A 126,633-nucleotide genomic window follows, 5' to 3' on the forward strand; every position below is an offset into this window, starting at 1 on the left:
TACATTTCAAAACAGATATATGGGGGCAGCATTTTGGAATGGTGGGAATGGAACATACACTACCATTGCACAACGCCCATTGTTGGTCTGCATGAGTTTGTTGTTTTTGAAGTTTTCACAATCTCTCTCCTTTTCTCTAACTCCCTCCCTCTGTGCACACACACACACACACACACACAAACACACCATGTAATTATCGGGGATATACATTGTGAAGGGGTTACTGTGATTTTGACAGTAGTTTACAGGCAGCTTGGTGGCAAGTAAAATTCTGTATTTTATATTACTGTACACCTACTGTAATATGAATATGGTATCAAAGTAAGTACTGTGTAATGACACAACACAATATTGTACAATGTACTGTATTATACTGAAAAAGGTCAATGCTACCATAATTGGAATGAATCAATTAATGGATGACTGAATGAAATTAGTAGAAGGGGGGGTTTACATTTCACAGTATTTTACTTTAATTACAAGGGATTGGTGCAAGCAGGTTGGCTGCTAGGTAAAGTGTTTACAAACATTACAGCATATTACTTCATATTTTGTGTTTTATATCATTGCTTCTAGAGGCCATAGCTCTTTCCTGCAGTCAAATGACATAGTGGTCTCAGGGATTCCTATTTTTCATAATTTTACAACTAATAAACATAGTTTAAAAAACCCTCAGAAAATCCAGTGTTTCTATGTCAAACAGTTTGGTTATATTTCATTCTTCTGTGATGTATATTATTGGGATGCAAACTCAAAATTGTAACATTTCAACGCTATCTCTCCCTTTGCATTGCATGCACCTTGAAAAGCCCAAGGGGGTAAAGTGGCGCTTTAGGGATGTGTTTATCTTGCTCTCTAGGTAGGAGAATGTTGCTCCACCTACACAATTAGAGAACAATCCCCTTTGAAATGCTCTCACCTTTGTTGTACAGTGAGAAAACATGAATTATAGAATTGATCTAGAGAACAAAGAAGCTACTGTAGACCCAAACCAAAACGGCTCTCGGAAGGAACCACATTGTTTACCCGTGGGCAAAGATTGCGCTCTGCTGGTTGAAGGTTGACATAACAGAGTGGTGTTCAGCAGAGTAGACAGGGGGAGGTGCACCTGTCCGATACAAAAGGACAGAACTTATCCCATACTGTAACCCAAAGGGACAGAACTTATCCCATACTGTAACCCAAAGGGACAGAACTTATCCCATACTGTAGCCCAAAGGGACAGAACTTATCCCATACTGTAGCCCAAAGGGACAGAACTTATCCCATACTGTAACCCAAAGGGACAGAACTTATCCCATACTGTAACCCAAAGGGACAGAACTTATCCCATACTGTAACCCAAAGGGACAGAACTTATCCCATACTGTAACCCAAAGGGACAGAACTTATCCCATACTGTAGCCCAAAGGGACAGAACTTATCCCATACTGTAACCCAAAGGGACAGAACTTATCCCATACTGTAACCCAAAGGGACAGAACTTATCCCATACTGTAACCCAAAGGGACAGAACTTATCCCATACTGTAACCCAAAGGGACAGAACTTATCCCATACTGTAACCCAAAGGGACAGAACTTATCCCATACTGTAGCCCAAAGGGACAGAACTTATCCCATACTGTAACCCAAAGGGACAGAACTTATCCCATACTGTAACCCAAAGGGACAGAACTTATCCCATACTGTAACCCAAAGGGACAGAACTTATCCCATACTGTAACCCAAAGGGACAGAACTTATCCCATACTGTAACCCAAAGGGACAGAACTTATCCCATACTGTAACCCAAAGGGACAGAACTTATCCCATACTGTAACCCAAATAGGTGATTGATGCAACTGTAATGTGAACCTTTAATTTCCGAAGACTCACAATAACAGACCTAGTAAACGTGTAGACTAAATATACTACACTGAACAAAAAGATAAACGCAACATGCAACAATTTCAAATATTTTACTGAGTTGCAGTTCATAAAAGGAAATCAGTGAATTGAAATAAATTCATTGTGCCCTAATCTATATATTTCACATGACTGGGAATACAGATATGCATCTGCTGGTCACAGATACAGTGCATTTGGAAAGTATTCAGACCCCTTGACTTTTTCCACGATTTGTTACTTTACAGCCTCATTCTAAAATGTATTAAAACAACATTTTCCCTCATCAATATACACACAATACCCCATAATGAAAAAGCAAAAACACGTTTATAGAAATTTTTGCAAATGTATAAAAACACAACAGCTGAAATATCACATTTACATAAGCATTCGGACCCTTTACTCAGTACTTTGTTGAAGCACCTTTGGCAGCAATTACAGCCTTGAGTCTTCTTGGGTAGGACACTACAAGCTTGGCAAACCCTTTATTTGGGGAGTTTCTCCCATTCTTCTCTGCAGATCCTCTCAAGCTCATTCAGTTTGGATGGGGAGCGTCGCTGCCCAGCTATTTTCAAGTCTCTCCAGAGATGTTTGATCAGGTTCAAGTCCGGGCTCTGGCTGGGCCACTCAAGGATAATCAGAGACTTGTCCCGAAGCCACTCCTGAGTTATCTTGACTGTGTGCTTAGGGTCGTTGTCTGGTTGGAAGGGAACCTTCGCCCCAGTCTGAGGTCCTGAGCGCTCTGGAGCAGGTTTGCATCAAGGATCTCTCTATACTTTGCTCCGTTCATCTTTCCCTTGATCCTGACTAGTATCCCAGTCCCTGAAAACATCCCCACAGCATGATGCTGCCACCACCATGCTTCACCGTAGGGATGGAGCCAGGTTTCATCCAGATGTGAAGCTTGGCATTCAGGAAAATAGTTCAATCTTGGTTTCATCAGACCAGAGAATCTTGCTTCTCATGGTCTGAGAGTCTTTAGGTGTTTTTTAGCAAACTCCAAGCAGGCTGTCATGTGCCTTTTATGGAGCAGTGGCTTCAGTCTGGCCACTCTACCATAAAGGCCTGATTGGTGGAGTGCTGAATAGATGGTTGTCCTTCTGGAAGGTTCTCCCATCTCCACCGAGGAACTCTAAAGCTCTGTCAGTGACGATCGGGTTCCTGGTCACCTCCCCGACCAAGGCCCTTGTCCCCCGATTGCTCAGTTGGACTGTCAACTGTGGGACCTTATATAGACAGGTGTGTGCCTTTCCAAATCATGTCCAATCAATTGAATATACCACAGGTGGACTCCAATCAAGTTGTAGAAGAATCTCAGGGATAATCATTGGAAATAGGATGCACCTGAGCTCAATTTCGATTCTCATATCAAAGAGTATGAATACTTATGTAAATAAGGTATTTCTGTGTTAAATTTTTAATAAAATTGCAAACATTTCTAAAAACCTGTTTTCACTTTGTCATTATGGGGTATTGTGTGTAGATTGATGATTTAAACATGGAAAAAGTCCAGGGGTGTGAATACTTTCCAGAGGCACTGTGTAATAAAGAAAACATGAGACATAAGAGAGGAAGCTATATACAGGGTCAGTGCCAATACCACATGTACAATGTGCAGGGATACTGGAGTATTGAGGTAGAAATCTACATGTAGGTGGGAGATTAGGAGAAAGTCACTGGTAGCAGGATAAACAATAAGAATAATAATTGTAAACAGTATGGCAGCAGCATAAGTGGTGGTGAGTGTGTGTGCCAGAGTGTCCGTGTAGGCGTGATACGCAGATATATGTAAACAGGGCTGAAAAGTGACTGGTTGCAGGACTATACACCAAGTGTACAAAATATTAAGAACACCTGCTCTTTCCATGACATGGACTGACCAGGTGAAAGCTACATTCCCTTATTGATGTCACCTGTTAAATCCACTTCAATCAGTGTAGATGAATGGGAGGAGACAGGTTAAAGAAGGATTTGTAAGCCTTGAGACAATTGAGATGTGGATTTTGTGTGTGCCATTCAGAGGGTGAATGCCCAAGACAAAATATTTAAGTGCCTTTCAACAGGGTATGGTAGTAGGTAGGTGCCAGACGCAGCTGTGGAGATGTGCAGTGATTTGTATTTTTCACCCTAAACAGTTTCCCGTGTGTATCAAGAATGGTCCACCCTAAGGACATCCAGCCAACTTGACACAACTGTGGGAGTGGTTGGAGTAAACATGGGCCAGCATCCCTGTGGAATGCTTTCGACACCCTGTAGAGCCCATCGAATTGAGGCTGTTCTGAGTGAAAATGGGGTGTGCAAGTGCAACTCAATATTAGGAAGGTGTTCTAAACGTTTGGTATACTCAGTGTATAAATAGTTATGGTAATATACTAGTGGTAATATACTAGCTGTAATATACTAGTGGTAATATACTAGTGGTAATATACTAGCTGTAATATACTAGTGGTAATATACTAGTGGTAATATACTGTGGTAATATGCTAGCTTGTAATATACTAGTGGTAATATACCAGCTGGTAAATACTAGTGGACATATACTAGTGGTAATATACTATATATAATATACTAGTGGTAATATACTAGCTGTAATATACTAGATATAATATACTAGCTGTAATATACTAGTGGTAATATACTAATGGTAATATACTGTGGTAATATACTAGTTGTAATATACTAGTGGTAATATACTAGTGGTAATATACTAGTGGTAATATACTAGTGATAATATGCTAGCTTGTAATATACTAGTTGTAGTATACTAGTGGTAATATACTAGTGGTAATATACTAGTGTTGATATATTGTGGTAATATACTAGTGGTACTATACTAGTGACAATATACTAGTTGTAATATACTAGCTGTAATATACTAGTGGTAATTTCTAGTGGTAACATACTTGTGGTAATTTATAGTGTACATGTAAACTGAAGTAATAGTGACCAGTAGCAAGATGAAATAGAAAGATACTAAAAGTAATGGCAATCAATAATCAATGAACAGCAGCGTAGCGGTAATCATAAATCTAATCAATAATCAATGAACAGCAGCGTAGCGGTAATCATAAATCTAATCAATAATCAATGAACAGCAGCGTAGCGGTAATCATAAATCTAATCAATAATCAATGAACAGCAGCGTAGCGGTAATCATAAATCTAATCAATAATCAATGAACAGCAGCGTAGCGGTAATCATAAATCTAATCAATAATCAATGAACAGCAGCGTAGCGGTAATCATAAATCTAATCAATAATCAATGAACAGCAGCGTAGCGGTAATCATAAATCTAATCAATAATCAATGAACAGCAGCGTAGCGGTAATCATAAATCTAATCAATAATCAATGAACAGCAGCGTAGCGGTAATCATAAATCTAATCAATAATCAATGAACAGCAGCGTAGCGGTAATCATAAATCTAATCAATAATCAATGAACAGCAGCGTAGCGGTAATCATAAATCTAATCAATAATCAATGAACAGCAGCGTAGCGGTAATCATAAATCTAATCAATAATCAATGAACAGCAGCGTAGCGGTAATCATAAATCTAATCAATAATCAATGAACAGCAGCGTAGCGGTAATCATAAATCTAATCAATAATCAATGAACAGCAGCATAGCGGTAATCATAAATCTAATCAATAATCAATGAACAGCAGCGTAGCGGTAATCATAAATCTAATCAATAATCAATGAACAGCAGCGTAGCGGTAATCATAAATCTAATCAATAATCATTTTAGCAGAAGCGTAGTGGTAATAATAAATTAAATCAATAATAATTTTAGCAGAAGCGCAGGGGGGGGGGGGGGGGCAGTAGTTGTTAGTCTTTTAACAATCTTCTGGCAAAAGCATGGAGAACAGGCCTTTCTCAGACACCGTCTGGCATGAAGGTCCTGGATGGCTGGGAGCTCACTTCCAGTGACGCTCTGGGCCGTCCGAACCACCCTCTGTAGGGCCTTACAGGTCACCTTACAGGTGCAGGTGCCATACCAGACGGTGATACAACAACCATGCTCTCGATGGTGCAGCTGTAAAAGTTCCTAAGGATCTGAGGGGCCATGCCAAATCGTATCAGCCTTCTGAGGGAGAAGAGGCACTACCATGCTTTCTTCATGACTGTGCTGGTGTGAGAGGGCCATGTTAAGTCCTCAGTGATGTGGACACTGAGGAACTTGAAACTCTTGACCCTCTCCACTGCAGCCCCTGTTTCTTGAAGTCCCCAATCAGCTCCTTGGTCTTGCTGACATTGGGGGAGAGGTTGTTCTCCCAGCACCACACTACCAGGTTTCTGACATCCTCCCTGTTGGTCGTTACAGTTGGGTGATCATAATATGAAACCAATATCGAGGATTAAGATGGAATATGATTTGATAATCTCCTTAGTGTTATACATGTGAATCTTTAGTCAGCATGCTTCAATGTAGCCTATAGTCTTATGGGTGAGATATAGTTAAGTAGGCTCGGCAATTTTGCCAACAAATCATTGGTTGAGCTGGGCGGGAGGATACAATGTTGCTATTGTTGATTGTCAGAACATATGTTGCACTGACTTGTGCTGGACCATAGCCCATTGTGATTGAGACCAAGCTCATGAGCTCACCAAGCTCTTCAAGCACCGCCGATTCAGCCGCCACAATGGCTGGCCGCCGCAGCTGTGTGAATTCGCTCTGGTCGGGCACCGAGCGGGTTCGGATTGGCGAACGGCTGAAAGCGACCCTGGCCGGAATCCTAGAGCTGGACCTGCTCCGGGGACAACATTTAGACATGATCGATGCGGAACTAGACCTCAAAGACACCAGCAGCACCGATACCACGGTGACTGTCATCACTGATAAACAGGAGGAAAACCTCGAGAGCGCAGCCTCGGATGGCTCTGCGACATCCCGCAGGCAACAGGTCAGTCAGTGTGTGTGTAGACCCAGATCTCTTGACAAGATTGGTTGTTATTAAATATGAATGCATGCTGATCTGCAAGTAAGGCATTCCCATCCCGTTCCATCAAACAGACTGCTGCGCTGCGCTTCTCCACTGGTTGAGCGATGGAGTCATAAGCACGGAGCGACATTGATTACACAAAGGTGTAAATAATTCTAATAGAATTGACAGCAATCCATCCGCCTCTACTGCTTCTAATTCCGTCTTGTATCAGTCAAGGTTAAGAAGACAACGGGTGTTATGGTTCTGTCCCCTTCTGGATCTCATATGATGAGTGTCAATGCCCACATCTATTTCACATTCCAGTTTTCCCCAAGGACATCTCATAGAAATGTATCTGTGTAAAGAATGTGCACTGTCGTACACACCCTATAGACACAATTCTACTCATAGGTCAGGTCATTCTGTAGATTTCTACAGTTCTATATTCTGCATAGAACAAACGTCTTCTTTGTAAGTAGGCTACTGTAGTATGGGAATAGGTTGATATTTTTGTGGGAGATAAGATTATTTGATTGGGAAAGCCCCATAGTAAAACAACTTGGTGCAAGTGTAAGTTGTAGACCTATTGAATAAAGTGTATCACTTGCATAGTTGGTACAATACTAAGAATAGAATACAGAAGGTCACATAGCCCTACACATAGCCTGAGTTTGAAGTCTGAAGTTGAACCTGATAGTCTGTGAACCCCCTGACCTCATGTAGGTTAGGCTACCATGCTGCTTTGTTGTTACAGTGTTTGGTGAACAGTCACTTAGCTCCAGTAATAGGGACAACTCAAGTCATTCCCTTTTTATTAATCAAATAGAGCATGGTCATCATATCCCGAGGGAATGAATCAGCACAGCATTCTACTTACTGCCTTTTCCTTCTCAGAAACCCTGCATCGATTTATTCTCTAGGTTCCCTGTGGCTTTCAGCAGCATCCATCCTAAGCTATGTTAAATGGTATTAGTCATCACCCACACCATAGAGACTAGCGCTGTAGCTGCCTTTCCATCCGCCAACGCAGACCTGATTTGCATATTAAACAACAAATGAAGAGACAAGTTACTTCTGCTGTTGTTATTTTCAACATGACACGTTATCACTTCTCCAATTCTGCCCACAGGGGAGAGGAGAGAGGGAAGAGGAGAGAGGGAAGAGGAAAGGGGAGAGGAGAGAGGGAAGAGGAGAGGGGAGAGGAGAGAGGGAAGAGGAGAGGGGAGAGGGTAGAGGAGAGGAGGAGGGAAGAGGAGAGAGGGAAGAGAAGAGAGGGGAGAGGAGAGAGGGAAGAGGAGAGTGGGAAGAGGAGAGGAGAGGGGAGAGGAGAGAGGGAAGAGGAGAGGAGAGAGGGAAGAGGAGAGGAGAGAGGGGAGAAGAGAGAGAGAAGAGGAGAGGGGGAGCAGAGAGGGAAGAGGAGAGGGAAGAGGAGAGGGAAGAGGAGAGAGGAAGAGGAGCGAGGAGAGGGAAGAGGAGAGAGGGAAAAGGATAGAGGGGAAATGTGACTGGATATACAGACTGCAGTTAGTCACTCTCTTTCTCCAATATGTCTCTCTCTCTCGCTCTCTCTGTGGCTATTTGAACTATCACAGTGGGGTAACAGTAGTACAGTACGGTTGCACCCCATCAACACTTGATTTGCTGCCAAAGCCCACACTGTGATCACCCTCACCAGCATTCTTCTATGTACATTTGCACCATTACATGTATTGCTGGCCCTATATCAACCCCCAGCCCACACAGAGAAACATGACATCAGAGGGCATTATCTTGGGTTGATACGTCTCCTCTGCTTCTTCAGTTACAGTCAACAGAATTCATTAATAATGCATAGTATGCAGGTGTATAACCAATATCTGCCTGCAAGTGCTGTTAATAATGTAGCCTATCTTTCCCAACGTCTCAAAAAAGATGCTTCCCATTTTGAAAACAACTTATAAAGGCTTTATAGAGTATTCATAAAGTGTTCGTGAGCCCTACATAGATGCTTCATGAAAGTACGTCACAAAAGTATGTTATACGTTCACATTATGTGGTCCGTCGTTCTTAATGGAGTATTTTCTGTCATTTGTCTTTGCATTGTGTGGACATATTGTACCTTTAGGGAAAATGACTGAGTCTCTGTCTCACATAGAAGGACATCATCATCATATTACAGTAGTGTTAGAACTGAGGGGCCCCCACCTGCCTCTCTCTCTCTTCCTCATCTCATACTAGAAGTTTACACTGTGGTAACTTCATGTCCATGGAAGAGTGGGGGTGTACGTGTGTTTGTACATGGCCCTGACGGTTCCCAGAGTGTGTGTATGCGTGCACACTTGCGCAACTGTGTGTATGAGCTCGCTTTCTATGTGTGTGTTTGTGTGCATGTGCACGCTAGTGTGCGAGCGAATCTTAGGGCATTTGCTATTTGTGTTTTAGAGTGTGGCAGGCAGGCAGGCAGGCTCTGGATGAGTTGAATGTTCTTCTGCTAGGTCTGTTGTGTGGGTGGAGAGTGAGCAGGAACCGGAGCATTTGCACATCGTTACAACATTGTATATAGACATAATATGACATTTGAAATGTCTCATTTCCTATAGAACTTTTGTGAGTGTAATGTTAACTGTTTATTTTTTACTGTTTATTTCACTTTTGTAATATTATCTATTACACTTGCTTTGACAATGTAAACATGTGTTTCCCATGACAATAAAGCCCTTTCAATTGAATTGAGAGCAGCTGTAGCTATGGTGAGCTTGGTAGCTTTAAGATATTATGGGGGTTGAGCGGGATATTCATCACACTTGTTCTCTCCCTGACTCACTCACTCTTTCACTCTCCTCTTTTTGCTCACCCTTAGCTCTCCCACTCTCAAGCACCCACTCACTTCCCCTTAGCTCCCCCACTCTCAAGCACCCACTCACTTCCCCTTAGCTCCCCCACTTTCAAGAACCCACTCACTTCCCCTTAGAGAATGACTTTTCTAACTAAAAGTAGCAGAAGAGAGAGAAGGAGACAGAGAGAGAGAGGAGACAGAGAGAGATAAGAGACAGAGAGAGAGAGAAGGAGACAGAGAGAGAGAGAAGGAGACAGAGAGAGAGAAGGAGACAGAGAGAGAGAGAAGGAGACAGAGAGAGGAGACAGAGAGAGAGAGAGAAAACGAAGCAAAGCTTGTAAGCTGAAGAAGAAGAGATAAGCAGGATCAGTTTTTTTCCTGCCCCCACCCCCCGTCATCCTCCCTTATCCCCCTCTCCTCCTGTCCCCACCCCCTGTCATCCTCCCTTATCTCCCTCTCCTCCTGACCCCACCCCGTCATCCTCCCTTATCCCCCTCTCCTCCTGACCCCACCCCCATCATCCTCCCTTATCCCCCTCTCCTCCTGACCCCACCCCCCTGTCATCCTCCCTTATCCCCCTCTCCTCCTGACCCCACCCCTCTGTCATCCTCCCTTATCCCCCTCTCCTCCTGACCCCACCCCCCTGTCATCCTCCCTTATCCCCCTCTCCTCCTGCCCCCACCCCCCTGTCATCCTCCCTTATCCCCCTCTCCTCCTGACCCCACCCCCCTGTCATCCTCCCTTATCCCCCTCTCCTCCTGACCCCACCCCCCCAGTCATCCTCCCTTATCCCCCTCTCCTCCTGCCCCCACCCCCCTGTCATCCTCCCTTATCCCCCTCTCCTCCTGACCCCACCCCCCTGTCATCCTCCCTTATCCCCCTCTCCTCCTGACCCCACCCCCCTGTCATCCTCCCTTATCCCCCTCTCCTCCTGCCCCCACCCCCCTGTCATCCTCCCTTATCCCCCTCTCCTCCTGCCCCCACCCCCCTGTCATCCTCCCTTATCCCCCTCTCCTCCTGCCCCCACTACTCTTTGTTAAGTCATCTGTCTTCCCCTATTATTCCTTAAAGTCCCCTTCTCTCCCCCTCTGAGGGAGAGTGCACCCTAAATGGCACCCTATTCCCTATGTAGTGCACTACTTTTGACCATTGCCCTATGGGCCCCATAGGGAATAGGGTACCATTTGGGACACATCCCTGTCTTCTCCTCTCAGTTAGGCAGTATGAGTCACCTGTTTTGTCTCCTGTTTATCTCCGTAGTAACGGTGGATTGATCAGGCCTGACTGTGAACAATGCCCCCTGTTGTCCCCTCCACCCCATAACCCTATCCAGCTAATATAGGGCATCACCGCAGGGGTCAAGGGTCATCACATTCATCTAAGTAAGAAGAAAGTCATGTATTGGCTTTTGAGGAGAAAGAACACATCATGTTCACGAGTGTTCTAGAACTTCCAGTAAGGCTGATGACATCAGTGTTTAGTAAATAAGAACATTATAGATCCATTCTACACCACTCTCTAATTGTCATCTCTTTAAAGGCAAGTTGTGACTTGAATACCCCTGTTTTCTGTCTTTCAGGTTCCCTCTTCTCCTTCAGAAACAGTGTTACCATGCCACACCAGCACGTTGGACAAGGACAGTGGGGGGAACTCTGGAGGAGATGGGCAGGTTCGTTCCAGAGTTGATGGGGATGGTGGGGATAACTCACGCTGCTCCACCCTCTCTTGGGATGCTCCATCTGACCTGCTCTTACCCCCAGAACTTGATGGTGCAGTCCAGCTGGACTATTACTCCAGGCCCAGCTCAGGTAATGGGCTGTGTGGTTGTGTGATCGTACCATGGGGGCGTAATTTGGGGGTGGTCTGTGACACCCATAGGGCTTTGGCCAGGGCTGGACTACCAATTCTGGGGCCCCGGGGTACCTACAGTACCTCCAGGGGGCTTGTGATGTGTTCATATGTTATTTGGAGGGGCCCTGACCTCGAGCCCTGCATGCCCATTCTGTAACCTGGGCCTGGCTTTGGCCAATAACACAGTTTTGTTTACTTTGTGAGACACCATGTTGAAAAGCCATATTAAATATTAACCCTCTCCTCTCCCTGTTCCTTTATTTACCCCTCTCTTGTTATCTTCTTAACACCACTTAATCACTCTTTGTGGTGACCACCTTCTCACTCTCTCTCTGGGCCTACACTCTCTCTCCCTTTCTTGCTCCCAATCTCTCTTCCTCCCTCTTTATTTCTCCCACCCTCCATCCTTCTGTAGGTTTTTATTCAGTCAGTGGCAGCTCCCTATCAGACTCCTGCTACTCTGTGTCCAGTGAGGCATCCCTGGCCCAGGGGGGTCCAGTAAAAGGTGGGCTAGTCCGGGCTGGACCAGGACCACCCTCAGGGGGAGCCTTCAGGCTGTGGGAGCAGCGGGCTCTCTCTGCAGACCACAGAGACACCCAGTGGCCGGAGGCCACGCACCAGCCAAGGACTCAGAGCATTGAGGAGACCACAGAGATCACTGATAGGAGACCAGTGTCTACGGGTCAGATAAATATAAATGCACTCACTCTTCAGTACAGTTCATCTGTATTTAACCAGTAGAGGCCATTCAGACATAATTATCACTATTTTACAGGGAGTCCTGTGACCATGGTCCTAGATAAATGTTACTGTTTTACAGGGAGTCCTGGGACCATGGTCCTAGATAAATGTTACTGTTTTACAGGGAGTCCTGGGACCATGGTCCTAGATAAATGTTACTGTTTTACAGGGAGTCCTGGGACCATGGTCCTAGATAAATGTTACTGTTTTACAGGGAGTCCTGGGACCATGGTCCTAGATAAATGTTACTGTTTTACAGGGAGTCCTGGGACCATGGTCCTAGATAAATGTTACTGTTTTACAGGGAGTCCTGTGACCATGGTCCTAGATAAATGTTACTGTTTTACAGGGAGTCCTGGGACCATGGTCCTAGATAAATGTTACTGTTTTACAGGGAGTCCTGTGACCATGGTCCTAGATAAATGTTACTGTTTTCCAGAGTCCTGGGACCATGGTCCTAGATAAATGTTACTGTTTTACAGGGAGTCCTGTGACCATGGTCCTAGATAAATGTTACTGTTTTACAGAGTCCTGGGACCATAGTCCTAGATAAATGTCACTGTTTTCCAGAGTCCTGTGAACATAGTCCTAGATAAATGTCACTGTTTTCCAGGGAGTCCTGGGACCATAGTCCTAGATAAATGTCACTGCTTTCCAGAGAGTCCTGGAAACATAGTCCTAGATAAATGTCACTGCTTTCCAGAGAGTCCTGGGACCATAGTCCTAGATAAATGTCACTGTTTTCCAGAGTCCTGGGACCATAGTCCTAGATAAATGCTTTTGCTTCTTCACAAGCTGACTGACATTCATCAACTTTCTGTCTCTCGTCCTTTGATCCCAGTTGACCTGGAAATGAACAGCCTTTTCTTCCTGTCTGACCTGTGCGCCAGCCTGGGCGACCCCCATGCCGGCTCCCTCCTCCCGCTCCCTGACCTCCGACCCCAACTCGACCCCAGGTTCTGTTCTGACCTGGTGTCCCGGAGAACCAAGGAGGTGTACCCGTACCCCAGCCCCCTCCATGCCGTGGCCCTCCAGAGCCCCCTCTTCACCTACAGTCAGGACCCCTCTCCCTCCCCTCGCCTCTCGCCCAGTCCGGACTCCTTTACCCAGGCTGAAGAATCTCAGTCCACTCCCCTCTTCCGGCCCCCCCAGCCTCCTCAGCCCTCCACCTTCACCCAGCTGGAGCAGTACATCACCAGGCTGGCTCACCAGTACCGAAGCCGGATTGCCCCCCCTGACACCACCCTTACCGCCATCCCCAGGCAAGGCTCCCACAGGGGCCCCAGAACCCCTGGCCACGGCTCCACTCAGTCGCTGTCGGCCTTTGAGAGCCGCAGTACCCCCTCCAACCTGACAGGGGGCAGTGTGACGCCCTGCAAGTCTTTTCTGGGTAACTCTGCACGGGTCAGCCTCAGCAGTATCAGTAAGAAGGCCAGTAGGAACTCCATAAACCTGGGCCACCTGCCCTCAGTGACAGGAGAAGATCTCAAAATCAACCTCCATCTCAACCTCAGTCTCAACCTCAGCCCCAATCTGAACAAAAACCTGGGTTTAGACTCAAACTCCAAGGAAGGTATTAGCACTAGTGGTGTATTAAGGAGTGACCATGCTACCCCCACTGCCTCCCCCTCTCCTTCCACCTCCTCCCTCTCCAGTGCCGCCACTCCCACCCCTGCCCTGAGGGTGAGGCCACGCATCTCAACCTGTTCCTCCAACCTCAATCACCGGAGCTCTCTGGAGGTCACCGGGTCAGGGGCTGGGTCAGGTCTAGGAATCTCCCGATCACTGGACTGGAGTAGATTGGATTCTTCACCAGGGAAAGTGACAATGAGTCAACCCAGCGTCAATGCCCCGGACGCCAGCCCGAGTATGCTCAGCGAGGACTCAGCGATGGTGGGGGAGATCTCCCGTCTCTCTGGCCTGCCCCGGGCTGTGGTGGTGGGGCTGATGGAGCAGGGTGTGGAGCTGGATGTTGACTGCTTCCAGAGCGACACCGAGAGAAAAGGTCAGGGGTCAGAGTTTAAAGGCCAAAGCTCCTCCCCTTCCTCTCGCCAGACAGCCCGGAATGACCACCAGTCTCATCATCATGATTATTCCAGTGTCCGCCACCTCCACGCCAGTAACGAGACTGACCTCGACCCCCAGAGGCCGATCCATCTGTCCCTCAGTGTCACCAACTCCTCCAGTTCCCATTCCAGTAGCCCCAATCACCCTTACCAGTCCACCTCAAACCATCCATCTACCCATCATCATGTCACCCACCACCACACACATACCTTCCACTGCCAACAAACCCCTTCCCCATCCGACCCCTCCTCCTCTACTGCCTCCTCCCCCTCGTCTCGTGACCACCCCAGGGTACGCTCCCCACCCCGCCCTCTCCAGCCCTCCCCCCTCGCCACTACTCCATTCTCTGTGTTCCGGCGGGATGACCCATTCCAGTGCTCCCTGCCTCGCGTCAGGGACAGCAGCTCACCACAAGGGGGCGGCATCCGGCCCAGAGGGGGGTCGCTTCGGCAGTGTGCAGGGGGTGGAGTGGGTAGATGGAGGGTAGATGGGGAGGGAGAAGGATGGAAGAGGGTGGATGGGGAGGGGCTCTACCAGGGGAAGCATGTGTCCAGAGAGTTGGTGAGGGCATCGACGGTAAGCAGCTTCCACAGGAAAGGGAGGTGCTACAGCAGCAACTGGGGAGAGGAAGGCAGTCACGACACGGCCCAGACGCCAAAGAAGGGGGCAGACAAACTCTGGAGGGACTTCGAAGGGCATTCATGGGGGAAAGAAGCTGAGGAGGAGAACAAGGAGAGGTGGAAGAGAGAGGGGATCAGGAGAAAGAAGGACAATTACCAAAAGGAAAAGCAGCAGGGCAACAAAGAGACAGAGAGGCGACAGAAAGAGAGCAGTGCCTCAAAACGCAAAGGGAAGGGTGGTGGTGGTGGCTGGGACAAGCGTAGCTCCAGCCTGAGGCTGTCCAGACAGGCTCTGTTCCGCAGTGAGTCCCAGGGGGAAGTGCTGGATCCTCGAGCCCTAAAAGAGGAGCATCTGAGGGGGGCACAGTGGACCTCCTCCCTGGACATCGGCAGAGGCATGGAGCTCAGTGTGGAGGGGGTTCGTCCGTTGGTGTTTGGAGGAAGAGCAGAAGAAGAAAAGCGCTTGTCCTCTACTGCCAGCCTCTTCCACCTCTCTAGCTCTCAGAGCCTAGAGGATAGCTGTCCCTCCCTCTCTCCTCCTCTCTCCTCCCCATCGTTCTCTCCATCCCCTCCAAGTAGGGCACCCCTCACACGCTCACGCTCGCTGAGGGACCTGAGTAAAAGGGTGTTTAGCTCAGTGAGGTCTCTCAGTTTGAAACACAAGACGTCAAGGAAGTGAGAAAATCACAGAAAGTGTTTTTGCCACTAAGTTACAGTCAATATTCAGGCAGTTGTTATTTTGGCTGATAAGGGGGTGCCAATGTTTTCCCTTTCTAAACTTGATTCTGTTGAACTTGACTCTCAGTAGTACTATGTGTGACTGTGTGTGTCTGTGTGAGTGGTCCCCTTTGCATGCAGCTCTGTGACATCTCTGTGGACGGTCACAGCTATCGGTAGTCTGAGCTTGTTCTCCTCTCGGAGTGTATATCAAATAGAAGTTTACACACTGTATGTTGCCTTTGAAGTACAATCATATTGGCTATAAAGACCAAAATCAGCAAACAAAATGTTGTATAAATGAATATTGTGCTCAGGATTTTGAAATGGATATCAGTAAAGTAATCATTAAGAATAAAATGTTATTTGAAACAAATGTGTATCTTGGATTATTATTAATAAAAGGCAACTAATACAACTTATTTGACTCTGAATACTTCCATCCACCTCGCTGCAGTAACGCCAGTGTACCGCTGCAGTAACGCCAGTGTACCGCTGCAGTAACGCCAGTGTACCGCAGCAGTAACGCCAGTGTACCGCAGCAGTAGTAACGCCAGTGTACCGCAGCAGTAGTAACGCCAGTGTACCGCAGCAGTAACGCCAGTGTACCGCTGCAGTAACGCCAGTGTACCGCTGCAGTAACGCCAGTGTACCGCAGCAGTAACGCCAGTGTACCGCAGCAGTAGTAACGCCAGTGTACCGCAGCAGTAGTAACGCCAGTGTACCGCAGCAGTAACGCCAGTGTACCGCTGCAGTAACGCCAGTGTACCGCTGCAGTAACGCCAGTGTACCGCTGCAGTAACGCCAGTGTACCGCTGCAGTAACGCCAGTGTACCGCTGCAGTAACGCCAGTGCACCGCAGCAGTAACGCCAGTGCACCGCAGCAGTAACGCCAGTGTACCGCTGCAGTAACGCCAGTGTACCGCTGCAGTAACGCCAGTGTACCGCTGCAGTAACGCCAGTGTACCGCTGCAGTAACGCCAGTGTACCGCTGCAGTAACGCCAGTGCACCGCAGCAGTAACGCCAGTGTACCGCTGCAGTAACGCCAGTGTACCGCTGCAGTAACGCCAGTGTACCGCTGCAGTAACGCCAGTGTACCGCTGCAGTAACGCCAGTGCACCGCTGCAGTAACGCCAGTGTACCGCTGCAGTAACGCCAGTGTACCGCAGCAGTAACGCCAGTGTACCGCTGCAGTAACGCCAGTGTACCGCTGCAGTAACGCCAGTGCACCACAGTAGTTACGCCAATGTACCACAGTAGTTACGCCAATGTACCACAGTAGTTACGCCAGTGCACCGCAGCAGTAACGCCAGTGCACCGCAGCAGTAACGCCAGTGCACCGCTGCAGTAACGCCAGTGTACCGCAGCAGTAACGCCAGTGCACCGCAGCAGTAGTAACGCCAGTGCACCGCAGCAGTAACGCCAGTGCACCGCAGCAGTAGTAACGCCAGTGCACCGCAGCAGTAGTAACGCCAGTGCACCGCAGCAGTAGTAACGCCAGTGCACCGCAGCAGTAACGCCAGTGCACCGCAGCAGTAGTAACGCCAGTGCACCGCAGCAGTAACGCCAGTGCACCGCAGCAGTAACGCCAGTGTACCGCTGCAGTAACGCCAGTGTACCGCTGCAGTAACGCCAGTGTACCGCTGCAGTAACGCCAGTGCACCGCAGCAGTAACGCCAGTGCACCGCTGCAGTAACGCCAGTGTACCGCAGCAGTAACGCCAGTGCACCGCAGCAGTAGTAACGCCAGTGCACCGCAGCAGTAGTAACGCCAGTATACCGCTGCAGTAACGCCAGTGCACCACAGTAGTTACGCCAATGTACCACAGTAGTTACGCCAATGTACCACAGTAGTTACGCCAATGTACCACAGTAGTAACGCCAGTGCACCGCAGCAGTAGTAACGCCAGTGCACCGCCGCAGTAGTAACGCCAGTGCGCCGCCGCAGTAGTAGCGCCAGTGTACCACAGTAGTTACGCCAATGTACCACAGTAGTTACGCCAGTGTACCACAGTAGTTACGCCAGTGTACCACAGTAGTTACGCCAGTGTACCACAGTAGTTACGCCAGTGTACCGCACCAGTAACGCCAGTGTACCGCACCAGTAACGCCAGTGCACCGCAGTAGTAACGCCAGTGCACCGCACCAGTAACGCCAGTGTACCGCAGCAGTAGTAACGCCAGTGTACCGCAGCAGTAGTAACGCCAGTGTACCGCAGCAGTAGTAACGCCAGTGTACCGCAGCAGTAGTAACGCCAGTGTACCGCAGCAGTAGTAACGCCAGAGTACCGCAGCAGTAGTAACGCCAGTGTACCGCAGCAGTAACGCCAGTGTACCGCAGCAGTAGTAACGCCAGTGTACCGCTGTCATTTCAAAAAATATTTATTAAGTTGAATCAAAACATTTTGTACACAAAAAGTGTACAGTGTACAGTGTACCGCAGCAGTAGTAACGCCAGTGTACCGCAGCAGTAGTAACGCCAGTGTACCGCAGCAGTAGTAACGCCAGTGTACCGCAGCAGTAGTAACGCCAGAGTACTGCAGCAGTAGTAACGCCAGTGTACCGCAGCAGTAGTAACGCCAGTGTACCGCAGCAGTAGTAACGCCAGTGTACCGCAGCAGTAGTAACGCCAGTGTACCGCTGTCATTTCAAAAAATATTTATTAAGTTGAATCAAAACATTTTGTACACAAAAAGTAACACAACTGATCATTAGACCAGAAACAACCACATTCAGAAGGCATAATAGGACTTTGAGTTTGAACAGTGCACAAAACAGTCTCTTTTAGTACCCTCACTTTGACCTTCAACCCTTTTGAGCCTCCAACGACATAGCTTCCTGTTGGTCATCAGGCAAATATCTACTCATTATGTGATCAATATATTATGTGATCAATATTAGCCAACCGGCCTTACTTAGGCCGATTCCCTCTAACATGCTGTAGCTCTTCTTAGGTGTCCAGTCTAGGTTTGTTTCCTCTTTCTTCTCCAGTGCTCTTCTCAATCCTCAGGGTCAAAACAACAGAACATCCCTCCTGATGGGAACTTATTTCTGGGTGACTCCTCCGCTGGCCCCCTCCCCTGCTCTCTGACTGGAGGAGAACATGCCTCGGTACAGAGCCTTCTCCTTCTGGTACTCTGTGCTCAGCCTATCCTCCGCTTGCTGCAGGTGCCTCCTCACATTAGTGTCTGTTAAAGAGACACAGTGACAAATAAAGTTATTCAAATTTCAGTCAACATTAGGGGAATGGGAATAGCATAGACACAAAAATAAAACAATATATTGTGATCTACTTCATTCTGTTGGGGAATAGAATAGTATGCCTATAACACGCCCTCACAACTCATCAATAAACGTTTTTGTTTTACTCAAAGGCTGTGGTAGGGAGAGCGGTCAAAAAGCTGAGCTACCATTGGGTTGTCCTTTGCTGGCCTGAGTGAGGTATTGCTTGGCACTCTGTGCGTTTCCCAGCTGCAGAGAGGCCACTCCTGCTCTGTACAGGGCCTTGATGTCACCCGGACGCCACTGCAACACCCGCAAGCTGTACTCCTGGACACGCGTGTAGTCTACACATTCTCTCTGCAACAGACAGGCTAAGAAAGGGGGTGAGACAGAAAAGGGAGAAAAGTCAGTCAAGAAAGAGGGGGGATTGTTCATTGTGTTCAGGATTATACATGACTTTAAAAGGGTTATTCACTGCATGCCACGTATCGAGGCCTGTAATACCTGCTAAATTGTTGTAGCAGTCCACCTGTGTGTTCCTAAGTAGTTCTTCCTGTCCTGCGGTGAGTACAGGAGCCTCAGGACCAAACCCCTTCACTGCCGCAGTGACATCAGAGTCTAAACTACGCAGAACGAGCAACGAACGGTGGTAACGTCCAATGGCAGAACGAAGGTTTTTCTCTTTGTAGAATTTGTTCCCCTCCATTTTTAGGTGGATAGCATCTTGGAGCTGGGAGTCTACTTTGGCACCTGAGGGGCCAGGACTGGTAGAAGAAGAGCCTGAACAGCTTGCCACTGCAGCCCCGGCCCCCAGCTCCATAATCTCACCACCTGGTGGCTCTGGACTCGCCATGGTACTTGATGGCCAGTGGAGATGGGAACATAAGTACACGAGAAGACATGATATTAGATGACTAGACACATTGTTGTGTTACTTGGGTGGTACACACCAACACTAAATCTTAAGACAAAACTTAGCCAATGTCACTAGCCGGCTACCACCCAGTTACTCAACCCTGCACCTTAGAGGCTGCTGCCCTATGTACATAGACATGGAACATTGTTCACTTTAATAATGTTTACATAATGTTTTACTCACTTCATATGTATATACTGTATTCTACTCACTGCCACTCCGAAATTGCTCGTCCTAATATTTATATATTTCTTAATTCTATCGTTTACTTTGAGATTTGTGTACTTTTGTGAACTGTTAGATACTAACGTTCCTGCGCTGTTGGAGCTAGGGCCACAAGTATTTCGGTACACCCGCAATATCATCTGCTAAATATGTGTATGTGACCAATAAAACGTGTCATTTCTTATGAGTAAAGAACTGGAGGTGCTATTGCCCTGAAATCTGAAACCTTCCCTTGATGTTAAACACAATATATTGGAAAAGAAAAACTAGCTAGTCATTTCAACTTATTCACTAAGACGTTATATGGAGTGTCCTACCTAGGTCCTGTACAAGCTAACAAGAAAAAACGTGTTTTTTTATGCTAGCTTGCGCGATAGACACGCATGTGAGTGAACAAGATGCAAAGTAACTTCCAATTGACATGGTCATATGTTGACCGTTATAAAAAATTGTAATAGCGACTCACCTTACAGTCTATTGATCTTTACACAAAAGACAAATAAAATACTTGAACTTGTCCACCTAGCTAGAGCACATCCAAACAATCACAACATTGGTGTTCAGACAAGCACTTCCTGCTTTTTCTTCTTCTGTGGTGAGAGTACCCAACCTAGTTGACTGCAACGGAACTGATTTTATAGTTTTTTAGCGCCACCTGCTGTAGTAACATGGACATGACTATGTGATGCATCCATCAATGAAAGAGCGTTCATCAATACTGTAAAGTAAAATGGTGTAATGTTTATGTCTTTGGTGAATTAATGAAGAGTCCTAGAAGTTTGTAGAAGTTTGTTTGGAACAAATAAAATAATTCATAAATTGTAGATGACCTAGGCTGCATGCAGTATGTCTTATTTATATGACATAATCCTATAAATGATTTATAGGACAGACTTTTGCAATGGTCCATTGTTAGGAAGGTTGATCGGATTAATGTTGTCCTACTGACCGACTTTAAATGACAAGAGGTGGGGGTCGGCTTTGTACCCCCCTTTCGAACCTGGCGTACATTCTGTCCCATGCATCTTACATAACTAAAAAAAAAAAAAACATATTTGTCGCTATTATGGATAATGATTGATTAAAAAGTATCATGATTAAAAAGTACCACGATTAAAAAGTACCACTCAGTTGATTGAGTCAAATAATACATTTGCAAAATGATAACGTTTTGACAGCATTCACTGCATCTCTAGGAAATGTGTCCAACGCTCCAGTATGTGTCGTATGCAAGTGCGTCACTGGCACATTTGTAAGGGGAAGGGAGTGTTGTAATGCTAGTTTGCGTGCAGTCTGTTCTTTAAATATCCTGTTTTCTTTCAGAAATATGACACATGGTAGTTTAATAATTCAAGATAATACCGAATAAACGGGACGGTACTGCCTGAAGATATCCTGTATTTAGTTCGTTTTGATCGATCTTTTGGATTTAGGATATGGAGCTTGATCGGCGACTGTTGGTGGCTCACTGCGCAGCCCACACCCTGTCAGTACTGGCCGGGTTGATGGTGGTTGTCCCGCTGGCGCTAAACGGCTCAGCTTTCAAAGGGCGTTGTGCGCTTTTCACCACTGGTTCTTGGAGAACGGACAATCGAACCGACATTTCTGTGGAACAGGGTGAGATTTCACACTTGGTGGTACAGCAATGGGGTCCACCGTCTGCATGCCAGTTCGCAACTTTTGTCGGTGTTTTCACGGTGCTGTATGGTGCTGCGCAGGGCTGGCGAAGCATCTTCTATCTCCACGGACGGCTTGACGAGTGAGTAGGCTTTCCATAGGCTTTGAAATAGTTAATCAATAGTACAATAGTACATAAAGTAGGCCTATATATATATACAGTTTTTTTTGTGTGTTAAATATATATATATATAAATATTTAAAAAACAACGATACAAATGGAAACATAAATGACATAACTAGCCTCATAATAATAATAATGACCATTATGAAATATCAAATAGTGCAATGCATTGTTAGTCATATGTGTCATCGGTAACTGCTATTACATAGTTATAACAGTTTACGTCAAATTACAATGTTTTCAGTAGTTCACAGTCACCAATGTTATTACTATGTTTATTTTCCAGCACCTTGTTCTCTGCCTTCCTGACCCTGATCCTGAGCCTGTGTGTGTTGTTCCTATCTGGAGGGGCTAGTGTCACCCTCTCCCTGGGGCTGGCCTCCTGGTGCAACACTGTCACAGACGACAACACCAGACCCTACAGGTAATGTTCATATACTGAGACATATATATCAACAGGTCGTACTTTAGGGTCTTCCAGGCCAGGTCATTTGGTCAGGAAAATCTCTGTGCATCGACCGGTGTGTTGCATACATTGCAGTGAGTGTGAGGGTCAAGCTGCAGGGGTTTGACTGTTGCCTTGTTAAATATTGACAGTTTCTTGTCTCTGTCTGTTTGCGTGCAGCTGTGCAGAATCCCAGTCCGTCCCCATGTACCTGGATGTAGAGACGTCCTCCTTCTACACTGAGCTCACTCTGGCAGAGGTATGTAGTCCCCCATAGCCCATATCTCATGCCAGTGGGCTTTCCCTGCTCAAAATAGAAATTGTCTGCTTTGCATTAACATGAGTGAGTCAGTGTACTTGTGATTTAGTTTCAGTTTTTTTCTCCCTCTGTGCTCTCTATTTCCCCTTACACCCTCTTCTTCTTCTTCTTCTTCTTGTTATTATTATTGTTGCTGTTATTATTATTGTTATTATGATCATTGTTGTTATTATTATTAGTGTTCTTCTTCTTCTTATTATTATCTTTCTCTTTTTGTTTCTCTATTCAATAATACTTATAATATATATTTTAACTGATAATAATCTTTCTCTCTCTCTCTCCAGGTTGCTCTGTGGAGTGTGACAGCATTGTGGCTGACCCACTCCATCCTGTCTTTCATGCGTCTCTACCACTCCCACAGCGAGCACATCAGCGGGCCCTGCCTGCCCAGGGAGAAGGAGCATCTCCTCGGTCACTCTTCCTCCTCCTCAGGCTCATCAGGATCAGACCGGGGCTCACCCTCACCCGCACAACCCCTATCAACAGCACCCAGCATCATCTTTGTCTAAACCCCTAATGCCAATGGAACTCCACGCAGCTACACATTATGAGGGGTGGAAATCTATATGAAACAAAGAAGCTAAGAATGTATTGATTCAAGAGACTGGACTACAGTTTGTAGTTTGATTGAACCCTTGTTTAAACCCATTTGAATTTTTATGAGTTCCATCCCTCATAACCCTTCATTACCAACACCCAGTGTTTTTATTGAACCCCAAGACCTTTGTTCTGCTAAATCTCATCACCACCACCATTCACCACTTACTGTAGTCTCTTATTTAACAGGGTTCAACCTCCAACCACAAATCGTCATCTACCAATTATTTTTCAGACCAAAGGGGATTCATTGAACGTACGGTAACCAAAAAAGGAATAAATGAAGTAATGTTATTGCATTTATTAATTAGATGTTTAACTAGTACCGTCTCATCTTAGAGTCTTAGACATATGGTTTAATATGTGATCACAATCAGTATGATATTAGTGACATTCATCAGTGCATAGCTCACTAACTTCATAACAAGGTAGCTGACTGACTGACCTGTGCCAAATTAGTTACATATAAATACTAAGTTATTATTTTACAGGGTTGTCTGTTTCAACAAAACATGACCTAAAAGTGTTTGTTCAATATGTATGTCTGTTATATCCAACAGTTCCAAAATTGGCAAATGTACCATTTGCATGTTGTGTGCAATAGATCCCAAGGCAAAAGTAATTCATTGTTTGAGTAAATGAACATTTGTACTGAGGCGCTTTCATTGAGAAGCAAGAAGCATATAGTATTTTTTGAAAGAGAGACACTATATTCAAATAGGATCACTGTGTGAGAAAGACACATTAATGTTTTATTGTGTCACAGAATCACTCTCTTCCTCTAGTGAAGGTTGTCGTATGATGCTATTTGTGTAGATGCAGCTCCTTTCAAGGCATTTGAAGCCTCCAGATTTTTCACAAATATATAGCTTTGATGATAGTAGTATCAGAACAAGTATATGTGTGAACTAGGCTGAGCCAAGAAGGTTTAGGGAGGTATAGGATAGAGACAGAATACACTCGGAAAAACACGTATTCCAAATTGTCTTGACCTTCAAACTCTGAACTCTGGCCTCAGTAGTCGCGGTGACACACATATAGCGGAAAAATAAACCGGAAGAGAGATAGACTGTCTATAATCTATTGCATTTTGGAGTATTACTGGCAATATTGATGATATTTTATACTGGTTATTTATGTTAATGTTTTTATTTAGCATCCTGTTTGTGTAAATCAAAAAATATCTTCCTATGAATAAAAAAAAGCGTTTTATTTTGGGGAGTTACTATGTTAATAACTTGTTGACATTGCGCTGGGCATGGAACTAGAAGTTGGCCTGCAGTGCTGATTTTAGATCAGTTTTGTTTGTTTCTAGATCATTCGTAGACAAACATTTGAATTGGTTGAGCAACGTCGGCTGATCCTAGATCTGTGCTTATTTGGTGAATAAAGGAAGCGTGATTGGTCAACCCAGTCCATCGGAATGAAACGTGTCTATGGGCGGACCCAATTTACACCAATAGCTGGTAGGGCTTGGATATCAAGGCGGGGTTATTTTCCCTATGGACCAATCAGAGAGTAGAATCGTATATTGAACTTTACAGGACAGCAGTCTCTGGGTGTGTTTTGTTTCGAGCAGTTGCTTTCTTTTGCTTTTTATATTTTTTTTACTGCAGAACAATCATTTGGAAGCTCATGAGGTAAAGTAACGTTTTTAACTTGATAAAAGCAACGCACATTTCAGTGGAAAATGAAACTGTCAGAAGTCAAAAAACTAAAAGTGGCCAAACTACGAGTCATGCTCAAAGAGCGAGCACTGGACATCAAAGGACTGAAGGCAGAACTCGTTGGGCGGTTGATGTCCGCTTTCGAAGCTGAATTGCAAGCTCCAGAATCAAGCGATCTTGGACAAGACAAGGGAGTCCCTGGTCTTGGAGAAGAGCCGAAGCCACAAGATGACGATTCACCCAGAGCATCCACAGTGTTAGCGATGGAGAGAGAAGTCCCTCTACCGGGCGAGGAGGCGAAAGCCACTGGACACGATGGAGACGTTGCATGCGCCGCAAGTTCAGAGATGATGGTGAGACCTAGAGCGGATTGTCCTCCTATGGGTGCAGACACGGAGGCACATGCAATATCAGCAGCCAAACTTGATAACACGTCAACAAGCCAGTTGGAAGACGTGTGTGTAATCAGCACTTTTACCATGAGCCCGTGTGCAAAAAACACGGCAGACAAAGAAGGGTTGATGGAGCAGACCTCGTTAAATCACCAAGTAGAGCAACAGCAACATGTCACCCAAGAAGAGAGCGCTCAAGAACAACAGGGTGAAGGAGAACATGCACGCGGAGTCTCCAAACGGACTGCCACACAGGAAGCAGAGGAGGATAAAACGACACCAAACCAGCTAAACACAACAAGCATGAGCACCAGGCCCATTCAAAACACATTTAATACATCACAGATATCACGGATAGACATCGTGTATCAAGACACCAGTATGTTGGTTGTTGGGCAGTCTAAAGAAGATCATGCAGGATCAGCCGTGGAGAACAGAGTTGAGGAGGAGGACAGTGTTTCCATGGTGGCCCAGAGAGGAAGCTGCACTGCATCCAGCCTCAGCCTGGGATCTGTGGCCAGTGACCAGACCAGCCTGGACACCGGTAGATATGATATGACACACACTGAATAATGTCATGATTCTTTTTATTGTTATCCTTCAGGGTTGGGGTCAACTCCATTTTATTTACAGTCAATTCTAAAAGTGAAGCAAACTCCAATTAAAAACAAATCCTAATTGAAAAGCACTGAAGAGAATTGTAATTTTAGTGTACTTCCTGAATTGAAATGGAGTTGACCCCAACCCTGGTATCCATATGTTACAGGTTTATAACCCATCTTTTACATTGGCCTACACTTTTAGAGTAATCAATCAATCAGAATCCCCTCCTCCCCCACTCTCGTTGCAGTGTTTCACATGGACAAAGATGAGGAAAATAGGGCTGGAGGTGGAGGGGAGAAGCGTGGGGTAAAGAGGCCTGCTCAGGGTGAGAGAACCAGAGGCAGGGCCTACTACGAATTCAAGGAGGAGATCCAGTACAACAGGTACCTTTCCTCCATGACTCAAGCTCTGCAGGGTTTTCCGAGTGAGCCTGGGCAAATGATCCTCTACCCACCAGACAGTGTCTTTAAACATGACCAAACTCTCTCCACACAGGGCCAAATCCCCACCTCCTCAGCCTGAGAGTAATGGTGTTGATGCCGAGGAAGACGGAGGGCGGGTCAGACTAGACTCCTGTGAGTTTAATTATGAGGGATCACCTCTCTCTCATTGCCCTGGTTGACCAGTGTGGTGTTAATGGTCAGTTGGTCATCCTCTCTAATCTCCACAGACGGCGGTGACCTGCACTTTGAGGTGGGCCGGGACGGCTGCAGCGGCCAGCCAAGGTTCTGGGAGCGTTGCCCTCTCCTGTGGTCTGGATGCAGACTGACACACGGAACTCACCAGGGGAGGGTGGGCTTCGAGGCTATGTTTGAGAAAAAGCTGGTGTCTCCATCACTGGACTCTGAGGACCCTGAGCACCATGGTCTGAGACTGGGCTGGTCAGTGGAGCGTTGGAACTCCAACTTGATGCTCGGTAAGAACCAAACTTTTTTCCCAACAAAAAAATGTGCCAATTATGTGGATATGTTCTGGTTATTAATGTCCCATGGTTTAGCAGAGGTACTTCATTGAGTCTTATGAATGAAATGTTTCTGTATGATTTGTGCTGATTTCTCTCTCATTCCCCTCATTCAGGTGACGAGGACTTGTCTTACGGTTACGACGCTAGAGGCAGAAAAGTGACGGCTGGGAAAGAGGAGGAGTTTGGAGAGCCCTTTTCAGAGGGCGATGTCATTGGCTGTTATGCTGTGAGTGACACTATTTTTTTTTTGTTTTTTTACCCATCCCTCACTTTCTTGAATGCAGGACATGTTGAAATGCCATTTTAATAATAACAATCCGAATCTAAAAAATACAAACCTTACTATTGAAGTAATCCCTGCCTCGCTTTGTGTTTATGGGTTTGTTTCTGTCTCCCTGCATCTTTCCACCCATAGTCTTTCTCTAAGGAGGAAGGAGTTGAGCTCTCCTTCCATAAGAACGGTCGCCTTATGGGAATGGCGTTCCACCTGAGTCCGGCTGCTCTCTGCGGTTCTGTGCTGTACCCCCACGTCCTCTGCAAAAACACCTCTATCACCCTCAACCTGGACCCCACGTCTCCCCCCTGGTACCCCAGCCCTGCAGGGTACACCCCCATCTCCTCCCTACCTGCTGGACAAAGGCTCAGTGCCCCAACCCCACCAACCTCCAAACTGCAGTGTGAGGTGAGAGAGCAGAGCAATGGCTGCCAGCACTAACATGAACTCTATTCGCTGGCCTGTGTGCACTTTATTCATGCTATACCCCTCTCTCTCTTCTCTCCACCCTCTCCCTCTTCTCTCTACCCCTCTCCCTCTTTTCTTTACCCCTCTCCCTCTTCTCTCTACCCCTCTCCCTCTTCTGTCTCCCCTCTACCCCTCTTCTCTCTAACCCTCTCCTTCTCCCCTCTACCCCTTTTCTCGCTAACCCTCTCCCTCTTCTCTCTACCCCTCTTCTCTCTAACCCTCTCCCCTCTCCCTCCTCGCTCTACCCCTCTCCCTCTTCACGCTACCATCTCCCTCTTTGCTCTACCCCTCTCCCTCCCTGCTCTACCCCTCTCCCTCCGCACTCTACCCCTCCCCTCTCTACCCCTCTCCCTCCTTGTTCTATCCCTCTCCCTCCTCGTTCTACCCCTCTCCCTCCTCGTTCTACCCCTCTCCCTCCTTGTTCTACCCCTCTCCCTCCTTGTTCTACCCTCTCCCTCCTCACTCTACCTCTCCCCTCTCTACCCCTCTCCCTCCTTGTTCTACCCCTCTCCCTCCTCACTCTACCCCTCCCCTCTCTACCCATCTCCCTCCTTGTTCTACCCCTCTCCCTCCTTGTTCTACCCTCTCCCTCCTCACCCTATCCCTCCTCACCCTATCCCTCCCCTCTCTACCCCTCTCCCTCTTCGCTCTACCCCTCTCCCTCTTCGCTCTACCCCTCTCCCTCTTCGCTCTACCCCTCTCCCTCCTCACTCTACCCCTCTGCCTCCTCTCTCATTTTCAGGTGTTGATGATGGTGGGTCTGCCAGGGGCAGGTAAGACCCACTGGGCCAGGGCTCACATGAAGCAATACCCAGAGAAGAGATACACCCTGCTGGGCACCGCAGGCCTCCTACCCTGCATGAAGGTCAGACCACCAGACACACAACTTCCCACTATTATAACACCATTATAACACCATTATAACACTATTATAACACCATTATAACACCATAACATTATTATAACACCATTATATCACCATAGTAATATTATAACACTTATAACACCATTATATCACCATAACATTATTATAACACTATTATTATTATTTTTTATTTCACCTTACTTTAACCAGGCATGCCAGTTGAGAACAAGTTCTCATTTACAACTGCGACCTGGCCAAGATAAAGCAAGCAGTGCGACAAAAACAACAACACAGAGCTACACATGGGATAAACAAACATACAGTCAATAACACAATAGAAAAATCTGTATACAGTGTGTGCAAATGTAGTAAGGAGGTAAAGCAATAAATAGGCCATAGTAGCGAAGTAATTATAATTTAGCAAATTAACACGGGAGTGATAGATGTGCAGATGATGATGTGCAAGTAGAAATACTGGTGTGCAAAAGAGCAGAAAAACAAAAACATATGGGGATGAGGTAGGTAGTTGGTTGGATGGATGGGTGTGTACAGCTGCAGCGATCGGTAAGCTGCTCTGACAGCTGACGCTTAGTTAGTGAGGGAGATATAAGTCTCCAACTTCAGTGATTTTTGCAATTCGTTCCAGTCATTGGCAGCAGAGAACTGGAAGGAAAGGCGGCCAAAGGAGATGTTGGCTTTGGGGGTGACCAGTGCAATATACCTGCTGGAGAGCGTGCTACGGGTGGGTGTTGCTATGGTGACCAGTGAGCTGAGATAAGGGGGGCTTTACCTAGCAAAGACTTATAGATGACCTGGAGCCAGTGGGTTTGGCGACGGATATGTAGTGAGGACCAGCCAACGAGAGCACACAGGTCGCAGGGGTGGGTAGTATATGGTGGGTAGTATATGGGGCTTTGGTGACAAAACGGATGGCACTGTGATAGACTGCATCCAGTTTGCTGAGTAGAGTGTTGGAGGCTATTTTGTAAATGACATCGCCCGAAGTCAAGGATCGGTAGGATGGTCAGTTTTATGAGGGTATGTTGGCAGCATGAGTGAAGGAGGCTTTGTTGCGAAATAGGAAGACGATTCTAGATTTAACTTTGTATTGGAGATGCTTAATGTGAGTCTGGAAGGAGAGTTTACAGTCTAGCCAGACACCTATGTATTTGTAGTTGTCCACATATTCTAAGTCATAACTGTCTAGAGTAGTGATGCTGGACGGGCGGGCGGGGGCGGGCAGCCATCAGTTGAAGAGCATGCATTTTGTTTTTTACTAGCATTTAAGGGCAGTTTGAGGCCACGGGAGGAGTGTTGTATGGCGTTGAAGCTCGTTTGGAGGTTTGTTAACACAAGTGCCAAAAAAGGGCCAGATGTATACAGAATGGTGTCGTCTGCATAGAGGTGGATCAGAGAATCACCAGCAGCAAGAGCGACGTCATTGATGTATACAGAGAAAAGAGTCGGCCCGAGAATTGAACCCTGTGGCACCCCCATAGAGACCGCTAGCTAGAGGTCCGGACAACAGGCACTCCGATTTGACACACTGAACTCTACCTGAGAAGTAGTTAGTGAACCAGGCGAGCAGTCATTAGAGAAACCAAGGCTGTTGAGTCTGCCGATAAGAATACGTGATTGACAGAGTTGAAAGCCTTGGCCAGGTCGATGAACACGGCTGCACAGTATTGTCTTGTATTGATGACGGTTATGATATCGTTTAGGACTTTGAGCGTGGCTGAGGTGCACACATGACCAGCTCGGAAACCAGATTGCATAGCGGAGAAGGTACGGTGGGACACGGCTGCACAGTATTGTCTTGTATTGATGGCGGTTTGAACAGCCGTAGAGAAATGCTTATTGAAATTCTTGGTTATTGTGGATTTATCGGTGGTGACAGTGTTTCCTAGTCTCAGTGCAGTGGGCAGCTGGGAGGAAGTTATCTTATTCTCCATGGACTTTACAGTGTCCCAAAACCTTTTGGAATTAGTGCGGCAGGATTCAAATTTCTCTTTGAAAAAGCTAGCCTTTGCTTTCCAAACTGACTGTGTGTATTGGTTCCTGATTTCCCTGAAAAGTTGCAAATTGCAGGGACTATTCGATGCTAGTGCAGTACGCCACAGGGTGTTTTTGTACACCACCATAACACCACTATAACACATAACACTATAACACCATTATAACACTAACACCATTATAACACATTATAACACTATAACACATAACACCATTATAACACATTATAACACAACACTATAACGCCATTATAACACTAACACCATAGCACCACTATAACACATAACACCATTATAACACATTATAACACTATAACACCATTATAACACTAACACATAACACTATAGCACATAACACTATAACACTATAACACATAACACCATTATAACACTAACACATACCACTATAACACCATTATAACACTAACACCATTATAACACTTTAACACAACACTATAACACCATTATAACACAACACCATTATAACACTATAACACCATTATAACACCATTATAACACTATAACACCATTATAACACAACACCATTATAACACATTATAACACTATAACACCATTATAACACTAACACTTCATAGGTTTATTCATCTATTGATTATATCAATTCCAAAGGTGTGTGTCTGTATGTTGTTAGCTGTACCTTTTCCCTACTGTATTTATATATTTATTTTGCTCCTTTGCCTTTGCTTATTATTTCTATCTCTACTTTGCACATTCTTCCACTGCAAATCAACCATTCCAGTGTTTTACTTGCTGTATTGTATTTACTTTGCCACCATGGCCTTTTTTGCCTTTACCTCCCTTATCTCACCTCATTTGCTCATATATATAGACTTATTTTTCTACTGTATTATTTATTGACTGTATGTTTGTTTTACTCCATGTGTAACTCTGTGTTGTTGTATGTGTCGAACTGCTTTGCTTTATCTTGGCCAGGTCGCAATTGTAAATGAGAACTTGTTCTCAACTTGCCTACCTGGTTAAATAAAGTTGAAATCAAATTTAAAAAACCTGTGTGTTCCTCTCCACAGGGGCAGGGTCGTAGAGAGAGCAGGCTGCAGCAGGCCTCTCAGTGTCTCAGTGAGCTGATCAAGGTGGCGGCTCAAACTCCACGCAACTACATCCTGGACCAGGTAGGTAGCTATTTGATAGGACAGCAAGGGGAGGCAGTGTCTGCTGATTGGCTAGATTCCTGAAAGAGTGAGGGTATATTAACTGATAGGTTAGGAATCAAATCTGTTCATAATTAAAGGTGATAGTTTAGACAATATTTCTCTCCTGCCACTCCTCTCTTTGTTTCCTCTCCTCCTCCTGCATACCACCAAGCAAAAAATATGAATTTGAGTTCTCTGTAAAGACAATTGGACAATAATGTATTGTTGTTCGTCCCCAGCCCAACGTCCACCCCTCAGCTCAGCGCCAGAGGCTGCTGTGGTTCGCGGGTTTCAGGCGGAGGGCAGTGGTGGTGTTCCCATCTAAAGAGGAGTGGAAGAGGCGTCTGCAGGAGCAACAGGAGGAGGAGGGGGACAAGATCCCTGAAACAGATCTCCACAAGGTCAAAGGTGAGGGAAATACAATACAGAAGATAACCAATCAGCAGTGACTTTTTTAAGTATAATTTCGTAAGCATTCACACAATTCAAAAACGTTTATAGAGTCGCAGCATATCAGTCTTTGAGTTGTTCTGAGTTGCATCATTTTCACACAGATTCAGTTTAATGGAGTAACATACTGTGCAAGCCTATACAGTGAAAGGAAAACCTAACTGAAGGTATGGTTGCTTTTGATGCTGTGTTGATGTCCTCTCCTCCCCAGTGAGCTGCACTCTGCCAGAGCAGGGAGACCTGCTGGAGAAGGTGCTGTTTGTGGAGCTAGCCAGAGAGGAAGCACAGGCTCTCTTGGAGGGGTACAAAAAAGAGTCAAAAAGCCTGCTCCCCCCTGTCCCCTCCGCCCCCAAACAACGGAAGAAACCCCGCGTCCGATACAATAACCCCCATAGCCTCGGACTTCAGTCTTATCACCTTAACAAGACCAGATTTGGAAGGATGGCCACGCAAGACTATAACCCCCCTAAACCCCTCATCAGGGGCCGGATGGACAGGGGGTACAATCCAGTGGCGGCTGGTGACTTGAGAGGTCAGGGAGAATGATTGATGGGGGGAAAAACTTGAGTGGCGCTATTACTGTGTAATTATTCCTTAATGTGTTTGGTCTGGTAATATGTCACGCCTTGGGGTTCTTCTGGTTATAGTAATAACATTTTTTATCTGTAGGTTGGGACCGCACATGGTTCAACCAGGAGCAGCCATACCCATATGGTCATCAGCAGTACTGGACACCACAGCAGCTCAGATATGTGAGTCCTCGTCTATCCAATCAACCTCTGATGAACATACTTCACCTTTACATAGTTTCCTTATATTCCGCCTTATTAATTCATACATTTTGGGGATTTTTTATTGATTTAAAATGATTAGTTTATTGGATAGGACAGAAAAAGACTGGAATGATATAGTAGAGAGTTGCTGATATAGCAGATTGGAAACCATGCTGCAGGGGTATATGATCTAGAAGCAGGGGTATATGATCTAGAGACAGTGGTATATAACCTAGAAGCAGGGGTACATAATCTAGAGGATAATCTAGAGGCAGGTGTATATGATCTAGAGACAGTGGTATATAACCTAGAAGCAGGGGTACATAATCTAGAGGCAAGGGTATATAATCTACAGGATAATATAGAGGCAGGGCTATAGGACCTAGGGGCAGGGCTATAGGACCTAGGGGCAGGGCTATAGGACCTAGGGGCAGGGCTATAGGATCTAGAGGCAGGGCTGTAGGATCTAGAGGCAGGGCTGTAGGATCTAGAGGCAGGGCTATAGGACCTAGGGGCAGGGCTATAGGACCTAGGGGCAGGGCTATAGGACCTAGGGGCAGGGCTATAGGATCTAGGGGCAGGGCTATAGGACCTAGGGGCAGGGCTATAGGACCTAGGGGCAGGGCTATAGGATCTAGAGCCTAGGTGACACATTTCTGTGATATTTATCTGGCAGGATGAACCGTTCAATGGAGCGAACTACCAGTACCGCAGCCATGACTTTAATCATGAAGCATGCAGGGAGTACAATAGACAGCTAAACTACAACAAACAGCTAGAATGCTACAGACAGGAAGCATGCTACAGACAGGTAGTGGTACACACGCACACAAACAGGCATGCACATTGGGTATCTGTCAGGGTTTCCATTAGCGGTAATAGCCGGCTTTTGGCAACAAGAAGAGTAATTTTTAAAAAGCCGATAAATAAAAATGTCCCCGGCCAATTGTCCAGGAGAAGAAAACAAATCCCATTGCGAAAATGTATTTTAGCCTATTGATTGAAATACCTGTCAATGTAACATGAGAGTTGCTGCTACAGCTCATCAAACAGCTTGTTAATTGCTGCTGGAGTGAAAAGTGCTTTTATAATAAGCCCAATCATTGTGCAACAATTCTAAATGCAATTGCATGTTGAGAGCTGTTTTGATGGCAAAGATTAAAAAGAGCTACTATTTTTATTTCTCAACGGGTAATTGAAGTGTGCTTCCCATTCTCCATTCAAGTGCATAGGCAATTTGGCAGGCTTCACACCACTTTGCAATGAGCTGGAGGCAGTATGTATTTTGAAAACATATACTTAACTGTTTGAAACCTGAACATTTTACACTGAGGCATGTCTTACCTTGCTTCAAAGTAGCTTAGCCAAAACCCAATCAAACTATAAAGACTTCCATATGCCATTGAAAACAGTAGCCTATTTAGCTGTTGTTTTTCAAATGTATTTCATTGTCGAGTTAGCCAAAGGCCCAATCCTAGTCATATTAGCAACCCATGCTAGTTGTTGCATCTTTATCTCAACTCTAACTACATTTCTAATAGATACGGTAATTTCATCCCGGTCTCATGAAAACGCTCTCATGTGCAGTGGCTTTTAACGTTTTTTTCCCGCTAAATTGCAGTTTGGTACGAACATTCACGCGTCGCCTACTGCCTTGAAATAATAGTTGATCAACATTTTAAGCTAATCGTTATCTGTTGCATCAGACTCCTTGCTTTTTAATGTTGTTTTGGATGCATCCTAGGCCTACTGGTTGTATGCATTTCGGGTCTGTCGACCCACAACTGTCCCAGAGTGTTTGGAATAGGCTATTTCTTTCTCGCACAGAATGACTAGCTGACCAATAGAATAGGTTAACGTTTCTACTCTGGGGGATAGTAGATTGACATAGGCTAGTGATGTTGCTGTTCCTTACTGGTCTACTGAGGAAAAGTAAATGTGAACAGTTATTCTAACATCTTTAAATTCTGCATCGGAATTCGGTAAGGAGCACATTGCATCCGAGTTTCATGTTCTGTTAAAATGAATTACCATAATCAAATGTCCTGCTCCACATTTTTCTGAGACCCTGGTACCGGTGTGTGGGTGCAAAACAGGTCAATGCTATAGACAGGGTAGGATAGAGCATACAGTGCCTTGTGAAAGTATTCGGCCCCCTTGAACTTTGCGACCTTTTGCCACATTTCAGGCTTCAAACATAAAGATATAAAACTGTATCAGTTTTGCACATCGAGAGACTGAAATTTTTTCCCATTCCTCCTTGCAAAACAGCTCGAGCTCAGTGACGTTGGATGGAGAGCATTTGTGAACAGCAGTTTTCAGTTCTTTCCACAGATTCTCGATTGGATTCAGGTCTGGACTTTGACTTGGCCATTCTAACACCTGGATATGTTTATTTTTGAACCATTCCATTGTAGATTTTGCTTTATGTTTTGGATCATTGTCTTGTTGGAAGACAAATCTCCGTCCCAGTCTCAGGTCTTTTGCAGACTCCATCAGGTTTTCTTCCAGAATGGTCCTGTATTTGGCTCCATCCATCTTCCCATCAATTTTAACCATCTTCCCGGTCCCTGCTGAAGAAAAGCAGGCCCAAACCATGATGCTGCCACCACCATGTTTGACAGTGGGGATGGTGTGTTCAGTGTGATGAGCTGTGTTGCTTTTACGCCAAACATAACATTTTGCATTGTTGCCAAAAAGTTCAATTTTGGTTTCATCTGACCAGAGCACCTTCTTCCACATGTTTGGTGTGTCTCCCAGGTGGCTTGTGGCAAACTTTAAACAACACTTTTTATGGATATCTTTAAGAAATGGCTTTCTTCTTGCCACTCTTCCATAAAGGCCAGATTTGTGCAATATACGACTGATTGTTGTCCTATGGACAGAGTCTCCCACCTCAGCTGTAGATCTCTGCAGTTCATCCAGAGTGATCATGGGCCTCTTGGCTGCATCTCTGATCAGTCTTCTCCTTGTATGAGCTGAAAGTTTAGAGGGACGGCCAGGTCTTGGTAGATTTGCAGTGGTCTGATACTCCTTCAATTTCAATATTATCGCTTGCACAGTGCTCCTTGGGATGTTTAAAGCTTGGGAAATCTTTTTGTATCCAAATCCGGCTTTAAACTTCTTCACAACAGTATCTCGGACCTGCCTGGTGTGTTCCTTGCTCTTCATGATGCTCTCTGCGCTTTTAACGGACCTCTGAGACTATCACAGTGCAGGTGCATTTATACGGAGACTTGATTACACACAGGTGGATTGTATTTATCATCATTAGTCATTTAGGTCAACATTGGTTCATTCAGAGATCCTCACTAAACTTCTGGAGAGAGTTTGCTGCACTGAAAGTAAAGGGGCTGAATAATTTTGCACGCCCAATTTTTCAGTTTTTGATTTGTTAAAAAAGTTTGAAATATCCAATAAATGTCGTTCCACTTCATGATTGTGTCCCACTTGTTGTTGATTCTTCACAAAAAAATACAGTTTTATATCTTTATGTTTGAAGCCTGAAATGTGGCAAAAGGTCGCAAAGTTCAAGGGGGCCGAATACTTTCGCAAGGCACTGTACCTGTACCGATTTTGCAGCACGTTAGACAGTCTCACATGTTAAAAGTCTCACAGTCAATGTTTCTGTTAAGGTATGAATGATGTATTCTATTCTCTCTCTCTCCCCCCTCTCTGTTCAGTGGAATCACAGTTACCAAGATCAGGACTATTACGGCAACGAGAATCAGGTTTACCAAGACCAGGACTACTATGGTAACAGGAACTACGCTTACGATAGTTACCGTTACCAGGGTTACTGTTAAACATCTAAAGAGATCAGCAAATTCTGCAGGTGGTTTTATAAAGATTTATTATACAGGTTATATCTTTATCTTACAGCATTTTTATGCAAAGTTGGGAAATATTGTGCCTCCACCAGGTGCCTAAGTGTCAAACATCAAGCAACGTTTGTATGGAGTTATCTTTTTCTGAAATACTGCTGGAACTTTATATTCAGGGAATGTTTCCTCAGACATTTTCATAGCGGGGGGCTTAACTTTCTACAACAGTATTGTCTCTTAAAGCAACAACATTAAATCGCTGCTTTTTCATTGAAGAAAATGTCTATTGTATTAATTTCATCATCTGGAAATTTTATCCGGTGCAGTAGCTGGAGTTTGATCAATTGCTTTTGTCTTCTCGGTCAGGCAGCACTAGTTGATAGAGCAGCACAGCACCCTTGGCTGAAGGACACAACTCCGACCACAGGGGGGTGCTCTGGTCTAGCCGTAGCACCTCCTTCAAATCACAAGACAAACGTTCAGAGATTCATTACACATAAGATGTTAATGTGTAATAAACTGTTTATAAACTATTTGTATGACATTGTTCAATATCTATGTTTCAATGATGAACTTTCCATATGCTTTGCTCTGTTCTTAGACATTACATTTTCTTTATGCACAGATTACAGTTTCACAGATAACAGTAACTGTTGTGGAGCTCCTTACTGTTTGGCTCAAGAACACGATATCTGTAGACTCCTGGGCCTCAATGCCCCCCTGCCAGTAAAGCTCTCGAACTTCTGTGGAAGTCAGTGAACAACTGGGGACAGACAACACAACATAGGAATGGTATAATACTTAATGTCTTATCATTTTGTGGTCAGTTATCAAACATGGGCCTGATCATGAAGGGCTATTTTCTATGATGTAATTTCCTTTGAGTACCTGATGTAGAACTCTGCACTGGGTCTGCCTGCACTGGTGTGATTCAGAGCGATGCCCATCAGTACCGGCTCACCCAGAGAACACAGAGGAACATTTACCTGCAGACAGACAGTGGGGTCGTAATGAGAGGAATGAAGACGAACTTAATGAAAGAGATGGAGAAAGAAAATGATAGATGGTGAGAGAAAGAAAGGGGATAAACAAACAGACTGTCCTTGACCACTCAGTCTCATGGCCAGCAGCTATGTTTCTTTGTCTCACCTCGTCTCTGATCTCAGCGCACACAGAAGAGAACAGCTCTCTGACCACAGCCTCCTCCCTCCACTGCAGCATCTCCACCCTGATCCTGTCCTCCTCATCGAGGCCTTCAAACACAGCCTGGGGGAAAGGGGGAGGAGGCAGCAAAGGTAATTAGATACCATAAGTAAGTTGCCATAAGTATGGCAAACACTGGAAATAGAATGCAGTTCAACAGTCGTTTTGAATAAGTGTCAAAACTTAATCCAACCAACCTCACAAGTATGGAGGATACAATACCACATTTCATACAGTGTTGGTTTAACTTTCAACCTCTTTCTCCCGTCTCACCTTTGGTTCTGGGTGCCCCCCAGGGATGTCCAGCAGCCCCCTTGCCTCCGCCACTTGCTGGCTCCTCCTGATCAGCACCACCTGTCTGTCAGCCGTACACAAGACCCCACCCACCCCCAGCGGCTGGGCCAATAGCGCCAGAGGATCCCCATACTCCACCTCCGCACGCTGGCGTAGCTTCCTTGCTCTCTGAGACCAGTTGGTGCCCAGGAAGTCCCTATAGCAGGTCAGGCCCAACCTCAGGGTCAGGATGGGAGTGGCCCCCTCACCCTTCCCACCCACATCACTCTGTGGGAAGGGTTGAGCTTCTGCTGCACTGCTTCCCACAGCAGGATGTTGGTCTCTGCACCCTGGGGTGGAGGTTTGCATGTCTCTGAGGTTCCCTTCCCTCTGCTTATAGCTACTCAAATCCTTATCATTATGCTGTCGTTCGCCTATGACTCTGTCTATTTGGTGCCTGAGCACCTCTGCTCTTTCAGAATCCGCGTTCCCCTTTGTCTCGTGTTGGCCCTCTTCCTCCTGAATGCTACATTGCCTTCCATCTCTGTCTCCTTCTCCATTCATGCAGGGAGGCTGGGGTGTAGGTGGACAGGAGGGCTGGGGTGAGGCCAGACTGAAAGAGTGCAGCCTGAATTTGGCCCCATTGAAAAGCCATGGCTCCATGGTCACCCTCTCTGTCCACACCTCCTCTATGTGACTCTCCAGTGCTGGCTCTGTCTGACGGTTAAACCTTGAGAGAGAGAGATGGAGTGAGAGGACAATAGATTCATTGTGTTTGATAACTGGTTTTATAGTTAGAAGTAGTCTAACAACCAACTATCGATTGAAAGTAATGAATTCTGAATTTACCTGGCAGAAAGCTCCACCTGCACTTGTGGTTCCAGGAGTCCTCCCCAGGCAGTGCAGTTCAACAGCACAGATACCTCAGGATCCATTCTGATTAAGCCTGATCAAATCGGAATCATATAAATCAGCTCTCATGTTTGTGTAGAATAAATGAAGATAATTTTCAAATTGAGGAAGGATAGTTTTACCTAGCCCAATATTGGACTAAAGGAGTCTAACGTTACTCCTTACAGTCCAAGGACCTTACATGTTCTGTTTAAAGGGCGAAGTGGCTCTCAAAGTCAAAACAGCCAAATACTCCATCTAAACGTGAATTCCCAATAATGGTACATTTCTAGCAACATAAGTCATTGATAAATTAGCTTGTCACTAACAAAGTGCCGGGACCAAACGGTCAAACTAACTTTAGCGAGAAACTGATTGAACTAGCTAGCTACTAGCCAAAGATGTACTCTTACGGAGCCTAACGTTACTTCTTAAGTCCAAGGACCTTCTAGGTTATTTTCAGAGGTATACTGGCTCTGGCACCCAAGGAGTAACGTTAGGCTCCGTAAGAGTACATCTTGGGCTAGTAGCTAGCTAGTTCAATCAGCTTCTCGCTAAAGTTAGTTTGACCGTTTGAACCCAGCACCTTGTTCTGACAAGCTAATTTATCAATGACACAAACACGGCTATAGTTTGAAAGATTGATCCTTACCAATAGCTTCTTTCCACTGCTATAGCATAAACAAGTCAAGCCCTAACGAACATATAGATTACTTTTATGGAATGGACTCTGACTGAACCAAAGCCTCGAGCGTTTGGTAAAGTTAGAAACATATTTAAAAATTGGTCGCTGAGAGACATAAATGCAAAGATACTAGTAACTGACAAAATATGTGGTCTTAAAAGTCCAGGAAGTGATTTAGTGGACGAGTGATAACAATCAGGTCAGCACCGCCCACTTCTACAGCTGATTGGAGGAGGCATGAGGTTGGTGAGTACATGAAGTAAACTGCTGTGAATGCATTGATGAGTAAAATACTATTTTGGGGTGTTGAAGAAAAACTCAAAAGTGTGTGAAATGCATTAAATGTGCGTATTTGTTGTTATTAGCCAGAAGAGAAACAATGAGGCATTATCTTGTAGAGAATAGAAAGACAAGGAAGGGTTAACCCCAAAACGTGCAGTGGTGTGTGGTCGTGTTCAGTATGGAATAAACGATCTGAAAAGGAGTGAAACTGTGCGCTAACGTTCTGAATGTGTCCACTAAGAACATATATTTTGTTTTCAGTTGCAAACGGAACGAAATGGGGAGGGACTTACCTGAATTTGTTCAATATAAACTATAGTTTGCGTTTGGCGTAAACGCAACAGAATCGGTATAATGATTACACCCCAGCACAATCCCCAGTATATTTGTTATGATGCGAAGAAAGTACAACATTTCGGTACGTCTATGCTTCTCTACCCTTGCAATTCACCATTGCTTTTTTGTTGTTCAAATACTTGTTTTGCCACGTGACATCATAGGTCACAAGCTTAGCCCAGTGTCTTTAGTCGAGTTAGCTAGCAAGCTTATAGCCACCGCTAATACTGAACAAAAATATAAACTTAACATGCAACAATTTAATGAGGAAATTGAAATACATTCATTAGGCCCTAATCGATGGATTTCTCATGACTGGGAATACAGATATGCATCTCACAATGGGCCTCTGGATCTCGTCTCGGTATTTGTGTGCATTCAAAATGGCACTCTGTTTACAATGTTGACATCGGCAAACCGCTCGCCCACAGGATCTAATACACGGTTGTGAGGCTGGTTGGATGTACTGCCAAATTCCCTAAAACGAATTTGGAGGCAGCTTATGTTACAGAAATTAACATGAAATTCTCTGCCAACCGCTCTGGTGGACATTCCTGCAGTCAGCATGCTAATTGCAGCTCCCTCAATTTGAGACATCTGTGGCGTTGTATGACAACTACACATTTTGTAGTTGTAATTTATTGACTCCAGCACAAGGTGCATCTGTGTAATGATCATGCTGTTTTATAAGCTTCTTGATATTCCACACCTGTCAGGTGAATGGATTATCTTGGTATAGGAGAAATTCTGACTAACAGGGATGTAAACAAATTTGTGCACAACATTTTAGAGAAATACGTGTTTGTGCCTATGGAACATCTTTTATTTCAGCTCATGAAACATGTGACCAACACTTTACATGTTGTGTTTATATTTTTGTTCAGTATATATGTTTTTTTAAATGTCAAATACACATCAATCCAAATGCCTCAGTATTTATATGTGGGAACACTTTCGATTGGAGAACCATCTAATGAGTGAACATGTAGTTCATCTGAAACATTCTTATGAGAGTTTGAAAACAACATGTATTTCGCTTTGCCCGTATTAAGCACAAGTTTTAAACCAGCAAGGGATTTCTGCATAGCTATAAAATCTGACTGTAGTTTTAGCACAGCCAGATCAACAGTTGGGGAAGTAGCATACATAATAGTATCATCCGCATAAAGATTAAGTTCACAATTTTTAACAGATTGACCAATGGTGTTTATATAAATAGGGAAGAGAAAAGGTCCCAAAATCGACCTCTGTGGTACATCTTCATGTACTTCAAGAAGTTTAGACTTAACCCCATCAATCACGATGGTCTGAGTTCTGTCATTAAGATAATCATGAAACCAAGAACAGGCGTCAGAGCTCAGGCCTATTGAGGACAACTTATTCAGTAAAATAGCATGCTCAACAGTATCAAAAGCCTTTGACAGGTCCACAAACAAAGCAGCACATTTCATTTTAGTGTCTAAAGCAATTGACAAGATCATGAACAACTAAAGTGGTTGATGTAATAGTGGTATGTCCAGGCCTAAACCCTGATTGGTTTACATTCCAAATTTAAAAAATTCAGATAATAATTAGCAAAGTTGTACATTTACCAAGGTTTCAAGAATCTTAGCTAGACAAGGAATCCTTGAAATGGGGTGATAATGATGAAGATCACTACTATCCCCGTCCATATGGAGTGGCTGCACAAGAGCTGATTTCCATACTTTTGGAATATTTCCTGATAACAATGTTAAATAAAAAATGTGAGTTATTGAGCCAACAATGATAGGCAGACCTGGATTCAATTGGTTAGCCTCTGTGGATCTCTTGTTGTCTATTGCCCACAAAGCATCCAGGTCTCCTTTTTCTGTAAATAGCCTAAAAGAAAAGCTGTACCAACTATAATTTCTGTGATCGTGCAGAAAGTTTACACTATCAGCATCCAGCCCAATATCATTGTGAATAGGCTTAGAAGTTCTTTCAAAGAGATAGCCCGCTGAAATAAAATGGTGATAAAATGCATCAATGATGTAATTTTTTCCCCGTAATGAGGCCAGTGTCTGAATTAATTTGTTGTGGCAGAGAGGAGGAAGTAGAACCCTTAAGAGATTTGACAGTTTTCCAGAATTTTGCCATTACAATTTTGCCAGGTTCCCATTACAATCTGAATAAGCGGTTACATAATAATCTGATTTAGCCTTTCTGATTTGTCTTACACAATGATTCCTCAGTTGTTAAAAGCTTGCCAGTCCAGGCCTGTGATCCCAGCACTGTGTGGTCATTCTGTTTAATTAGTGGCAGTAAATTATTACAACCTTCTTGGTGTAAAACCTGATGCCTCACTGGAGCAAATAAAGAATGCATTTTTTGACAAATCAAAAAAGGTACGACAATCTCCTAGTCTGCCATTTAAAAGCTTAATATACTTAGTAAATGTAGGAAAGGCACAGTTCAAGCAGCACAGATTTAGGGTTTGCTGCATGATGGTTTATATTGCAGCATCTCTGTCCAACCACACGAGTGCACTCTTGCACAGTATTTTTCTACCTTCTTCCAACATGGCATTCCCACGGTGTTCATGTATATTATATTTTGGTGTTGTGCGGATCTCTATGTTAACAGGGCTGTACAGTATGTTTACCAGTATATATATGAGCAGTGGCAGTTTTAGCATGTAAGTTTTGGTGGGGAAAACTCCGCATTTTTTCTTCGATGCGTGCCAGCAAAGGCACTACAGGACACAACACTAAACAATATATTAATTGCACTATAACAGTGACAAACGGTGCCCACAAACTGTTAGGGCCTACAGAAAGCTGTCCCAACAGCAGATATTTCTTTTCAGCACCATGGAGTGAATCCTTACCACGGCTACACCAGGCTATCAGCGGAGCCTTGTCTGGCAGCGACAAACGGTTAATTCAGCCTTTTAAACATTTACTGCCTTTAAAAAAAAACTGCTGATATGGCTGACTTGCTTGAACAAATGTGGTTTATACTGACAGTTAAGATGTACAAATTATGGCATAAGGGACGACGAGCGGATAAGAGGCAATCCGTCATTTTGATTAAGACATTAATGAGCGAGCTAGGACGGACGTAGTCAATATAACTATTGGTTCAGCACTTTTGAAATGTACAGCAACAGAATTCAGAACATGGGCCATTCTTACAGTATTATCCCTGTACACCAAGTCAGAACTGTAGGATAAATAAAGGGGGCATATAAGCAGACAATAAAACCTCTTACAATATTCAATGATGACATTTCTCTAAAACAGGCTACAGGCTACATGTGCACCACCAAGTCAGAACAGTAGGCTAAGTTAGGAGGGAAAAAGGGACCAAATGATTAGGGTAAGGCTACTAACCGCTTACTACACACCATACACTTAGTATTACTTTCTTAGCTACAGCATACATATCTCCCTGGCATATTACGTAATTTATGCAGCAGCATACAATACTTTTTTGGACTCACCTTGTTGTGCTGTGCTCACTTGAACAGGAAGGTGGCACGGCGGTCCTTATGTGCAAATTTTTGCATCAAAGTCTGGCATTCTCTGGATTTATGGCGCTTTCAAGAAAACCGGGAACTGAAAAAAACAAGGTCGAATCAGGAATCTTCAGGTCGGAGCTCTAAAAAGAGGTCATTCTGAGTTGGATGACCATTTAAGTTCACAGTTGTCTTGAGTTCACTGAAGTCTGAGATTTTCGAGTTTCCAGTTGTTTTGAACACGACAGAAGTCATGCTGGATTGACATTATGACCGGTGTTGAATGTTTATTATTTTAAGCTTGGAAAAGAGACCCTTAAGCCCAGACTTGGACCACACACCCACTCCACTGAATAGCAGGCTAGTGATTGCTTTGCAACGCTTGCAGTTAGCCACTGATTCCTTCCAAACCACTCATTGTTGTATTTGCGATTTCCAACTTGTTGTGTAATATTTATGAACACCGATACATTTGTATCTGTATTGTGTTTTATCTTCATATGACAAGGTTTGAAAGTGATTTGCCGGTAGATTGTCAATTTGATTCATGATAATGACTGCTAGCTTGCTAGCTAAGTTTGATCAGTCCAATCAAAGCTACGGTAGATATAATATGATTTTATGTCATTTAATCTGTGGCCAATGACCTTGAGCCTTCTTGGATGGGCAATTCTAATGTAACTCTATGGAAGCACCCAAGGGGCTTGAATTTTTGAGCTCTCCCGTAGATTTTTCAGTGACGTGGTGTCCCCATGAGTGACAGAACACTGAGCCAATCACAGCGCAACTAAAAAACATTACCAACCCCTACGCTCCGTATTTTCCGCGGGCTGTCCCACCACCACAGAAAGCACTGAGCTAGGCTGGAACACCTGCATGTTCGAGCTGCCTTAAGAAAGCAAAAGGGCGACCATGTTTGTGTGCGGCTTTATTAACTCAGTGATTTATAAACATTTTTTTTACCTTGTTTGCAAACTGAAATGTGACACGTATTAAAGCCAAATTAACATGCAAAAATAAATATCTGCAGTTGAAGTCGGAAGTTTACATACACCTACAGCCAAATACATTTAAACTCAGTTTTTCCACAATTCCTGACATTTAATCCGAGTAGAAATTCCATCTTAGGTCAGTTAGGATCACTACTTTATTTTAACTATGTGAAATGTCAGCATAATACTAGAGAGAATGATTTATTTCAGCTTTTATTTCTTTAATCTCATTCCCAGTGGGTCAGAAGTTTACATACACTAAATTAGTATTTGGTAGCATTGCCTTTAAATTCTTTAACTTGAGTCAAACGTTTCGGGTAGCCTTCCACAAGCTTCCCACAATAAGTTGGGTGAGTTTTGGCCCATTCCTCCTGACAGAGCTGGTGTAACGGAGTCAGGTTTGTAGGCCTCCTTGCCCGCACTTGCTTTTTCAGTTCTGCCCACAAGTGTTCTATGGGATTGAGGTCAGGGCTTTGTGATGGCCACTCCAATACCTTGACTTTGTTGTCCTTAAGCCATTTTGCCACAACTTTGGAAGTATGCTTGGGGTCATTGTCCATTTGGAAGACCCATTTGCGACCAAACTTTAACTTCCTGATTGATGTCTTGAGATGTTGCTTCAATATAGCCATGTAATTTTTTTCTCATGATGCCATCTATTTTGTGAAGTGCACTAGAACCTCCTGCAGCAAAGCACCCCCACAACATGATTCTGCCACCCCCATGCTTCATGGTTGGGATGGTGTTCCTCGGCTTGCAAGCTTCCCCCTTTTTCCTCCAAACATAACGATGGTCATTATGGCCAAAAAGTTATATTTTTGTTTCATCAGACCAGAGGACATTTCTCCAAAAAGTAAGATTTTTGTCCCCATGTGCAGTTGCAAACCGTAGTCTGGCTTTTTTATGGCGGTTTTGGAGAAGTGGCTTCTTCTTTGCTGATCGGCCTTTCAGGTTATGTCGATATAGAACTTGTTTTCCTGTGGATATAGATAATTTTGTACCTGTTTCCTCCAGCATCTTCACAAGTTCCTTTGCTGTTGTTCTGGGATTGATTTGCACTTTTCGCACCAAAGTACGTTCATCTCTAGGAGACAGAATGCGTCTCCTTCCTGAGCGGTATGACCGCTGCGTGGTCCCATGGTGTTTATACTTGCGTACTATTGTTTGTATTGATTAACGTGGTACCTTCAGGCGTTTGGAAATTGCTCCCAAGAATGAACCAGACTTGTGGAGGTCTACAATTTCTTTACTGAGGTCTTGGTGGTTTTCTTTTGATTTGATTTTATCATGATGTCAAGCAAAGAGTCACTGAGTTTGAAGGTAGGCCTTGAAATACAGCCACAGGTACACCTCTAATTGACTCCAATGATGTCAATTAGCCTATCAGAAGCTTCTAAAGCCATGACATAATTTTCTGGAATTTTCCAAGCTGTTTAAAGGAACAGTCAATTTAGTGTATGTAAACTTCTGAGCCACCGGAATTGTGATTAAGTGAAATAATCGGTCTGTAAATGGTTGTAAAAATGACTTGTGTCATGCACAAAGTAGATGTCCTAACCGATTTGCCAAAACTATAGTTTGTTAACAAGACATTTATGGAATGGTTGAAACACTTAGGTTGGAGTCATTAAAACTAGTTTATGTAAACTTCTGACTTCAACTGTTAATATACAGCACCAGTCAAAAGTTTGTACACACCTACTCAATTAAGGGTTTTTCTTTATGTTGACTATTTTCTACATTGTACAGTAATAGTGAAGACATCAAAACGATGAAATAACACACATGGAATCATGTAGTAGCCCAAAAAGTGTTAAACAAAATATATTTCAGATTCTTCAAAGTAGACACCCTTTGCCTTGATGACAGCTTTGCACACTCTTGGTATTCTCACAACTAGCTTCACCTGCGATGCTTTTCCAACAGTCTTGAAGGACTTCCCATATATGCTGAGCACTTGTTGGTTGCTTTTTCTTCACTCTGCGGTCCAACTCATCCCAAATCATCTCAATTGGATTGAGGTTGGGTGATTGTGGAGGCCAGGTCATCTGATGCAGCACTCCATCACTCTCCTTCTTGGTCAAATCGCCCTTACACAGCCTAGAGGTGTGTTGGGTCTTTGTCCTGTTGAAAAACAAATGACAGTCCCACTAAGCGCAAACCAGATGGAATGGCGTATCGCTGCAGAATGCTGTGGTAGCCATACTGGGTAAGTGTGCCTTGAATTTTAAATAAATCACCCTCCGTGTCACCAGCAAAGCACCCCCAGTAGGGTTGCACATTTTGGGGAATAGTCCAAGGTGGAAACTTTCCGTGGGAATTAACAGGAATATATGCAAATGAATATTAATACCATTTTAAATGTAGATATTTTTTCTATTGGATATATTTACCATATCATATGGAGACAAACAAACCTTTTACCTTAAGTAAATATAATTGCAAATGATTAAATCCTTCCAATAGAAAAAATATATAAAACATTTGTTAAGAATTTAACTTTAATTAAATGAGTGGACTCTTCACATGGGATGATTTCACTGAACAACAAAATAATGGGAATACTGAATGATCCTCAATGATCCATCGCATCTCCCAAAAACCTTTTAAAAATACATCTGTAAAATGATAGTCTTGAAACTAAAGCTTTGGTTGTCTTCCTCTCAGGCTTCCTTGTCTTCTCCCTGAACCCCCTTAATGTCCACCTCTTGAACATCAGACTCTGAGGCCTCATCTTCACTGTCACTTTTCAACCTTGTTGAGGATGGCTCATTGTCAGGCTCAAAAAGCCTCAATTTTGCCCAGATGCCCACCAATTTTTCAACCCTTGTATTAGTCAGCCTGGTGTGCCCGTGTGTGTGTGTGTGCCCGTGTGTGTGTGTGCCCGTGTGTGTGTGTGCCCGTGTGTGTTCCTGTGTGTGTGTGTTCCTGTGTGTGTGTGTGTTCCCGTGTGTGTGTGTTCCCGTGTGTGTGTGTGTGTGTTCCCGTGTGTGTGTGTTCCCGTGTGTGTTCCCGTGTGTGTGTGTTCCCGTGTGTGTGTGTGTGTGTTCCCGTGTGTGTGTGTGTGTGTGTTCCCGTGTGTGCCCTTGTGTTCCCGTGTTTGTGTGTGTTCCCGTGTGTGTGTGTGTTCCCGTGTGTGTGTGTTCCTGTGTGTGTGTGTTCCTGTGTGTGTGTTCCCGTGTGTGTGTGTTCCCGTGTGTGTGTGTTCCCGTGTGTGTGTGTTCCCGTGTGTGTGTGTGTTCCCGTGTGTGTGTGTTCCCGTGTGTGTGTGTGTTCCCGTGTGTTCGTGTGTGTTCCCGTGTGTGTGTTCCCGTATGTTCCCATGTGTGTGTGTTCCCGTGTGTGTGTGTTCCCGTGTGTGTGTGTTCCCGTGTGTTCCCGTGTGTGTGTTCCCGTGTGTTCCCGTGTGTGTGTGTGCCCGTGTGTGTTCCCCTGTGTGTTCCCGTTCCCAAACAAGGACCAGTTGTGCTCTGAGGTGGCTGATGTTGGTGGGATTTGGTGGATGATGGATGCAACAGGGGAAAGAGCCTCAGATCCACAAAGTCCCTTCCACCAGGTGGCTGATGAGATATGTTGGCACAACTGCCATAGTGCATCTCCATCCCAAAGCCCTTTCTTGGAAGTGTAGACACGGAAGTGTAGAGACACGGAAGTGATGACACCATAGGCCTTGTTGATCTGTGCACCAGACAGGATGCTCTTGCCAGCATTACTTGGGGTCCAACATGTACACTGTGGCATGGATGGGCTTCAGGCAGAAGTCCTCACGCTTTTTGATGTATTTCAGAACTGCAGTTTCCTCTGCTTGGAGCAACAGTGAAGTGGGCAGGGCAGTACAGAATTATTCTTTTACATCTGCAAGAGTCTGAACATCAGACAGGATGGCATCGTCTCCCTCAGTCCGTGCATTGCCTACTGCTATAGATTTTAGGAGTTTCAGGCTGCTTACCACTCTCCCAAAATACATAATCCAGGAGGATCCTCTTGATGGGGCTGTCCATATCGGCAGACTGTGATATGGCCATTACTTGGAGAGACTCCTTCCCCTCCAGGAGACTGTCAAACATGATGACAACGCCACCCCAACGGGTGCTACTGGGCAGCTTCAGTGTGGTGCTCTTATTCTTCTCACTTTGTTTGGTGAGGTAGATTGCTGCTATAACTTGATGACCCTTCACATACCTAACCATTTCCATGGCTCTCTTGTAGAGTGTATCCATTGTTTTCAGTGCCATTGTGTCCTTGAGGAGCAGATTCAATGTATGAGCAGCACAGCCAATGGGTGTGATGTGATGGTAGGACTCCTCCACTTTAGACCAAGCAGCCTTCATTTTCACAACATTGTCTGTCACCTGTGCAATACCTTCTGTGGCCCAAGGTCATTGATGACTGCCTTCAGCTCATCTGCAATGTAGAGACCGGTGTGTCTGTTGTCCCTTGTCTGTGCTCTTGTAGAATACTGGTTGAGGAGTGGAGATGATGTAGTTAATTATTCCTTGCCCACGAACAGTTGACCACCCATCAGAGATGATTGCAATACAGTCTGCTTTCTCTATGATTTGCTTGACCCCTTGAACTCTGTTGAACTCTGTATCCAGCAAATGAGTAGATAAAGCATGTCTGGTTGGAGGGGTGTATGCTGGGCGAAGAACATTCAGAAATCTCTTCCAATACACATTGCCTGTGAGCATCACAGCAGAGGTTTGAGTTTGAGTTTATTTTATTTTTACAGGGACAGTGCACACCACAGTCCCTGGGCAGGTTATTAAAAACAATTACAATATAGACAATCATTGAGCAGTGAGCACACGCAGAGCAACATAGGACAAGCAAGACATAGCATATAGACAGAGTGGTTAGAATGGATACTTCAAAGTACCATTCAGAAATGTTCTCATAGGATAGATGCTTCGGCGGTAATCTGTTCTCGTCCTGGGTTTACGTAATTTCTAGGTGAACCAGTTGTGTACACAGCTCGAGCAAGACATTTGTCGTGTCTTTACAGTGATTAAATTAAATAACATGCTATTTTCAAATCGATTACCTAACTTTGAATTATTTGATTAAATTAATCAGGCAATAACTAACTCATTAGGAATCCGGGGCACCACGGAAGCATTAGATTATATAGAGTGGCTATCTTCCGAATCCACTCTTAAAGATCTGAAGATCTTTTATATCAATAGCGGTCAATCATTAATTATTCTTTACCTTCTATCAGTCTCATCTGAACGTCGTAAAAATGATTGATTATCTCCACAAACCCTAGCATAAATTATGAATCACCAATATACAAATTTGCTTGATTATTTTTTTACTAACTAACTAAATAATCACAGAAATACATAAAAACAAATAGTAGGTATTGGTTACTAACCATGATGGAAAAGTCCCTAGTGGGCTAAGCCAATATGACGGCTTGGTAGACAAAGGGAAGGGGGTGTGGACTGAGAAAGAGCGGGAAAGGCAACATGGATTCACTACACACAGTCTATAATTATATTAATTGAAATGCTAATCCTTTGCACATGAACGGCCACTCATTCGAGAATAAATGTAATGTGTATATATATTTACGCCCGTATGTTGTTATTGTCTTCTCTGTTGGAATACTTGATCGTGCTGTAGGGTTCATCAGAGTCTCTGGTTAACTTTCATTGAAGTCACAGTCTTTCCTGGTTAGAATGGATACTTCAAAGTACCATTCAGAAATGTTCTCATAGAATAGGTGCTTCGGCGGTAGTCTATTCTCGCCCTAGGTTTACGTCATTTTTAGTGTCAGATTAGTAATTATACGTCTAAGATTTGTTCTTATTCTGTAGGGACCGATAGTCTCAAGTTTAACCATTTCCAGCCGTGTAGCCAATGCTCCACGTGGTATAGTCTTGTCCTTTGGTAGAGTTGTAGTTTAAACCACTTCACACACCACCGTCCCCCGGCATGTTTTGGTCTTAGAAATTCAACCATTTGCAACCTTAGCTTACACCTTGGGTTCTGTAGTAACCCTGATTTGTCCTAATCCTCGAAAGTAGTGTGCACACATCCATCTAGCACTGACTGAAACAGCGGGAGCAGTCAACAGTGTGCTGGTGTCTATTGTTTTTTTTTCATCAGTAATCCTCACTGCTTCTTGTCTCTCTACCAAATGCACCCAGACAGTGCCCTGTCTAACCCGGGGCTGCATGGCCAGTTTGTGGAGCTGAACGAGGCCTACAGGGTGCTGAGTAAGGAGGTGTCCCGGAGAGAGTACGACCTGCGGCTACAGCACCCTTTTACCGGGGGACAGGCCTTCAGACCCACCTCCACACAACCCCAGGTATGTAACCACACACACACACAGCCCTCCAGAGTTCATACACACTTTTAAAAATAGTTTTATTTACCTTTTATTTATTTCTCTGTCCCTCTCTCTCTGTTTCTCTCACTCTTCTCTCTCTGTCTCCCCCTCTCTCTCTCTGTCTCCCCCTCTCTCCCTCTGTCTCCCTCTCTGTCTCCCCCTCTCTCCCTCTGTCTCCCTCTCTCTGGCTCTCTCCCTCCCTCTCTCTGTCTCTCTGTCTCCCCCTCTCTCTGTCTCCCTCTCTGTATCTCTCCCTCCCTCTGTCTCCCTCTCTCTGGCTCTCCCTCTCTCTGTCTCTGTCTCTCTGTCTCTGTCTCTCTGTCTCTGTCTCTCTCTCTCTCAGGAGAGTATGCGCTACTAGGATCAGTTCAAACCCTGTCAACCTGAGGAGTGGGGGAGGAAGATGAACTTTAGAATAATTAGCTACTGTATGCTCATCATGTGACTGAGCTTCTCTTCAGGTAACATCATGGGGAAAGATCAGAGTGAAATTGATGATTGGACATTGATTCTGTATGTATGTACACTCTCATAGTTAAATAATTAATTCAGTAATTTTGTCACATTCTAGGAACGTAATCTGTCACTCCTAAACCTAAAGAATTTCTGAATTATGACAAACATCTGTGCCAAAATGTCACAATTGCCTATTACTGCTATTACTATTTTGTTACTCATTCATAGTCTAGACTAAATAGCCTGTAAACTCAGATAACTGTCTGTCTGTAGGCACAGGTGCCCCTGGCTCAGACCCAGGTTATGCTGTCATAGATCTGGTAATCTGTGTTTTTGCACGTTGACTTGGCAGCACTTGTGTTGATTGTAGAGATTCAACTTTTCCTGGTATATGACTTACATTTGTACTAGCACAGAATAATAAAACATGAATAATAATCAAAATGCCAATTCAACTGCCAACGATATTCCTCTGTGTGCTGTGCGTATGTCTGTGATGTCTGACAGGTGTCTCTCTCTTCCGGTCACACAGACAGTAGGAGTCTGTCCATAACAACTTCACGGACGAGAAGAACAGGTCATCAAGCAGATCTACAATGAGGGCAAGGTGTGTGAAAGAAGTTATAAACATATTGCATGTATTATAACTTATTACACTGTTCTAGTTAGGGTAGTAGTAATAATCAACATTGCATGGAATATGTATTAATATGATTTGTTGGTGTGAAATACCTGAGGCTGGAACTGATTTATATATTTCTTCATTTTGATTCACAGAGTGAACGGGTTTAAGAAGCAGACAGAGATTCCTCAGACAGAATTCTCAGGAGAAATACAAAATCACTTGCAACAAGTAGGAGTTTAGTAGAATACGAGCACATGGTAAAACAAGGGGGATTGATTTGGCCGAACACATCGGAAGAGGAATGGAGTCATTCAGGAAGGGGAGTGAACGGTTGATTGAGTTAGGAGTAGTTAACTTTTTCAGTGGTTTGTGGCAGACGTTGATGATGTGCACATCTCTCGTTTGCTTGGACCTTGGATACTAAGCCAAGGAGTTAAAAAACAAGTGTGTAATACCTGGGTGAAACGGAAACATTAATGGGGTACATGTCTTTGTCACAGTAAAGCCTCGCCCCACAGCCATTCTAGGTTTCTCCAGGCGGAGAATACGTTGTGGAGGTTTGGTCTGGTATCACAAGACTAACAGCAGTAGGTCATTAGCAGCACATCTCTTCCGCTATTGGATGGAACCAAGACTCCTGTTAGCCAGTTGCTAATTGGTTTGCATACCCGTGACATGCTGTTTCCCCCACGACCGTTCAGAGGCAGTCTCAACAAGATTCATGGGACTGTGTGAATTTGCCCACTTGAGATGGGGCATTCCAGATATTGTAAACTTCAGTGTTCCGTAATGTAAGTCTATGGTTCCGTAATGTAAGTCTATGGTTCCGTAATGTAAGTCTATGGTTCCGTAATGTAAGTCTATGGTTCCGTAATGTAAGTCTATGGTTCCGTAATGTAAGTCTATGGTTCCGTAATGTAAGTCTATGGTTCCGTAATGTAAGTCTATGGTTCCGTAATGTAAGTCTATGGTTCCGTAATGTAAGTCTATGGTTCCGTAATGTAAGTCTATGGTTCCGTAATGTAAGTCTATGGTTCCGTAATGTAAGCCTATGGTTCCGTAATGTAAAGACTTTAATCACAGGTAGAATCCCTTAATGACAGAAAGGGGGTGCTCTGCACAGCTGCCCTTGAACCACTGGGATTCAGTCATTGCTCTGTGTGTCAATGATATCATGGATCTCTTGACTCTGCTACTGGGCCCATGGTGGACCCAAATAGTCATAAAAATATACTGTTCGGGACAGGAGTTTTTCCTAACAATGTTACCTACATGCATAATTAGGGCCTTCTGCTTTTTCCTGGTTATGTGATGAGGAACAACTGTCCTTAGATATTCTATATACTTTGCCATTGAAATGACATGGAATCAAGAGACATTTTGAAAATGAAGTCATATTAGGACTTTTTAAAATGGTATTTAATGGTACACTTCTCTGATGTTGAAGAATTCATTTTAGGAATGGTAATTATACTATGGAAAGTACTGAAGTGCCACGCAGGCAGATTTATTGAGATTAGAAATGTATTTCATTTATTGCTGTGGTGACGGCCAACCGACACTTACCATAAGTCACAGATTGTGTTTTAGTGATGTTTAATGACAGCCTTAACTCGTCACGGTGTCGTGGAGTCATGCAATGATGAATAAATTAGTAAACACTGTTCCTCTGATCTCAACCAACAACCTCCAATGTTTCATTTTGAATTTGTTTCTCACCTGATTCCACGCTCGCATGTCCTGTCAGGTTTGGGAGTGAGCGAGTGGTGCAGTGTGTGTTAATGACTCTATGGCCTTGTGTTGTTTCTCAAGCCCTTAGCTGAAACCACAGGAGATAACAGGTCCCCGCATACCGACATCCCCTATGTAGTGCACAAGTGCCCCCTCATAACCAAAACACACCAAACTGACAGAGACTCTTCTGTCGACTTAAAGACAAACTGATGGGAGACAGGGTTCACTGTACGGTCTGGGCTGCTGATCAAGGTTTTGTAAGCCTCTGACTGTGACCTAGTGCTGCTGATCAAGGTTTTGTAAGCCTCTGACTGTGACCTAGTGCTGCTGATCAAGGTTTTGTAAGCCTCTGACTGTGACCTAAAGTAGTTGTATTATTCCAACCAAATAAATGATTAATATCAATTCACTGGGGGTGATCAGTTAGTGGTCTGTGTGTTTTATGTGTCTGTCTGTGAGAGCTTGGATGTGGATTTGGGTGAATGATATAAAGAGATCTTAGTGCAATAAAATTACCCCCTTTAATGTATCGTTATTATAAAATGTATTATGTGGCTGAGAAAGTGGAGTGGTAAATTATTGATTGACCTGCTGAATGACGAATTGAAGGGCGACGTTCACCTGTGTCCAGTGCGCGGGTGCGTCCATGTCATTTTGAAAAAGTTGGCAGTGCAAAGGTTACGCGGAATTCGGAGTGCGTCGAGTGGAGTGCGCCTTTTAATTGTGATCTGAAGGGCAAAGGACATTAGCAACCAATCATAACAGACCAAGAGACGCTGTCAAGGACCCTTCTCTTTGTGAACTGCTCTGGCACCATTAACTTCTATGTGTTATTATCAAAGAGGATAAAAGGATAAGTCGCCGCGGCACATGCGTCTTCAACGAAACGTCATCTAGGCTATTTCTCCGAGACACCGCTGTGGATAGGCTGCGCAGTGTCATGAGATGTGCGTTCGGCACCGTAGCCTCTGTGATTCAAGACATTAGTGTTGGATCGTAAATAAGTGCTTTTTGTCATTTTTAAACGTTTTTAGAGACAAGGATACAATATCGCAAAATATCTTATCGGGACTATAAAAATGGACCTGTAGTCACGCTACTACTGACGCTCAACCACGGACCGTTTCATGGGTTTCTGGCCAACAATGGGCGAATGTAACCGGTTTACATACCCGAACCTCTGGCTTTGGAATATTGGGGGCCATCATTCAAAGTTCACACAACTCTCAGTAAAATAGATGCAACCAAACTGTATTGAATTGAACGTGAACGACTGAGATTTATTAAACTAGGCTATTTGTCAATATGCAGGCTATTTGTCAATATGCAAAATGCATGTGTGCGCTTGATTGCCAAGAATGATTTGGCCGATTGATGGCATTCGATTATAAATTGTTATATTGTAGCCAAATACATGGTGCAATTGTTGATGAATTAAGTTACAATCTCAAGCCACTCATTTGAGTGTTAGCCTACTCATTTGCCATAGACGGATTCATAATTACTTGTATGTATACATTAATATATTTCACGTTCTTAACCAACGGAAAGGGAATGCCACCCGGTCTGTCAATCCATAACATGGAACCTAAGGACTGCAGATTGAATATTGATTGAGTGGAGTGAAAAGACAAAAGAAAATCATCAATTAATTTACGGAAAATTAGGCTTTTTGGAGTTCTGCACAATGGGGATTATGCTTCAAGTTATTCTAGGAATGTTTCAGTTCCTCTTGCTCTCCAGAATACCCACGTCCCATGCTAAGGTTAGTTATCTGACATACTACACTCTGGTAGACAGTTGTTTGCATGGAAATCTCAGGAGTTTAGATTTTTTTATTCCTTTGCCTGAATTATGCAACAAAACATGTGGTATATTTGAAGAGAAAATAAAGATGGGAATACAGTGACTTTAGGAGCAGTATAGCGTCTTTGTTTCGAACTGATCCTTGTGTGTTTGGAGCTTACCCCCACGGTCATTGACGCTCTGAGCTTATGAAGGTTTACAGAATTCTGTGGTGCACCTCTCACTCTCCTAGAGCATGTACCATGTTGACTAATGGTAGACTCATGTACCATGTATGGATAGGCACAATGTGGCACAACTCTGTCAGAATGACTGACATGTTCTTTGTAACACAATGTACAACACTCATGTACTGTACATGAGCGACATATGGGGATGGATAATAATTAGCCAACATAATAGACTCTCAGACACACAACTCTTCACATGGCAGATTGGTTTTATATCAAGAACATGTAGTGACCCGAAGCTGCCCTGATTGAGCTGTGTAGCCGTGGGATATATCAGGTTGGAGGTCCTGGGAATCATGTTGTATTGGGGCCCACATCTCTCTCTCTCTCTCTCTGACACACACACACACACACACAGTGGTCACAACGGCTTTTTCTACTCGTCCCCCTGGGGGAAAGCTGGGTTAATTTTGGCAGTTAGAAGGTCTAAGACTGATGCTGCAGCTGGCACTGTGGGCTGCTGCAAGAGCTTGGCTGGCACTGTTTACATTACTTGTGTGTGTGTCAGAGAGGGAGACACAGAGAGAGTGAGACTGTGCCAGTGTCAGCCAGGAAGAAATGCAACCAGCCTGGAGGGGAATAGTCTTCTCTGGGAGCAGTACAACGAACACACACTTGGGGTGACAGTATCAACTCCTCCACAGGGGCCAGTCTGTGGAGCTATAGCCCGCCCTACTTCTCCTAGGGGCCAGTCTGTGGAGCTATTGCCTACCCTACTCCTCCTAGGGACCAGTCTGTGGAGCTATTGCCCACCCTACTCCTCCTAGGGGCCAGTCTGTGGAGCTATTGCCCACCCTACTCCTCCTAGGGGCCAGTCTGTGGAGCTATTGCCCACCCTACTCCTCCTAGGGGCCAGTCTGTGGAGCTATTGCCCACCCTACTCCTCCTAGGGGCCAGTCTGTGGAGCTATTGCCCACCCTACTCCTCCTAGGGGCCAGTCTGTGGAGCTATAGCCCACCCCACTCCTCCTAAGGGCCAGTCTGTGGAGCTATTGCCCACCCTACTCCTCCTAGGGGCCAGTCTGTGGAGCTATTGCCCACCCTACTCCTCCTAGGGGCCAGTCTGTGGAGCTATTGCCCACCCTACTCCTAGGGGCCAGTCTGTGGAGCTATTGCCCACCCTACTCCTCCTAGGGGCCAGTCTGTGGAGCTATAGCCCACCCCACTCCTCCTAGGGGCCAGTCTGTGGAGCTATTGCCCACCCTACTCCTCCTAGGGGCCAGTCTGTGGAGCTATTGCCCACCCTACTCCTCCTAGGGGCCAGTCTGTGGAGCTATTGCCCACCCTACTCCTCCTAGGGGCCAGTCTGTGGAGCTATTGCCCACCCTACTTCTCCCAGGGGCTGGCCTGTGGAGCTATAGCCCGCCCTACTCCTGGGGATGTTTTGCGCTGATTGATTTGTGATTTGAATGAAACACCCATGTGATCTGACATGTTTCTTGTTGCTCAGACACTACAGTATGTGTTCACAAAATGGCCACACACACATCGGTGAACTCCAAATGAAATGGGGCCAAACCGGAAACTGTAAAGAGAGCACAGGGGCAGGGTTGGGCGGTTGGGCGAAGTCTACATTCTCTCAGCAGTGGCCCTGGTCCACTCAGATCTAATAATGACGGTGGGTGGGTGTGATGTGTTTGCGTGCGTGCGTCTGTGTGTGCTTGTGTTTTGTGTGTGTGTAAACTACATAGTATGTTTTTTTGTTGTGTGTTACTCACCTGGCTAAGGTATTCGGTATCAGTGTAGAGCATGAGAGCGTACGAGGGGCTGTGGGATACGAGGGGCTGTGGGATACGAGGGGCTGTGGGGTACGAGGGGCTGTGGGGTACGTGGGGCTGTGGGGTACGTGGGGCTGTGGGGTACGAGGGGCTGTGGGGTACGAGGGGCTGTGGGGTACGAGGGGCTGTGGGGTACGAGGGGCTGTGGGGTACTAGGGGTCGTCTCTGTATATAAGGTTAAAAACATGCAGGGATTTACCACCTGACACACCTCTTCTTCTGCCTCTGCTCTTCCAGCTAGCCCACTGGAGACCTGTGGACACCACCCCCAAATCGAGAGAAGGTACCCCCCCCCCCCGTGATAATCACACCAGCATATATGAACAGGCTGATGATGAGTAACTGTGTGTGTATGAATAACAGAGTGGAGATTCATAAAGTGAGAATGAATACATTATGACTAGATTTGTGATGTGTTAGTGACCTTGTCAAACCTATTCATCTGACATTTCTGTCTCTCCCTCCCTCCAGTGCGTCGGTGGTTGGAGGTGTACTCTCGGAGTGGTTGTGAGCCCAGGGATACCCTGGTGGAGGTGTGGCGGGAGTTCCCGGGAGAGACGCATCACCTCTTCGTGCCTTCCTGTGTGTCGGTCCGCCGCTGTGGTGGGTGCTGCTCCGACGAGGCACTGGAGTGTGTGCCCTCACTCACACACTCTATCACCATGGAGGTACACACTCACACACTCTATCGCATTGGAGGTACACACTCTCACACACAGAATGATTTGTAACCGTAGTTTGTGTCTTTGTACTCTGCAGCTAATGAAGACCTCCTTCATGAAGCATGAGCTCATTGAGCTGGACTTCGTTGAGCACAGCCAGTGTGAGTGCAGGTGAGCACACACACACACACACGCGCGCGGTCTATGCATGACTGCATTCTCTGTGTGTGTCCTCAAATAACCCGCTCTCTTTCCCTGTAGACTAAAAGAGAATCTTCAATCGGCCCCTACCAGGTACAGTACTGTATGTATGTGGCTGTCTGTGTACATTTGTGTTTTGTCTGTGTGTGTGTCTCTTAGTGTGTGTTTGGGTATCTGTTTCTGTGTTCTTCTAGCTTAGTGAGTTAGCGTCTTTGTGATGCTCGAGCGCTAGCCTAATATCCCATGGGACAGTTCACCTGCCACTGTCTCCATAGAGATACCTTACCCTTTGTGCTGAGTGAGTGCTCTGAGAGCAATTACCAAAGCAGATCGAAGTTTCTATTTCTACACAACATTATTATTACACCATGTTATTTTATAGTATTTCTGAGAAGACGCTAAGGCAAGGCTACTTTTGCTCTGTCACATGTTTGGAAGCCCCAGCCCACCCCTGACCTAGTGGCAGAGTGACTAGCTGGCGTTAGACCAACAGAGCTGGACAGAGGTCAAGGCCCACAAAGAGGGAAAGTTAGGGAAAGAGTGAAAACAGAGGGATAGAGAGAGAGTAAAAATAGTTTTTTTTAAATGTATTTATTATTTAACCTTTATTTAACTAGGTAAGTCAGTTAAGAACACATTCTTATTTTACAATGACAGCCTAGGAACAGTGGGTTAACTGCCTTGTTCAGGGGCAGAATGACAGAATTTTACCATGTCAGCTCGGGGATTCGATCTAGCAACCTTTCAGTTACTGGCCCAAGAGTGAAAGCTTGAAAGGGAGACTGAGGCAGACATTTTATTTTCTAATAAAGCTGTTGGACTTTAAGGGTATCCCACAAAAAATGGAATTAGAGGCATTTAACTCAGTCTATAATGTATCTATTTAGATTTTGATCTGCTATTGTGATGTATTGTTGTTTGACACAGATGTATGTCTCTGACTAATAGGCCTGCGAAGCCTCTGAGGAAAGGCAGGAAAAGGGAGAGAGGAAAATCCAAACGAAAGAAAAGTGGAACTATGTAAGTTCAACTAAACATGCTAAATTAACTCCTGAGTTGTTGCTTCTTTATTTACATAAAGCTTTATGAACAAGCCTAAGCAACTATCTGTTTTTCTGTGGGTACGCACAAGTAATTCCAAGAATATCACTCCACACACAGCAGAAAGTGAATTCAGCCTTTCTTCTTCAATTCTCCACCCATCATGCTGCTGTCAGCTATGTCCTCTTATAGGGGTCAGAGTTCACTCAGTGTCTCTCAGGCCCATCCATCACTCAGATCAGATCCCATTGAGTTACTGGCAGGTGTGTAATCTGCCTAATTTGGTGACTCATTTTCTCTGTGGCAACCCAGCCACAACCTCCCTCCCTCTCGGGGCCAGCCCAGCCACCACCTCCTCCCTCTCTCTGTGCCAGCCCAGCCTCCACCTCCTCCCTCCCTCCCTCTCTCTCTGTGGCAACCCAGCCTCCACCTCCTCCCTCTCTCTCTGTGGCAACCCAGCCACAACCTCCCTCCCTCTCGGGGCCAGCCCAGCCACCACCTCCTCCCTCTCTCTGTGCCAGCCCAGCCTCCACCTCCTCCCTCCCTCCCTCTCTCTCTGTGGCAACCCAGCCTCCACCTCCTCCCTCTCTCTCTGTGGCAACCCAGCCACCACCTCCTCCCTCCCTCTCTGTGCCAGCCCAGCCACCACCTCCTCCCTCTCTCTCTGTGCCAGCCCAGCCTCCACCTCCTCCCTCCCTCCCTCTCTCTCTGTGCCAGCCCAGCCACCACCTCCTCCCTCCCTCTCTGTGGCAACCCAGCCACCACCTCCTCCCTTCCTCTCTGTGGCAACTCAGCCACCACCTCCTCCCTCCCTCTCTGACAAACCAGCCACCACCACCTCCTCTCTCTCTCTGTAGCAACCCAGCCACCACCTCCTCCCTCTCTCTCTGTGGCAGCCCAGCCCAGCCACCACCTCCTCCCTCCTCTCGGTGCCAGCCCAGACACCACCTCCTCCCCCTCTCTGTAGCAAACCAGCCACCACCACCTCCCGCTCTCTCTGTGGCAACCCAGCCACCAGATCCTCCCGCTCTCTCTGTGGCAACCCAGCCACCACATCCTCCCTCTCTCTCTGTGGCAACCCAGCCACCACCTCCTCTCTCTCTGTAGCAGCCCAGCCACCACATCCTCCCTCTCTCTCTGTGGCAACCCAGCCACCACATTCTCCCTCTCTCTCTGTGGCAGCACAGCCACCACCTCCTCCCGCTCTCTCTGTGGCAACCCAGCCACCACATCCTCCCTCTCTCTCTGTGGCAACCCAGCCACCACCTCCTCTCTCTCTGTGCCAGCCCAGCCTCCACCTCCTCCCTCCCTCCCTCCCTCTCTCTCTGTGGCAACCCAGCCTCCACCTCCTCCTCCCTCTCTCTCTGTGGCAACCCAGCCACCACCTCCTCCCTCTCTCTCTATGGCAGCACAGCCACCACCTCCTCCCTCTCTCTCTGTGGCAACCCAGCCACCATGTCCTCCCTCTCTCTCTGTGGCAGCACAGCCACCACCTCCTCCTGCTCTCTCTGTGGCAACCCAGCCATGACCACTCAGCCAGGCCCACACAAAGATGGCCTCTCTGTAGCTGCTTCATTAATTAAATCACTTCATTGAAGAAGTCCATTAGCCTCCCAGACAGGCCAGGGTGAGTTAACTCAGTCATGGATGGACTCACTTAGACAGACTGAGGTTAACTCCCTAATGGGAATCCCAGCCAATGGCACATTAAAGGGTCTCTCAGACAAGAGGATGTCTACTGCAATGGGCACAGGGACAGCTTTATTCCTCTTGATTCCTATGTGGAACATCAGGTTTGAAAGCCACTGGTGTCTGTTTTAAAGTTGCAGTATTTGTTCTATTCTTCTTACCGCCACAGACCCTCCTCTCCCCCCACTACGCCCTCTCCTCCCCCGACCACCCCGTCTCCCTTGCCAGGCCCTCGATGTACCCCCTGTCCTGGGAGGAAGTGGACACTCGATTTGCATTTGTGTCGGTGTCGCTGCAACGTGACCACAGAGAGCTGCAGTCAGAAAGGGAGGAGGCTCAACCAGCACCTCTGCAGGTCAGTGTCCAGTGACAGCAAACCACCTTCAAAACCAGAGCCATAGAAGGAGAGCTTGAACCATTAACAGAGATGTAGTATCAACTGTGACCATGCATCAACCACATTCAAACCTGGCTAAACAACATCCCAACATTACGTATTTAATCAATCTGATCTAAACTCTCTCTCTTGTTTCATTTTTTGTTTTAGATGTGAGGCCAGGAGGCGGTGATGCTCTTTCTCTCCGATGGTTCCAGACTCACTCTCATCCATGCTCATCCACTCTCATCCATGCTAAGCAGAAGTCTGGGCAACAAAGAGGAATGGAGGATGTACCCCTAACTCTCCTCTTCCTTGCCCTCCAGAACCACCAAGTCAGTGCAGTATTACAACATAAATATATGTACCTGTGTGTAGAGCTGTATATGTGTAGTCAGTCTCATCACACAGCTTCTTCAGGCACTTAGCTGCTATCGTCCAGTCAACATGTATGTAACACTCTCCTTCACAAGAGTAAATGATGGGACCAAATGTAAAGAGTTTAGATGTCTGGTAACATGAGGGCGATGTGAGGTAGTGAGTCGCCAGGACGTAAGTTGTGGACCAGACAGAATTCAACACTCACACCTCCAATGCTGTATGGGACATTGGAACTTTGGACATGAAGAGGATTTAAAGACTGATCACAGATCAGATTTAACAGACGTGTTCATGTTGAGTTTTGTTGTCTTCATAGACACCATGGGTCAGTTTTGCCCATGAACTGCTATTGGACTGTTTTGCAGAAAGACAATGGCAACAGACATAATGATCCTGATATTGATACGTGTGTTATATTTTGTGTACAGGGAGACCCCCAATAGGAGGGTCAAGTCATTAAAGTGCAGTAAGGATATAGAATAGTGAATGAACATACATGCACACATGTACACACACACACATGCACACACGTACCAGCTATTTGTTGTGTGTATAAAGCCGTCAGGGATACCCCATGGACCTATAGCTAAGTGAGTTGAATAGCTGCAAAGACTGTATCTGTGTGGTCTACACACTGAATGGCACAGATGGGTTAACATGCCACAGTTAGTCTCTCTCATTCACAGCATATGGTCACAGGCTGGATCACTGAGGGGTTTTACAGGCTGGATCACTGAGGGGTTTTACAGGCTGGATCACTGAGGGGTTTTACAGGCTGGATCACTGAGGGGTTTTACAGGCTGGATCACTGAGGGGTTTTACAGGCTGGATCACTGAGGGGTTTTACAGGCTGGATCATTGAGGGGTTTTACAGGCTGTATCATTGAGGGGTTTTACAGGCTGGATCACTGAGGGGTTTCACAGGCTGGATCACTGAGGGGTTTTACAGGCTGGATCACTGAGGGGTTTTACAGGCTGGATCACTGAGGGGTTTTACAGGCTGGATCACTGAGGGGTTTTACAGGCTGGATCACTGAGGGGTTTTACAGGCTGGATCACTGAGGGGTTTTACAGGCTGGATCACTGAGGGGTTTTACAGGCTGGATCATTGAGGGGTTTTACAGGCTGTATCATTGAGGGGTTTTGCAGGCTGGATCACTGAGGGGTTTCACAGGCTGGATCACTGAGGGGTTTTACAGGCTGGATCACTGAGGGGTTTTACAGGCTGGATCATTGAGGGGTTTTACAGGCTGGATCATTGAGGGGTTTTACAGGCTGGATCATTGTGGGGTTTTACAGGCTGGATCATTGAGGGGTTTTACAGGCTGGATCATTGAGGGGTTTTACAGGCTGGATCATTGAGGGGTTTTACAGGCTGTATCACTGAGGGGTTTTACAGGCTGGATCATTGAGGGGTTTTACAGGCTGTATCACTGAGGGGTTTTACAGGCTGGATCACTGAGGGGTTTTACAGGCTGGATCACTGAGGGGTTTTACAGGCTGGATCACTGAGGGGTTTTACAGGCTGGATCACTGAGGGGTTTTACAGGCTGTATCATTGAGGGGTTTTACAGGCTGTATCATTGAGGGGTTTTACAGGCTGTATCATTGAGGGGTTTTACAGGCTGTATCATTGAGGGGTTTTGCAGGCTGGATCACTGAGGGGTTTTACAGGCTGGATCATTGAGGGGTTTTACAGGCTGGATCATTGAGGGGTTTTACAGGCTGGATCATTGAGGGGTTTTACAGGCTGGATCATTGAGGGGTTTTACAGGCTGGATCATTGAGGGGTTTTACAGGCTGGATCACTGAGGGGTTTTACAGGCTGGATCACTGAGGGGTTTTACAGGCTGGATCACTGAGGGGTTTTACAGGCTGGATCATTGAGGGGTGTTCTGTCATCTGTTTGATTTGGTTTTTGTCTCCATCTCTCCGCTCTGGAGTGAATGAGCTGTTCACGCCGACAGGGCAGTGAGGGGAATGACAATGATGAGGCTTGGCTATGGTCCAAGGGTTCACACACACACTTCTGATTAGAAATGAATGCAATATAAGAGTCTAAATAAGTCCAAATGTTTGTTTCTGTTTAATTTTCTTTGTAGAATTTGTTATATTTTGGCATAATTTTGTCCAGTTGACTTATTAGATGTTGTATATTGTGGAATGTTTCTTTGTTTCGTTTTTATTTGTCCATAATCCGTGTACATAAAGAGTCCCTCTGGGTGGCCGACAAAGACCACTAGGTAGACGTCAGGCATTTAAACATATTGAGAGAGTTCTCAATGGCCACAAAATAGGACACAATATACATTCTAATGGGTAACTAAAATAATGACCAGAAAAATGATGTCTAGCAAATACACATTCCCACTGCAGTGAAAATACACCATTTAGTTCTCTGTCTGTGTGGGATATGTAGAGCTGTGGGGTTAGGATACAGCTACAATATTGGTTAGAACCCCATTCAACACTGAAAATAGTTCATTTCTACTTAACATTGTTCAAGCTTCCAATCTGTTCCTCTTCTTAGCAGTGCTGGAACCCCACTAATGTAATTCCTGAGCCTGTGTCACATTCCAAATGTTATTCCACTGACATTCCTTTTTATATTGTCCTTTTATTTCAAACTCAGTCTGAAAAGTCTCTTTTCACTAAGCAATAAGTATGGTCTCTGATTCAGAGACTGAGATGATCATATGAGTATTTTAGCTGAAGTTGTAGCAGATTCCTCTCCAAAATATGAGATAAAACTCTGACAACATATCAGCTATTCCTCTGAACTCTGCCTGTTAACAGATATATAGCTGAGGGATTTGTGAGCTGTATGTGACGTGTGTTTGAATTCAGGCTCTGAGGTTGGTCCTGTGAGGGCAGTCAGACCAGACTGTGCCTCCCCTCCCTATAGCTGGAAGCATCTGTGAGCTCATCTCCTCTGAATGGTGGCCAATGAATGCCAACCCAAAACCCCCGAGGTATATTTCGCAAAGCATCATTGTCTAGCTGTGTGTTGGTCCACAGGAAACTTGCCAGTTACAGAAAGACACTTCTAGAAGGGACTAAATGCTCTATTCAAGCAGTAGTATACTACCCATGTCCATGACATAGTCTAAATGAATGTGCTGGTTGCTCCTCTTGTCTGCACGCACCTAGTCTTCCCTCAACCACCTTGTTGTAGACCCACGAGTTGGACAACGCGAGTCTGGCAGATACCCTATCTACTGTAGACTGTCCAGGTAGACCTATTCTAGCCCCCATGATCTTATACTCAGCTATAGCAGGCAGACCCTGACTAAACATACATAATACTATCTTATGTCTTATATCCAACCACCATCTTGTGTATGATGTAGAGCATACTTTAGAATGTCTTGTAATTCATTCCGACTATACTCCCATGTTAGACTGTACAAATGCGTTGTGATGTGTATATCACTGATACTATTTATGCTGCTACACCTTTTGTGCCCAATCTGATGTAAGTGTGCAACTGTCTGTACCATGCAGAGTAGGCCTATATTATGTCTGACTAATCAACTCGATGTCTATGTAAACAAAGCATACTGTCCTATTGAAGATGTTAATACTACCAGGAAATGTTCAAAACAACCATGATACAATGTTCCAGATATGATTAAATGAAACGTCTTATTTTTCGTAAAAGGTATTGTTATTGGTAGTCTCTCCAATGTCCTTCCCGTAAACACTTTGACGTCATCCCTCTTTTGCCATCCTCCCTCCTCCCTTTTCTTCATTCCTCTCTTCCCTTTCATCTCCCTGAACAATAATGAAAGATAAACAGGCTGAGGATTAGAGTGACACCCTGGGAGTGAAGGACGGAGGGATATAGAGTGTGTGAGTGACGTGATATGAGAAATAATATTGCCTCTCCTCCTCACATGAACTGTGCTGAATCAGCCACACGTGTGTGTGTGTGGGGGGAGTGGGGGGGGGGGGTCTACGTCACTGTCTGTGTGTGTACTGCTGAGTGGCAATTCTTTTAATCTTCAAACGAGTGATGATAATGTGATTTTATGGGAATATACTCAATCGTCCTCATATGGACTTTTCATGTCAGAGGTTGTGAGGCAGTGACAGTGCAATTTCCATTAGCAGATGATCTCTCTCTCTCTCTCTCTCTCTCTCTCTCTCTCTCTTCCTCTTCTATCTCTTCCTCTTCTATCTCTCTCAGTGATGCAGTTCATCTTTTGGGGTCCTCCACACCCTGAGATAGGCAGCTCTTTCTGTCTGTCTGTCTGTCTCTCTCTCTCTCGCTCTCTCTCTCTTTCATCTTCTATCTCTCTCAGTGATGCAGTTCATCTTTTGGGGCCCACACTGAGAGAAAGACAGAGTGGGCTCCAGTGAGAGTGAGCTCAAGGCCGATGCTGCCTGGCCTACCTGTCTCGAAGGGCATCCTGCCAGTGACTAAATATAGACGCCTGCACAAGATTAGGGGAACAGAGGAAGAGAGAGTGACTCATCCATCAGGAGACAAGGATTCATCTCTTTTTTTTTGTAATAACGTCTACTCTCTGAAAATGCCCCAGAACCTTGCCATGTTGGTGAAGAGTAATATTGGAACTTACTGTGTCTGCTACGATGGTGATGCCCCTGATAACCAATGACTTGTGTTGTGATGTGTCCCTGAAACTCCTCATCCTCCTCTCTCTCTCTCTCTCTCTCTCTCTCTCTCTCCTTCACTCCCTCCTTCACTCCCTCCTTCACTCCCTATCTTTCATTCTTGCTCGCTCCCCTCTCTTTCTCTCTTTCAATTCAATTCAAATGGCTTTATTGGCATGGGACATATGTTTCCAAAGCAATAGAGACATTTCAAATGTCTAATTATGACTATATACAGTGTTGTAACAATGTACAAATAGTTAAGTTACAAAAGGGAAAATAAACATAAATATGGGTTGTATTTACAAGGGTGTTTGTTCTTCACTGGTTGCCCTTTTCTTGTGGCAACAGGTCACACATCTTGCTGCTGTTATGGCACACTGTTGTATTTCACCCAATAGATATGGGAGTTTATCCAAATTGGATTTGTTGGGTCTGTATAATCTGAGGGAAATATGTGTCTTTAATATGGTCATACATTTGGTAGGAGGTAATGAAGTGCAGCTCAGTTTTCACCTCATTTTGTGGGCAGTGTGCACAAAGCCTGACTTACTTGAGAGCCAGGTCTGCCTATGGCGGACTTTCTCAATAGCAAGGCTATGCTCACTGAGTTTGTACATAGTCAAAGCTTTCCTTAACTTTGGGTCAGTCACAGTGGTCAGGTATTCTGCCACTGTGTACTCTCTGTTTAGGGCCAAATAGCATTCCAGTTTGTTCTGTTTTTTTGTAAGTTCCTACCAGTGTGTTGTCGTGTCTTTACTATCATTAAATTGAAGACTTAGTTTTATCAAAGATTCTCTGTAATTAGTATTACTGATTAATCATGTAACTGTAATTAACTAGGAAGTCGGGGCACCAAGGAAAATATTCAGATTACGAAGTTAGCATTTCCTAAAATAAATATTTTCATATCTGATCCAGAGTCTTCTGATTAATGAATTATTTACTTTACCTCACGTTAGTCTCATTCCAAACGTCCTAAATTGTTGGTTATCTGCACAAACCCAGTCTTCATTATGAGTCATCCATACATCAATTGTCTTAAATCACTTATTTATTACTAACTAAGTAATTCACAGAATTGCATAAACAAAACAACAAAGTAAATATGGTTACAAGAAATGATAGGGGAATGTGCCCTAGTGGGCTAAACCGGCATGGCGGCTTGTTAGACAAAAGGGGAAGTGGGGGTTGACTAAAGTCACTACAGAGTGATAATTATAACAATTGAAATGCTAATCCTTTGCACATGAACGCTCACTCATTTGGGAACAATTGCAATCAATATATATATTTACACTCAGTGTGTCGTCTTGATCGCTGTTGAAAAGTTTGTTTCTGTTGGACAGTTTTCGTCCTCTCTCTCTCTCTCTCTCTCTCTCCGTGCTTAGGCTAGATCGTTCAGAGTAACATGAATTAGTTTCGTTATAGAATGGATGTTTCAGCGGTTGTCGTTCTTCGCGTTCAATGATAGCTGCAGACTAGTAATTAATATCAAAGACTTGTTCTTATTCTGTCGGTATCGATAGTCTAAGAGTTTAACCATGTGATATGGTTAAAAGATTCAGCAATGGTCTGCAACCTTTGTACTCCCTTGATTGAGAGAAACATGGTCTGGTTGAGGAATTCTCAAGATTGGGTTTTTATTCGGAATTGCAGAAAAGGGGCTGTCCCAGGATGCCTGACCCTAACTGGGCTCATGGGCGGTCCTCTGATTTAGTTCAACTCAAAAGGGAATTGGAGTTTCCTTCATTAAACAGTCCAAAATCAAATTACACAATTGTACAAACAGTATCATACTCACTCATTCATCTTATACAACAATTAGATGTAAACCTCATATCTGAGGCTATTATATAAACAGCGTTATGGTAATGTGGCCGCACCGTCTCCCATGAGCTTCCCCAAGTTGTAACAAACGGACCAGTTCATAGCTGGATTCTTCACCGATAATTTATACCTTCTCCGGAACGTAAATGTTGTTCGGACCTCAAGATCTGTGAGGTGAAAGAAATTCCTTTGTTCTCTATGAAACTTTACTCTATCTCCATAGTGTGTGGCCATGAGGAGATCCTCAGGAATTTACGACCTCTCTCTGACCACAGCAGCCTAGTTGAAGGAGGAAAGGGGGAGGCAGGGAGAGGAGGATGGAGCTTGCTGTACCCAAAGAGGGCAACGTCATGACAGTGTTAAGTCATTTTCTTTTTCTCATGATTTGGTTGGGTCTAATTTTGTTGCTGTCCTGGGGCTCTGTGGGGCTTGCTTAGGGGACTTTTCTCGCCTTGTCTATCAGATCGTTCAGAGCTTTTTGGAAGTTACCTGTTTAGGCCCAGATATGTATAGTGTTTTTTGTTCTCTAGGGCAATGGTGTCTAGATGGAATTTTTATTTGTGGTCCTGGTAACTGGACCATTTTTGGAACACCATTATTTTTGTCTTACTGAGGTTTTCTGCCAGGGCCCAGGTCTGACAGAATCTGTGCAAAAGATCTAGGTGCTGCTGTAGGCTCTCGGTTGGGGACAGAAGCACCAGATCATCAGCAAACAGTAGTCATTTGACTTCAGATTCTAGTAGGGTGAGGCTGGGTGCTGCAGACTGTTTTAGTGCTCTCGCCAATTTGTTGATATATATGTTGAAGAGGGTGGGGCTTAAGCTGCATCCCTGTCTCACCCCATGGCCCTGTGGAAAGAAATGTATGTGATGTATAATGTTGTATATTTCTCCCTCAACACCGCTTTCCATCAATTTGTATAGCAGACTCTCATACCAAATTGAGTCAAAAGCTTTTTTGAAATCAACAAATAATGAGAAGACATTACTTTTGCTCTCTCTCTATCCTTCTCTATCCTTCACCACCCCCTCTCTCTCTGTCTTCTCTCACTCTCTCTCCTCTCTTTCTCTTTCTCTCTCTCTCTCTCTATCCTTCACTCCCTATTTCACCCCCCCTCTCTCTTTCTCTCTTTCTCTGTCTCTCTCTGTGAAAGTGGTTTCCTGTATTTTTCCCATTTTCTCTGTGTGGAGTAGTGCTATATTTTTCTAATGATAAACTTCAGGCTTGTTTTCCTCTGCTTTTGTAGCAGCAGCTGTGTTGAAGCAGGTAGTTGACGGTATCTGAACTGTGTGTGTTGTTAGATGGTATCTGTGTGTGGGAGAGGGAGAGAGAGTGCATGTCATTGTAGGCCTACAATGTGTGTATGTTCTGTGTGTTGACTATGGCCAACCATGTCTCTCTGACAGGAAGATGAATGATGTTTTAAGACCCCTGTGACTTTGGTGAACAAAAGAAAATACAATCAGTGTTATCTGTTACGGAAACATGCATCGCTGTGCTGCTTTGACTCATTTTAAAAAAATAATCATTTTAGAGAACATAGAAGCCAATAGAAGATGAATTACAGATTCTAGTAGGGTGATATTGTAAAATGTATTTACAATATTAATGTACTCAAATGCACAGATATTGTTTCGTTTTTTCCCCTACATTATCAGAGAACATAGGCTTTTATCACAGAAAGGGTTGAGGTGTGCGGAGAGTCTAGGTTATAGGGAAAGAGAGGAGAGGAGAGGGTATAGGAGAGGTGCAGGGGAGAAGATAGGTGAGGACATAGTTGTGGTCTGAACATGCCAGTTCTTGTTGAGGTAAAGATGTGGGAGCCAGTAGGTATAGAATGAGATCTGAGCAAGTCCTGTATGTTATCTCCCTACCTGTATTCATCTGTGTAGCTATATCGCCTTCCCTCTGTTTGTCTCCCTCCCTTCCCCTCTCACATTCTGGAGTTTGGTATTCACTGTTATCTTCACTATACTCTGTAAGGGCCACACTATCTTCATATCTTTCCTTTCACCTTAGTGTTACATTTAACTTGTTCATAACATTTCATTTTCAATTACTGAAATGTTTTCCTGTATGAAGCAGGTTTCAAATGAATACAGCCTAGTCCCTTGAGGGCAAGAAGGAGATATGTTAGTAAAAGTGCAATATTATCATAAAGAGACATACTTGGAAAACGGAGGAGGAATGGAGGGGAAAAAGAGTCGAAGAGGGAGAGAGTGAGGGAGGTAGAAGGTGAGCTTGAGTTGGTTGAAGATGGTGGGAAAAGGGAGATGGTTTGTCGAAGAAGAATGGAGGAAAGTGTAAGCAGAGCAAGCCATACGCCGGATCTACATCTGGAGGAGAAACAGAAGTGAATGAGGGTGAATTATCCAAGGTGGCAGGTGTACTGAAGTTCTCGAAGTGAATTATCCAAGATGGCAGGTGTACTGAAGTTCTCGAAGTGAATTATCCAAGATGGCAGGTGTGTGGAAGTTCCCAAAGCCCGAGGCTTGCACAGATGGTCAGGATAAAGATGAGTCTGTGATGGTAGGAGTGTTGAAGTTCCCGAAGCCCGAGGCTTGCACAGATGGTCAGGATAAAGATGAGTCTCTGATGGTAGGAGTGTTGAAGTTCCCGAAGCCCGAGGCTTGCACAGATGGTCAGGATAAAGATGAGTCTGTGATGGTAGGAGTGTTGAAGTTCCCGAAGCCCGAGGCTTGCACAGATGGTCAGGATAAAGATGAGTCTGTGATGGTAGGAGTGTTGAAGTTCCCGAAGCCCGAGGCTTGCACAGATGGTCAGGATAAAGATGAGTCTGTGATGGTAGGAGTGAGAGTTTGAGAAAGTGGATCCCTGCCTTTTGGCTGATCCATACAGCACATTTGGTATGTATTCAGACCCCTTGACTTATTCCACATTTTGTTTCGTTACAGGCTTATTCAAAAATGGATTAAATAGTTGTTTTCCCTCAATCTACACACAATAACCCATAATGACAAAGCAAAAACAGGTTTTTAGAAATGTTTGCTAATTTATAAAAAATGAAAAATGGTATCACATTTACATAAGTTTTCAGACCCTTTTACTCAGTACTTTGTTGAAGCACCTTTGGCAGTGATTACAGCCTTGAGTCCTCATGGGTATGACACTACAAGCTTGGCACACCTGTGTTTGGGGAGTTTCTCCCATTCTCCTCTGCAGATCCTCTAAAGCTCTGTCAGGTTGGATGGGGAGCGTCACTGCACAGCTATTGTCAGGTCTCTCCAGAGATGTTCGAATGGGTTCAAGTCCGGGTTCTGGCTCGGCCACTCCAGGACATTCAGAGACTTGTCTTGAAGCCACTCCTGCATTGTCTTGGCTGTGTGCCTAGGGTTGTTGTCATGTTGGAAGGTGAACATTCGCCCCAGTCTGAGGTCGTTGGCAATCTTCAGCAGGTTTTCATCAAGGATCTCCCTGTACATTGCTCCATTCATCTTTTCCTCGATCCTGACTGGTCTCCCAGTCCCACCCTCTGAAAAACATCTCCACAGCATGATGCTGCCAACACCATGCTTTACCGTAGGGATGGTGTCAGGTTTCCTCCAGATGTGATGCTTGGTATTCAGGCCAAGGAGTTCAATCTTGGTTTCATCAGACCAGAGAATCTTGTTTCTCCTTTAGATGCCTTTTGGCAAACTCAAAGTGGGCTGTCATGCCTTTTACTGAGGAGTGGCTTCTGTCTGGCCTCTCTATCATAAAGGCCTAATTGGTGGAATGCTACAGAGATGGTTGTCCTTCTGGAAGGTTCTCCCATCTCCACAGACTGATAATCGGGTTCTTGGTCACCTCCATGACCATGGCCCTTCTCCCCCGATTGATCAGTTTGGCCCGGGCGGTCAGCTCTAGGAAGTGTTTTGGTGGTTCCAAACTTCTTCCATTTAAGAATGATGGAGGCCACTGTGTTCTTGAGGACCTTCAATGCTGCAGACAGTTTTTGGTACCCTTTCCCAGTTCTGTGCCTCAACACAATCCTGTCTGGGAGCTCTACGGACAATTCCTTTGACCTCATGGCTTTGTTTTTGCTCTGACATGCACTGTCAACTGTGGGACCTTTATATAGACAGGTGTGTGCCTTTCCAAATCATGTCCAATCAATTGAATTTACCACAGACTGACTCAAAGTTGTAGAAATATCTCAAGGATGATCAATGGAAACAGGATGTACCTTAGCTCAATTTTGAGTCTCATAGCAAGGGTCTGAATAGTTACGTAAATAATGTATTTTGGTTTTTAATATTTAATGCATTTGTAAAAAAATCTAAAAACCTGTTCTTGCGTTGTCCGTGTGTTGATTGGTGAGGAAAAATAAATAATGTAATACATTTTAGAATAATGCTGTAACGTAACAAAATGTGGAAGAAGTCAAGGGGTCTGAATACTTTCCAAATGCACTGTATGTGGTTACAAGGTGGGTGAAAATGGAGTTGGGTGCTGTGGAATTGGTGAAGGTAACCCGAAGAGGTCTTGTGATAATTGTTTGTGTTTGCCCCACAAAGTGATGTTAGGATATTTCAGTTATCCTCTGAGCTTTTGTACCGAATCCACTATGTTGTTTCAAGTGTCAAGCTTCTGGGCATGTGGCATTAGTGTGTAGGGGGGAGGTTCCTAGGTGTGAGATGTGTGTAGAAGGGCATGAGACTAAGGAATGTGTTCTATTGGGGAAAGAAGCTGTATGTGTTAATTGTAGGGGTGCCCATGGGGCTGGGGATCAGAAGTGTATGCTGAGGCAGTTTTTTTGTTGTGTTTTTTTTATTTTATTTTACCTTTATTTAACCAGGCAAGAGAGTTAAGAACAAATTCTTATTTTCAATGACGGCCTAGGAACAGTGGGTTAACTGCCTGTTCAGGGGCAGAACGACAGATTTGTACCTTGTCAGCTCGGGGGTCTGAACTTGCAAACTTCTGGTTACTAGTCCAACGCTCTAACCACTAGGCTACCCTGAAGAAAGTAGAGGAAGATGGGTCAAAGGGGAGGGATCCTGAGAGGAGTTGTGTGAGTAGTAGATCTATGCCAGTAGAGGGATAGGGAAATTAGTGATGTATTTAACAACAACAAAAAATGGAACCTTATTTAATTAGGCAAGTTAGTTAAGAGCAAAGTATTATTTACAATGACTGCCTACCGGGGAGGATCTGCCCCTCAAATTTTCACCTAAAATGACATACCCAAATCTGACTGTGCAGTTAGATGAACAAGAATTTAAGCTTTCTGCCAATATCAGATATGTCTGTCCTGGGAAATTGTATTATTACTTATGTAACCGATGTGAAATGGCTAGCTAGTTAGCTAGTGCTAATAGCATTTCAATCGGTGACGTTACTCGCTCTGAGACATTGAAGTAGTTGTTCCTCTTGCTCTGCAAGGGCCGTGGCTTTTGTGGAGCGATGGGTAACGATGCTTCGTGGGAGGCAGTGCGATTAGCATGAGGTTGTAAGTGTAACAGTATAGCTTCCATCCCTCTCCTCGCCCCTACCTGGGCTCGAACCAGAGACCCTCTCCCCATATGGGATTAGCATGAGGGAGAGGGTCTCTGGTTCGAGCCCAGGTTGGGGTGAGGAGAGGGATGGAAGCTTTACTGTTACACTTACAACCTCATGCTAATCGCATTAGCCTGCGTTAGCTCAACCGTCCGGTGGGGGACCCACCGATCCTAAAGAAGTTTTAACTGCCTTGTTCAGGGGCAGAACAACAGATTTTTACCTTGTCAGCTCGGGATTTGATCCAGCAACCATTCGTTACTGGCCCAACGCTCTAAACACTAGGCTACCTGCCGCATCAGTAAGATTGGATGAAATGTAAGTCACAGAAAATAAAGGTTGTAGAGGCACCTGCAGAGAAGTATTTGGGTGTGCGAGATTTCATATCAGAAGAGTTACAGGGTGTAGAGTTGTGGTTTCCCGTTCTTCCAGGCCCTTGGCCTGAGGTAGGAGTAGATAGGTTTAAGTAGTGGAATTGGGTGGGTTAGATGGTAAGGTATTTGTTTATGATTTATTTATTTTCCTTTTCCAAGCCAGGTATAAGGGATTTTATACCCCAGTCTAGTCGGTGGCAGTAACGCAACATGTATTGTATGTCAACCGCCTTTAAACCTAGAAGAAACAATAACAAACAGCAAGTTGGCTTGAATACTGCATTAGTTGACATATCTGTTTACAAAACATAACATATGGCGACATCTGGTGGTGTATTTTGGCTGGGGCTCAAGCAGTGGTGGACGTGGCAATGACGTCAGCATCCGGAAATGACCCGGATTCAAACTTTCATTCCATCAGACTCGGCTTGCTAAAAACATCGACATATCTGTGAAGTCTTGTGGAAGTTCGCGAATAGTAAGTTGAATTTTATAACGTTTATCGAGTAAAACTAGATATATTCGTTTGATTTGAGTGGTTATGAGATGAAGTTTTCGTTCTTCAAAGAAAACATTCAAGCCACGTCGCTAGGGTTAGCAAAACATCATCAGCTGTGATGGAGTCGACTCTTTAAATAACGTTAGCTTGGAGTAACGAAATAGCTCAATGCCTAAGAACATGTAAATGACAACAGTTTTTTTTCTAGCTAATCTTAGCAATAATTTGATATTGTATTACTGTCATGCTAGTGTCTGGTAACATTTGTTTCTGTTTCAGTGGTAATGTTGGCTATGCTAACATTAGCTAACTTGCTACTAGCTAGCTATTATGTGGGGGGGCAAGCTGAATTGCTAAATAAAACCGAGACGTAGTATTGGTAAATATCTAACTAGATAATTAAGTTATTTAGGCAGCGCGGGGCATCGGTGACCACCTAGCAAAATGTCACTTTACTTTAATTAGTTTCTGTTCCTCCTATCAGTACAGATGTGTGTACATTGATTATGTATATGTGAACATCAAATCAAATCAAATCAAATCAAATTTTATTTGTCAAATCAAATCAAATTTATTTGTCACATACACATGGTTAGCAGATGTTAATGCGAGTGTAGCGAAATGCTTGTGCTTCTAGTTCCGACAATGCAGTAATAACAAGTAATCTAACTAACAATTCCAAAACTACTGTCTTGTACACAGTGTAAGGGGATAAAGAATATGTACATAAGGATATATGAATGAGTGATGGTACAGAGCAGCATAGGCAAGATACAGTAGATGGTATCGGGTACAGTATGTACAAATGAGATGAGTATGTAAACAAAGTGGCATAGTATAGTATAAAGTGGCTAGTGATACATGTATTACATAAGGATACCGTCGATGCTATAGAGTACAGTATATCCGTATGCGTATGAGATGAATAATGTAGGGTAAGTAACATTTATATAAGGTAGCATTGTTTAAAGTGGCTAGTGATATATTTACATCATTTCCCATCAATTCCCATTATTAAAGTGGCTGGAGTTGAGTCAGTGTCAGTGTGTTGGCAGCAGCCACTCAGTGTTAGTGGTGGCTGTTTAACAGTCTGATGGCCTTGAGATAGAAGCTGTTTTTCAGTCTCTCGGTCCCAGCTTTGATGCACCTGTACTGACCTCGCCTTCTGGATGATAGCGGGGTGAACAGGCAGTGGCTCGGGTGGTTGATGTCCTTGATGATCTTTATGGCCTTCCTGTGACATCGGGTGGTGTAGGTGTCCTGGAGGGCAGGTAGTTTGGACACGGATCGACGCCTCGCTGTTAGGAGTTGAGGTCAGGAGGTGTAGCGACTTTCCACGGAGCACGGACCGTCTCCAGGACACTACCAAGATCATTCAGACCCTTCCTGGTGATATACCTGCACCAGGATGACGTGCAGGGATCGCACCAATGAGTTTCAGTCCGCTTGCAAATCCCTACAGACCAGACAGGTATGTAGGTATGGGAGACCCAAGGGCAGTGATGTTGAAGTAGCTAAATGATAGTTTCTTATGCATTTTCCCTCATGTAATCTGGAACAATGATCACTATTTTCATGCTTCTCTCTCGTTCTGCAGAATGGTGTTCAGCCCACCAAGCCTGCCCTCAGTGCTCTCAAGCAACGCAGTGACTTCACCCTCATGGCCAAGTGAGTCCAACTGCCAGTGCCACTGCCACCAATATCACCCAAAGAGCCAGCCAACTCATTTACAGTGCACAACCCATTTTCTCAGAGGTGTCGCTGACACTTGTGTGTCTGGTTTGAAGTTTAGTATATAGCCAGTTGTTGCTGTTAGTTTCTCCATGGTGTTTTGATCACATTGTAGCTCAGTGTGATCTCTTTGGAATGCTGTTCTTTTCTGTTATCTTACAAATTAAATTGTATTGGTTGCATACACATATTTAGCAGATGTTATGGCAGGTCCCGTGAAATGCTTATGTTTCTAGCTCCAACAGTGCAGTAATACCTAACAATACAAAACACACAAATCTCAAAAAGAAGAAATATCAGAACGACCAAGGTCAGATTCCGGAATATAAATATATATTTATGCATACAATGGTGTGTATGGACGGATGAGCCTTGACTAGAATACAGTATATGCATATGAAGTGGGTAAAACAGTATGTGTTCCATGACAATGTACATAGGGCAGAAGTCTCTAAGGTGCAGGGTAAAGTACCTGCACCTTCATGCAGCTATGTACATGCGTTAGCAGATTCCTTTCACTGTTTTCATGTTTTGGCCTATGACTGATGCCAATCTCCTGTTGTTTTGAATCTCTCCAGGAGAATAGGAAAAGACTTGAGTAATACGTTTGCTAAACTAGAGAAACTCACTATATGTAAGTATATAGCAATATTTATGTTTTAACATTTCTCATGAATAACAATTTTGAGTAACTTGTTTTGTCAAAGTTCTGGATATATGACTGTTTTGACCTTTTTAGTGGCTAAAAGAAAATCTCTATTTGATGACAAGGCAGTGGAGATTGAAGAGTTAACCTACATCATCAAGCAGGTGAGATTTTTTTGTTTTGTTTTTGCGTCGACACAGATACCATAAAAACAGTCGGCTGTCTCTCGTCATTAACTATAAATGGCAAACATGATGACCAGTCAGGTGGAATCTCTAGTCAAGAGGCAAACATGTCTGTTTTAGTGGGCGCAGTCTATGTGTAACCGTTCTGTGCCCCGTTTGACTCTCTTCTGTATGTCTCCCACTATTCCCCTCTCAGGACATTAACAGCCTGAACAAGCAGATAGCCCAGCTGCAGGATCTGATTCGTTCACGTGGAGCTCCCAGCGGCAGACACATTCAGACCCATTCCAACACCATCGTCGTCTCCCTGCAGGTCTGACTGCCAGTGCCTCTCTACTGCATGATGTAACTGATGTGGATGAGTAAAATGATGTAGCCATATGAAACCTGAGGCTTTAATAACCAGGTTTTTGTTTTGTTGCAGTCCAAACTGGCATCCATGTCCAATGACTTCAAGTCGGTTCTAGAAGTAAGAACAGAGGTAAGATTCACTGGAACTTCCAGCCCCTGGAACTTTCTGCCACTGAACCTGAATAATTCTAATAATGCTAGGTTGAGTTTATCGTTCTTTCTCTCGTTCTTTTTCAATTTAATTGAAGGGATTTATTAGCGTGGGAAACACATGTTAACATTGCCAAAGCAAGTGAAGTAGATAATAAACAATAAAAATGTACAGTAAACATGACACTCTGACCCTTGCTGTCTCTAGAACCTGAAGCAGCAGAAGAGCAGGAGAGAACAGTTCTCTCAGCCTCCTGTCTCCTCTTCTTCTCCTCTCCTCGCCAACAACTTCAGTAAGATAGAACACCATGTTTATCTCACCTTCAGCCTCTCATTCCTACACCAGATAACTTCACAAATGTCTCTTGGAATTTCAATCACCAAACTTTTATTTTCTATCAACTGACCATCTCCTCTGCCAGAGAGTTCAGTGTTGATGCAGGATGAGTCCAGGAGTATGGGGGGTGAGGTGGCCATCAACATGGACAACCAGTCTAACCCTCTACAGCTCCAGCTCATTGATGAGCAGGTACAAACACTTTATTATCACCTGTATTGTATCTGTCAGTGTTACTATAATGCTGTTTCTCTGTGGTGCAGGACTCATACATCCAGAGCCGTGCAGACACCATGCAGAACATTGAGAGCACCATCGTAGAGCTGGGTTCCATCTTCCAGCAGCTGGCGCACATGGTGAAGGAGCAGGAGGAGACGGTACAGAGGTGAGGGAGGGAGAGAGACGTGGGGGGGAACAGAGGAGGAACTTTGAGATGCTTGAGCACTGCCAGATCTTTATCTAAAGCCCTATGTGTTTGTTCCTGTCCTACCCTGTAGGATTGATGCTAACGTGGAGGACACTCAGCTCAACGTGGACATGGCTCACACAGAGATCCTAAAGTACTTCCAGTCTGTGTCCTCCAACCGCTGGCTTATGGTCAAGATTTTCCTCGTCCTCATCGTCTTCTTCATCGTCTTTGTGGTTTTCCTCGCCTGAGCAGGGAGAAACGACAGAGAAAGAAGGGAATCATGAAGAAGAGAAGGAAGGGGGGAAAGTCTGAGGTTGTGCCACTCCTAGTGTCTCTTCTGATAGGTTGTGTCACTCCTATAAAACAGTAGTCGAGCAATAGTTCAGGCGGGGTCATGCTGTCTGAAATAAGACAATGGGAAAGCTTGGACTGAGATGAGGGGTTGCCACAGCACCGGGGCAGTGGGAATGGAGTGTTATTGGATGGTTTGGGACTTGAGGTCCAGCAGACCAACAAATTATAGTAGTTCTCCCCCCACAGAGATTAAGGAAATACCTGTAATGAAAAGGATATGGTATCGAAACACTTTACAGTATGACCAGAATTCTTGTCATTCTGTTCTTTGTTACTTTAGAGACTAAATCATCATAAAACATTTAATCAAAAATTGCTATTTAATGGTTTGATTCTGCAAACTAGTTTTGGTTTTTGGTTAATTTTATTTTATGCCTCGTAGTGTTGATTGGTGGTAAGACAGGAAGGGCTTACTCATTAACTTCCTGTCTGTGAGCACACAAAATACTGGAGTTTTCTTTCTCATATTGTAATTATGTATGCTAGTTTTTGTTCCTCATTATTATCCTCTTATTAAAGAGAGGGACTTTAAGCACTTCTCGCTCTATCATTCACACCACGCATGAGTGAAAACATTTTTTGTTTTGTTGGGGGACTTCCAAGCTTTCAAGCTTCCTTATTTGCCAAATGGGTACTTTCAATTTCAAAGAAATGTGACAAGACACCTGTGGTATGAGCTGTTGTTTTATGAAGTACAGGAGGGTTAAAGGTGGTTTAAACTGACGAGGACATTCCCTTCATAGATCCAATCATAAACACAATGTGACGAGTCCGACCCAAACACTTTCTAACAAGTTACATAACACTGTTATTGCAGAATGAACAGTTTAGATGATCTGCTTTACCTGCCAGCAAGTCAGCTGGGGTCACTTTGAATACTGTTACCTGTTGTGTGTCCCAAATGCCACTTCCTATACAGTGCACTACTTTGATCAGAGCTTTATGGGCCCTGGACAAAAGTAGTGCACTAAATAGGGAATCGGAAGAGTCTCAAATGGCACCATATGTCATTACTTTGTATTGTCACTTGAGAGAAACCCTTATTAACAGCTGTTATTAATAGGTGACATGTTGGTTCTGACTCGGTATGGAGGGCTGAATGTACAGTAGTGAAGTGACTTTCTCTATCAATCCTCTCTGCAGCTGGTCAGTTTGGACCTTACTGCTTTATTGGAGACTGTCCTCTTCCTCTCTATCTCTGAGGACAGACGGTTATGTACAGGCCATTATTTAACGACCAGAACTTTGTTAATAAGAAAACACTCCTATTTCTTCCCTTTTTTTGCCAAATGCCTTGACTTCTACAGTGTATAAAGTGCTAATATATTGGAAATAAGTGCATATTAAAAAATAACTATGGGGAAGTACAAAGGACTCCAATTCTTTACTGAGTAAGAGTATTATAGAAGGTTAAAATAATTAACTTATAGAGTAACAATCACAACCAAAGGACTGGAACAGTAGTAATGGACTCATTGTATTGAATCCACACACAAACTCATTATCAAGGATCTGTTGAAAATTAAGGTTTTATTTTATGCATTCAAAGTCGAGTTAATTTTGCATTTCAAGTGTTTAACACTGAAAATGTCATTCACAATAAAAACAATGTTTGAAATATTATGCCAGCATACATCTGCTGGCTAAGCTTGCATTTCCACTCTAGTATATGTTTGATACAGCTGCATCTTTTTGTCTAAAGAGTAAGTGGAAATCTGCTGAGGTGTGAGCTGTCAATGTTGCATGTCTCATCTTGAGACATATTTGACTTCTCGACATTCCTTTCTTTGTCCCATTCCTCCCTTCCTCAATCAATCAGATGTATTTTATAAAGCCCTTTTTACATCAGCAGTTGTCCCTCCCTCTCAGCCAAGTGCACTCTGTTCGATGGGGGTGATATCAGGCATGCTCATGCTCCTCCCCTTCCTGGCCGCTCTCGCCACATTCGCTGCTCCCTCCTGCTCCTCTTCCTCGTACCAGCTTGACTCCTCCTGCAGGTTGCCGCGCGACCCGCCCAGGCCCCCGCCCCTGAAGGGTGCGGGGCGGAACTTGGAGCGGAAGGTTACAAAGGAGAGGCTCTTGCTGCGTTGTTTGTCCCAGCCGGCTGACCTCATCCTCATCTCCTCGTCCTCCTCTTCTCCCTCCACACAGTCACGTAGAACAGTGCGGAACAGACGAGCCACCTCGTAAACTTCTGTCTCGGTCTTTGTCACCAGATTCCTGAACCTGGGTAGAGGACAAAGGTAAAAAAAGAGTTTGTTTGATGTTGATAGAGAGATAAAGGTGGACCTGTTGAGAATGATGAATAATCCATCTCCATTATCTACCTGAGACATTCAGGATAAGTGGACAAATGACGCAGATGCTAAACTACAGGACTCTTTTTCTAGCACAGACTGGAATATGTTCCGGAATTCTTCCCATGGCATTGAGAAGTATGGCATTGATCCCGCTATGCCCTCCGATGAATCATCAAAGGCAAAGCGTCTACAGGACTAAGATTGAATCGTACTACACCGACTCCGATGTTCGTCGGATGTGGCAGGGCTTGCAAACAATTACGAACTACAAAGGGAAGCACAGCCATGAGCTGCCCAGTGACACGAGCCTCCCAGACGAGCTAAATAACTTATATACTCGCTTCGAGGCAAGCAACACTGAAGCATGCATGAGAGCATCAGCTTTTCCGGACAACTGTGTGATCACGCTCTCCGTAGCCGATGTTAGTAAGACCTTTAAACGGGTCAACATTCACAAGGCCGCAGGGCCAAATGGATTACCAGGACGTGTACTCTGAGCATGCGCTGGCCAACTGGCAAGTGTCTTCACTGACATTTTCAACCTGTTCCTGACCGAGTCTGTAATACCAACATGTTTCAAGCAGACCACCATAGTCCCTGTGCCCAAGAACACCAAGGTAACCTGCCTAAATGACTACCAACCAGTAGCACTCACGTCTGTAGACATGAAGTGCTTTGAAAGGCTGGTCATGGCTCACATCAACACCATTATCCCAGAAACCCTAGACCCACTCCATTTTGCATACTACCCCAACAGATCCACAGATGATGCAATCTCTATTGCACTCCACACTGCCCTTTCTCACCTGTACAAAAGGAACACCTATGTGAGAATGCTATTCATTGACTACAGCTCAGTGTTCAACACCATAGTGACCTCAAAGCTCATCACTAAGCTAAGGACCCTCGGACTAAACACCTCCCTCTGCAACTGGATTCTGGACTTCCTGACGGGCCGCCCCCAGGTGGTAAGGGTAGGTAACAACGCATCCGCCACGCTGATCCTCAACACGGGGGCCCCTCAGGGGTGCGTGCTCAGTCCCCTCCTGAACTCCATGTTCACCCATGACTGCATGGCCAAGCACGACTCCAACACCATCAAGTTTGCAGACGACGCAACAGTGGTAGGCCTGATCACCGACAACGATGAGACAGCCTATAGGGAGGAGGTCAGACCTGGCAGTGTGATGCCAGGATAACCACCTCTCCTTCAATGTGATCAAGACAATGGAGATGATTGTGGACTACAGGAAAGGGAGGACCGAGCAAGTCCCCATTCTCATCAATGGGGCTGTAGTGGAGCAGGTTGAGAGCTTCAAGTTCCTTGGTGTCCACATCACCAACAAACTAACAAACTAACACACCAAGACAGTCGTGAAGAGGGCACAACAACGCCAATTCCCCCTCAGAAGACTGAAAAGATTTGGCATTGGTCCTCAGATTCTCAAAAAGTTCTACAGATGCATCCAGACTGGTTGTATCACTGCCTGGTATGGCAACTGCTCGGCCTCCGACCACAAGGCAGTACATAGGGTAGTGCGTACAGCCCAGTACATCACTGGGGCCAAGCTTCCTGCCATCCAGAACCTCTATACCAGGCGGTGTCAGAGGAAGGCCCTAAAAATAGACGGTTCTCTCTGCTACCGCACGGCAAGTGGTACCGGAGCACCAAGTCTAGGTCCAAAAGGCTTCTAAACAGCTTCTACCCCCAAGCGATAATACTCCTGAACAGCTAATCAAATGGCTACCCAGACTATTTTCATTGAACCCCCCCACCCCCATTTTTATGCTGCTGCTACTCTCTATTATCTATGCATAGTTACTTCTTCATACTTCTACCTACATGTACATATTACCTCGACTAACCGATGCCCCCCCGCACATTGACTCTGTACCGGTACCACCTGTATATAGCCTCGCTACTGTTATTTTATTGTTGCTCCTTAATTATTTGCTATTTTCTATTTTTCTTTCTTTTCTTTCTTTCTTTTTTACTTCAGTTTATTTTAAATACTTTCTTAACACTTATTTTTCTTAACTGCATTGTTGGTTTAGGGCTTGTAAGTAAGCGTTTCACTGTTGTATTTGGGGCATGTGACAAATACAATTTGATTTGATGTGTAGTGTACATATACCTCTCTGACACTAATAAGGTACAAAGTCCCACCTGACAATGACAGGGCCACACTGAGATGGTGGCACCCTGGCACACAGGTCCTGCAGTTCTATCAGGTCTCGGGGGGTCAGCTCGTAGGGTTGGTGGGTGGGGGCAGTGGCCAGCCATCTATAGTCAGCAGAGGAGGAGCTGCGTCGGCGCCGGCCCTCTTGTGTCACCCTCTCCAGGCGGATACGTTCGGTGCGCTTCACCATGGCACCCAGCTCCAGCATCAGAGTGTTGGTGACTAGTTCTTCTGCCGTACGCTGTCCAGGCACCTTCGGCTCCAGAGAAAACACTGCTGACCAGGGGAACATCTAGGGATGGGACCAATACAAGTTCTTGAAACTGTTTTCATGCTGCAAATTCATGCTATACGATACAGGATATTAATACAAAACATTTTTGAAGTAAATGTTTTATGCATGTTAATTGTTTAAATTTGTTCTTAAATCTTAATCAGATAAGTGCTTCATTCGGTAAAGAAACATACCTGGGGATACTTGATTGAGAGAACTGCAACTACAGGTAATTAGAATCACTGCAACATTGTATTTTTGTCTTAAGATGTCCTGCCCTGTTCAAGACACCATGTAAAAGTACATTTACCTGTAGTCAAACAGAAGTTTGATAGCTTACCTTTACAAAATTCTCTGAGTCAATTATTGAATAGTCTCTTTGTTACAAATCCTCTTCTTATCAATATGCAGACAATGACACAATTTCACAGTATAAAAAAATATGTTTCTGTTGTCTTTGGTATGCAACTGGAAAAAATGTACTGTTAAAAAGAAAATCTAAAAATCAAAACTCTTTCACACTGCTAACTGACCACCTTGCTACCTCGAAGGTCCGTGGCAGATAGGTATGTGTGTTTGTTCGGGATTGACAATGAATGTAATCCTGTATTAAAATACAGAGTGATTGACAGGTATTTTACCTCACAACAGGACTAACCTCATAAGCACACATGGAGGTGTTGCTAGACGTGTCAGTCTGTACATATCCAGTCAGCCAACTAGAGCAGCATAGCAGCAGGGGGTACCAGCAGTTTTGTTATGTCATCTGTGAATCAAAACAGAGACACTAGACCTTAAATATACAGTAAAACACAAGCAATATCTTCAGTGAGGAATCCTGATTAATGACTCTACTTAGATGCTGGTTGGTAAAGGAATGGTGTGGGTTTTGTCAATGATACTTGCATTTGATTACATTGAAATGATAAACCTCAGATAAATGTTTATAGAACCCCTAGACCAACAGTGAGCTGAGTGTGACATTGGCAAGGTATTTCTACTCTTCCTGGAAGACCTAGGCACATATAGGAAAACTACCTCATTAGTGACAAAATAGTAACATCAAAAACTATTATATTTAGATCATGATCATCGTCCTAATAACTCCGATGCAGTTCCAGGTATCGTCGTCTGGATTTGAGCGTAATCTGAGATTAGGTCTGCGCATGAGGTAAAGCCGCCTCAATGCTGAGTGGTGTGGAAACCAAGGGGGGTTAGAGAAGTAACCACATCCACATCCCCATCCCCATATATATATATATATACAGTGCCTTGCGAAAGTATTCGGCCCCCTTGAACTTTGCGACCTTTTGCCACATTTCAGGCTTCAAACATAAAGATATAAAACTGTATTTTTTGTGAAGAATCAACAACAAGTGGGACACAATCATGAAGTGGAACGACATTTATTGGATATTTCAAACTTTTTTAACAAATCAAAAACTGAAAAATTGGGCGTGCAAAATGATTCAGCCCCTTTCCTTTCAGTGCAGCAAACTCTCTCCAGAAGTTCAGTGAGGATCTCTGAATGATCCAATGTTGACCTAAATGCCTAATGATGATAAATACAATCCACCTGTGTGTAATCAAGGCTCCGTATAAATGCACCTGCACTGTGATAGTCTCAGAGGTCCGTCAAAAGCGCAGAGAGCATCATGAAGAACAAGGAACACACCAGGCAGGTCCGAGATACTGTTGTGAAAAAGTTTAAAGCCGGATTTGGATACAAAAAGATTTCCCAAGCTTAAAACATCCCAAGGAGCACTATGCAAGCGATAATATTGAAATGGAAGGAGTATCAGACAACTGCAAATTTACCAAGACCTGGCCGTCCCTCTAAACTTTCAGCTCATACAAGGAGAAGACTGATCAGAGATGCAGCCAAGAGGCCCATGATCACTCTGGATGAACTGCAGAGATCTACAGCTGAGGTGGGAGACTCTGTCCATAGGACAACAATCAGTCGTATATTGCACAAATCTGGCCTTTATGGAAGAGTGGCAAGAAGAAAGCCATTTCTTAAAGATATCCATAAAAAGTGTAGTTTAAAGTTTGCCACAAGCCACCTGGGAGACACACCAAACATGTGGAAGAAGGTGCTCTGGTCAGATGAAACCAAAATTGAACTTTTTGGCAACAATGCAAAACGTTATGTTTGGCGTAAAAGCAACACAGCTCATCACCCTGACCCCACCATCCCCACTGTCAAACATGGTGGTGGCAGCATCATGGTTTGGGCCTGCTTTTCTTCAGCAGGGACAGGGAAGATGGTTAAAATTGATGGGAAGATGGATGGAGCCAAATACAGGACCATTCTGGAAGAAAACCTGATGGAGTCTGCAAAAGACCTGAGACTGGGACGGAGATTTGTCTTCCAACAAGACAATGATCCAAAACATAAAGCAAAATCTACAATGGAATGGTTCAAAAATAAACATATCCAGGTGTTAGAATGGCCAAGTCAAAGTCCAGACCTGAATCCAATCGAGAATCTGTGGAAAGAACTGAAAACTGCTGTTCACAAATGCTCTCCATCCAACCTCCCTGAGTTCGAGCTGTTTTGCAAGGAGGAATGGGAAAAAATTTCAGTCTCTCAATGTGCAAAACTGATAGAGACATACCCCAAGCGACTTACAGCTGTAATCGCAGCAAAAGGTGGCGCTACAAAGTATTAACTTAAGGGGGCTGAATAATTTTGCACGCCCAATTTTTCAGTTTTTGATTTGTTAAAAAAGTTTGAAATATCCAATAAATGTCGTTCCACTTCATGATTGTGTCTCACTTGTTGTTGATTCTTCACAAAAAATACAGTTTTATATCTTTATGTTTGAAGCCTGAAATGTGGCAAAAGGTCGAAAAGTTCAAGGGGGCCGAATACTTTCGCAAGGCACTGTATATATATATATATATATGAGAGAGACCGAAGCAGAAAAGGAGGGAGAGTGAGAGAGAGAGAGAGAGAAAAGGGGGGGACAGAGAGAGGAAGAGAGAGTGACGGCTGGTGGATGAGATTGCTGTAGCCTACTAATGAGTGAGACTGAGTTGGATTGGTGGGTGGATGGGGGTAGGGGGGAGCATCACTCAGATGGCATATACTGGATGACACAGTCATGTTATGTAATCGGGACATGATTGTTATAGTCTGAACATTTCTTTCAGATGCTCGTGTCTTCATATCAAATGTTCAAAAATGTGTTGTCCTTGACCTTGGCAATTTATCAATATGTATCTGTTTCACAAACTAGTCAGTGGGCCTAATATTACAATATGACATAACATGGACAGAATCTGTATCCAGAGATAATGAAGGATCTCTTCATATTTTCTGCAATGATTATAATGTCTGAAATGATTGATAATATAATAACTTGTGGTCGAAGACTAAGGAAAAGCTTAAAACCCACTCTTGAAAATCTTTCTCTCTATTTATAGTTTCATCATACAGTACAATCTTTCATCGCTAGGTGTCATCCAAGAGGTCTTTAATTTCCTCCTCCATTCTGAACACACGTCACTGACCGCCGCCTCGTGTCAAATCGTTTTTTGTTGGCTTGGGCTGCACGAGACTCGCGTTTTTTTTTAGCATGCAGTTGTTGAGTTGAAACGCTAGCAGATTTTGAAGCCATCACCAGTCACGCTGCTGCAGAAATACTTCCATTAAACCTATATTCACCTGTGAAGGAACAAATATGAGAGGATCTGAAGTCGCGATGGAGCATTTGGATTTTACATCAGTATAAACTGGATCTGGACATACAGTGGGGCAAAAAAGTATTTAGTCAGCCACCAATTGTGCAAGTTCTCCCACTTAAAAAGATGAGAGAGGCCTGTAATTTTCATCATAGGTACACTTCAACTATGACAGACAAAATTAGAAGAAAAAAAATCCCCAAAATCACATTGTAGGATTTTTAATGAATTTATTTGCAAATTATGGTGGAAAATAAGTATTTGGTCAATAACAAAAGTTTATCTCAATACTTTGTCATGTACCCTTTATTGGCAATGACAGAAGTCAAACGTTTTCTGAAAGTCTTCACAAGGTTTTCACACACTGTTGCTGGTATTTTGGCCCATTCCTCCATGCAGATCTCCTCTAGAGCAGTGATGTTTTGGGGCTGTTGCTGGGCAACACGGACTTTCAACTCCCTCCAAAGATTTTCTATGGGGTTGAGATCTGGAGACTGGCAAGGCCACTCCAGGACCTTGAAATGCTTCTTACGAAGCCACTGCTTCATTGTGTTTGGGATCATTGTCATGCTGAAAGACCCAGCCACGTTTCATCTTCAATGCCCTTGCTGATGGAAGGAGGTTTTCACTCAAAATCTCATGATACATGGCCCCATTCATTCTTTCCTTTAAACGGATCAGTCGTCCTGGTCCCTTTGCAGAAAAACAGCCCCAAAGCATGATGTTTCCATGCTTCACAGTAGGTATGGTGTTCTTTGGATGCAACTCAGCATTCGTTTTCCTCCAAACACGACGAGTTGAGTTTTTACCAAAAAGTTATATTTTGGTTTCATCTGACCATATGACATTCTCCCAATCTTCTTCTGGATCATCCAAATGCTCTCTAGCAAACTTCAGACGGCCCTGGACATGTACTGGCTTAAGCAGGGGGACACGTCTGGAACTGCAGGATTTGAGTCCCTGGCGGCGTGGTGTGTTACTGATGGTAGGCTTTGTTACTTTGGTCCCAGCTCTCTGCAGGTCATTCACTAGGTCCCCCCGTGTGGTCCTGAGATTTTTGCTCACCGTTCTTGTGATCATTTTGACCCCACGGGGTGAGATCTTGCGTGGAGCCCCAGATTGAGGGAGATTATCAGTGGTCTTGTATGTCTTCCATTTCCTAATAATTGCACCCACAGTTGATTTCTTCAAACCAAGCTGCTTACCTATTGCAGATTCAGTCTTCCCAGCCTGGTGCAGGTCTACAATTTTGTTTCTGGTGTCCTTTGACAGTTCTTTGGTCTTGGCCATAGTGGAGTTTGGAGTGTGACTGTTTGAGGTTGTGGACAGGTGTCTTTTATAGTGATAACAAGTTCAAACAGGTGCCATTAATACAGGTAACGAGTGGAGGACAGAGTAGCCTCTTGAAGAAGAAGTTACAGGTCTGTGAGAGCCAGAAATCTTGCTTGTTTGTAGGTGACCAAATACTTATTTTCCACCATAATTTGCAAATGTGATTTTCTGGATTTTTTTTCTCATTTTGTCTGTCATAGTTGACGTGTATCTATGATGAAAATTACAGGCCTCTCTCATCTTTTTAAGTGGGAGAACTTGCACAATTGGTGGCTGACTAAATACTTTTTTGCCCCACTGTAAATGGTAACTCATGTCTACCTGTCTAATGGTTAGTCTGGATTGGCTAATTTTAACTAGCTGGCTGGCAAGATAACCCAGTGTAGAATTGTCAATACTGTCTAGGTGGCTAACGTTTTTTCCTTTCTTTCTACTGTCATTACATATCTAAAGCTAAAGCTAAGCTAAAGTAAAGATACATTGATACTAGCTAGCTGACTTACTATTTGAATATTCAAAACAATGCCATTGAGTGTTACATGGTGTGTTTCAGTGAATCAAACAGACAACAATATTGTCTTACTCCACAGTCCTGATTTCATCCAAGTGGTGGTTGAAGACGAGCGTGACAATCCTGGCTAGACCGATTCTGAATATTTTCCTGTCTTGTTCGTCTGAGGGACGTTGCCGCTGCTGTCTCCTAAACACGTTAATATTTATTGTCAAGCAGTATTTCCAAGTAACTTTGTTGCTATGATGAGTTGTAGCTAAATACTGTAAACAGTTTTGATCTTTGAGCTGTGAATTGCACTATGGCCTCTACCTAGAATGAAGGAAGGTTTCAAAGCAGCATGTTACTTGGCATACCTTTCATTCGAACCACAATGTGATTTTTGTCACACTAGAGAAAGACTGAAACAATAGTTTTTGCAATGCCAGCTATACATAAGCCAGAGGAGCTGTCTCAACCTGAGGCTCCTCCAAAAGTGAAAACATGCACACGGTGTTGTGTAGAAGAATAAACATAAGACTAAACACTCATTTAAGTTGGATTTGAATCCAGCATGCCTCCTGAAAAGTGGCTTGTCCCTGAAGAAGGCTGTCTGTGTTGTGCTAATGTGCTGGTGGAAACTGACAAGCTTGGTTACGCGGTTCAAACTAAGGCAAGATGTGAGATAGATTGAAACATGTTCAGATGTTTCTTTGTCCTGTTTTTTCTACTTTATTCAACATCACTGTCTCTTTCTATTCCAGCCTTAACTTCCTGGGGCATATTGGTCTTACCAGGCTGGTTCTCCAGTGTACCAACCCTGGTGTCTGAGAGATCTACCCTGATCGGGAGGGGATGAGCTGGGCAGAGGAGGACTGGACGGTGGGCCTGCCTGGCCGGGCCTTGCAGAAGGTCAAGGAGCTGCAGGTCCAGCATGAGAGGCTGAACAGAGAGAGACAGCAGAAACAGCTGCAGCTGGACAGCACGCAGACCTCCCTCAACAAACAGACTGTCAAGGTACGAGGCCTATGTTAAGTTAAGGTATTGTGTTCAGTTCACGAGGCAGACAAAGTTGTGATCTGAGTTAGGTGATGATTACTGTAGAGAAAGGATATTGAGCTGTAAAACAACAACAATGCAGTGCTTTGCTCAGCTGGTTTAATACTCTTAACATGCTTTTCCTCTCATGCTGTAGCCTAAACACCTGTCTGTTGTTGCTTTTAGCCAAATGCTATGTTGTTGTCATGCCAAGTTGGTTAAAGCAAGAACAGACTGTCACCTAGACTAGTGTGTACTACTACTATGTCAGGAAGTGGTGTTTTTCTGGTGTATTCTTTAAATGGTTACTTCCTGGTTTCCTGACATTATTGAGCTGATATCTACCCTCTCTCTGTTTGCTCTTCTCCCTTGCCTCTTCTCTCCGTCTGCCACACTCCTTTACCTCTCTCTCTCCTCTCCATCTCTCCTTTCCTTTCTCCTCCTCTCTCCGTCTGCCACACTCCTTTACCTCTCTCTCTCCTCTCCATCTCTCCTTTCCTTTCTCCTCCTCTCTCCGTCTGCCCGTCTCCTTTACCTCTCTCTCTCCTCTCCATCTCTCCTTTCCTTTCTCCTCCTCTCTCCGTCTGCCACACTCCTTTACCTCTCTCTCCTCTCCATCTCTCCTTTCCTTTCTCCTCCTCTCTCCGTCTGCCACACTCCTTTACCTCTCTCTCTCCTCTCCATCTCTCCTTTCCTTTCTCCTCCTCTCTCCGTCTGCCCGTCTCCTTTACCTCTCTCTCTCCTCTCCATCTCTCCTTTCCTTTCTCCTCCTCTCTCCGTCTGCCCGTCTCCTTTACCTCTCTCTCTCCTCTCCATCTCTCCTTTCCTTTCTCCTCCTCTCTCCGTCTGCCACACTCCTTTACCTCTCTCTCTCCTCTCCATCTCTCCTTTCCTTTCTCCTCCTCTCTCCGTCTGCCACACTCCTTTACCTCTCTCTCTCCTCTCCATCTCTCCTTTCCTTTCTCCTCCTCTCTCCGTCTGCCCGTCTCCTTTACCTCTCTCTCTCCTCTACATCTCTCCTTTCCTTTCTCCTCCTCTCTCCGTCTGCCACACTCCTTTAACTCTCTCTCTCCTCTCCATCTCTCCTTTCCTTTCTCCTCCTCTCTCCGTCTGCCCGTCTCCTTTACCTCTCTCTCTCCTCTCCATCTCTCCTTTCCTTTCTCCTCCTCTCTCCGTCTGCCCGTCTCCTTTACCTCTCTCTCTCCTCTCCATCTCTCCTTTCTTATCTCCTCCTCTCTCCGTCTGCCCGTCTCCTTTACCTCTCTCTCTCCTCTCCATCTCTCCTTTCCTTTCTCCTCCTCTCTCCGTCTGCCCGTCTCCTTTACCTCTCTCTCTCCTCTCCATCTCTCCTTTCCTATCTCCTCCTCTCTCCGTCTGCCCGTCTCCTTTACCTCTCTCTCTCCTCTCCATCTCTCCTTTCCTTTCTCCTCCTCTCTCCGTCTGCCCGTCTCCTTTACCTCTCCTCTCTCCTCTCCATCTCTCCTTTCCTTTCTCCTCCTCTCTACGTCTGCCCGTCTCCTTTACCTCTCCTCTCTCCTCTCCATCTCTCATTTCCTTTCTCCTCCTCTCTCCGTCTGCCCGTCTCCTTTACCTCTCCTCTCTCCTCTTCTCTCCCCTCTTCTGTCTGCCCATCTGCTCTCTACCTCTCCTCTCTTCTTCAGTATGAGGAGGTGCGCAGGGAGCTGCAGTGTGTACAGAGGGGGTTACAGGGGGCTCGTGAGGAGGTGCAGCCAGGTGTCTGTGTACGGGACCGTCTCTCTCAGGATCTCCAAGTGAAACAGGCCCAGGTGTGATCACTGGAGGGACTCGGCACGAACCCTCACACACACCCTCGAAAAGGAGGTGAAAAGGTGAGTAGCAGCAGCTATGGACATTTGACATGCAACATTTGAATTTACTGGACATTTGACATGCAACATTTTATTAATTTACTGGACATTTGACACGCAACATTTTAATTTACTGGACATTTGACATGCAACATTTTAATTTACTGGACATTTGACATGCAACATTTTAATTTACTGGACATTTGACACGCAACATTTTAATTTACTGGACATTTGACATGCAACATTTTAATTTACTGGACATTTGACATGCAACATTTTAATTTACTGGACATTTGACATGCAACATTTTATTAATTTACTGGACATTTGACATGCAACATTTTATTAATTTACTGGACATTTGACATGCAACATTTTAATTTACTGGACATTTGACATGCAACATTTTAATTTACTGGACATTTGACATGCAACATTTTAATTTACTGGACATTTGACATGCAACATTTTAATTTACTGGACATTTGACATGCAACATTTTATTAATTTACTGGACATTTGACATGCAACATTTTATTAATTTACCGGACATTTGACATGCAACATTTTATTAATTTACCGGACATTTGACATGCAACATTTTAATTTACTGGACATTTGACATGCAACATTTTATTAATTTACTGGACATTTGACATGCAACATTTTATTAATTTACTGGACATTTGACATGCAACATTTTAATTTACTGGACATTTGACATGCAACATTTTAATTTACTGGACATTTGACATGCAACATTTTATTAATTTACTGGACATTTGACATGCAACATTTTATTAATTTACTGGACATTTGACATGCAACATTTTATTAATTTACTGGACATTTGACATGCAACATTTTAATTTACTGGACATTTGACATGCAACATTTTATTAATTTACTGGACATTTGACATGCAACATTTTATTAATTTACTGGACATTTGACATGCAACATTTTAGTTTACTGGACATTTGACATGCAACATTTTATTAATTTACTGGACATTTGACATGCAACATTTTATTAATTTACTGGACATTTGACATGCAACATTTTATTAATTTACTGGACATTTGACATGCAACATTTTAATTTACTGGACATTTGACATGCAACATTTTATTAATTTACTGGACATTTGACATGCAACATTTTAATTTACTGGACATTTGACATGCAACATTTTATTAATTTACTGGACATTTGACATGCAACATTTTAATTTACTGGACATTTGACATGCAACATTTTAATTTACTGGACCCATATGCATTGGGTCCAGTAACCTGATTAGGGCTTCCACCCACGGTGCTCTGAATGACAGAAATAAGGTTTATAATATGGTAATTCATGTTAACAGAACATGCAAGTCGAGGATGCAATGATTATTGTCCTTTTTACCGAATTCTGAAATGCACTTTGAACATGTTAGAATAACTGTAGGTGGGAGGCAGGGATACAAAGGCGAGGGGGACAATAAAGCACTACACGTCAGAGTGAATTCAATACCTTAAACTGAGGCCTTCTCAGTACAACCAGCCACACATGTTCTGACCACACTGTATTCTCTGTCATCCTACCATATGTGTTCCCAGTTCTATAACCCAGTGTTGTAGCTGCACTTGTTTGTATTCCTCTTTTCTCATCCCACCTTTTTCATCCCACCTTCAGCAACAGCTCAAGTTCTCAGACCCTGGCGTCTCGCCCGTGCCCATGTTCCCACAACAACAGGCCAAGGGCACGCCCCACCGGTGTCCGTCCCACCAATCAGACTCCTCCACTCCCGCGGCTGTGTTTCCGTGGGAACGGGATGACCAAAAGCCTTCCACCAGGGGACGACTCGCTCCTCCTCCATCTCCCCCTCTCCCCTCCAGCAATGTCATCAGACGAGGACAGGATGCTGGGGGTTGTGGGATGGTGGAGGACCTCGGGAGAGAGACAGACAGTACATGTCAGTTTGTCACCTTTGTTATCACTTATTGCCAGTTCAGTGGCAACGCAGTTCATGTGTTCTGATGTCAGACTCCACTCCAAGCACCTTGGTTCATCATATACTGTATGTCCCAACATCATATATTTGATACATTCTGATGTCTGGCTTCAAATCTCTCTCTAGTATTTCCAATGATCTGAGGATTTGTTTCCATTAGTGGGGCAATAATATATGGGTTGTATTTGTTTCCATTAGTAGGGCAATAATAAATGGGTTGTATTTGTTTCCATTAGTAGGGCAATAATATATGGGTTGTATTTGTTTCCCTTAGTGGGGCAATAATATATGGGTTGTATTTGTTTCCATTAGTGGGGCAATAATATATGGGTTGTATTTGTTTCCCTTAGTAGGGCAATAATATATGGGTTGTATTTGTTTCCATTAGTAGGGCAATAATATGGGTTGTATTTGTTTCCATTAGTGGGGCAATAATATATGGGTTGTATTTGTTTCCCTTAGTGGGGCAATAATATATGGGTTGTATTTGTTTCCATTAGTAGGGCAATAATATGGGTTGTATTTGTTTCCATTAGTAGGGCAATAATATATGGGTTGTATTTGTTTCCATTAGTAGGGCAATAATATATGGGTTGTATTTGTTTCCATTAGTAGGGCAATAATATATGGGTTGTATTTGTTTCCATTAGTAGGGCAATAATATATGGGTTGTATTTGTTTCCATTAGTAGGGCAATAATATGGGTTGTATTTGTTTCCATTAGTGGGGCAATAATATATGGGTTGTATTTGTTTCCATTAGTAGGGCAATAATATGGGTTGTATTTGTTTCCATTAGTGGGGCAATAATATATGGGTTGTATTTGTTTCCATTAGTAGGGCAATAATATGGGTTGTATTTGTTTCCCTTAGTGGGGCAATAATATGGGTCGTATTTGTTTCCATTAGTGGGGCAATAATATATGGGTTGTATTTGTTTCCATTAGTGGGGCAATAATATATGGGTTGTATTTGTTTCCATTAGTAGGGCAATAATATATGGGTTGTATTTGTTTTTTGAGGGCTGGTTTGGAGCAGGAAGGATGCAGTTAAAGTTCAACCAGTAAAGACAGCTAGCTTCCTTTTGACAGCAGGAGGGCAGAGGGATACACAGTCCAATGTTTGCTTTAGGTGAAAGTCATAGAGAGTGTGTTTAGCCTGATGGCCTTGAGATAGCCTTGATGGCCTTGTCTTCCCTGCTGGTCGGCTGACAGCTGGCTGCAGTGATGGGCTTTGTGTCATCCTGTATGTCTCCAGACACATTGAATTACTGGCCTTTCAGTACAGACACTGCACTCTTCAACAGAGGAGACAAGACTGCTCAAATGTACTGTGAAATTAGCTCAAAATGGATTTCACATGACTTGGAATCAATTGGAATTGTGAAACCCCAAAGTAATTTGAGAAACAGAGCTGATAGTGCATTGACAGTTGACTGACTCCCCTTAGGACATCTGTATGGATTGTCTTACTTTCACAATCACCAACAGTAGCTACAGTGGTGTTGTTGTTTTTGGCCCATCCACCACCACTGTTCAGAGAACAAAATAAACATTGTTTTTACAGCTTATTCTTTTGTTGTTACATGTACAGTCTACACACATTTTATGTACATGGCCCTTTCATTTGTATATATTTTTTTTTACAGTAGTTACACAGCAAGAATAAAGTAATTTGACATTTTGATATACATTATGTTTTCAGTCATAACTATTGTAGAACATGAGCTTTTAAAGCATCCCCTCAGCTACTCTGTCCATCCCATCTATCTCCATAACCCACCCCTCAGCTACTCTGTCCATCCCACCTATCTCCGTAAACGCACCCCTCAGCTACTCAGTCCATCCCACCTATCTCCGTAAATGCACCCCTCAGCTACTCAGTCCATCCCACCTATCTCCATAACCCACCCCTCAGCTACTCTGTCCATTCCAATAATCTCCATAACCCACCCCTCAGCTACTCTGTCCATCCCACCTATCTCCATAACCCACCCCTCAGCTACTCTGTCCATCCCACCTATCTCCGTAAACGCACCCCTCAGCTACTCAGTCCATCCCACCTATCTCCGTAAATGCACCCCTCAGCTACTCAGTCCATCCCACCTATCTCCATAACCCACCCCTCAGCTACTCTGTCCATTCCAATAATCTCCATAACCCACCCCTCAGCTACTCTGTCCATCCCACCTATCTCCATAACCCACCCCTCAGCTACTCTGTCCATCCCACCTATCTCCGTAAACCCACCCCTCAGCTACTCTGTCCATCCCACCTATCTCCATAACCCACCCCTCAGCTACTCTGTCCATCCCACCTATCTCCGTAAATGCACCCCTCAGCTACTCAGTCCATCCCACCTATCTCCGTAAACCCACCCCTCAGCTACTCTGTCCATCCCACCTATCTCCGTAAACCCACCCCTCAGCTACTCTGTCCATCCCACCTATCTCCGTAAACCTGCCCTCTTCTGATTTCCGTGGGACATATTTTTTTCCAACTGTGCTGTTTCACATAAATTCTGAACCCGTTTGTCTAATCGCATAGTATCTACAATTTGTAAGTTAAAGATAAATATTTGTACTAATAGTATTATTATATTGTTGATCAATTGACTATTGCTATTTGTAGGGTTCATTTTAAGTAAATGTTTTTTTTGTTTGTTGCTTTTCTTGAACCTGTGACCAGAAACAAGCTACATGGGGCAATACCAGAATAAGTCATCTATTGATGCTGTCTCTATGGTAGAACATCTGCAGAGCTGAGATAGTTACAGTGGATGGTGAAAGTATTCACCCCCCTTGGCATTTTTCCTATTTTGTTGCCTTACAACCTGGAATTCATATGGATTTTTTGGGGGGTTTGTATCATTTGATTTACACAACATGCCAACCACTTTGAAGATGGAAAATACTTTTGATCGTGAAACAAACAAGAAATAAGACAAAAAAACTAACTTGAGCATACATAACTATTCACCCCCACAAAGTCAATACTTTGTAGAGCCACCTTTTGCAGCAATTACAGCTGCAAGTTTCTTGGGGTATGTCTCTATAAGCTTGGCACATCTAGCCACATGGATTTTTGCCCATTCTTCAAGGCAAAACTGCTCCAGCTCATTCAAGTTGGATGGGTTCTGCTGGTGTACAGCAATCTGTAAGTCATACCACAGATTCTCAACTGGATTGAGGTCTGGGCTTTGACTAGGCCATTCCAAGACATTTAAATGTTTCCCCTTAAACCATTTGAGTGTTGCTTTAGCAGTATGCTTAGGGTCATTGTCCTGCTGGAAAGTGGACCTCCGTCCCAGTGTCAAATCTCTGGAAGACTGAAATAGGTTTCCCTTAAGAATTTCCCTGTATTTGGCGCCATCCATCGTTCCTTCAATTCTGACCAGTTTCCCAGTCCCTGCCGCTGAAAACATCCCCTCAGCATGATGCTGCCACCACCATGCTTCACTGTGTTCACTGTGAGATGATGTTCTCGGGTTCATGAGAGGTGTTGGGTTTGCACCAGACGGGGTTTTCCTTGATGGGCAAAAAGCTCAATTTTAGTCTCATCTGACCAGAGTACCTTCTTCCGTATGTTTGGGGAGTCTCCCACATGCCTTTTGGCGAACACCAAACATGTTTGCTTATTTTTTTCTGGCCACTCTTCCGTAAAGCCCAGCTCTGTGGAGTATACGGCTTAAGGTGGTCCTATGGACAGATGCTCCAATCTCCGCTCTGAAGCCTTGCAGCTCCTTCAGGGTTATCTTTGGTCTCTTTGTTGTCTTTCTGATTAATGCCCTCTTTGCCTGGTGTCGTGGAAAATTGCAAGATTATGTTTAATCCTTGTATTACATTATAATAGTTGTTACATTCGACATAATAGAGTATTATGTGTGTGTTCCACTGAGGATGGGCCTCTATGAGATAGCACTGACAGAAGAGATTTCCGATGTCTTTGGGTAGTAAAGCCTAAAGAGCATTCCAGATAACATGAGCTAATGGTTCTGTTCTATGCCGTACCAGGGAGAGACGGTTTGCTTTTGAAGTGAGGGGGCCAGACACTGGCCTTTACAATGAGAGCTGTTGACACAGCAGTAACTGTCCATGTTTTATAGATATCTTTCATACAAATCTTAACCTTCGTGAACTATTCCTAAGATCTGTGGTTCGACAGTGTAAGTTGAGAGGGGTGTATCTTGGCTATTAAAGATCTTTATACTTTTCTGTTGGTACTTTTCAATGGTTCATTAGAGATGACACATCATTGAAAGTCAAAAAGGCTATTGCAAAGCTCTTATTAAAAAAAGATGTAGTTTAAGTGTAACTCTGACTGGTGTGTAGTTTGTAACTCTCATTTGGTAAAGCAGAAAAATGCCACGACACTGGTCCATTAATTTTGGTGGGTGGCTCTCTCTTGACAGGTTTGTTTTGGTGCCATATTCTTTCAATTTTAAAAAAAAATAATGGATTTAATGGTACTCTGTCGGATGTTCAAATTTCCTTATTGTTTTATAACCCAACCCTGATCTGTTGGAGAGCTCCTTGGTCTTCATAGTGCCGCTTTCTTGGTGGTGCCCCTTGATTAGTGGTGTTGCAGACTCTGGGGCCTTTCAGAACAGGTGTATATTTACTGAGAACATGTGACACTTAGATTGCACACAGGTGGACTTTATTTAACTAATTATGTGACTTCTGAAGGTAATTGGTTGCACCAGATCTATTTAGGGGCTTCATAGCAAAGAGGGTGACATACATATGCACACACCACTTTTCTGTTTTTAATTTTTTATAATTTTTTTAAACAAATACATTTTTCCATTTCACTTGACCAATTTTGACTATTTTGTGTATGTCCATTACATGAAATCCAAATAAAAATCAATTTAAATTACAGGTTGTAATTCAACAAAATAGGAAAAACGCCAAGGGGTTTGAATATTTCAATATTTTTGCAAGGTACTGAATATGCCCCATATACATAACATTATGTTTGTGGCAATAATTTTTGTACAATAGTTTTTAATTTATTTAACTAGGCAAGTCAGTTAAGAACAAATTCTTATTTACAATGAAGGCCAAACCCAGACGACGCTGGGCCAATTGTGCGCCACCCTATGGGACTCCCAATCAGGACCAGATGTGTTGCTGCCTGGATTCGAACTGGAGCCCCCGGTTTAAATTGAAAAAAAGTTTTGATTCAAGCGTTGTTTTGCGTATCATTTCATAAACCATGTGCCACGGAATCGGCACATCTCAAATCTCTTCCCAACTATTTTGCAACCTGTATGGCGCAGTGGTCAACATTTTGGCCCTCAAGTAAAACTGAAATATTTTTTTTATTGAGATGAATGTTTTTTTGTTGACAATGTTGGTGTTTAATAAAGGACAGACAAACAAGTTCTTTATCTTCTTCCACTTGCCTCCTCCATTTTTGCGGTAATGCTGTAATCAGTTGGTTGTGATTTTGGATAGACCAGACAGCTACAGTGCTAATCAATGTGTTAGTTGTTCTGACAATCAATCTGAAAGCTATCTGATAAATCAGTCACTTCCCTGTTTAGATTCTCAACATATAACAACATCCACAACGTATCTACCATGAATCATTAACACTCTCGCTCAAATACATGTCATTAAATTCAAGACCCTTTTAGAAAGAACTTACCAAAGCAAACAGGGAACATGTTCTCTCCTATCTCTGCTCCCCTCTCTCAATATGATATTAAACATGTATGTCTGTCTCTCTCTCTCTCTCTCTCTCTCTCTCTCTCTCTCTCTCTCTCCCCATCTCTCCCAGTGTCCGGGTGTGTAGCCGAGCTGCAGGGGCGTATGCGTGGCCTACAAGAGGAGATGAGTGTGAGCGGTTCAGACAGTCCCAGGATGCTCTAGCCAACGCCAGGAGAGACCTGACCACCAGAGAACAGAGTCTACAGAGGGCCAAGGACGAACTGAGCCTCGCTCACACGCGCATCTCACAGGGGAGCAATCGGGTATGGATGCACACACACTGTATGAAACACACAGCGGGAGTGACTGCCAAACACAGACACGAGTGTGACAGCAAGGCAGAGGGACACAGCCACATCTATCACACATTCAGTTATACTGTGTGTCTCCTCTCCAGGCCCAGTCGTTGGAGCAGCGTGTGAAGCAGCTGCAGGAGGAACTGAAGTGTCAGAGACAGAACACTGAGAGCAGCCGCCTGCAGCACCAGCAACGCACCAGAGACCTGGACAAGCAACACCAGAGGGTGAGGAGGGGGTGGGTGTGTCTGAGGGTTGCATGCACCCTTCCACTGTGCGTTAGATGATCTGGAGAAGGACAACCAAAGGGTGTGGGTGGGGGGGGAGGGGGGTGTCTCATATCCCCATGTAGCTACACACCCAGGTGTGATGGTGTGTAAGGTGATCTGTAAAAAGTCTAGTGTAAAATCAAGTAAAATGAAAACATTGTTTACATGCGCACTTACAAGCCTGTTCCCAACAATGCAGAGTTTAAAAAGTAAGACAAATATTTTCAATAAAGACAGTGCATTCAGAGTATTCAGACCTATTCCCCTTTCCCACTTTTTTTTTATGTTACAGCCTTATTCTAAATGTTTTCCCTCATCAATCTACACACAATACCCCATAATGACAAAGCAAAAACAGGTTTTTAGACAGTTTAGCAAATGTATTAACAATAAAAAACAGAAATGCTTAAGTATTCAGACCCTTTGCTATGAGAATTGAAATTGAGATCGGATACATCCTGTTTTCATTGATCATCCTTGAGATGTTTCTACAACTTGATTGGATTCCACCTGTAGTAAATTAAATTGGTTGAACATGATTTGGAAAGGCACACACCTGTCTATGTAAGGTCCCACAGTTGACAGTGCATGTCAGAGCAAAACCAAGCCATGAGGTCAAAGGAATTGTCTATAGAGCTCCGAGACAGGATGGTGTCGAGGCACAGTTCCAAAACATTTCTGCAGCATTGAAGATCGCCAAGAACACAGTGTCCTCCATCATTCTTAAATGGAAGAAGTTTGGAACCACCAAGACTCTTCCTAGAGCTGGCCGCCCAGCCAAACTGAGCAATCAGGAGAGAAGCGCCTTGGTCAGGGAGGTGACCAAGAACCCGTGGTCACTCTGACAGAGCTCCAGAGTTCCTCTGTGGAGATGGAAGAACCTTCCAGAAGGACAACCATATCTGCAGCACTCCACCAATCAGGCCTTTATGGTAGAATGGCCAGACAGAAGCCATTCCTCAGTAAAAGGTACATGACAGCCAGCTTGGAGTTTGCCAAAAGGCATCTAAAGACCTTCAGACCATGAGAAACAAGATTCTCTGGTCTGATGAAACCAAGATTCAACCATTTGGCATGAATGCCAAGTGTCATGTCTGGAGGAAACCTGACACCATCCCTACGCTGAAGCGTAGTGGTGGCAGCATCATGCTGTGGGCATGTTTTTCAGCAGCAGGGACTGGGAGACTAGTTAGGATTGAGGGAAAGATGAACGGAGCAAAGTATAGAGAGATCCTTGATGAAAACCTGCTGGGGCGAAGGTTCACCTTCCAACAAGACAACGACCCTAAGCACACAGCCAAGGCAATGCAGGAGTGGCTTCGGGACAAGTCTCTGAATGACCATCTCTGGAGAGACCTGAAAATAGCTGTGCAGCGACGCTCCCCAACCAACCTGACAGAGCTTGAGAGGATCTGCATAGAAGGATGGGAGAAACTCTCCAAATACAGGTGTGCCAAACTTGTTGTGTCATACCCAACAAGACTCGAAGCAGCCAAAGGTGCTTCAACAAAGTACTGAGTAAAGGGTCTGAATGCTTATGTAAATGTGGTATTTCATTTTTTTCTCTTTAATGAATTTGCTCCAATGTAATAACTTTTTATTTTTATTTTATTTTTTGAGGTGTCATTTTTGGGTATTGTGTGTAGATTGATGATGGGAAAAAAATATATATAATCCATTTTAGAATAAGGCTGTAAAGTAAAAAAAAAAAACGTGGGAAAAGTGAAGGGGTCTGAATACTTTCCAAATGAACTGTATCTAATCTAGTTCAATATGATAAGGCATTCATTGGTTTAATCCCAAATGGCACCCTATTCCCCTTATAGTGCACTATTTTTGACCAGGACCCATAGACGGGGAATAGGATGCCATTTGGGAAGCGTCCATTCTCTTCCTTTCTCTCCAATAGACACTGAACACAATAGAGCTACAGTACATATGGTTTCGCTAGCTGCCTCAAATCAGATTGACATCATGTTTAATTACTGATAAGCTTTTTAACATGCTTTCACGTTGCTTTTAAAGTGGCCACTTTGAGAGTTAAACGTACCAAGCTGGAAGGTCTGTGACTTCAGGGCTTTGTGTTCACAGCATGGAGATTAACAGGGAATAGTTGCTTTAAGACCAGTGCATGCGACAACAATGACATTACACAAATTGATTAACCTCAAATTGGTTGATCAATTTGTAGGGGATTTTATCTGTTGTTGTTGACTTCATGCATGTGAATATGTGCTGTTTCTCTCCTGTTGCTGTCCTATAGGAGTCACTGTGTGAGAGGGAGGGGCTGAATGTAACACTGGAGCAGAACAGGAGGAGAGAGACAGGACTGGAGGAGGAGGTGAAGAAGCTGGCTGAGGAGCTGGCAGAGGCCCTCAGATGCATCAAAGAACTAGAAGGTGAGGAGGCGGGAGGAAAGGGGACTGTTGTTGATAATGGGTTGTTTATCCTTTATGACTAGAGACGATAGACAGTGCTGTTGTCTGTTCAATGTTAGGAAATTTGAACAGGACGTGTTTGACTTAACAAAAGAGTGACATCATTCCTACACCAAACTGTTGTCACTCATTTCCTTTGAGCTGCACAAGCTGTTATTCTTGTTACTGCTGCCACCTGTTGACTTTCAGCGGTATTACACCCGGCTATTTGGTTGATTATCCAAATGATTAACATTTTGTTGAATTAACATGGCAGTTTGAATGATAATAAGTCATTTTGTTGATCATTTCTTCTTTCTCTTGTTTGTTTCCCTATTCCTCTTTCCAGACCAGAAGACGGTCCAACCCACTGCTGCTCCAATGGCTCCAGTCCCATTTAGCCCTGCCGGACAGAGCTTTGCCCCGGTCTCACAACCACGACATGGCCACACCACCCCACGCACACCCTCGGCTCAGACCAACAGACCTGCTAGAGGGGAACAAGCGAGGGAGGAGCGAGAGGAGAGAGGGAACGAGGGACAGAGAGCAAAGTACCCCACAGAGCGAGAGCCTGGCGAGGGCATTGACTCGGAGCACATCACTCCGTTTGGATCCACAGACTCTGACAAAACAAAGAGGGCAGGAGAAAGGGGGAAAGGGGAGGAGAGGAAACGAGAGAATGAGAGACAAGAAGAGGTAGAGTCGGTAGTAGATGGCTGCATCCCTGGAAAGGATGCTTCCACCAAGGACAAAAACTCACTCAGCACACAGAGCTCTCTTTCTGACACACACCACAGTCCCCACCTCACCAGCTCCGCTGGCTCAGACACAGACTACAAGAGCGAGACCCTGTCCAGCCACTCCAAACCCTGAGCCCAGACCACTAGGGCTGAGGGAGACCTACAGAGGGAGAACAGAGAGCTGTGTTCAGAGTTGCAGGATGTTAAGGATGAGTTACAAAGGAGACTGGAGGATCTGGAGACCCAGCGCAGAGCGGAGGCCGAGGCCAGGACCAGGCTCAAGCAGCTCAGCCGCAAACACGCCTCCCAGGCTGAGACCTCCAGAGAGAAGGAGAAGAGGGGGGAGTTAGAGGAGAGAGCAGAGACGGGGAGGTTGAAGGAGGCACTGGCTGAACTTGAGATAAAGGTCAGGAGGTCATGGAGAGGTCATGGAGAGGACAGGGAGACGGGGGAGAGACAGAAGGAGGAAAGAGAGGGAGAGAGAAAAAGAGGCAAGGAAAGAGAGGGAGAGAGAGGACAGGGAGAGGGGGGAGAGGACAGGGAGAGGGGGGAGAGGACAGGGACAGGGGGGAGAGGACAGGGAGAGGGGAGAGAGGACAGGGAGAGGGGAGAGAGGAGAGGGGGAGAGGACAGGGAGAGGGGGGAGAGAGAGAAGGAGGAGAGGGAGAGAGAGGACAGGGAGAGGGGGGAGTGGACAGGGAGAGGGGAGAGAGGACAGGGAGAGGGGAGAGAGGACAGGGAGAGGGGGGAGTGGACAGGGAGAGGGGAGAGAGAGAGAAGGAGGAAAGGAAAGAGAGGGAGAGAGAGAGGACGGGGAGTCTGAAAGCATGCTGCTGAACCTCCCGCTAAAAAAGAAGCTGGCTGAGTTGAAGACAAAGCTCTTGATAGAACGGGAGGAGAGATAAAGTGAAAAGGAGGAGGAGAGGAAGAGATTGAAAAACAAAGGGATCGAAGGAATGATTGAACTTACTGTGAAGCTGGAAGAGCTCCAGGCAGAGTTAAAGGAACTGAAGAACCGTGGAGGTCTTGTGAAGAACATGGTAGATAAAAACACCTCTCTGACATATCTCACCCTGCACCATGACATCACCTCTAACTCCAACAACAACACCGTTGTCCCTGACTACAAGCTACTACCATCTCCAGACCAGCACCATCTCCTGTGTGAGAATCCCAACCCACAGAACACTGTTGTCTCCCAGGCAACAGCAACAACAGCTGATCTGATCCAGGAATATGGAACTCTGACCAAAGCTCCAGATCTCTCCAGACCTATTGGTGAGGGAGAGACCATTGTGGAGGCCCAGAGGGGTGTGTCTCCCTCAGACCAGGCTGAAACCACCATGGAGCTCCAGAGTAGAGGCCTCTCTGCCTCAGAGCTAGCCCAGGAGGTGGAGCATCTGGGTGGGGAGAGCGCCAAGGAGGCTGGGCGAGCCAGACAGACCCAGGCCAAGCTGGTGGTTCGACAGAGCCAGGTAACCAGGCAGACCCAGCAGCTGACCCTGGCCTTCGACCACCAGAGCAGGCACATCCAGGAGCTGCTGGCAGAGCTGCAGGAGAAGGAGGGCAGTGGCGTCAGGCAGGGACAGGAACTGCAGCACTGTAGAGAAGAACTGGCCACGCTCAGAGAGGAGAAGGAGAGACTGGAGGAAGAGAGACAGAAGGAGGAGCTCAAGGAAAGTAGGGTCACAATAACCCCTCAGCAGGTTGACCATTACACAGATGTACATCAGATCCCCATAACACTCAGAATGAGTCTGCCTCTGGGATAGAAGAGAGTACAGACATAACAATAAAACCACTGAACACTACCCAGGCTTCCTCTGCACTTTGCGATGAGGGAGGTCAGCTGCCCACTCCACAGAAAAATTGTGTCACAGAATTATATTATGTAATCGACAGCACTACCACTCTGTTGAAAATGAGGCAGCGAAGATGGTGGATTCTAAGGCTTCTGCTCAGCCAAGCAGGAGTGAAGAGAGAGTTGAAAACAGAGAAATTCAAATCTGACCATTTAACTGTCACACGTTCTGAGGAGCAGCTGGAACATCCTGAGGTTTCTGGGCTCCAACAGCAACACGTCCGTAGTGACGGACACACCATGTACAGCCCTGCCTTCAGGAGAGCTACTGAAGAGTTCCAGCTATCCCAGAGAGACCTGAGTCTAACCAGGACTGAGAACACACATCTTACTGTAGAGCTGGAGAAAGCTTCCGGTCCTACCAACAAACAACAGTACACCAGTGGACAGGGTCGAGAAGAGAGTCTGGCTGAAGAGCTGCGGTCTCTAAAACAGAAGAACGAACAACTGGAACTCAAACTTCAAGATGTTGCAACCACAGACAGAGAAATTAGTTTTGTCAGTAACACAACACTACCAGCCACCTGTGAAGACCAGGCTGAAAGAAAAGGAAAGAGAAGGAAAAGAAAAACCCAGAGAGGAGGACAGGAAGTTATCTCCACCTCTGGAGAGCTAGAGCAAATCAGTGACATCATCACCTCAGGACTGGAGGCCACACTGCAGGATGGAGGGAAACCAAAAGACGAGGAGAGAGGGGAAGTAGAGTCTGAAGGAAAGAGAGGAGCTAGGGATGAGGGGAGAGGGGAAGGAGAGGGGGAGAGAGGAGCTAGGGATGAGGGGAGAGGGGAAGGAGAGGGGGAGAGAGGAGCTAGGGATGAGAGGAGAGGGGAAGGAGAGGGGGAGAGAGGAGCTAGGGGTGATGGGAGCGTGGGAGTAGAGAGGGAGAGAGGAGCTGGATATGAGACTCTATTAGACACTACTCCACTGGCTCCACTCCAGATCACCTGCCTAGAGAAGCAGGTAGGTTTCTATACTCTAAATCTTACTGTGAACGTAGTTATCAAAGTTACCATACATACTTGAACAATTTCCCCCCATATCTTAAGCATGTGGTTGTCCAAAAACCCTACTACAGAAGGCTTTATTCGAGCTAGCTATTTTGAATAAATGTATTTTGAATAAATCCTGAATGTTATTTTGTCTCTCTCGCTCTCTCTCTCCTCCTGTCCAGGTGGTGGCGCTGCAGGCTGAACTGCAGTCTCTCTCTGAGGAGAATCAGAGACGGGCTGAGGAGCTGGCAGTGTGGAGGCTGACGGCCCAGACCCCCTGTCTGGAGCCAGAGGACCCCATCGCTGCTCCCCTCAGCCCTGCTCCCCTCAGGCCTGGACACAACACTGCTCCCCTCAGCCCTGGACACAACACTGCTCTCCTCAGCCCGGTACACAACACTGCTCTCCTCAGGTCTGGACACAACACTGCTCCCCTCAGGCCTGGACACAACACTGCTCCCCTCAGGCCTGGACACAACACTGCTCCCCTCAGGCCTGGACAGAACACTGCTCTCCTCAGGCCTGGACACAACACTGCTCCCCTCAGGCCTGGACACAACACTGCTCCCCTCAGGCCTGGACAGAACACTGCTCTCCTCTGGCCTGGACACAACACTGCTCCCCTCAGCCCTGGACACAACAATGCTCCCCTCAGGCCTGGACACAACACTGCTCCCCTCAGGCCTGGACACAACACTGCTCCCCTCAGCCCTGGACACAACACTGCTCCCCTCAGCCCTGGACACAACACTGCTCCCCTCAGGCCTGGACACAACACTGCTCCCCTCAGGCCTGGACACAACACTGCTCCCCTCAGGCCTGGACACAACACTGCTCCCCTCAGGCCTGGACACAACACTGCTCCCCTCAGGCCTGGACACAACACTGCTCCCCTCAGGCCTGGACACAACACTGCAGGCCTGGACACAACACTGCTCCCCTCAGGCCTGGACACAACACTGCTCCCCTCAGGCCTGGACACAACACTGCAGGCCTGGACACAACACTGCTCCCCTCAGGCCTGGACACAACACTGTGACTGTGATCAGGGAGGATGAGCTGCTTCTCTCCTGCACCTCCTATAAACTCTATGGGAGGACCCTGGCCTCAAGGTAATGGTACATTTAGCACTTGTAGGAAACATGTGGTGACAATAATGCTTTTCATATAGTGCTTATATATAAAATATAAACAGTGCATTGGGAAAGTATTCAGACCCCTTCACTTTTTCCACATTTTGTTATGTGTTCAATAAAAAGGTCCTCATTAATCTACACACAATACCCCATAATAACAAAGTCAACAGGTTTTTATACATTTTTGCAACTGTATTAAAAATGAAAAACCGATGTCTTATTTACATAAGTATTCAGACCCTTTATGAGACTCGAAATTGAGTTCAAGTACATCCTGTTTCCATTGATCATCCTTAATATGTTTCTACAACTTGATTGGAGTCCACCTGTGGTAAACTCAATTGATTGGACATGATTTGGAAAGGCACATACCTGTCTGTACAAGGTCCCACAGATGATAGTGCATGTCAGAGCAGAAACCAAGCCATGAGGTCGAAGGAATTGTCCATAGAGACAGGATTGTGTCGAGGCACAGATCTGGGGAAGGGTACCAATTATTTTCTGCAGCATTGAAGGTCCCCAAGAACACAGTGGCCTCCATCATTCTTAAATGGAAGAAGTTTGGAACCACCAAGACTCTTCCTGTAGCGTCATACCCAAGAAGACTTGGCTGTAATTGCTGCCGTCAGGTTTTTTATTTTTATTTTTTCATTTCACCTTTATTTAACCAGGTAGGCTAGTTGAGAACAAGTTCTCATTTGCAACTGCGACCTGGCCAAGATAAAGCATAGCAGTGTGAACAGACAACACAGAGTTACACATGGAGTAAACAATTAACAAGTCAATAACACAGTAGAAAAAAAGGAGAGTCTATATACATTGTGTGCAAAAGGCATGAGGAGGTAGGCGAATAATTACAATTTTGCTGATTAACACTGGAGTGATAAATGATCAGATGGTCATGTGCAGGTAGAGATAATGGTGTGCAAAAGAGCAGAAAATAAAATAAATAAAAACAGTATGGGGATGAGGTAGGAAAAAATGGGTGGGCTATTTATCGATAGACTATGTACAGCTGCAGCAATCGGTTAGCTGCTCAGATAGCAGATGTTTGAAGTTGGTGAGGGAGATAAAAGTCTCCAACTTCAGCGATTTTTGCAATTCGTTCCAGTCACAGGCAGCAGAGAACTGGAACGAAAGGCGGCCAAATGAGGTGTAGCTTTAGGGATGATCAGTGAGATACACCTGCTGGAGCGCGTGTTACCACCGGCGTGTTGCCATCGTGACCAGTGAACTGAGATAAGGCGGAGCTTTACCTAGCATGGACTTGTAGATGACCTGGAGCCAGTGGGTCTGGCGACGAATATGTAGCGAGGGCCAGCCGACTAGAGCATACAGGTCGCAGTGGTGGGTGGTATAAGGTGCTTTAGTGACAAAACGGATGGCACTGTGATAAACTGCATCCAGTTTGCTGAGTAGAGTGTTGGAAGCAATTTTGTAGATGACATCGCCAAAGTCGAGGATCGGTAGGATAGTCAGTTTTACTAGGGTAAGTTTGGCGGCGTGAGTGAAGGCTTTGTTGTGGAATAGAACGCCGACTCTAGATTTGATTTTCGATTGGAGATGTTTGATATGAGTCTGGAAGGAGAGTTTACAGTCTAGCCAGACACCTAGGTACTTATAGATGTCCACATATTCAAGGTCGGAACCATCCAGGGTGGTGATGCTAGTCACCACTAGGTGGCCTAGTGGTTAGAGCGTTGGGCCAGTAACCGGAATGTTTCTGGATCGAATCCCTGAGCTGACAAGGTAAAAATCTGTCGATCAGCCCCTGAGCAAGGCAGTTAACCCACTCTTCACCGGGCCTCGAAGACTTGGATGTGGATTAAGGCAGCCCCCTGCACCTCTCTGATTCAGAGGGGTTGGGTTAATTTCAGTTGAATACATTGTTGGACAACTGACTAGGTATCCCCCTTTTCAACAAAGTACTGAATGCCTAATGTAAAATACTGATACAGTTACATGCTTTCAGAGCATTTAAATGTAATATTTTGTAATATTTTCATTTTTTATTTTTAATACATTTGCAAAAATGTATTTTGCTTTGTCATTATGGGGTATTGTGGGGGGAAAACAATTGAATCCATTTTAGAATAAGGCTGTAATGTAAGAAAATGTGGAAAAAGGGTCTGAATACGTTCTGAATGCACTGTATTTCTATCAATCTGAATGGGGTGTTTGTACTTATCTTATCTACAATGTGTTGGTATCTTGAAATGTAAAATTTACTTCTTTACATTTTTGGGGGGGTCCAGACTGCAGCACTGCAATTCTCTTGAACCAAAGAGTATCCAAAACTCACCCAGAAAGAACAAATCGACATATCACCAAGAGACAGAAAAACCGACCAATGAACTTAGAGATGAAGAAGCAGACATCACCAACGATGTTTACCAAACCTCAGAGCTCCAGAACAAGGCAACAGAGCACGCTAACCAAGATGATCCAGAAAACAAGACCAATCCATACACCAGATCCATCCATACATCCAGAGCAACAGATGAGACCCAGACCAAAGAAATCATCTCAAGGCACCATCTAGACATCATAGAACTAAATGACCTCAGAGAGATCCCCACTCCATCTCTCGCTGCGCCTCAATCCACCGAAGCACAGTCCTCTGAAACCAACCATCCCAGTCACCATCAAGAGCAACCAATCTCCACTGGGATTGAAAATAAAAATCACTGCTCGTTCTGTAGAAAAGTCACCACCACAACCACTACATCAGAGTGGCGAGGGGGGAACGATAGTGGAGACCAAGGGTTAGAGGTTAGGAGCACCAGCTCTCAGACAGAGGGGGGAGCAACTGGAGTCTGGACACCGACACATCCTCCTACTCCAGCCACTCCACCAGAAACACACCAGGTATACACACAGACTGAGGAGGATGAAGTACCCACAGAATCTCCCCCTATGTCACCAGTCTGGATGTCGAAGGCAGAGGGGGACAGGATGTTGTTTTCCGGTTCATTCCCGATCCCAGCCGACCCGGCCCGCCTTGCGGAGCGTTTCCGTCGTAACCGGTGTCAGATGTCTGCAGCGTACGACGACACGGAGTACGAACCCTATGGCCTGCCTGAGGTGTTCATGAAAGGTGAGGAGAGAGGGGATGTTGTGTTTAAACAATAAGGCACAGTAGACTGATGCTATATTTGAATGTCACAGCTAAATCCATTTTATCAATGTACCAATCGGGCTTCAGGTAGAAGCAAAGCACAATTACAGCAGCCATGAAGGTTTTAAATGATATCACTCAAGCCATTGACAAAAAACAGCACTGTGTCTCACTTTTTATTGATCTCTCCAAGGCTTTTGATACGGTTGATCATGCTATACTAAGGCAGAGATTGTTGAGTGTAGGTCTTTCGGAGCATGCAGTTGCATGGTTTGCTAACTATCTGTCTGATAGAACTCAGTGCACTCAATTTGAATGGCTTATGTCTGTTAAATTGTCTGTCTTGAATGGTGTGCCCCAAGGCTCTGGACTTGGTCCTCTATTATTCACTATTTATATAAATGATTTAGACAAAAATGTCCAAAATGCAGAACTTCATTTTTATGCTGATGATACTGTTATTTACTCTTACAAAAGCTTTCCAGAACATGCAAACTGCTTTTTATACTGTTCAACATACCTTGTGTCAATTGAAGCTTATCCTCAATACTGAGGAAACTAAACTAATGGTGTTTTCTAATGCAAGAAATAGACCTCTGAACCTTTCACCTATTACTACCTGTCAGGGCAAGGAGATTGAGGTTGTAACCTCATATAAATATCTTGGAATTTTAATTGATGACGGCCTCTCTTTAAAATTGCATATTCAACAACTTACAAAAAAATTGAAGCTGAAATTGGGATTTTATTTTAGGAATAAGGCCTATTTTTCTTTTGAAGCCAGAATGAGGCTAGTATCAGCTACATTTATGCCTTTACTAGACTATGGGGATATTTTATATATGAATGCTTCCACTCAATGTTTGAGCTCAATTGACACTCTTTACCATGGCACTTTGAGATTTATTTTAAACTGCAAAACCCTTTCGCACCACTGTACTTTGTATACCAGGGTTGGCTGGCCTTCTTTAGTCACTTGTAGAATCAGTCACTGTTATACTTTTATTTACAAAGCCATTTTGGGTTTACTACCTTTTTATTTGGCCATTTTTATTGTTCAGAAATATGGTGGGTACTCTCTTAGTTCGCTGGACTTTATCCTGCTAACTGTTCCAAATGTCCGAACAGAATTTGGTAAAAGGGCATTTATGTACTCTGCGCCATCGTCTTGGAACACCTTACTTCCTGGAATGCATTTCAATGAACAGGTGTCCCTTGTTAAAAGTAAATGTGCGGATTTTGTTTTCTTAATGTGTTTGAGCCAATCATCAGTTGTGTTGTGACAAGGTAGGGGTGGTACACAGAAGATAGCCCCATTTGGTAAAAGACCAAGTCCATATTATGGCAAGAACAGCTCAAATAAGCAAAGAGAAACAACAGTCCATCATTACTTTAAGATATGATGGTCAGTCAGTCCGGAAAATTTCAGGACCTTTGAAAGTTTCTTCAAGTGCAGTCGCAAAAACCATCAAGCACAATGATGAAACTGGCTCTCATGAGAACTGCCACAGGAAAGGAAGACCGAGTTACCTCTGCTGCAGAGGACAAGTTCATTAGAGTTAACTGCACCTCAGATTGCAGCTCAAATAAGTGCTTCACAAAGTTCAAGTAACAGACACATTTCAACATCAACTGTTCAGAGGAGACTGCATGAACCAGGTCTTCATGGACAAATTCCTGCAAAGAAACCACTACTAAAGGACACCAATAAGAAGAAGAGACTTTCTTGGGCCAAGAAACACGAGCAATGGATATTAGACCAGTAGAAATCTGTTCTTTGTTCTGATGAGTCCAAACTTGCGATTTTTGTGTCTTTGTGAGACGCAGAGTAGGGGAATGGATGATCTCTGCATGTGTGGTTCCCACCGTGAAGCATGGAGGAGGTGTAATGGCGTGGGGGTGCTTTGCTGGTGACACTGTCAGGGATTTATTTAGAATTCAAGGTGTCGGGGATGGGCGAGGGGACGGTTTAAACTTGTACTGTTACATTGATGCTGTTGACCCGGATTACTGGTTGCTGCGGAAAAAGGAGGAAGGTCAAAAGGGGGGTGAGTGTAACGGATGTGAAACGGCTAGCTTAGTTAGCGTGGGCGCTAAATAGCGTTTCAATCAGTGACGTCACTTGCTCTGAGACCTTGAAGTAGTAGTTCCCCTTGCTCTGCAAGGGCCGCGGCTTTTGTGGAGCGATGGGTAACGACGCTTCGTAGGTGTCAGTTGTTGATGTGTGCAGAAGGTCCCTGGTTCGCGCCCGGGTATGGGCGAGGGGACGGTTTAAACTTATACTGTTACAAAGGCACACTTAACCAGCATGGCTACCACAGCATTATGCAGCGATATGCCATCCCATCTAGTTTGCGCTTAGTGGGACTCATTTGTTTTTCAACAGGACAATGAACAAGCACACCTCCAGGCTGTGTAAGGCCTATTTGACCAAAAAGGAGAGTGATGGAGGGCTGTATCAGATGACCTGGCCTTCGCAATCACCCGACCTCAACCCAATTGAGATGGTTTTGGATGAGTTGGACCGCAGAGTGAAGGAAAAGCAGCCAACAAGTGCTCAGTATATATGGGAGCTCCTTCAAGACTGTTGGAAAAGCATTCTAGGTGAAGCTGGTTGTAAGACTTCCAAGAGTGTGCAAAAATGTCAAGGCAAAAGGTGGCTACTTTGAAGAATCTAAAATAGAAAGAAAAACCCTTGAATGAGTAGGTGTGTCCAAACCTTTCACTGGTACTGTATTTCAAATGTGATCAAATGTTATCAATTTGCCAAAATGTCAAACTGTTTTTGCTTTGTCATTATGGGGTATTGTGTGTAGATTCATTTAATCCATTTTAGAATAAGACTGTAATTGAACAAAATGTGGAAAAAGTCAAGGGGTCTGAATGCTTTCCTAATGCACTGTATATTATGGTGTGTATGGACAGTATATGATGAGCCTTGACTAGAAAACAGTATATACATATGAAGAGGTTAAAACTGTACGTAAATATAATTAAAGTGACCGGTGTTCAATTACTATTTACATGGGGCAGCAGTCTCTAAGTTGCAGGGTAGAGTACCGGGTGTTAGCCGGCTAGTAACTGTGACTAAGGTTCAGGGCAGGGTACTTGGCGGAGGCCGGCTAGTGTTGACTATTTAACAGTCTGACGGCCTAGAGATGGAAGCTGTTTTTCAGTCTTTCAGTTGCAGTTTTGATGCACCTGTTATGTCTCCGCCTTCTAGATGGAAGTGGGGTGAAGAGGCTGTGGCTCAGGTGGCTGAAATCCTTGATGATTGTCATGGCCTTTCTGTGACACCAGATGCTGTAGATGTCTTGGAGGACAGGCAGTGTTCCCTCGGTGTTGCGTTTGACTGACCGCACCGCCCTCTGTAGAGCTCTGTGGTTGCGGACGGTGCAAATGCTGTACCAGGCGGTGGTACAGCCCGACAGGATGCTCTCAATGGTGCATCTGTAGAAGGTGAGGGTCTTAGGGGCCAAGCCAAATTACTTTAACCTTTTGAGGTTGAAGAGATGCTGTTGCGCCTCCTTCACTACACTGTCTGTGTGGATTGACCATTTCAGTTTTATTTATTTGTAGAATTTTGTAATTTAGCAGATGTTCTTATCCAGAGCGACTTACAGTAGCCAGGGGCCTGACCACCTCCTTGTAGGCTGTGTCGTCCAGCTGGTCTGCACATGCTCTGAGGATGCGGCTTGGGATAGCGTCTGGGCCAGCAGCCCTGTGAGTGTTAACATGCTTACCTTACATTTCTTACTCAGGTCGGCCATGGAGAACGAGAGCTCATGGTCTTTGTGCGGAGGTGGCCCACGTTGGCAGCTCTGTGTTTTCCTCAGTGGGTGAAGTTGTTTAGCTTGTCCGAGAGCAAGGCGTCAGTGAATGCCGACAATCTATAGATGGTTTTTGGTTCTAATAGTCAGTGGGAACAACATCCTCTATGCACTGATTAACTCAGTCACAGAGTCAATGGCCGAATACCCATACTAGCGTACTAAACTGTATGTGAAAAACAAAGTTTTATAGTATGTGAAGTTTCAAAAATAGTACTCATCTAATGCGCGATTGCGTTAACTTCCGCCATTCGTTTTGGTACAGCTGTTGTCATGCTGTTATCAGCTGTCAAACACGTGAGTCGGTGAAGACGAGTGAATTCTACTCGATCAAACGGCAAAATGTGTTTATGTATGTAGTACACTAGTATGTGTATTCGGACACGGCCAGTGTATATGTCAATACTATTCTCAGAGGCAGCCCGGAACATTTCAGTGTGTGTGTGATTGATCAAAACAATCTTGAAGCATAGATTCCGATTGGTCAGACCAACGTTGAACAGTCCTTACCACGGGTGTGTCCTGATTTACATTTCTGCTTATGGGGGAGGAACAAAATAGAGACGTGATCTGATTTGCCGAAGGGAGGGCAGGGGAGGGCCTTGTAGCTGTCCCAGAAGGGGGAGTAGCAATGGTCAGGAGTGCTCGATGAGCGAGTACCACAGGAGATGTGTTGATAAAACTTCAGTTGAGTTTTCCTAAGATTTTCTTTAGTGAAGTCCCGAGCTACAATAAATGTGTCCTCAGGATATGCGGTTTCCAGTTTGCACCAAGTCCAGTGTAGTTCCTTGAAAGCCATTGCGATGTTGGCTTGGGGTGAACACAGCCATGACAATGACCGAAGAAAATTATCTCGGGAGGTAATGCGGTCAGCATTTGATGAGGTATTCCAAATCAGGAGAACAAAAGGACTTGAGTTCCTGTACGTTACCACAGTTACACCATGAGTAGTTAATCACGAAACATACACCTTCTACCTGTCCAAGCCATGGACAGAGAACCCTGCTGGCTGAGTGGACGGCAACAGTATATCCGGAGAACCATGATCCCGTAAAACAGAGTATGTTACACAGCCCCTATGTCTTTTTGGAAGGAGATCCTGCCCTGAGCCTGTCTACTTTATTGTCCAGGGACTCAAAGTTCGCAAGTTCTTGGAAGCGGTGGATGGCATGCACGCCTCCGGAGTCTAACAGCCCACTCCTTGTTCCTCTTCCACGGGGACGGTGACATAGAGCAGCCCCGGGATTAATGGAATTGCCCTGTGAAGTTCAAACAAAGGATCCAATTCAGGGAATTCTAATTTCTGGTCGAAATGCTGGTGAGTGACCACCGATCTAATACCCCATTTGAATAACTCCCAAACTTGCTATGATAGACGCTCAAAGCATCAACCTCTCTAACCAAACCAAATCTCCATCAGATCCTACAGACACCAAAACAGACATAACAGATCTGAGCTTAACCTGCGGGATGGTAACAACCTAGGTCTTCCACCTACCACCACTATTAAACATACCACCTCCCCACTAGCATTGTACAGTGCCTTCAGAAAGTAACCATACCCTTTGACTTACTCCACATTTTGTTCTTACAGCCTGAGTTCAAAAAGTATTTCAAAAACATATTATCACACCCATCTACACACGATACCCCAGAATAACAGTGGAAACATGATTTTAGAAATGTTTGAAAATGTATTGTTCTGTATGGCTTTAGAGGCTTCTGACCTCAGAATTTTTTTTTTAGAAATCCACAAGTCTAGTTCATCCTTGGGAGCAGTTATCAAATGCCTCAAGGTACCACATTCATCTGCACAAAGAATAGTATGCAAGTATAAACACCATGGGACCACGCAGCCGTCATACCGCTCAGGAAGGAGACGCGTTCTGTCTCCTAGAGATGAACATACTTTGGTGCGAAAAGTGCAAATCAAACCCAGAACAAAAGCAAAGGACCTTGTGAAGATGCTGGAGGAAACAGGTACAAAGTATTTATATCCACAGTAAAAGTCCTATGTTGACATAACCTGAAATGCCGCTCAGAGTGGAAGAAGCCACTGCTCCAAAACTGCCATAAAAAAGCCAGACTATGGTTTGCAACTGCACATGGGAACAAAGATCATACTTTTTGGAGAAATGTCCTCTGGTCTGATGAAACAAAAATAGAACTGTTTGGCTATAATGACCATCGTTATGTTTGGAGGAAAAAAAGGGGAGGCTTGCAAGCCGAAGAACACCATCCCAAACGTGAAGCACAGGTGGCAGCATCATGTTGTGGGGGTGCTTTGCTGCAGGAGGGACTGGTGCACTTCACAAAATAGATGGAATCATGAGGTAGTAAAATGATGTGGTAATATTGAAGCAACATCTCAAGACATCAGTCAGGAAGTTAAAGCTTGGTCGCAAATGGGTCTTCCAAATGGACAATGACCCCAAGCATACTTCCAAAGTTGTCAAAATGGCTTAAGGACAACAAAGTCAAGGTATTGGAGTGGCCATCACAAAGCCCTGACCTCAACCCCATAGACAATTTGTTGGCAGAACTGAAAAAGCGTGTGCGAGCAAGGAGGCCTACAAACCTTTACAAACCTTTACTCCGTTACACCAGCTCTGTCAGGAGGAAAGGGCCAAAATTTACCCAACATATTGTTGAAACAAAATTGTAGACCAGCACCAGGCTGGGAAGACTGAATCTGCAATAGGTAAGCAGCTTGGTTTGAAATAATCAACTGTGGGAGCAATTATTAGGAAATGGAAGACATACAAGACCACTGATAATCTCCCTCGATCTGGGGCTCCACGCAAGATCTCACCCCGTGGGGTCAAAATGATCACAAGAACGGTGAGCAAAAATCCCAGAACCACACGGGGGGGACCTAGTAAATAACCTGCAGAGAACTGGGACCAAAGTAACAAAGCCTACCATCAGTAACACATTGCGCCGCCAGGGACTCAAATCCTGCAGTGCCAGATGTGTCCCCCTGCTTAAGCCAGTACATGTCCAGGCCTGTCTGAAGTTTGCTAGAGAAGAAGATTGATAGAATGTCATATGGTCAGATGAAACCAAAATATAACTTTTTGGTAAAAACTCAACTCGTCGTGTTTGGAGGACAAAGAATGCTGAGTTGCATCCAAAAAACACCATACCTACTGTGAAGCATGGGGGTGGAAACATCATGTTTTGGGGCTGTTTTTCTGCAAAGGGACCAGGACGATTGATACGTGTAAAGGAAAGAATAAATGGGGCCATGTATCGTGAGATTTTGAGTGAAAACCTCCTTCCATCAGCAAGGGCATTGAAGATGAAACGTGGCTGGGTCTTTCAGCATGACAATGATCCCAAACACACCGCCTGGGCAACGAAGGAGTGGCTTCGTAAGAAGCATTTCAAGGTCCTGGAGTGGCCTAGCCAGTCTCCAGATCTCAACCCCATAGAAAATCTTTGGATGGTGTTGAAAGTCCGTGTTGCCCAGCAACAGCCCCAAAACATCACTGCTCTAGAGGAGATCTGCATGGAGGAATGGGCCAAAATACCAGCAACAGTGTGTGAAAACCTTGTGAAGACTTACAGAAAACGTTTGACCTCTGTCATTGCCAACAAAGGGTATATAACAAAGTATTCACTTTTGTTATTGACCAAATACTTATTTTCCACCATAATTTGCAAATAAATTCATTAAAAATCCAACGATGTGATTTTCTGGATTTTTTTTCCTAATTTTGTCTGTCCATAGTTGAAGTGTACCTATGATGAAAATTACAGGCCTCTCTCATATTTTTAAGTGGGAGAACTTGCACAATTGGTGGCTGACTAAATACTTTTTTACCCTACTGTATTTGGCTAAGGTGTATGTAAACTTCCGACTTCAACTGTAGGTTAGTATTATGGAGTAACTACAATGTTGATCCATCTTCAGTTTTCTCCCATCACAGCCATTACACTCTAACTGTTTTAAAGTCACCATTGGCCTCATGGTGAAATCTCTGAGCGGTTTTCTTCCTCTCGGAAACTGAGTTAGGAAGGTCCCTTTGTAGTGACTGGGTGATACACCATCGAACGTGTAAAAAAGTGTATTGATACGCCATCCAAAGTGTAATTAATAACTTCACCATGCTCAAAGGGATTTTCACGGTCTGCTTTTTATTTTTACCCATCTAACAATAAGTGCCCTTCTTTGCGAGGCATTGGAAAACCTACCTGGTCTTTGTAGTTGAATCTGTGTTTGAAATTCACTGCTCGACTGAGGGAACTTATGTGTGGGTACATTCAAAAAAGAATGTTAAAAACTGTTATTGTCCATACAACTTATTATGGGACTTGTTAAGCAACTATTTACTCCTAAACTTATTTAAGCTTGCCATAGCAAAGGGGTTGAATTCTTATTGACTCAAGACATTTCAGCTTTTCATTTTTCATTAATTAGTAATTCATAATTCTGCTTTGACATTATGGGGTATTTTGTGTAGGCCAGTGACACATCTCAATCTATTTTAAATTCAGACTGTAACTCAACAAAATGTGGAAAAAGTTGAGGGGTGTGAATACTTTCTGTAGGCTCTGTATGGACAGTAATACATGTTTACATAGCTTCTTCCCCCCCACCCATCTTCAGGTTTTGCTGACATCTCCAGTGGTACAGCCTGTCCGTACATCGTGAGGAGGGGGCTCCTGGGTACTGATGCTATGCCCCTCCCTTGGAGAGGTCCCTGGCCAGAGGGAGGGGGGGCAGGAAGACCCTGATTAACCCCCAACAGGTGAAGGAAGCATTTATCCCCTTAGAACATAACATCTACACTAGTGATGCGCGGGTTGACTCATAACGGGTTTGTGTGGATGAAGGGCGGGTTGAATAAAGGGAAGCAACATCTTTAAAAAAAAGGCCATTTATAAAGGCTACATTGAGGTTTTTCTTTCATTATGTTTAGACTATCTGGTATTACACATAAGCTTAAGCTTCTGGCTTAACTGTATGAGCGCCAAATAGCCTACACAGCCAATCGCCAAATAATGCTTTTAGGAACGGGCAGAAAAAGTTGATGTCAATTCACGGAGGCAAAACAGACATTGTCAAAGTTCAATTCAATATGACAAAAGCTGCGAAAGGAGAGTTGAAGATAAAGAAAAGTCATTTTTGGAAAATATTTGGTGAAGTGGTAAAAGAAAATGGTGGCGGTTATTTTAGGTGTGATGATTGTGAGGCGCTATACAAATTTGACAGTCATAAGACGGGACTTCAAATAGGCCGATGGCACGTCAGTTGAACTGTAGCCTACTGCTTAGATGGGTTAAATGGAAACTGACATTTTAACATATCCAGTGCAAGTTAGGCCTAGCTGTTTAGTTGACATCTGAAGACTGGGAGGCATTTAGGACGTCTTCTAATGCATCATCACACACATGACCTCTGCGTCATCACACACATGACCTCTGCATCATCACACACATGACCTCTGCATCATCACACACATGACCGCTGCATCATCACACACATGACCTCTGCATCATCACACACATGACCTCTGCATCATCACACACATGACCTCTGCATCATCACACACATGACCTCTGCATCATCACACACATGACCTCTGCATCATCACACACATGACCTCTGCATCATCACACACATGACCTCTGCATCATCACACACATAACCGCTGCATCATCACACACATGACCGCTGCATCATCACACACATGACCTCTGCATCATCACACACATGACCTCTGCATCATCACACACATAACCGCTGCATCATCACACACATGACCTCTGCATCATCACACACATGACCTCTGCATCATCACACACATGACCGCTGCATCATCACACACATGACCTCTGCATCATCACACACATGACCTCTGCATCATCACCCACATGACCTCTGCATCATCACACACATGACCTCTGCATCATCACACACATGACCGCTGCATCATCACACACATGACCTCTGCATCATTACACACATGACCGCTGCATCATCACACACATGACCTCTGCATCATTACACACATGACCGCTGCATCATCACACACATGACCGCTGCATCATTACACACATGACCGCTGCATCATCACACACATGACCTCTGCGTCATCACACACATGACCTCTGCGTCATCACACACATGACCTCTGCGTCATCACACACATGACCGCTGCATCATTACACACATGACCGCTGCATCATCACACACATGACCTCTGCGTCATCACACACATGACCGCTGCATCATCATACACATGACCCCTGCATCATCACACACATGACCGCTGCATCATCACACACATGACCTCTGCATCATTACACACATGACCGCTGCATCATCACACACATGACCTCTGCGTCATCACACACATGACCGCTGCATCATCACCCACATGACCCCTGCATCATCACACACATGACCTCTGCATCATCACACACATGACCTCTGCAGCATCACACACATGACCTCTGCGTCATCACACACATGACCGCTGCGTCATCATTACATTCGGCACATATTTCACGTCTATCACAGAGTCTGTATAGTCATAATGTAAACTTATGTAGCTACTGAACGTGATAGTGGATACAAATTCTGTTCCAATTCAGGAGAACAAAAGGACTGTGTCGTCTTTAGGACAAGATTTTATCCTCTTGGCCTCCTTGCGAGCGTAGGGGTCCACAATGGCTCTCCACCTTACACTCTTCTTAATATTCGTTGTGTGTGTGTGTTTGTACAGATCCACAGGGAGACCGTCAGAGAGAGTCCATTTCACTGGACCTACAGCATACCACCTCCTGACCTGATGTACTGACCCGTGGTACTGGAACATAGAGATCAAACAGAACTCCTTTCATCTCTGTCTACTGAAACACCTAGACCTGAAGAGGGACACCAACTTTCACCTACTGACGTTTCAGAAGAGGCCTTTTATTGAGTTTAACCACAGCTCATTGGTTTCTCAACACCCATTAAAGTACTGTTCTTAACAAATCTGTTTAACCACGGGTCATTGGTTTCTCAGCACCTACCACAGTACTGTTCTTAACAAATCTGTTTAACCACGGGTCATTGGTTTCTCAGCACCTACCACAGTACTGTTCTTAACAAATCTGTTTAACCACGGGTCATTGGTTTCTCAGCACCTACCACAGTACTGTTCTTAACAAATCTACTGATAAAGATTTCCTTGATGTGCTGTTAATTAGAAATAGTGCTTGACGCCAAGGTTATGATTTATCTCATGGGTTAGGCCATGGTCAGTGGTAAAAACTAAAAACATGAATTTTTGTTTGATTTGCCTTATTTATAGTCTGTTGAATGTGTCAGTGTGTGTGTTCATATTGGCTTTTATAAGCAGTTGGTGTACATTTTTAGGGAGTGTGTGTGTTGGTTTGTACAAAACTGTGTGTACAAGGCTGAGTACGTACTGCATGTGTAGGATGATGTGTGGGTCGTTATGTTTTCTCAATGTTAGCGTGTGCCTGTGTATGACTCAACCTAACCTGAGCTTGTTTCCTCTCCTTGTATGGCAATCCACTGGGAGCGCTCCCTCTCTTCCCCTTCCTCCCTTCCCCTCCCTTTCTTCCTCCCCTTTTCTTTCCTTCCACTTAGAAACGTTTTAAAACTCGCACCCTCACACCGTGTTCTTACATTTACGCAAGTGCCAGACACTTATGAGGGCTATTTTCTTTTGTTGATACGCTTTATTTCAATTGTGCAGTTTTAGTCTTTAAAAAGAAAAATGTTTTTATATTTAAACTTTTTGATAGATATTTTTGCACACGTTAATTATTGTGCCTTAGGCTTCTAGATTTTCAGTTGGAACAAACTGCCCTGGTTTGAAACAATATTCAGTTAAGAGATTGTATATCAGAACAATTTATAACATCTTAAATGTATTTCTGGTTCTGCCACCCTCGATGTAAAAGTGTGTACTTGTATATGTGAGTGTTTAGTGTGAATGAAACCTTCCTCCATTACAAATCCACTATACTCCAACCACCTTTCAGAGCTGAGGTTTATTACAATGTTACTTACATCATTTGTTTTTGTTGTGATCTAAAAATCTCAAAACCACTCCTATTTGTTTTTAACACAGCTAAATAAATTAACAGGCATTGGAGCTGATAGAAGTAGATTCATTAGTTGTGGAATTATTTAAATTTCTCTCACATTTTGAACTTGATGTACACTGCATTTGGAAAGTATTCAGACCCCTTTAATTTTTCCACATTTTGTTCTGGAAGGTTCTCCCATCTCCACAGAGGGACTCTGGAGCTCTGTCGGGTTCTTGGTCACCTCCCTGACAGTTGCCCTTCTCCCCCTATTGCTCGGTTTGGCCGACCGGTTAGCTCCAGGAAGAGTCTTGATGGTTCCAAACTTCTTCCATTTTAAGAATGCTGCAGACATTTTTTGGTACCCTTCCCCAGATCTGTGCCTCGACACAATCCTGTCTCGGAGCTCTACAGACAATTCCTTCGACCTCATGGCTTGGTTTTTGCTCTGTCAATCACTGCCAACTTTGGGACCTTATATAGACAGGTGTGTACCTTTCCAAATCATGTCCAATCAATTTAATTTACCACAGGTGGACTCCAATCAAGTTGTAGAAACATCTCAAGGATAATCAATGGAAACAGGATGCACCTGAGCTCAATTTTCATAGCAAAGTGTCTGAATAGTTAAGTAAAAATGTAACCTGTTTTCGCTTTGTCATTATGGGGTATTGTGTGTCGATTGATGAGGAAAAAAAATATTTAATCTATTTTAGAATAAGGATGTAACGTAACAAAATGTGGAAAAAGTCAAGAGGGGTCTGAATACGTTCCGAATGCACTGTACATAGTTAGCTACACGTGCTTTCTGTCACTACAGACATAATACATGTAGCCTCTTTCAACAGCCATGTCTTTAGATTCTAGAAGCCTGGCGTGTGTTCTAGAACACACATAACTCTATGGGCTGTTACAGTACCATCAGTGCTTAACTCAGAATGTAATAGGTGCTGGTATTCATTTTGGGTGCTGGTACTGTTTATATTTTGGAGCTCCACAATACTTTTGAGCTAATATTTTATAAGAGGAACATAGCTGTATTTCTTTCCATCTCTCTCTTTATTCTCTCTCTAGGTTGGAGTTGCATTCCAAATAGTACCCTCTAGTCTAGAGGTCACTAATGGGGTACCCAGTAAGGTAACTGGCAAGACATCAGTCCTGACATCAGAGTCCAACTGAAATAATTTTTTCCATTCACCGCTTACTTGAAAGTAGCCTGGTCCCAGATCTCTTTGTGCTCTTGCCAATTCGCTTGCTCATTGTCAAGCCAGACATGGTTGGCATGACAATGAGTGGCATGATGGCACATACAGACGGGTATACAGGGTAACATGAAAGGACTGGGAAAGTGAATTCAATGTCTCAGGTACTCATCCTAGCGTAGTAGTTAGATCTCCTGTTTCTGCTACACCACAGTCTACCTTCCAGTCACCTTGAGAGACTTGAGTTTGATGACTGGATAAATATGAGTGGATTACATTGTGATAACTTAACATTGCTCAAGACCCCTCTGTCTGTATTCTCATTCAAACTCACTGTAGTTAGGAATGTATGGGTTTAAAAATCTAAGCCCCTCTAAATGGACATCAGGAAACAAACAGGGGCTATGCTCTTAATCCAGCCCATAGCTTTCTCATGCTTACAGTAATGACTACGGTATAGGGCCAGGAATTTTGGGGCACTGTGCTTCTACCTGTATTTCCAGCATTATCCACTAGTGTTGCTGCAGGTAGGAAGTGTTCTATTATTGATGCAAGCTGTGTCCAATCAATCATTTGGGGGGGAGATTGCCTAAGCCAAATAAACGTTGATTTGATATTGGTCGCGTACACAGATTTGCAGATGTCACACTGAAATGCTTGTTTCTAGCGCCAACAGTGTAGTAATACCTAACAATACAAAAAGTTAAATCAGTACGAGCAATGTCAGAGTCCGGAATATATATACACAAACACACCTACTCAAGTGTTTTTATTTTTACTATTTTCTACATTGTAGAATAATAGTGAAGACATCAAAATTATGAAATAACACATGGAATCATGTAACCAAAAAAGTATTAAACAAATCTAAATAAATGTTAGATTCTTCAAAGTAGCCACCCTTCGTTTTGCACACATTTGGCATTCTCTCAACCAGCTTCATGAGGTAGTCACCTGGAATACATTGCAATTAACAGTGATTTTACAAGTCAAGATGATCCTCAGACTAGGAAGTTGTAATTAAAAATAGGCTAATTAGGGGCAGTGTCAATGAAACCATCCATTGAAGTATATTGTAAAGAATTTGGGGGTAGCCCCACCTGGGACTCAAACCCAGGTCCAACAACTGTCAAGCGAACACCTTAACCATTACGCCAAGAGGTCCAGGCCTACAGTGGGAAGGAAAAGTATGTGAAACTTTTAAAATTACCTGGATTTCTGCGTAAGTTGATCATACAATTTTCTCTGATCTTCATCTGTCACCACAATAGACAGTCTGGTTAAACTAATAACAAACAATTGTTTCATGTCTTTATTGAACACAGTGTAAACATTCACAGTACAGGTTGAAATAAGTACGTGAACCCTTGGATTTAATAACAGGTTTACCCTCCTTTGGCAGCAATAACCTCAAACAAATGTTTTCTGTAGTTGTGGATCAGACCTGCACAACGGTCAGGAGGAATGTTGGACCATTCCTCTTTACAAAACTGTCAGTTCCACAATATTATTGGTGTCTGATGTGACTCGCTCTCTTGAGGTCATGCCACAGCATCTCAATCAGGTGGTGATCAGGACTGACTGGGCCACTCCAGAAGGTGTATTGTCTTCTGTTCAAGCCATTCTGTTGATTTACTTCTGTCTAATGGGTTGGTGTCCTGTTGCATCTCACCTAACTTCTGTTGAGTTTCAATTGGCGGACAGCCTTACATTCTCCTGCAAAATGTCTTGATAAACTTGGGAATTCATTTTTCCGTCGATGATAGCAAGCTGTCCAGGCCCTGAGGCGCAAAGCAGCCCCAAACCATGATGCTCCCTCCACCATATTTTACAGTTGGGATGAGGTTTTGATGTTGGTGTGCTGTGCCTTTTTTCCTCCACACATAGTGTTGTGTTTTCCTTCCAAACAACACACCTTTAGTTTCATCTGTCCACAGAATATTTTGCCAGTAGTGCTGTGGAATATCCAAGTGCTCTTTTGTGAACTTCAGACATGCAGCAATGGGTTTTTATGGACAGCAGTGGCTTCTTCCATGGTGTTCTCCCATGAACACCATGATTGTTTCGTGTTTTACATATTGTAGGCTCATCAGCAGAGATGTTAGCATCTTCCAGACATTTCTGTAAGTCTTTAGCTGACACTCTAGGATTCTTCTTAACCTCATTGAGCATTCTGCGCTGTGCTCTTGCAGTCATCTTTGCAGTACGGCCACTCCTAGGGAGAGTAGCAACAGTGCTGAACTTTCTCCATTTATAGACAATTTGTCTTACCGTCGACCGATGAACATCAAGGCTTTTAGAGATACTTTTGTAACCCTTTCCAGCTTTATGCAAGTCAAAAAGTCTTAGATCTTCTGAGATCTCTTTATGTTTGAGGCAATGCTTCTTGTGAATAGCAAACTTAAAATGTGTGAGTGTTTCTTATTGGGCAAGGCAGCTCTAACCAACATCTCCAATCTCATCTCATTGATTGGACTCCGGGTTAGCTGACTCCTGACTCCAATTAGCTTTTGGAGAAGTCATTAGCCTAGGGGTTCACATACTTTCCCAACCTAAACTGTGAATGTTTAAATGATGTATTCAACATAGAGAAGAAAACACAATAATGTGTGTGTTATTAGTTAAAGCACACTGTGTCTGTCTATTGTTGTGACTTAGATGAACATCAGATCAAATTTTATGACTAATATATGCAGAAATCCAGGTCATTCCAAAGGGTTCACATACTTTTTCTTGCCACTGTATGACCTATTTTTAGCTACAACTTCTGAGTCTGTTGGAGAGGCTTGAGCAAATTGAGGTGTAGAGTCACTAATCTA

The 126,633-nt window shown here is 44.4% G+C and overlaps 9 protein-coding genes across 19 annotated transcripts; 6 read left to right on the top strand and 3 right to left on the bottom strand.

Moving 5' to 3' along the window:
* Nucleotides 1-6,336: 6,336 nt before the first annotated feature.
* On the top strand, nt 6,337-16,004 carry LOC110504654. Its single transcript, XM_021583418.2, has 4 exons — nt 6,337-6,797; nt 11,213-11,441; nt 11,900-12,166; nt 13,067-16,004. Exons 1-4 carry the CDS (start codon nt 6,492-6,494, stop codon nt 15,589-15,591), a joined length of 3,327 nt encoding a protein of 1,108 aa, XP_021439093.2. The 5' UTR covers nt 6,337-6,491; the 3' UTR covers nt 15,592-16,004.
* Nucleotides 16,005-18,269: 2,265 nt separating this feature from the next.
* On the bottom strand, nt 18,270-20,616 carry LOC110504676 (tetratricopeptide repeat protein 9C). 2 transcript variants are annotated; one of them, XM_021583449.2, is made up of 4 exons: nt 20,458-20,616; nt 19,355-19,707; nt 19,039-19,221; nt 18,270-18,816 (listed from the first exon to the last, which is right to left on the bottom strand). In XM_021583449.2, exons 2-4 carry the CDS (start codon nt 19,701-19,703, stop codon nt 18,674-18,676), a joined length of 675 nt encoding a protein of 224 aa, XP_021439124.2. In that variant the 5' UTR covers nt 19,704-19,707; nt 20,458-20,616; the 3' UTR covers nt 18,270-18,673. The 2 variants fall into 2 exon arrangements, with proteins under 2 accessions (XP_021439124.2, XP_036826149.1); XM_036970254.1 differs by having other exon boundaries at nt 19,355-19,732; nt 20,458-20,576.
* Nucleotides 20,617-21,221: 605 nt separating this feature from the next.
* On the top strand, nt 21,222-24,369 carry LOC110504674 (transmembrane protein 179). Its single transcript, XM_021583447.2, has 4 exons — nt 21,222-21,750; nt 22,079-22,216; nt 22,418-22,496; nt 22,841-24,369. The coding sequence occupies exons 1-4, from the start codon at nt 21,428-21,430 to the stop codon at nt 23,063-23,065; spliced, it is 765 nt and encodes a 254-aa protein (XP_021439122.1). The 5' UTR covers nt 21,222-21,427; the 3' UTR covers nt 23,066-24,369.
* A 302-nt stretch (nt 24,370-24,671) lies between these two features.
* Nucleotides 24,672-37,147, top strand: si:ch211-107m4.1 (heterogeneous nuclear ribonucleoprotein U-like protein 2). Of its 2 annotated transcripts, XM_036969960.1 has the most exons (13): nt 24,672-25,756; nt 26,063-26,198; nt 26,311-26,390; nt 26,486-26,731; nt 26,893-27,005; nt 27,195-27,461; nt 28,264-28,386; nt 31,448-31,549; nt 31,810-31,978; nt 32,232-32,552; nt 32,690-32,772; nt 36,477-36,549; nt 36,984-37,147. In XM_036969960.1, exons 1-13 carry the CDS (start codon nt 24,844-24,846, stop codon nt 36,995-36,997), a joined length of 2,640 nt encoding a protein of 879 aa, XP_036825855.1. In that variant the 5' UTR covers nt 24,672-24,843; the 3' UTR covers nt 36,998-37,147. The 2 variants fall into 2 exon arrangements, with proteins under 2 accessions (XP_036825855.1, XP_021439098.2); XM_021583423.2 differs by lacking the exon at nt 36,984-37,147 and having other exon boundaries at nt 36,477-36,897.
* On the bottom strand, nt 36,630-40,382 carry nudt22 (nudix (nucleoside diphosphate linked moiety X)-type motif 22). Of its 3 annotated transcripts, none has more exons than XM_021583438.2 (7): nt 40,245-40,382; nt 38,943-39,039; nt 38,094-38,823; nt 37,767-37,883; nt 37,506-37,603; nt 37,287-37,380; nt 36,630-37,074 (listed from the first exon to the last, which is right to left on the bottom strand). In XM_021583438.2, exons 2-7 carry the CDS (start codon nt 39,026-39,028, stop codon nt 36,958-36,960), a joined length of 1,242 nt encoding a protein of 413 aa, XP_021439113.2. In that variant the 5' UTR covers nt 39,029-39,039; nt 40,245-40,382; the 3' UTR covers nt 36,630-36,957. The 3 variants fall into 3 exon arrangements, with proteins under 3 accessions (XP_021439113.2, XP_021439112.2, XP_036825857.1); XM_021583437.2 differs by lacking the exon at nt 40,245-40,382 and adding an exon at nt 39,637-39,820; XM_036969962.1 differs by lacking the exon at nt 40,245-40,382 and adding an exon at nt 39,128-39,357.
* On the top strand, nt 39,838-65,732 carry LOC110504679 (vascular endothelial growth factor A). 6 transcript variants are annotated; one of them, XM_036969968.1, is made up of 13 exons: nt 40,232-40,369; nt 50,913-51,073; nt 51,438-51,555; nt 52,083-52,157; nt 52,328-54,161; nt 54,204-55,674; nt 57,960-58,005; nt 58,194-58,390; nt 58,482-58,555; nt 58,646-58,678; nt 59,534-59,605; nt 61,485-61,670; nt 61,863-65,732. In XM_036969968.1, exons 6-13 carry the CDS (start codon nt 55,597-55,599, stop codon nt 61,882-61,884), a joined length of 708 nt encoding a protein of 235 aa, XP_036825863.1. In that variant the 5' UTR covers nt 40,232-40,369; nt 50,913-51,073; nt 51,438-51,555; nt 52,083-52,157; nt 52,328-54,161; nt 54,204-55,596; the 3' UTR covers nt 61,885-65,732. The 6 variants fall into 6 exon arrangements, with proteins under 6 accessions (XP_036825859.1, XP_036825863.1, XP_036825861.1 ...); XM_036969964.1 differs by lacking the exons at nt 40,232-40,369; nt 54,204-55,674 and adding an exon at nt 39,838-39,915 and having other exon boundaries at nt 52,328-52,403; XM_036969966.1 differs by lacking the exon at nt 54,204-55,674 and having other exon boundaries at nt 52,058-52,157; nt 52,328-52,403.
* A 9,001-nt stretch (nt 65,733-74,733) lies between these two features.
* LOC110504670 (syntaxin-5) lies at nt 74,734-80,416 on the top strand. Of its 2 annotated transcripts, XM_021583441.2 has the most exons (12): nt 74,734-74,870; nt 75,376-75,416; nt 76,169-76,362; nt 76,489-76,559; nt 77,201-77,256; nt 77,362-77,432; nt 77,650-77,766; nt 77,878-77,934; nt 78,163-78,247; nt 78,377-78,483; nt 78,555-78,676; nt 78,789-80,416. In XM_021583441.2, the coding sequence occupies exons 3-12, from the start codon at nt 76,300-76,302 to the stop codon at nt 78,946-78,948; spliced, it is 909 nt and encodes a 302-aa protein (XP_021439116.1). In that variant the 5' UTR covers nt 74,734-74,870; nt 75,376-75,416; nt 76,169-76,299; the 3' UTR covers nt 78,949-80,416. The 2 variants fall into 2 exon arrangements, with proteins under 2 accessions (XP_021439116.1, XP_036825874.1); XM_036969979.1 differs by lacking the exon at nt 75,376-75,416 and having other exon boundaries at nt 74,776-74,870; nt 76,147-76,362.
* Nucleotides 80,417-80,681: 265 nt separating this feature from the next.
* LOC110504678 (protein RD3) lies at nt 80,682-84,179 on the bottom strand. The gene is made up of 2 exons (XM_036969980.1): nt 83,522-84,179; nt 80,682-81,280 (listed from the first exon to the last, which is right to left on the bottom strand). Exons 1-2 carry the CDS (start codon nt 83,824-83,826, stop codon nt 80,920-80,922), a joined length of 666 nt encoding a protein of 221 aa, XP_036825875.1. The 5' UTR covers nt 83,827-84,179; the 3' UTR covers nt 80,682-80,919.
* A 20,403-nt stretch (nt 84,180-104,582) lies between these two features.
* On the top strand, nt 104,583-107,622 carry LOC118946008 (homeobox protein ESX1-like). The gene is made up of 3 exons (XM_036969675.1): nt 104,583-105,306; nt 106,320-106,447; nt 106,659-107,622. Exons 1-3 carry the CDS (start codon nt 104,583-104,585, stop codon nt 107,532-107,534), a joined length of 1,728 nt encoding a protein of 575 aa, XP_036825570.1. The 3' UTR covers nt 107,535-107,622.
* Nucleotides 107,623-126,633: the final 19,011 nt, after the last annotated feature.

This window comes from Oncorhynchus mykiss, chromosome 31, assembly GCF_013265735.2.
Source record: "Oncorhynchus mykiss isolate Arlee chromosome 31, USDA_OmykA_1.1, whole genome shotgun sequence".
Taxonomy (NCBI): domain Eukaryota; kingdom Metazoa; phylum Chordata; class Actinopteri; order Salmoniformes; family Salmonidae; genus Oncorhynchus; species Oncorhynchus mykiss.

Coding starts and splice junctions, on each gene's coding strand:
- nudt22 (XM_021583438.2), bottom strand. CDS start 39,028: ATGGATCCTGAGGTATCTGTGCTGTTGAACTGCACTGCCTGGGGAGGA. Junction 38,824..38,942: donor CAGGTGGAGCTTTCTGCCAG/GTAAATTCAGAA, acceptor CTCTCTCTCAAG/GTTTAACCGTCAGACAGAGC. Junction 37,075..37,286: donor TCGTGTTCTTGAGCCAAACA/GTAAGGAGCTCC, acceptor TGTGATTTGAAG/GAGGTGCTACGGCTAGACCA.
- LOC110504678 (XM_036969980.1), bottom strand. CDS start 83,826: ATGTTCCCCTGGTCAGCAGTGTTTTCTCTGGAGCCGAAGGTGCCTGGA. Junction 81,281..83,521: donor TGTGGCCCTGTCATTGTCAG/GTGGGACTTTGT, acceptor TCCTCTACCCAG/GTTCAGGAATCTGGTGACAA.
- LOC110504679 (XM_036969964.1), top strand. Junction 52,404..57,959: donor TACAAAATCACTTGCAACAA/GTAGGAGTTTAG, acceptor CTGCTCTTCCAG/CTAGCCCACTGGAGACCTGT. Junction 59,606..61,484: donor CGAAAGAAAAGTGGAACTAT/GTAAGTTCAACT, acceptor TTACCGCCACAG/ACCCTCCTCTCCCCCCACTA.
- si:ch211-107m4.1 (XM_021583423.2), top strand. CDS start 24,844: ATGAAACTGTCAGAAGTCAAAAAACTAAAAGTGGCCAAACTACGAGTC. Junction 31,979..32,231: donor AGATCTCCACAAGGTCAAAG/GTGAGGGAAATA, acceptor TCTCCTCCCCAG/TGAGCTGCACTCTGCCAGAG. Junction 32,773..36,476: donor CACCACAGCAGCTCAGATAT/GTGAGTCCTCGT, acceptor CTCTCTGTTCAG/TGGAATCACAGTTACCAAGA.
- LOC118946008 (XM_036969675.1), top strand. CDS start 104,583: ATGATTGAACTTACTGTGAAGCTGGAAGAGCTCCAGGCAGAGTTAAAG. Junction 105,307..106,319: donor GAAGGAGGAGCTCAAGGAAA/GTAGGGTCACAA, acceptor GGAGAGGGGAAG/GAGAGGGGGAGAGAGGAGCT. Junction 106,448..106,658: donor TCACCTGCCTAGAGAAGCAG/GTAGGTTTCTAT, acceptor CCTCCTGTCCAG/GTGGTGGCGCTGCAGGCTGA.
- LOC110504654 (XM_021583418.2), top strand. CDS start 6,492: ATGAGCTCACCAAGCTCTTCAAGCACCGCCGATTCAGCCGCCACAATG. Junction 6,798..11,212: donor CGACATCCCGCAGGCAACAG/GTCAGTCAGTGT, acceptor TCTGTCTTTCAG/GTTCCCTCTTCTCCTTCAGA. Junction 11,442..11,899: donor TTACTCCAGGCCCAGCTCAG/GTAATGGGCTGT, acceptor ATCCTTCTGTAG/GTTTTTATTCAGTCAGTGGC.
- LOC110504674 (XM_021583447.2), top strand. CDS start 21,428: ATGGAGCTTGATCGGCGACTGTTGGTGGCTCACTGCGCAGCCCACACC. Junction 22,217..22,417: donor GACAACACCAGACCCTACAG/GTAATGTTCATA, acceptor GTTTGCGTGCAG/CTGTGCAGAATCCCAGTCCG. Junction 22,497..22,840: donor CTGAGCTCACTCTGGCAGAG/GTATGTAGTCCC, acceptor CTCTCTCTCCAG/GTTGCTCTGTGGAGTGTGAC.
- LOC110504676 (XM_021583449.2), bottom strand. CDS start 19,703: ATGGCGAGTCCAGAGCCACCAGGTGGTGAGATTATGGAGCTGGGGGCC. Junction 19,222..19,354: donor CTGCTACAACAATTTAGCAG/GTATTACAGGCC, acceptor CCCCTTTCTTAG/CCTGTCTGTTGCAGAGAGAA. Junction 18,817..19,038: donor CAGCAAAGGACAACCCAATG/GTAGCTCAGCTT, acceptor TCTCTTTAACAG/ACACTAATGTGAGGAGGCAC.
- LOC110504670 (XM_021583441.2), top strand. CDS start 76,300: ATGACGTGCAGGGATCGCACCAATGAGTTTCAGTCCGCTTGCAAATCC. Junction 76,363..76,488: donor AATCCCTACAGACCAGACAG/GTATGTAGGTAT, acceptor CTCGTTCTGCAG/AATGGTGTTCAGCCCACCAA. Junction 78,677..78,788: donor CAGGAGGAGACGGTACAGAG/GTGAGGGAGGGA, acceptor CCTACCCTGTAG/GATTGATGCTAACGTGGAGG.